General features: G+C 38.6%; 2 protein-coding genes and 1 long non-coding RNA gene across 14 annotated transcripts; 2 read left to right on the forward strand and 1 right to left on the reverse strand.

Moving 5' to 3' along the window:
• The first annotated feature begins 30,214 nt into the window (after positions 1–30,214).
• LOC307006875 lies at positions 30,215–32,535 on the forward strand. The gene is made up of 3 exons (XR_013799538.1): positions 30,215–30,337; positions 30,536–30,576; positions 32,431–32,535. It is a non-coding gene; the product is annotated as an uncharacterized lncRNA (long non-coding RNA).
• A 4,136-nt stretch (positions 32,536–36,671) lies between these two features.
• On the reverse strand, positions 36,672–41,334 carry tmem182b (transmembrane protein 182b). Of its 2 annotated transcripts, none has more exons than XM_079628515.1 (6): positions 41,055–41,334; positions 40,849–40,979; positions 40,368–40,494; positions 37,720–37,815; positions 37,479–37,616; positions 36,672–37,376 (listed from the first exon to the last, which is right to left on the reverse strand). In XM_079628515.1, the coding sequence occupies exons 1-6, from the start codon at positions 41,077–41,079 to the stop codon at positions 37,108–37,110; spliced, it is 786 nt and encodes a 261-aa protein (XP_079484641.1). In that variant the 5' UTR covers positions 41,080–41,334; the 3' UTR covers positions 36,672–37,107. The 2 variants fall into 2 exon arrangements, with proteins under 2 accessions (XP_079484641.1, XP_079484642.1); XM_079628516.1 differs by having other exon boundaries at positions 41,051–41,152.
• Positions 41,335–72,989: 31,655 nt separating this feature from the next.
• Positions 72,990–121,354, forward strand: inpp4ab (inositol polyphosphate-4-phosphatase type I Ab). Of its 11 annotated transcripts, none has more exons than XM_079629537.1 (24): positions 72,990–73,181; positions 92,609–92,799; positions 92,897–92,941; positions 93,390–93,508; positions 95,011–95,127; positions 95,501–95,580; positions 95,730–95,841; positions 95,942–96,032; positions 96,561–96,708; positions 96,813–96,943; positions 97,751–97,855; positions 99,729–99,837; positions 102,177–102,363; positions 102,513–102,728; positions 103,923–104,232; positions 105,188–105,223; positions 108,913–109,085; positions 109,947–110,070; positions 110,247–110,514; positions 110,667–110,764; positions 110,882–110,994; positions 112,025–112,179; positions 120,071–120,118; positions 120,708–121,354. In XM_079629537.1, exons 2-24 carry the CDS (start codon positions 92,715–92,717, stop codon positions 120,748–120,750), a joined length of 2,913 nt encoding a protein of 970 aa, XP_079485663.1. In that variant the 5' UTR covers positions 72,990–73,181; positions 92,609–92,714; the 3' UTR covers positions 120,751–121,354. The 11 variants fall into 11 exon arrangements, with proteins under 11 accessions (XP_079485663.1, XP_079485657.1, XP_079485656.1 ...); XM_079629531.1 differs by having other exon boundaries at positions 103,923–104,064; XM_079629530.1 differs by adding an exon at positions 101,004–101,021 and having other exon boundaries at positions 120,071–121,350.
• The last annotated feature ends 542 nt before the right edge of the window (positions 121,355–121,896 follow it).

A 121,896-nucleotide genomic window follows, 5' to 3' on the forward strand; every position in this document is an offset into this window, starting at 1 on the left:
TAATCATGTTCCATTAAAAGTCACTAAGCAAGGCGGAACACAATGTAGTGTCAAAATGAAAGAGATTTTTTTTTTTCTCCTCTCTTCTCCAATTTCTCAAGAAACGTGTAATATTCCAAATGATCACAAGTTAAAATAAACCTGACGGGCACAAACAGACACAGTGTCTGAGCCCTCACCTCGAGAAGATGTGAACCTGCTGACATTTTTTACATACATTTATGATTATTGAGAAGGAGAATCTGGTTAAATGTATAGATTGTATTATTTAATTAAACACACGCACACACACACACACACACACATGAAAAGGACCCCATGTGCTATGACATTTGCAGAAAATAAGTGCTGCCAGAATTCCCTAAATTTGTTCAGGCTTATTTCAATATTCATTAAATTTTCTGTGATGTTCAGTTCAGCAGTTTTGATTAAGCATTAATTAGCAGCCAGGGGGGAAACCAAACAAAATAAGTAGCTGAATTGCTAATGAATGCTATTTGGATATGGGTACGATCCTACGTCTAGAGTTCAGGAGTTCTCCAGTCACCCTCTCTCTCTAGCAGAAACTACTAGTATTGTTTTAGTAACTATATAACATATTCTCTGATCTCAAATTCAGAGTGAAATGTGCTTCCGTTACTAATCAAACGACTCAGGCAACTCTGCATATTTCACATTTTGTTTCTACCCTGTAATATCTGATATCTTTCATTATTTTTTGCACTGCACAATAAAAGAATACACACAACTGTAAAGCATTTTCATGTACATCAAAAACTTGTGTCCTTAACTGTCAACAACAACCCAAAAAAATTATGTAATACATAATTTACGTCAAAAATATCAAATAATGTCACTAAAGAATTAGTACGAGGCAATAATAATGACAATAATAAATCACCATTATTTGTATTATTATTAAAAAATGTTATTGTTATTATTAGTATTAGTATTACAGAGCAAGGATGTCTGTAAGTTTTCTGGAATACTGTATTTGCCTTTAAGCTTTTATTAAAATGTGACACCATTAATGTGGAATATTATTCAATAGTTTTGTTCAATGCATATTCAAAACCAAAAATCTTTTTTATATATATTTCAAAATGTGTTAGGATATTTGTAACATTCAAATACAATTGCCGCATATATATATTTACATAATTTATCTCATGTTATGAATACATTTATCAGAAATAAAAACTGTTTAAACCGTTGTTCTATATAAATGTATATTTAACTAACGAATAACTAATTTAACTAATTCAGTGTTTAGATAAAAATAAAAATAAACTATGGTGCTGGTGGGGTTAAAAATGCAGCTCAAAACTAAACATAATTTTTTTTATAATGTTTTTTTAAATAATGCATTTCTGTTGTCTCAGCTGTAAAACTAAGAAACAATGCAATGTGGTTATTTGATCTGTTTCTGTTTGGGGAAAGGGTTTAGAGGCTCAGAGCCCAGTAAGACATGGATAAAAACTACAGGCAGAAAATAAATGATACTGTTACCGTGGCATTAGCCTTAAGCCAGGGTACGATATTTGAATTGTATCGGTGAATTGTAATCAGGTATTTTAGCTTAGTCAAGCTCAACCTAGGCATCAGCCATCTGGTTTGGGTAGACGGGTTGACAGAGGCAGAGTGTGTGACGGTGTGTGCGTGTGTTTGTATAGAGAGAGGGTGAGGGGGATGTCTCTATTCTCCTGCTGCAAGCCTCGCAACTTCCTTTAAAATCTCTAAATCTGCGCATTGTGATGTGAGTCCACGAAGCCAAAATCCACAGTAAACACCAAACGCCGGACCGACCGCTGAGAAGAGAGCCCGACATCCTGCATCTGTGGTGTTTATTCTGTGTATTAAGGAAAAGAAAACATATGACATTTTAATTTTAATTTGATTCTTCTTTTTCTTTTTCTTTTTACATGTATCCTACAGAATAAGAAGAATCACAAAGAAGGTTTCCGAGCGGTTTCGTCCTTAATCCAGGCGACATCCAGGGAAAGAACGGTGTGTTTGTGTCTGGGTTCGTCTGTGTTTGTGTTGACCCAAGTGACCTACAGCATCTGCCGTTGCCCCGTGTCCATTAAAAGTGCTTCATTTCAGAACACCAACACCATTCCAGAAGAGAAGATCCTGTTTTCCACAAGGAAAAGACCTGGGACACTTTTTCCTATTTCAGAACCGCACGCGTTTCACCAACACACTAGGATTCTCGGAATAATCTCTGCTTTAAAACAATTTTAAACTTAAAAGGAACAATCTTTTGTCCTTCAACTGACCTTCGCCTATAATCTGCAAAACTTCCTTTAGGTCAGATATCATGCTACAAATGTCTTCAACTCAAAAGCTATTGTTTAAGCTCAAATAAACTACAAATATAATCCGGTCTTCACAATAAGCTTCATTAGTTAACACTAGTTAATGTATTAACATGAACTAACAATAAGCAATACATTTGTTACAGTATTTATGAACTAATGTTAACTAATGAACCTTATTGTAAAGTGTTACCGGCAATCCTTTCTCTCGCTCACGCACGCTTTCTCTCTCTCTCCCTTTATTTCTCTCTACCTATCCCCTTACACCCTATCACAATCCATTACCACAAATTAGGGTTCAATAAAATTGCTATTCAGAGATAATTAGTGGCTGGTTTTGTGTAGCAGGGTCGTGAAGGGGGTGTTAGGGCCTCTGCAGCTGGGGGGGAAGTGAAGCATGGCAGCCTGACCCCGGCCCCGCGGTCCAGCCGGGGCCCCGGAGCTCTCATACAGACCGCTCTCACCTGCTGAGACACTAAGCAGCTCCAAATTAAACAAATTATTTCAATCTCCCATCTCCTCTTTTTTCTTTCATTTGAAACCCCAAGCAACAGCAAACTGCCACACAATGAACTCAGTTTCACCGCTGATTAACGAGGAGAAGACGGGGGGAAATCTGCACTTAATTAGGGAAAGCTCGTCTTTCATTAATTATCACTTTTTAGCAAACACAAGTCTTTCTTCATGTTTGCTAAGGAATTACATTTTTTTTTTTCTCGGGGTGACAGGGTTTGGGCTCAGTGAAGTTGTATCTCGTTACAACAATTTAACATCCGTTCTGTGGCCATTTGTCCCGAGTTCCCAGTTTGTTTGTTTTTATTATTTTTATTGAAATGTATAATTGAAAATAATAGCGTTTAATGTTTTATGTAAAAAAAATTTTTTTACATTAGTCACACTTTGATTGTATATATTATGGAATTGAAAATATATTCAAATTTTGTTTTTCTTGTCATTATGTCATTAAATGTCTATGATCACCATATTATCACATTATTGTCACATTTATTAATGCAACTAATGCATCACATCGGAATATAGCTCTTTGTTCAGGCTTATGATAGATAGCAGTCATAATGTTGTGACTTTGTGATCTTTTTTTGGGAGAAATCTAAATTTCATGAATAATGATGAAAAGTTACTTTTGCATATGAATTATTCAATATTATACTACTTTTAAAAAATTTCAAAGTCACCATATCACGACAAAACCTTCAATATGCAAGACACATTCACCAAGTTTGACATTACGGTAACACTTTACAATAAGGATAATTTGTTAACATTACTTAATATGAACTAACAATGAGCAATAGATTTGTTACAGTATTTATTAATCTTTGTTAATAGTTAAAATACAGCTGTTCTTGTTCATGTTAGTTCACAGTGCAAATACAAACCTTGATTTTAAAGAAGTATTAGTAAAGGTTGAAACTATTACATTAATAAATGCTGAAGAAGTATTGTTCATTCTTAGTTCATGTTAATAATGTTAAATGATGAACCTTGTAAAGTGTTACCGACAATTACAAAGTCCAAATTGCCAACAGCTTTTTCCCTTCTTTTTTTCCCACAAAGAGCAAGAATTTTTTTTAGATCAAAATAGTGGTTGCACTTAATTTACAGTAGAAATATGCTCAGTGGTGTAAGGTTTGAAATGAGCGTGAGGCAAGTGTCATAAAAGTTAGACCTGATACCTCTAATGTCATTGTGTAAAAGCATCTATTAAAACACTTCACTGTATGGAGATTATCACTGATTTCTGTAACCAAAGTCATTTATAGTTCTGAGCCGGAGGCTGGATGCAGCGGTCACTATGCATCAGCAGTCATGAGGAATGTTTACCCCAGTCGCAGACGGTCAGATAGAAGGTGGAGGTGGTCTGTCTAATAAGGGCAGAGTGCCACCTTTACCCTGTGCCCAGCGTATACAAATGGCCTGCGGGTTGCCCATCCTAGAGGTCAGAAAATGACGTGATGCCATATGAAGAAGAGTTATCTGCCGTAGCCAACAAAAACACAGTTAGAATAACTGGGCATAGAAACAAACCAAACAGAGAGTACATCCTCACTCGAAGTACAGGATGAGTGTGTCTTTCGTTCTTTCTTTCTGACAGAGGTCTCGCATGGCAAACATAACATCCTAAGCACCCCGATCAGCAATTATGCACTTACGAGATCTCGCACACGGCAGAGAGGAACTAATTCTCCTGAGAGCTGTAACAGTGCAGGAACACACTTCCCTCTGTATGAACTGGAACAGAGTCAGGCCATTAATGCACATTAGTCATACATTAAATACAAGTCAAACAATTACATGCCACGTAGCAGCATTAAAGCTCGCCGTCTGACTGACTCTGTAGGTCATATACCTGTTTTTAAAAAATGTGTCTTTCACCCATGGCTATACTTTTTTGTATGTGAAAATGTGCAAGTTTCTCCTGTCTTCACCTGAGTAGAGGTCAACCAATTTCTGCTACTTATTTTGGCACACTGTGTTGATTATTCTGCCAAATTAAAGCACATTAGATTTCAGCTAATTATGAGACCACTCTACAGTTCAAAATATGCAAATTGCTATCATCTCTTTTAGTGATGTGCTAATTTACTGCTTTTTAAAAATGTATATTAATGTGGGCAAAAACTCTGTAAATGGCTATGTGGACAGAGAACAGGTCGAAAAAAGCCAGCAAAATCAAGAATCGCCAACCTTCAAAATAATTCACTTCGAAATAGCGTGCAATCAGAAGACCTGTCTAGAACACCTCGCCTGCACAAACCCAGACAAGAATTTGTTTGACGAGCAACAGTTTTCAGTTTATTTCACCGTTATTTTAGACAGTGCATTGACAATTTGAGGACAAATCTATAACATTAGCACCAGTCCAGCCATAATACAATTTAAAAATGTGATTTGTTTAGACAAAGTTAAATCAGATACTGAGAAAAAAAGCAGCAGTATTATTATTATTATTGTTATTAACTAGAATTATGCTCTTTATTATATGCTTTTATCTAAAATCAGGGATATACTAATGTTGCTTATTATTACTACTACTAATACTACTACTACTACTACTTCTAATACTATTATCATTATTATTATTATTACATTTTCTCTTTTAGAATCCTGATGGTCCCTTCAGCTAAACTCAATAATTGGCAAAGAAATATAAACTATGTTGGGTCATGTTTAATAAATAAGCAGAGACATTGAGTCTTCTGATAGGCCCTTTGTGTCTCATAACATGTAGTTTCTGTCTCAAACATCTTTTAGACAAGAATTTGGGATACATTTTATATAAATATATAAGAAAATATATATTTCAGTTGATGAGATCACCATTTCTTTTTCACCATTTTAAATAACTTTTTTAAGCTTTTTTAATTATCATGCGGCGTAAAAATACAAATATTCCATGTAAATAAAATAGGTTGTACATGAATAATTATAACATTTGGGTAAAATTGTGTCAAAATATCATGCAACACAACTTGCACTAATGACTACCAGTTGTTTACAATAAGTGTATGCCCAAATAAAAATGTAAAAACACCACAATCACGACAAGCCAAAGTACTTTGTAAAATGCACAGACTTTATATCATTCATAAATACTAAAATCTAACAATATGTATTTTCAAATGTGTATTGTACTTAATATGCAATCCAGTGAGCTTGAAAGTTATTTTATAACATGGAACCACACAATGTGTTCCTTGTTCTTGTGCTTTTAAACATGTAAAGCATTTTAAATTATATACATTAAATCAGCATGTCACCACTGACTGCGATTATATCTAAAAGTCCCAAATACCATACATTGAAAGACGGACACTTTGACCTCTCCAAACGATCTTTCCGGCACATTTAAGTCACCCAGGGCACCTTCATAGAGGAGACTCTCATTGACATGGAGATGAGTGACAGCAGACAGTCGCTGCACGCTGCAGCAAACTGTAGTGTCAAAAGCACCTGTCAAAAAATCACTCAACTGCCATTATCAAACAAACACCTCGCCCAGTCGTATCACTAGCAATGTGCCAAAGATGCCCAGAGTGCTGCGACACAGGGTTTGCCTCTGTCTCCAAGCTCTTCCTGATAGTCTCCATGCCAGGGCCTGCTCGTATTTACACAGCAAAAGGTCACAAATAGCCTCCAGGCCCTCCGTTAATTAGAGACTGCTTTAAAAAAAAGAGAGAGAGAGAATGAGAAAGACGAAAAAGAGAAAAGAAGCACTTATATAAGACATTTCATCTGCAGCTGATAAAGAAACATGGCTTTCTTTGGAGGGAGAACGTGTCATGTTCTTCTGAGGGGGTGGTAAGGCGCCGAACAGAATGGCAGGGCTTGGGCGAGCGTGTGACGTTAACACAAGGCCAAGTCAGGCTGTGAAACATCCCCAGATTTTACAGATTTTTTCGGTTGTTTTTTTTGGGGGGGTGGGGGGTTAATTTCACAGCGTCTGTTCAACAGCGCCTTCTGCAATGCTCGGGCATCTCTGAAGAGTCTTTTGATGCGCTCTCGGAAGACGTTGACCATGCAATGATATTCAGATGACCGGGCTCGTATGATTTCGCTTAGCCAGATAAGCGAATCAACCTTTATAATTCAATGTGACAAGCTGACAAGAAAAATGAGTGTAAAATTTTATACTTATATGAATTTTTGTGTCAGATTGCCGTCTGTGCACTTGTTTTTCTCTGAGTCCATAGCCGAGGGCTTCTTTGTGCCTGGTTCGAGCGCACTTTGTTTCCAGGCCTTCAAACAGATCGCCCTTCGCCCTAGTGAATTTGCTGATTAATTTTGGATGCTCCCCTTAATTAGCACCCCAAAGGAAGAGTGCGTTTCCTCGCCCATGTTCCGTGGAAAAAAAAGTAAGTCTGAGGAAGAATGACCCTGAGGAGACAGACGTGCTGATGTCCGAAATGACATTACAGGAGCCACCTCTCGCCTTCGCTCGCTCTCGTTCTCTCCGAGGACACGTAGACCTGGATCTAGGCAATGCCCGAGGAACTCCTAGGCCTTTTAATCAGTGGCTGGAAACAAGTCTCCTATTAGTCTAATTTCATTCTCATTCCCGCTGACAAAGACCAAGCCACACAAGATGCCACCCGACGCCTGAAACATGCTGCGCTTGTGCCAGAGCTAGTGCCGCTGGGCAGTAATTGGTGGCACTTTAACTTCCAGGGAAATTGGCAGATGACGGATGGGGGTGAAGTAAAAATGTGATTCGTTTTTGAAATCAGATAGAATTTTGCTAATTGGGTTTGCAAAGCCACCATCACTTCCTCTGACAGCCAACTCAACTGCACACTGGGCTCCAGGCGAGCTCTTCAGCCTCACACCAACTTTGAAGACAGCGATGTGAAAAATAAAACAAAACAAAAAGACAGAGACAGGACGAAATCAGACAACAGACCTGACCGATAATTCGCAGGACCTAGGGGACCATTGGGCTCATGCGTTCTTTTGTTCATTGAACTGAGACTGACCTAGTCTATGTTGCTCGGTTACCGCACTTCAAAAACACTAGTGCTCTTTAAGTAAAGGGAAGTTCATGATCATCAACGAGATACCATTTTATATTAATAGTTCTTTGTGTAGCTACTTCATTTGTGAAAGGCCTATGTTTGTAGCTTCTTAAACACATTAACTTCCTTATAAGACAATCAATAAAATACAGTCAGGTGAACATGCTAACTGGGCAGCCTGTTTGATCTCACAATGCAAAGAGATAATGAGCTTGCTGCATACAGTATTCTACCACCGTAACAGTGTTGTTCATATAGGTTTAAACGCGAGCCAAGAAAATGGTATAGGAGGCAGCTGTAAAAGAGAGTTTACATAACTTTGAGCCTTTTACAGGCCTCTACTTGGGGCCATTGTAAGCTTTGGGGCAATTATCCACACATTCGATCCGTCGGTTTCCTGTAAAACTGACATGCCTATTTGGGCCGCTGCTTGAAGTACAATCAGCCCCTTTGTGGTACAGAGAGGAAAGTAAGAGAAATCCTGTTACAAAAGGACATGAAGTGCCGGTGTAATTGGGATATTTGGGAGCGTCCTGTTTCAGGGCAATGGTAAACGCTTCTGAAATGAAGCCGGTAAGAGTAGAGAGCCAGCTCGCCTGGGTTACTCGCCCTGGTCGTGCACCCCCCCAAGCAACCCATCACCTTGTCGTCACAGTGACACGACGGGACCATCCGTGACGGGGCCACGGTGATAGCAGTCTGATCGGGAGGTATAAGTAACAAATGAGATCAATTAAAGACTGGGAGAGGGGCACCTGCCTAGAGCTCCGGTTGCACTAAAACGATCCCACCATCTTTGTTTCCTCCAGCAGGATTCCATTTGCAATCTCATCACTTCCACGGCTAACAATGCCGGTGATTGTTCCCTAATGGAGAGGGAGCTCCAGAAGGATAGCCTCTTCTCCAGACCTCAGGGTATCGCTAGCATCGGGGCCCCAGGCCAGGGATGAGGGGCAAGATCAGCTACACTCATCCAAACTACTTCAACCCTTTCTGTGGCCCCCGCTCAACTTTTCAGGATCTCAACAAGCTTAATTTGTAACAAATTTGTAACTTCAACTCTCCTTAATTGAGTCAAAGAGGCCCAAACAAGGGACTGACTGAGGTGTATAATGGTGCCACAGGGGATGAAAGAGAAGCGCAGGAAAAAGAAACTGGCCAACGGGCTGACATGTCCCTCTCTTACTGACAACACCCCAAACTCCTTTATGCCACAGACACATGGCACAATAGGAGGGCTCGAATCTGCCTTCGGCTTTAACTCCTAACCTTAAACCCTGTGGTTTTGCATTGTTTAGTAAGATTTTAGGAAATAAAAATTAGAAGCATTTTCAAAGATACAGGTATTTCTTGAACAACAAAAATCGCCATACAACCAAATGTTCAGAGGGTCGTGTCACACAACATTTTATCCGACGAAGGGTCAAGGTAGACAGCATTGTTGTGTTACTCTACAATTACACTGCTCGTAATGTCAGACAGAGAAACACAATGTGCAGGGGCCCTGCGAAATCACCGAAGTTGAATACACAATTATGAGGGATCACCGTAACCGAGACAGCCTCACCACACTGAGTGCATCTGTCTGAACCGCCGGGTGATTGTGATGGCCTGTCTGTTCTTCTCCTCAATTCATCCAGCACCGTCTGACTGCTCTGTTTACCATAACCTTGCAATCAGCCCACCTGACAGTGTATCATTACCCATGGTAACAAGCCTGGCGTAATTTCAGGCACAGAGCAGGCCACGCCGTAGACCGGGCTGATGGTGTATTGATGGTGCACGGCTCTGTTATCTTTCCCCTTAATTTGTTTTCAAGAACTGTGATTTACATTTCAGTTGGATTAAACCTTTTAATGTATCGCCAGCATGAAGAGGGCCCCTCTGAACATCGCCTCTCCCCCTCCATCTTCCGTCCAGATTTCAAACGGCACATTTTCAGCCCTCAAGTGGAGAGGATTACAATTACAATTAAAAATCAAAAGCCCGAGTGTCCACCTAACGACTGCCCATCACCCTTTGTGCAGCTCTAAACAGCGTGCGGCGGGAGAAGAGAGAGACGGGCAGATGTACCTCGGCAGTGGAGCATCAGTAGGTATTTCTGACACAGTTCATCTTGTTATTACGCAACGAGTGTTATTTTAGATGAAAGTAGGGGCGGCCAATGACATGCAAATGTAAGTCATTTGGCAGCAGGTAAAAGAACATTCAGACAGGCCTTTTAAAACAATGGAGCGCAGTTTAATACAGAGTTCAATTATCTGCCTTGATGTTCTTTTGCCTTCTGTAGATCCAGCTTGTCATCAACATTCAGAGATAAATTCAGCACGTGCAACTAAGGTCTTTAACTTTTGCTTTATATCACAATTTATAATAATAATAAAAAAATTACGGGTTTCAGCGTGTGTTTTTTTCTGCTCATTCATGAATCATGTCAAATAATGTTTTACTTCCTATCTGCAGCCCTGAAACAACTTATGTTTCTACAAAATCTGTGGATGCACAGAAGGATGTCTTTATTGTCTAAACAACCTGATGGCGAATAGAGATTTTAAAGGGAACGTGTATGCAAGCTACTCCACAATTACACTGCCCCCTTTGCTGAAAGCAAAGAAAGAAAGAAAGAAAGAAAGAAAGAAAGAAAGAAAGAAAGAAAGAAAGAAAGAAAGAAAGAAAGAAAGAAAGAAAGAAAGTTAAGAAAATTATTTAATTCATTACATTCTGTATTTTTTTCTTTTTTGGTTTTGTTTTGTTTTTTGTTTTATGAAAGTATAATATTCAAATACTGGATGGAAATAATTATATTAAAATCACTTTTAGTGTAACTAAATTGAATTAATCAAAATCCACCCTCCTCTAGGCTAATATTGCATGAACCTGCCATATGATAACCCATAATGTAAATTATGATATTTAGGCATATCTTATCTGTTGGTTGTGCATTGTCTTTTTGCACTTTTTCCTAATATTTTTGAAAAACAAAATGTCAATGGAAGAGAAACGGGCAACATAATTTGCACATAACATTATTCAAATAAATTAATTTTCTCTAAGGCAAATGATAGCAATGTATTTTGCTTGGGTGACACTTATTGTGAATTTCTGCAGTCATTTATGCTCCGATGTCGATACTTAATTCTGCATTATTAAACCTATCGCTGTTCTTTTCAGTGATGATTTTGGAATTTTACAATGCATCATCACACAGCGTGTGTATTTATTATTAATTGCTGCCTAAAATTAGCCTGCCGTATAATATGTATTTATAGCATTAGATAATGTGTACCATAAGTCATTCCATACCCTAGTGATGAATTCAAGAGTCCCAAAAATATATATATAAAAAAATTATTTTCACTGTACCTCTGTCTTTAGTAAATACATAAATATAATACATAACTACATTTTCTACAAAACTCAAATCTCTATTGAAAAGAATATTACATTTATTCATATTGTTTAAATATGTTGATATTTTTGAATGCAAGTAATGTCCTTTAGCCAAATAATAGGCTATATTAAATAATTTAAAGGCTAATTATTTAAGTGTGAGATTACAAACAAATACAATTGGTCTTTTGTTTCTCATTTAATGAATAAATAATGAAAAAAGAAAATAAACTTCAGGGTGTAAAATCTACAAACCCACTGCACTTGTTTCATAATTATGTTAGAAATTGGCTTATTTGTTAGCCTACTCATACAAGCTTTCGGGGCATATGAGAATACCATGTGAAAAAAAGAAGGAAAGAAATAGCAGCTTAATTAACATATGATCGTTCAATAAATGTCTATATTTTCTGGTTTGTTAGATGTCCGTCTGTTGCAGGTGATTATAGCCTCACGCAGAATGCTGAGGGAGGATTTGTGTGTTTTCAGTTCACCAGGGGGCGCCGTCTTGATTTTACAGAACCTGAATGTCGTGCCCATTTTTTTCCTTCTAAACGACAAGCTTTTTATTGGGCTGAAGGCGTTTAAGTGTCTCCTAACTTTTATCATTGGTCAGTTAAGTTGTTTAAATATTCGTATAGTTTAACAGGTATTGTTTTGTGTTTAGGCTAATAGCTTCTGCCTGAAGAGAGATTTTATAGGCCTAGAGGTCAAATAATTCAGTGTCTGCGTGCAGATTTGAAGCAGGTTAACACAGCAACCCTTTCAGTTTCGTTTTAAGTACTTTAGCGGCATCTAGTGGACAAGTATGTCACTGCATACATACTTGCATTACATTAGTTTGTTCACACTCAAACGGAAACTAAACAAGTAATCGGATGTATCCGATGTGTATGCATCCGTGAACTGCATTTATATTCATTTTAGCCTTATTTTTTTGGACTTAACAGTAGCCTGTGTGAAGAATTACTTAATATTGAGGGACACCATGACGTGTGTTGATCTTCACCTTCATTTAAAAAAATGTTTTTTTTCGGCCAAAACATTAACTGCAAACGATGTTGTGAAACAAAGCGTCGGTGGGTGAAGGCAGTAGGGTTCTGCATGGTTTGGTGTTTATTCATTGATTCTTTGTCGCACGCTACTATGAGGTTCAAAGACAAGTATTGTAACAACATTGTTTCATTAGGAGGTGCAGCGCTTTTGATGTCCTCCACTTGTGCAGCACCTGTAGCTTTGATAGTGAAGCTCTGGACGACACTGAAGAGACCACGCCGGTTTTGTGTGTTTTGTTATGGTTTTACAATAGCCTATAGCCGCCTACCTCATTTTAGCGCAAGATCAAATTCTTTCTTCATCCACGCATGGAAACCTTCTCGTAGACAGGACAGGAGTCAGGACACAAATATAAAGTGCTGTTTTGTTTGCGTCTGTTGCAGTTGACGAAGAATGATAGCCCCTGGTTTTTGAGTAGCTAGGCTAGTAGTTACTAGAGGAAACAGGCTACAAAACTAAAAGTAGCCTACCATTTCCTAAAAATCCCAAACAAATGATTTGCCGTTTGCCGAGTAGCCTAACATAAAATATAAGCACAATTACTTAAAATGATCAATAGATCAATAAAACTCACCATAATCAGCATGACCCTGTTGAACTCATAGTACTGTAGGTGAAAAAATATATACAGTATAACAGATTAATAAATAATAAATTAACAACAATAGAACAGATTACTAGAGTAGGCTAGGCTATGTTTTACAAGAAAATACTACTTTAGTCTTTCTTCAAAATTTCAGTTTAATTTAATGTGTTACTTGATGCTTCTTTTAACTATTTGTGAAATTTACTGGTGAAAATTATTTCAAAGCAGATCCTATCCTACACCATTTTTTTTTAGTGCAGAAGAGAGTATGGTGTTTCCATCTAAAATTTATGGTACACTTAATGTAAACAATCAAAACAGGCAGTTATTGATTATATCTTTCAACACTTAAGGTTCAGGCTTTGAACAAGGTCATTTAAAGATTCAGATCACACAATGAAAGACAAAAGATTTGCTGATGTCTTGTTTTAGGCTTCTTTAAAGTAATAAACAGCAACCATCTGACAGAAAAGATACAGTCAGACAGAGATGAACACAGGCTATGCATTCTTTGGTTCTGTGACCCAGTATTAGCGTATATTATCAGTGACGCAAAATCAAAGCAGAGTTCTGGCATTGTTCTTGATGTCAGTTCTCTCTAATTCACTTTGTCCTTTCTGTTTCTTTAGCTTTTGTGCTGGAAAATCAAACCGAGAAGAGAGAAGGGAGTGAATGATCTGCAAATCAATGATTCGTCAGGACATTCAGAATAAAGATGAAAACTCGTGTCAGAGGTGCACAAACTCAACTGTATACCTAACTGTGGTCAGATGTTGACTTGCCTGCACTTACTGTTGGATGGTTCATTAAGTCTCATGGAAAAAAAATGGAGAGCCCTCAAATGGATGATTCACCCAAAAGTAAATATTCTGTCATTATTTATTTTCTCTCACATGGCTTCAAACCTGTACGCATTTATTTCTTCTGCAGAATGTGAAAGAAGATATTTTGAAGAGGTCATGTTAACTGGGAACAAAACAGGGTAACACTTTATTTTGATGGTCCACTTTGGACATTTTAACTAGTAACTTATAGTTAGTTAGTAGGTGTTAGGGTTCGGGAGAATAAGATATGTAATTGCAAATTTACATTTTGCATTCTACAAATTTAAACAATTCGAATAATAAGGTATAATTATTCACGGAGCAGATGAAATACCTATAATCATTTATCATATTGAATTAAAGGTGGTTTAAATGCTAAAATGTGAGGTCTATCATTTTATCAAACTTTTTTTCAAAACTTTATTTGAACATGACAACATAGCCTACATGTTAGTAGATAAAATGTTATGATGTAAGACTCAGTTAACATTTATGTTCAATTAAATCTGGATGTTGGTGTTTATTTTTAAATTATTCTAATGTTTATGCAAACAAAAAGCATGCAAACCGATTGCTTTAAGAACTAAGTAAAGTGAAATAGGAATAGTATTTTGTATTGACAAAATCTTAGTATAGTTCACTTACATGAGAGTTCTAGTAACTAAAAAATTGAGAGTACTTGATAATTAATACAATTTTATTGTTACCATTGTGTTTTGCATGCTAAATATTAAAGTGCATGTGACTTAAGCATGGTCAATTGCAAGATATTGTCACAAATATGGAGGGATTATATCAACCCAATTAAAAGTTTTACACAGTGTTTTTAAGACATGAAAGTTAGCAATAAAATTGTAAAAGATAGACCAGTTGAAGGGATAGTTCACCCAAAAAGGAAAATTATCCCATTTACTCACTCACCCTCAAGCCATGCACTTTTTTGAACTTCAAAATCAGGACTGCCATTCACTATAAAGCTTGGAAGAGCCAGGAAATGTTTTAATATAACTTTGATTCGTCTGAAAGAAAAAAGTCATATACAGCTAAGATGGCTTGAGGGTGAGTAAATCATGGGGTAATTTTCATTTTTGGGTGAACTATCCCAGTAATGATTTAGTTGGAAGTTAGGTCACCATTCAAAAGCAACCTATTTATTACTTCCCTTCTTTTGAAACTGTGATTTATTGTTGCATCGCTGCATCCATAGGAAGATCATTACAATAACATACAAATGAAGTTCCAAGTGCCCAACCAATGGGAACACTAATCACCATAATGGTGAGTTCAAACAAAAACATTTAAGGAAAATCAACATCAATTTATGAAGTCAGCTTATGTGATGTTCTCTCACATTTTTCAGTTCTATTAACAATTCAACATTCAAGATGGTTTTGGGAAATTAGTGAATGCGACTAGAAAAAGATAACTGTAGAAGTGGAGGAAATGAGTGAAAAGTCTATTTAGAATTGCCCTTCCTCAAAAAACAAAATGGCACTCAAAACAATCAATGAATCTTAACTTGGGTTTTTTCCAATTAAGTTAAGACATTAAGTAAAGTGAACTAAAAAGTGTTAGTTCGAACAATTGTTGGATTTTACAGTGAGTGAAATAAATTTAGTGTGTGTATCAAAACTTTTTGAACATTTCCAGCTAATTTTGACAATACTGTGATAATATTGATAACCATGATCATTTTGGTCACTATAATAGTTATATGAAATTGTCATACCGTTTCATCTAATGAAAATAAAGCACTGAAAGCACTGATGTGTTCAAACAATGAAGACAAAAAGCACCCAATGATGTGAAATGCAGCTGTGTAAAGCATATAAAGTGAATAAACTAGTCCTATAGTCAACATAAACTTTTTAAAATAAACCATGAAAAACTTTTCACCCCCATCTGCTCGGTTTATGCCAGTATCAGCAGCTCATTGGTTCACCGCAGATATTTCAGAGTCTGAACAGTTTCCTCAGTTCAGTGTAATGGTGACTCGAGAACTGTTGTAACCATTAAAGATACAATGTGTATTTTTTTTCAACCTCTTACAATTACAAAGGCGTAGGTTGATGATGCAAAATTTCCTGCGGAATTATGGAACCTGTCGTCAAGCTGATGGATCTAATAATATCTAATTTATGGATGAGTGAATACATTGATGTTTTTATCACGACTGTGGTATAAAGCAGGGCGCGATTGCTAATAAGAGACATATCAGCGCCACACGCGAGTCCCTCGGATATAAAGGAATAAGGACATTTCATTCTACCGAACTATACCCGCAAGTGCTGAATAATACTCACACAGGTCAGTTTATTAGACTAATTAAACGTGAGGTAACACAGCTCTGTTTCACTTGCTCTACACTATCATACTAAACTGCATTTGAGTGTGTTGAAAGTTATAATGTTATTCTATGTGTTAGTTTGTTGGCTATATGAGACTAGCAGTAAGATCAACATTAGAATAACATACAGATCATATTCTAACATTTCATCATGTTGAACTATATAACATTGATTAGTTTTATGTACAATTTTGTTCACCTGTCTAATAAAGTACATGTAAGAGCTCTGTCAAGTCGAAGTTTGTCAAGGACGTGGAGCTCTCGGCATCTCGAAAACGCCACGCTGATATTGATCCTCGTTTTAGTTCTCCTTTTTCCCCCAAAGTCTGCTTAGCATGGTCCATAATGTTTGAACGAAACAACAACGGCGTGCAGCTAGATGTTACGCACTATGCAGTTGTCCACGTCTGCCGCTACGGTTACTATGGCAGTACTACGAGCGGAAACCAGGGATAACGCGGGTATTACGTCATTGACAAGTGAACAGGGATTCCGTGGCGGCCAATTATTTAAAATTGGAATTTCTCTGAAATTAAAAATCTTTGGGAACTTTTGGGATATTGTAAGTACACAACTGCAGGAAATATATCACACTGTGCAAGTGATTTTTGGATATTTTATTACAAAATTTGTACATATTGTACCTTTAACTGACTCTTGACTCAAGAGAGAACTGCTATCAGTGTACCAGTGTTGACTTGAGAACTACTGCCATCAGATCGCTGTTATATTTCTATTTCCAATATATTTGTTGTTATACTTCATATTGTTCAGCAAAACATCAGACATACTGTATACTGTACATTTCACCCACTATTTATGAAACCATCAGCAGGCAGTTTGCATGTTGGATATGTCCGAAAGACTGTTCTTAGTTCAGTTTGTGCTGTTGGACTAACTGGAGCACTGAATGAGTTGGCAAAAACCGGCATCATATGATCATTTAGGCTACTTCGGGATACAGGCTATTTTGTAGGTGGTGTGACTGTTAGCATGTCCGAAAGTGATTTTGGTTGAGTAACTTGCAGATCTGTGCTGACTCTTTTCAGATGGCTCAGTTCAATTAGGTGAACTGGTTCTAAAGAACGATTCGTTCACAAACCTGCTACAACCATCTGAATAATGAGCTAAAAGAAACCAGCATTTCAGTGACAAGACAACAAACTTGGGGAATCACATATCTAAACATGCACGTCTGCACCTTCTGCTATCAGAAATTTCCTACTCGTCGTGATTACGAGCTTGTCGCCTTCAAGTGCTTTGTTGTCAGAGAGTACAAGAATAATGGAGAACATCAGGATTATTCTTGCCTGTTTATTGGGAAAATCTTAAAGGGTTAGTTCCCCCATAAAATTAAATTATCCCATAATTTACTCACCCTCAAGCAATTCTTGGTGTATATGACTTTCTTCTTTCAGCCAAATACAATTAGAGTTATCAAAAAAGATATACTGTCTCTTCCAAGCTTTATAATGGGAGTAAATGGTCCCCTAGATTTTGAAGCCCAAAAAACCATCCATCCATCATAAAAGTAATCTATACGGCTCCAGGTGGCCTTCTGAAGCAAAGCGTTGCATTTTTATAAGAAATATATACATTTTTATAACTTTATAAACAATAATCACTGGCTTCCGGTAACGGCCGTACACGAGTCTAGTTCTGGCTGAAGAGTGAACTCTGTTTCACTCTGACTCTATTATACCTATTTGTTTGTTTGTTTTTGTCACAGGAGCTATGTTGCCCATTACAGTACAGTAGAGGTGCAAAACGAAAGGAACTTAGCTTAGTTTGTTCTTACCTTCGTTTTCATGGACTTTTAGTTTGTTTTCATCAGTCACATGTGTTCTTCTGTTTGAATTTCCCGCCAATCCTTCGTTACATGATGTAGTTTTCAGCTGTGTATCGTTAACTTAACTTGTTTGTGTTACAACTTAAGTTCATCCTTTTCCTGTTTGGGGACCGGTCTTGTTTGCATTAGCGTCTGTGAAAGTTGCTTTAATTCTGAGCCTGTTGTGGATTACCTTGTGGACTTTTATTAAACCAGGGTTCTCAAGTCTCACGCATTGGCCGTGAGACACACGCAATTCAACCAGTTCACACGCCACACCGTATATTTCTCACGCTGAAAAAGCAATGCCAACCAAGTTGTCCTGTAAACTTTATATATAACGTTGTATACAAGGCGCAGACACACAAAGTGAAGTTTCCTGCCGCCCGCACGTATTTCGGCCAGATTGCGTTCGTTACTAGGCAACATGGATGCGCGAAGTCGCGAACACACGGAAGTTGACGGAACATTCTCAGCTACCGTACGTTCGTTACTAGGTTACCAACAACATCGCACGAACACACGTGATGGAGAAGGTAAGTTGGAAGAAAGCTTGTGTAAAGCTCTGGACGGAACACTGTCATCCATTATGACAGTGAAAATGTCTGGCATCGAGCCACAGTGCTTCAAGTGGGAGCCCCCTACCCCTGTTATCAAGGCATCAAAATGTGCAACAAACACTTACAACACAAAACACATTTCATAAGCTGGAGTGTGTACTCTTGTACGTACACACACACACACACACAATGCAAAAATATTTGTTTTTTTCCAAACAGTTTGGAGCAATTTGTTATATTTTTGTCATTTTTGTATATTTGTAATTTTGAATATAACATTAAAGAGTATATTTGATGTGATAAATTGCTCTGTCATTTATCAGATTTACCAATTGTTAAAATTTCTATTTGTGCTGGTTAATTATGAACAATGGGTAAAATTGAGGGGTGGGGGCGGGGCTCCATTAGGGCTCCTCCCCTAACCACATGTGATCTCACTCCAAGCTTTTGATAAAACTTGAGAACCCTGATTAAACTGTCTGTCTGTGCAACACGTTGCTAACAGGTAAAACTGGCTAAATAGTCACCAATAAAATTAGTGCATGCCATTGTGGATCTTATTTTTTTGCCATACAGAAGTCACTGCTGAACCAAAAGGTTTGAAATTAGTCGGTACTGGTAATTTGTTTGTCAAAGTTCACCAAATAACCTGCTGGAAAATTTGCATTGGGAGATTCTTCACCATCGGAATCCATCAGGCAAAATTCTTCAATTCCCAATGTTGCTGACCAACAGTAAATGTGACCACACCTTAAGACAACTGTGACATTGCCTAATAGTTCAAAAAGTTTGATTCCTAATGCCTGACTTATACTTTTTGCATGTGCCTATAAACAATGTGTGTATTTTGGTGTTATGCTATGTGATATTGCAGGAGGGAAGGTGTTTGTTGTAATTAAGGCAATATCAGCGTTATCGCCTTACTCTCTCCTCTCTGCGATGATGAGCCATACTGCCGGGTCTGTTGTTGCCTAATTCTTGCTAACAGCAGCCGGTGTAATCACACACCCCAATTAGCCACCACTGCACCCCACTTCCCCCAGCTACTTCCTCTGCACGCCTCTCCTCACCACGCTGTGTAATGAGCTTTCATCTGTCGCTGCAGTCCTTATAGGAAAAGAGCCGAAAAGAGCACCTTAGTCACAGAACAATAAAGTTATTCGCGAGAACAATGACTTATTCACTTGACATGATTTTTTGCCACTTATTGCTACATTATTACGTGTTGAATAATTGTGTCTGTAAAACTGTATTCTTAAGCTTATTTTGAAAGAAGCCTTGCATTACCATGTAAAGTAACAATGTGCTTGAGTAAAGTGGGAGAGTTGAACCCTCAAGGAGGGAGAACCCCAAAGAGTGATCAATATCAGCATGCTCATCTGTATTCCAGCACCTCCTCCCTTTTCACTGTCTGTTTGTCCTCTTATCTCTGCGTGTCCTCGACAAATCAATGAGTGTCCTCGACAAATCAATGAGCCACTCGTTAGTACTGGCCAGTCTACAAAGCCTGCTCAGCACAGAGAAATGTCCCATATTAGAACAAGCCCTATGAATCTTCATGATTGTTCTGGCTGATGGATGGCAGGATGGACTAACAGACTGTGGCTGAATTCATTTAGAAACCACTCACTGCCCTTTATCTTTTGATGTATGCTATACAGTGTCAAACATTAAGAGTGTCCCTACTAATTTAAGTACAGAATTATATTCTAAAATTATTAATGTCAATACTGAAAACCACAACCCTGAGATCACAAGTAAAAATGTTTATATTTTGCATATGTTCCTCATTGGATAAAAAACGCTTCCTTACAAATTATAACATTTTATTATCAGCATAACACTATGGGCCCTATCTTGCACCCAGCGCAATTGAGTTTGTACACCGACGCATTTATCATTCCTATTTTGCACCCGCGCACAGCGGACTTTTCCCTCCACAGACGCACGTCGGTAAATTAGGGAATGAACTAATTCATTAAATTAGGGCGGTTCAGCGAAAAGAGGAGGCGTGTTCCGGCGCAAACGTTCCCTGGTGCTATTTTGCAGTTTCAGAAAACAATTCCGCCACAGACCAGGAAAAACCTAGTCTAAAGTCAGTGGCCCGTTATTCAGATGCTATTTTAAGGGTGCATGCTTGTCCATAATGTAGCGTGTACACAACGCGTATACACTTTGCTTCTCTCATCTACACAGATGCAGCATTTCCCATTTTTGCAAACCATACATAATTACAAGGAAAAATATTACCACACGAGGGAAATAATTGTGGTGTCCATGAGGATGTGAAAAAATAGACATAAATCTAGCTTACACATTATTCAGGCTAATTGTAGTAACGACGGATCAAACCTGTTTGACCAATAGTAGCAAGACACATAGGTATATAAGGACACCTGACAAAGTGGGTTGTCTCTTTTATGTCTTTTACGGCCCTGACGAGAACGTTGGTCTCTTCGGCTGTGAACCGCTCCTGTTGTGCGCCTGTCAAATCCGCCGTTATAATAGCAATCCGCCATGGAACAAGCGCGCCTGCTTTTAAAGGAAATGTGAGATGACGCTCTGGGGTGCGTTTCCCAAAAGCATCGTTAGCCAACTATGGTCGCAAGTCCCGTCGTTATCAGCATAGTTCAACGATTTGGTGTTTCCCGAAACCATCGTTCCAACGAACGTTCGCAAACAGCATCGCAAACTTGTGTGGTTGGAACGACAGCTCTCGAGCTGTGGTTAGAAGCATAGTTTCTAGTTTACATGAGATGTAGACTGAATAAATCCTTATCTTTAGCAAAATAAGCAAGCTGACATTCAGTACAACCCGTGTTATTTATTTAGAATCCATACAAATGTAATTTACGTCTTCTAGTTTGTCAAGAGATTTAAAGCACCGTTTTTGAAGACTGCGCATGTGCGAACGTACTCAACTATGTAAGAACGAGCCAAATATTGAGTCTGGTAATAAAGCAAAATAACAGAGAAAAAATTGAAATGGTCTTCAGATGCCATGTCTGTAACTTATATGACAAAATCTAGCATTAATTAGATCTCAAACAGCTTAATTAAAATAAGTTATTAGTGCACCACGTGCGAGACGTCATAGACCAACGTGGTTGAACGATACTTTGCGACATACGGTTTCGGGAAACAGTCGTGACTAGCTAGTTGATTTCTCCAACGATGCATCGTATTATGGTAGTTAAGCAGTGAGCTATATAGTTGTACGGGAAACGCACCCCTGATTGGTTTATTGCACGTTACGCCCAAACCACACCTATGAGTAAGGTTGCTACTTCAGACCAACCCATTTTAGATTTGCGTCGGGGTGTCTGCCCACAAAGTTATGTGCGTTTCGCATTTGATACTTGCGTTTCAGATCGTTAAAATAGGGCCCTTTGAGTGAAAAGTTTAAATAAATAAATAAATACTTACATCACTCAGTCACTTACATTTGATTCTACTTCATAATTCAAAATCCTTAGTATAATAATAATAACAACATTGTTAATAACATAACGTGTTATTCCTTTATAGATTGCAAAGTCCAGATTTTCAACATGGTCTCAGACCTTTGGAACTCACTTTATGCAGGGAGAGAGCTAAAATTCACTAGGCCCTGGACAATTTTGTTTACACTTCTCCCTAGGCCAAATGAGTCAATGCTATGTTTTTTTGCATGTTGCTAGAAGTGTTGCCACATATAGCATCTTTGTCACTTTTCATCTGGTGCAAACCCCTTCTGAAGTCTACTGTTGAAAAACTAAGATGGGAGTCTTCACACATATCATCTGAAAGTCTTAAGGCGCAACAAATGGTCATGTAAAATGATGTGCAAATATTAGATGCTGAGGGTTGGGTTTTGTCATTTGTGTGAAGATTGAGTGAAATGATGCAGGAATCATTTTTCTTTGATTTGTACCATGAATATGTATTTTCTGCAAACATTATTAATGACTCCTTGTTTACATATTCATGCTCATATAAATGCCATTTCACTAATAATGTGTGAAAAAAGTTTGTCTGTTAAGTTTGAGGCTATGTTGTCTATCAAGGGTAATGACGGTTAACGGATACGGATGAATAATAACAGCATTAATCTTAACGTTTGTGGCTATTTCCACAGACACTGCAGTGCTTCTAAAAAAATAGTTGTTTGAACTAGACATTTTGTTTTCCTTTAGAATAACAACTTGTTCATCAAAAGTGAGAGAATGACACAATTGACTTGCCTAAAAGAATTAGAACTAAGAGTAGGATTTATAGTGTGCTTTCATTTGCAAATCACTGGCTGCAGCTATGTTAGTGGTCATATGTTTAGGGCACTTCCTGTTTGTTTTCCTTCTTCATTTCATTTCCATCATAACTGTATGTGCTAATCTTTAAAGGGATAGCTAACCTAAAAATTAATATTGCTGTTAATTTACTCACCCTCAGGCAAAGCTCGCACTCCAGACTGCCATAAATGCGATCAGTTTGCCGAGGCTGTTACAGGTAATAATGTTGTAAATAATGTTCAGTTTCATGCACAGACAGATTTTTTCGCTTCATAATCCTCAATGTATCATCCGAAACCACAGGTATTATTTTAGTTTTGACTAAATAATACCACTTTTGAAGTGACGGTAGCCATTGACTTTTTGAGTCAATGTTATTTGTATTATGTCAATTGTATTATGAATCACCAAGGACCACGGTTTCAGCTAAAAAATAATCTTTACATTTCTACTGACGATAAAAAGTCACCTACATCTTGGATGGCCTGAGGGTGAGTAAATTAACAGCAACATGTTTTTATTTTTGGGGTAAACTATCTCTTTAAGCGATTACTCTGGATTAAACTCCACCCAGACCATTAGAAGTGTGAAGCCAGACTATCAGAGTGCATCGTTGATCTTTAAATGCAAAGAATTCTTAAATAAATAACCCTGGGATGAAGAATACTGTGATTTGTTTAAATAGTTTAGCCAGTTTGATCTCCTGGCACTCATGATACAGTGATAGGACAAACCTCTTAAAGGTGAAGTGTGCAATTTATGCACAGTTCGCATCACTGAACGGAATTATAAAAATTCTCCATAACTGCCATTGGTTTAAAAAAATAGATATTCCAGTCCCAAACTCACATCAATGGTTGAGCCTGCATTGCCATGCCATGGTTGGACCAGAGCAATGTCCAGATAGGCACTAGAGAGCAACAGTCTTTTCAGGGAAGCATATAAATGACTTAAATGACCTGTTTACACTAAAACAAATGTTCTGTGTGAAAATTAATACATATTTTAATTTGAATGAACAGCTGACTGTTAATGTGTCTGTTTAGTCCAACACGCTGGAAATAATATGGCCAACCAATAAAATGTGTGCTTTTGGTCACATGCCCAGAACTGCTGCTGTTACATTAAACTATGACTTAGTAGCACTCACAAACAGATTATTTTGCTAAAAGACACAGTGAATGGCAAAGAAAGAATCTGGAACCGGCTCTCTTGTCTCTAAACTTTTGTGTTTGCTTTTGTTTATAAACACCATAGCAAATAAAAAAATCTGATCAACTGCAAATTGACTCATTTGAAAGCATTAGTGTTCTGCAAACAAAATCACTATATGTATGTGAATACTTTAGTTACTGTCGACATTATAATGACCTGAAATAAAATAAAATAATAAATGACTCAGGAAACCATTTTTTTTTAACATATTTTAGATAAGTTAAGATCCATAGATCCATTAAGTTGCATTTAAAACATTAAAACACATGTACATATCCTCCATAAACACACATTAGAAAATAACTAAATTTGGTCTGAGAAAGTGTCAGACAGCTAAAGTTGCTGAGGCAGGACTACTCAATTATGTTTTTAAGGCAGGGGTTAATCATAACAAGATCAACATTCTAGAAAGTTCTAAAAACATTTGCTGTAATAGAGTCTGTGCTGACGTCTGTCTAACTCTGCATATAGCATAAAACGCGCTGATGACGTGTGATGTCTGCGCGAGCAGGGTGTACAGAGGTATGAAAATACATACATTGACAGACGACATCGTATAATTGCATTCGGACTGATTGGACGAACATTGTATGGTCCTACGCCTTCCACATACGTTATATATATATACAAATAAATGCATTTAGACCACTTAACTTAGTGATTGCTATCAGGATGTGAAAAGACATTCAACCAGCATAAATTTTTTTTTAAACAATTTAAATAAACTACCCTGCCTTTAAGTCTAAAGCTAACAAACTTTTTACAATACCAAATAATTTTTGTTTTGCACATTGTTGCAGGTTACACCAAAGCCAGCCATCCAACGACAGCACTCACCATGGCACCTAAACCATGCACACAGACTCACATACACGCACAACACGCCATCACCTCCCAGCCCCTCTGCTGAGCTGTTTGTTTAGGAATCTTGGCCTGAAAATTGTATTCCATCGACCATGCTCGCTATCAACACACAATTATCTGGGTTAATCATGTGGAACAGTGGCAAATTCACCTGGGGCTTAGGAACTAATGACATTCGCGTCTGGCCTGCTTTAGTGAAATAGCCCCACACCTGCAGCAGGAGAGACGAGATTGCCAAAGAAAATTTGGTCTCATTTTGTCCCCCTCCCATCTACCACTGCACCCTCACTCTCTTTTTTGCATCACTCTCTCTTTCTCTCTCCCTCTCTTTCATTTCCCTGCTCTCTTTCTCCTTTTCAAAATCTCCCTTTTTGCTCTTACAACTGTTCACTCTCCCATTTCTTCACCTGTTTCCATTCATACCTTCTCTTTCTTTCTGAACTCTTCTGTTTTTATCCTGTCACCTTTTCTTTAGTTTGTTTGTTTGTTTGTTGTGTCATTCTTTCCATCTCCTTCTTCCACATACCCATTGATTTCCTTCAGGTGTCATCTTCGTTGTTTCCAATTTTAAACAACGAGTCCGCCAGAATACATCAGCAAAAAAAGCGTCAGAGTTGTCATTGTCAATTGGGTGAAGAATGCCATTCTGATCAGCGTATCAAGACTCATCAGATGGGAAATGCATAAAACACCAGAGAATCAGACGAAAGCCGAGATGCTCACATGCGCGCTGGACGGCGAGATGTGCTCACACTGCATAATTATGGTGCGATTGTGAGCCAGCAGAAAGATGCTGTCACGACATCACCTCTCCCACAATCCCCCCGGCTTTATGAAGTCATTTCAGCCAACTTCCAATACAGGAAGAGAGTCTCATCGCTCATAATTATTTATCGATACTGTGACATACTTTTCTCATCACAGGCCGCATCCATGTGTGAAATAGCAGCGTGCAACTGGGAGATTATTACCTGTGTGATTGTGATAGGCTCCCTGTGTGCTTGGTATAATCAGCAGACAAGGCTGCCAATCAATGCAGCACTGAATCAACTCAACTCTCTCACTCAATCACATGGGTGTTGCATCTAGATCTAGGTAAGTTGGCATACTGTCTTACATGCAAACTGCATTGCCAGCGCCCATCACTTCCACAAAAGAAGACATGCATTAATGTTAATCGTCATGTCAGATGCCAAGCAAGTGTGAATGGAAAGCTATTGTATGGTGATTCAGTCCTAGAACGCAGAGTATAATATAGCAAACAGTTCACACAAGAGGCCAGACGCCATCAAGCACTCGTGTATATGCTGTCTATACACTTGTTATGCACACAAGCGACACCTCACATAAAGACCTTTGCGAGTCAACTCCTCCACACCGGGGCCAAGAAGCTTCAAATTAATTGAAAACTAAAATAAATAATCAAATTTAAGGCTTAAAGGTGCATTTTAGCACACGTGAAGGAAGCGTGCACATAGGACCGTGGTGGTGTTATCCTCCAAAGTCCATGACATGGTTTAACAGTCTCATAGAATTTATAAAACGCCCCTGAAGGCCCACATAATCTCTCCTTTTTTTCCGCTTAATGGGAGATAATACAGGAGCATACCCTGATGAATCAACACGCAACAGCAGCTTTAGTTTGATAATTAATACCGACGTTGGAAATAGATTTGTGATTTGGCAGCGCAAGTCTCTCAGTCTGATACGGCACAAGCCAAGCCCCCGTTCCAGCCGGATCTGCATCCATTCAGCTAATCTCATTTTTTCAATAGTGTTAATTCTTTGACTAAAGCCTGTTATCTCATTAAGAGCCCTGCCATGGGATCCGATGGCACCCTGACATCTGTATTCATTCGCCTCAAAATTAGTCCTGACACAAATTTAATGAAAAAAATGTCTCCAAACACAGGAGATTAGAAGACGGGCCAGGAATATCAGAAAAATTCCTTTCTATAGAAAGCGTTGTTGTTTTACTATTTTTTTTCCTTCAGAGGTGGTTTAATAACATTTCCATGCTGCCTCTGTATTCGGTTGTTTCATTAAAACCTCATGTGTATTGAGGTCAGACGTAAATCCCTCCTTCTAAGATCCTTAAATCTTGAAGCTGAACTGGTCTTTTCTACTGCGAGGTCGGGATTCTTCATGTCAGTCTCCGATTCTATGATCAATGACATATTTGATTAGACTGTCGCATCACTTTCAGTATTAATCTCATGACCAAAACAATTCCAAACAATAGAGGCGGGTGCTAAGTAAAATCCCTCTTCATCAGGAACCTTACTTCCTCATTGTTCACACCTCCTCCTCGCATCAGTCCCTGCTGCACGAGTACCAGCGCTGATAATTCTCTGCTTGAAAAAAGACATGAAAGCACTCATGGATGAAAGAAACTTGGATTTAATCTTTCTCTCGCTCACACTTCCAGTACACTGTGTCGATCATTTTTCTCGGGAAGAGTGTGGAGAGGCTGGGATGTGAAGCGGGGAGAACAGAAGAAAAGAGAGAATGGCTGCAAACTCATTAGTGAGAAGCAAAAAGTTTTTCATTCCTAATGTATATGGTGACAAATAAGAGTGTCTATGAAAGGAAAATATACAGTTTAAAACACAAATTGTTAAATTGTTAAAAAATTGGCTCTAGAATGTCCTGTGGTGTAAAACCATCAAGAAAAAAGTAATTACATATTTACTTACATCTTGAATACATAAGCCTACACATCTTATACGTAGCTATATATTTTTTTTCTATAAGTAAAAAAGTAAAGTAAAAAGTATTTTTACGCATACCTTGAATTATTAATAGCCTACATAAATATTACGTTTTTGGTAAGTTGCACCACAAAACAACCTGAACCTTGTCTTGTCATAAAAGGGTCAAATTATTAGATATTTTATGAGACTTATTGACACAGATCGACACATTGTGTCTTCTTGTTGGTTGCACCACATGATTTTGTTGGTCACACCAACTTGATTGTCATTAGGCAGACAAAGTCTTTCAAAAATTGATAGGAAGCAGTTTTCTTAAAATATTTTTTTCTAAGAAATAATAAAAAAATGGCAAAATAGTTAATAAGGCCTTTCTTTTCATTAAGATATCGGGCCAGTTTTTCATTGTATTCACCTCAAAAATAACAAAATTATTTTTTAATTAAAAAATTAAAAGCAGAAGAGGGCTATTCAAGTCTCTGAATTAATTGTATTTTTATTGTATTTTTAAATACAATAATAGTTCCAGAAAAAAAGGAGCAACTTTTAAAAACTGACAAAGAATCATCAGCATTGCAACAGCTGCTGCATCCTTGATTTCTAAGCACCTAAATTTGGGGGTGCCGGTGCTTAGAAACAAATAGTATTAAAATAATCGGGCCTAATGTTAATAACCAATTGAGATTATAAATATAAGAGGGGAGATCTAAGAAGACTTTTAAATTCAAATGATTAAAGGACTAATATATCAGCAAACAGGGAAAACCGAAACAAAGAAAACACAGTATAATGCACTCCATATGCAAATATTATCTCTCCTAAAAAGAGTAGTGGGCAGCCCTGGCAGGGTGAAAGAGAGGAGGGTCTGCCAGGCTCAGTGCCAGAGATGGACAGGGGTTTGTTCAACACCTCAGTGTGTGTGACATGTCTAACAGCGGCATGCTGATCTCTCCGATCCTCATTAACCTGCCGCAGAGCAGAGAGGGGAAGCACGGGGCACAGGGGCGCACAGCAATCACAGAACTCATTATGGACCCCTAAAAGAGTTGGCCAGAGCGAGTGAGCAACAGAGAGAGAGAAAGACAGACAGAATAGCCAAAGGAATGAGAGTGCTGGCAGGAATCTCTGGAAAATTAAAGAACAGCCTTTTGCTGAAGAGTTCTCTGTAAATGAGATATAAGTGGGATTCACACAATGCAGAAGACATTCACAGCACCGCAGATTGTGGCCCCTAAATTCGAATCAAATCAACTGTCTGTTTTTCTCCCTGATAATATAAAAGGAGCCATCCAATGCTCTCTCCAGGGACAACATGCCAGGCCCCAGGCCCTTTGAGCAAAAGCCCAGACAAAGCATCATCTCAGAATATGACCTCCAGAGGGCCCACTCATAAACAGACAGCGCTCAAAGGAAGAAGGGAGCATAATTGTGGAGGGGACAGTGGTCCAACACCAGGTCCCCTGGTTGAGAGGTCTTGAATCCAGAAACAGCCATTTTCTCTTCTTGGCTAGCATGTGTAGGAGGTAATTGTGCCCCCTGGGTGTGTGCTCTAGATGAATAGTTTGGCATACAAGCGGCCTATAGCCTGCATTGAATAAAATCATATGAAGTGCAATTTCAACAAAATATCATAGTGTAACCATCAAGGAAACAATTATGACATATTTCCTTGAGTGTGCACAATCTTAAATATTAAATGGTTACTATTTTTGAAAGTATTTTTGCAAATATCTTGAAAACAGCATGTTTTGGGGGAGTCGCACCACATAACGGTTTACAACCTGAACAATGTATAATATTCTTCATTTTATGACAATGCCTTGTCATAAAATGGTCAAATAATATGTTTTAAGAGACTTATTGACATTGACACATTCACAAGGGCCTTCAGGGGTCCTCTCTATATAATTTACTTTTTTGTTGTTGTTGTTTTCTTTTCTTTTTGCATGTTGATTGAATTGAATAAAATAATAATAAATTGTCACAATGAAATGTCACAATCTTTGGTTAAATTTTTTTATAGCTACTTTAAATGGCCAATAATTAAAACTGAAAAATATTTAATGATTATGGCCTATTTTAAATTAAATTTTAACGAAACATTAAACTTTTTCATTCATATTCAAGAGAAATGGGGGATGCCAACTTTAAGAGGCTTTTTGCTTGCTTTGCAGTAAACTTTGGCATTGTAGGCTAGTTTTTTTTTTTTTTTTTTTATCCATTTGATTTATTTATTTGTAGTCTATGTGTGTGTGAGTTTACAGCGTCTCGTCGCTTCTTTTATCCGTATCTCCAAGAGAAACTGCGAAGAGATTAAAATGCTTCACCGCTTGTCGTTAAAGCTCCTGAGGTAATTGTTCTGGACAGTTCTATCTCTCTGGGACAAAGACCCTCGGTGATGAGGGGGACGAACAACTGCGCGAGCTGTGCGGGTGACAGTCGAGCCGCGGGAAAATATCGTGCGGGGGGTTGTGGGCAAGCACCGGTAATGAATCTGCCAAGAGACGCAGTGGAAGAAAGAAAAAAATTGAATCTGAGGTGATATGACCGAATCCGACTCCCCCTTATTCATTAAAACCTACCTTAAAACATCAATTCATCGCGGTGGTTTGACGAGGGTCGGGGCTGACAGAGATGTTTAAGTTGGCGGAAGCGGATGTGACAGGTCCAGGTGTAATTATACGCGCCAAACTCGCGACTCAGATTAACGGTGCGGGGCTTTGCGTCAAACATTAAAGACAGATCTGCGCGGATGAGGCGCTTCACTTCATCTAAGTCAAACTCCACCATCTCTCGGAACATCTCAGGGGTCTGTTTGCCTTTTCCAATTATAAAGGTGTGACAATAGGCCGAACGAATGTATTGTAATTCTTTCATGCAAGAATCATTGTAGAGGAAAATGGAGAACATTGAGGTTTAGATCAAAATGTGCCAATTTGATTCATGTTTATTTCAAATGTACAGTTATTATCTGAGCTCCCGTGTCTTATTCATAAAACAGTGATTTATTTTTCAATCTCAACTGTTGTTTCAGCTATCTGGGATCAGCTTTTGGATAAGACTCAGTTCCCTGGGGTGAGCGCCGTTTCCATAATGTCAAAGTAAAGTTATCAAGATCTGAAGCAACACTGCTCTCTAGTGGCGACTTTCTATGAGACAGTCCATATGCATTAAATAAAATTAATGCAAACGTCTTGCAAACGTAGCCTACACTTAGTCAAAGATTGAAATCTTTGGTTTTTATGTTTTTGAAAGAAGTCTCTTATTCTCATCAAAGCTGTATTTAGGCCTATTTGATTTAAAAAATACAGTAAAAATAGTAGCTAATATTGTGAAAGATTATTAAAATTAATTAAAAATTAATATTTAAATTACGTTATTTTAAAATGTAATTTATACGTGATAACAAAGCTGAACTTTCAGCAGCCATTACTCAATGGTTCTTATTATCAGTGTCAAAAAGTTTTTTTGCTGCAATGTTTTTGTGGAAACCGTGATAAAAAAGTCAGGATTCTTTGATAAATAGAAAGTTCAAAATAACAGCATTTATTTTCAATATAAATATTTTGTAATGTTATAAATGTCTGTCACTTTTGATCAATTTAGTGCATCCTTGCTGAATAAATGTATTAACTTCTCTTTTTTAAATATTAACCTATAAACTTGTAAGTTGTAATGGATCAAGGTTTCCACGAACATATGTAAGATCAAAGATAGCCTATATATTCAGCCTGATCTCATGAAAATGCATCTCTATAGCACCCATTGTGTTTATCGTGCAATTTATACGTGAAAATTAGTTTTTACGTGCATATGATACGCATTTTTCACTTGCATTTGATACGCACTTCATTGCGTGTCTAATACACACGCACCCCACACCACTAATCTTAACCAAACGTATAATACATACCTACCCTAGCCTACCCATGCGTATCCTATGCACGTAAAAACTAATTTTTGCGTATAAATTGCATGATGAACATTGCGTGCTATAGAGACGCATTTAGTGTGACCGGGTTGATATATTAGTTTTCAATATTGATAATAAGAAGAAGAAATGTCTCTTGAGTACCAAATCAGCATATTTATTTGCACATAATTCAGCAGATTATTTCTGAACGATGTAGGACACTAAGGACTGGACCAATGGCTGCTGAAAATTCAGCTTTGCCATCACCGGAATAAATTATATTTTGCCATATATTAAAATAGAAAACAGTTATTTTAATTTGAAATAATATTTCACAACATAACTGTCATTGCTTGATTTTGATCAAAAATCAAGTAGTAATATTGTGAAATATTATTAAACTGCAGCCTTGGTGAGAGACTTTCAAATACATTACAGCAAAAAAGAAAAAATGCTTTTCTTGCTTAGTGTTTTTGTCTTGTTTCCCATCCAAAATCTAAAAGTTATTACATCAAGATGCATTTACTAGATATAATAGCATAAGATGTAAAAAAGCAAAATTATCTTCCAGTGGGGTAAGAAAAAGAATCTTAAAACAAGATTACTTTTCTTACCTCACTGGCAGATCATTTTGCTATGACGTCTATATATAAAGAAGCTGTGTGTTGCTACCGGAGACCCTTCCCCTGAGGGTTTTGAAGGAGCATGTCCGGTTTTTCCCAGCCGGTCAACCGCTTCAGGGCTCGGACATAGGGCTAGGAATGCACATGCTTCGGCTTTGTGCCCTTTGTAAACCGTTTTGCCGACCCCGCCACCTGTGGTCCTTCGAGGTGCAGCAGTTTCCAGTGAGCATAGGCCCTGTTTCCACTTAGGAATGTTGCGGAAATTAAAGCTTTAGCATAAGTTCTGCCGGGAAGACTTAATTGTTACGTCACTTATTACCTTCTCATCTATCCAATCATATTCTTATACTTGTGGTATAAAAGATTGGTACTTACACACGTCTGAGTTCGCAGATGCTGACGCTTCCATTCACCGCCATCCTTCCCACCACCACCAAGGTGGGTCTTTCCTTCCATCCTCCCCAACACCACCAGGATGGTCTCTTCCCTCCATCCACCCCACAACCACCAGGATGGTCCCTTCCCATACCTGGCAGGGGGTCGGCTGCGACCCTGCCTTCGTCTTCAGGCAAGATATGCAGAGTCCGGACACTCGGATTGCAAGCTATGGACGGGGCCTACGCAAAATAACTTGATTGCTTGCTGGGCTGTTAATAAATGTTTAATTGTCAAAGTATTTATTCTCCCGAGTCTTTCTGGTAGAACTAAGAGGAGATACACTCACTCCGAGGAGCGTGTTGGAGAAGTATGGTTGATTTGTTTCCTGCCGGTCATCCTCTTCAGGGCATCGGATATATTACTCAGTCTACCCTTGAGATCATCCTCCAGAGACTGATATATCTTTCATGCAGACAGAAAAAGGAGTGTGTTGCCTCTCGAGGGGTTCTCAGGGGCTCCCTGTAGTGTTAGCTTCCTTCAAGGAGGATTGAATAAAATTCAGCTTGGTTCCTGCTGGTCAGCCACTTCAGGACACTGTGCTTTATATCTCCAAGTATACCCGAGGTCAGCCTCGAGAGGCTGGTTCCAAAGAAGGATGAGGGTTGCATCCTATTATAGGTCTGCATCTCTTAAACAGTACTCTGAGGAGATACAGATTAAACATTTTGATGATTCCTTTTATCGTAAGGCAAATCCGGTCCAAGGACTGTTTTGTCATGATCTATCTAAGGATGCATACTTCCAAATTTCCATTCTTCTTCAACACAGGAAGTTTTTGAGGTTCACTTTCAGAGACGAATCGTACCAGTATCAGGATCTTCCATTTGTCCTACCATTATCCCCTCGCACATTAGTGAAGGGCATGGATGCAGCACAGTCTCAGGAGATGGCGGTTTGGCATTGTCATCCTCGCCCACATAAAGCAGTCAGGGTTTAGACCAAATGCCGATAAGATTATGCTTCTTCCTGTGCAAATGACAACTTTCTGGGAGTTATAGGGACTCGTTTATTCTTACAGCAGTGTATAGAATCAGGCTAGGCCAAGATGTCACCTTAAAGCAGTTTCAGAGACTGCTGGGACTCATGGGACAGCTGCGTCCAACGTGATACCTTTTGGCCTGCTGTACATGAGATCATTACAGTGGTGGCTCAGAACCAAGGGATCAAGATTACACGTAGATGCCCTCGTACCTTGGTGATGTGGAAAAAACCTTGGTTTCTGTCCCAGGGACCTGTGTTAGGGGCGTCCTGTTAATGATGTTAACGACATGTTAATGACAGACGCTTCCTCACAGGCTAGGTAGCGATCTTGGAGGGTCGCTCGATTCATCGCCTGTGGGGAGAGCCTCATCTCTCATGGCACGTATACTGCCTGGAGATGTTGGCTGTCTTTCTAGCTTTGAAGTACTTCCTCCCAGACTTCAGGAGCTAGCATATTCTAGTTCGAACAGACAACACTTTGGTAGTCTCCTACATAGAGTGTTGTGGCTCGAGGCCCCCTAAGTGAGCTTGGGAGTTCTATGAAGGCTTCGAGAAAGAGGTCTTAACATTAGGTTCAGGCATCTGAGGACGCAATAACGAGGGGGAGCGAAATCCATCTGCTCCTCTGCGGACCCCTCAGGAAATCAATATGTCAACCCCGCCACCTACAGCACATCGGTTTCCAGTGAACGCAACCTCAGTGTCCACCCTACCACGCTGCGGCCATGAGGGGTTCATCCTCCCCAAGGAGGCCTGTAGAATAATTAGTTTGGTCGCTCTCTTCCATTCACTCGCTTCAGGGCACCAAACCCAGTATTCAGAATGCACTAAAGTTCAGCTTCGAGAAGCTGATTCCTTTGGTAGAAAGCTACACTGAACCGACCCGGACCCGTTGATTATTTGATTAGTTGGACCCGGACCCGTGCAGAACCGAGAAATGCCATAAATCTACTACCCAGAACCGACACAGACCCATCTATTGTTTGAAAGTTGGACCCGACATGATTGGCCTATATTCCAAAGCATATTGTCAATAAAAAGTCAATAAACAAGTTACTATAATAAAAAATAATTATTACTTAATGTTAGTAGCTTTCTCCCTGACTGCGAAGCATAATGCTCCTTGCCAAGAAAGTTCCATCCATGTTATTCCTCTCTTGACGATTGAAAGAGCGTGCTTAATCCACTCATTATTCCAGCTTCAAAAGTCCACTTGCTGTCATGGTGACAGATGACAAATGCTACTTTGCAGTTTTGCCCTTTTGAACTATCATAACGATTGCTCCTTCAGTGTCATGGCCGCTGACGTTAGCATTATTTATTTGCAATCATCTCTGTGCTTTCTGAGCAGAGTCTGACCAAAAATGTTTGATAAAATAAAACGGTTTATTCATAATATTATTATAAAAATGGGAGAAAGAAAGTGTGACCAAGGCTATGTCTGTGCGCTTTCCCCCCCAATCGCACTTCTCCCAGTTTGGTTTTTGGACCTTCTATTGCATGCCGGGGGCACATTATAAAATTATAAATTGTGGGTCTTACCCCTGAGGGGGATCAGCTCTGGTCTCCTAGCTGATGTTGTAGAGACCATCTTAAACTCTAGAGCTCCCTCCACTAGGAAACTTTATACCATAAAGTGAAGAGTTTTCACTTTTTGGTGCAGATAGCATAAGTTGGACCCAGTTGCCGGAGTTCCTTCAAGATAATTTTTCTGCCGGTCTTTCCCCATCCATGCTTAAAGGTCTATGTGGCTTCCAGCTGCCTTCCATGCACAATTAAGCGGTAGACCACTGGGGAAGTACCTTGTTTCCTTTTTGGCGAAAGAGGACTGCCTGGCTTCCAAACAGATCAGCAAGTGGATTGTGGAAGCAATTTTTATGGCTTACGAGGTGCGAGGTCTGCCCTCGTCTCTACCCAAAGTATTGCATCTAGTATGGCAACGAGCATTGTTGTGGGGGCATCCCTTTGTAGCTTCCGCAGTACACTATCACACGTCACAAGGTGATGCATGCAGCACCAATCAACCAATTGCCGCTATCGCCGCACATCACGACACAGTCGAAGGTAAGTCCGTGGGAAAGAACGACCTGGTCATCAGGTTCCTGAGAGGAGCGAGGAGACTAAATCCTCCTCGCTCTCCTCTCGTTCCCTCTTGGGACCTCTCAGTGGTTCTAACTGCCCTGTAGAGTGTTCCCTTTGAGCCTCTGCAATCAGTGGAGCTTAAGTTCCTGTCAATCAAGACAGCGCTCCTGGTTGCTTTGGCCTCCATCAAGAGGGTAGGGGACCTGCACGCATTTTCTTTGGACGAAGCGTGCCTGGAATTCGGGCCGGCCTATTCTCACGTGATCCTGAGACCCCGGCCTGGATATGTGCCCAAGGTTCCCACCACTCCTTTCCGGGACCAGGTGGGGAACCTGCAAACGCTGCCCCTGGAGGAGGCAGACCCAGCCTTGGCATTGCTCTGTCCAGTACGCGCCCTCCGTGCTTACGTATACAGAATGCAGTGTTTCAGGACCTCAGACCAGCTCTTTGTCTGTTATGGTGGGAAACTGAAGGGAAAGGCTCTCTTCAAGCAAATGTTGTCTCACTAGATAGTGGACGCCATTGCTTTGGCTTACCAGCAGCAAGGTCAACCGTGCCCCCTTGGTGTGACGGCCCACTCCACCCGGAGTGTGGCCTCCTCTTGGGCTCTAGCACATGGCGCCTCGCTAACAGACATCTGCAGAGCTGCAGGCTGGGCGACACCCAACACATTCGCCAGATTCTATAATCTCCGAGTGGAGCCAGTGTCCTCCCGTGTACTCGCTTCAACCAGCCGGTACTAGGACCCGCTCAGGTGTCTTCGCTTGCTCGCCATTCCACTCCACGGACTGGATACGTGCGATATTCTCCTCAGGTGAGCCTGATAAGCCCTGAGTTCCTCCAGCGCTGTTGACGCCAGTTATGCCTCTGGCAGCTTTCGCATTGGCTAGGTGCCGCCATGTGTATTTCCACTGTAAGCCTCTCTCGAGCATGTGTCTTTCCCTTGGCAAGCCAGTCTGCCACCCCTGGGGTTGAAATATTCCACCCTGCGGGCTGAACACCCCAGTGTTCTCCGTATGCACCTCCCTCCGGGTCATATGTGTATTCTTAAGTGTTCTAAAACATGCACTCAGATTTGCTGTGCAGGCGGCACATAAATACATTAAACTGTAGGCAGAAAAATGCATATATAAACTTGTTCAGGTTTTATGACATTTCTGTAATTAATAACAGTGTATACTATTTTCACTCTTAAATGCAGAGCACTGAAGAGACATGGATGTTCTGAGAGAGCAGACGCGCCTGGTCCATTACCAATGACGTCACTCAAAATTTTAATTATGAATAAAAATCTATATTTTCCCTGTCTTGCAGAACAAAATAAAGATGATATTGATTATGTAAATAATTGTTATTGTTTATTGTCTATTTAACCAATTTAATAATTAAAATAAAAAAGTTACCAGGAAAACTCCAAACACATGAATATCCTGCTAAACATCTTTTGTCATAGAAGGCAGAAAACCATAAATATTCAGAACAATATAAGGGCTCCCCCTAAATTATGACAGAATTATCATTTTTATGGGTGCATTGGGAAAGAGTCATTGTCATGTTTACACAACAACACTACACACATTCCTCTCTCAGTGAGCATGGCTGATTCTCTGTGTCCCTGGCTGATGATCTGCTGACTGATGGAATGAGCAGGAGAAGTAGGCCAGTGAGAAAGCAGAAGAAGGCAGCAGTGGGGGCCAGCATAAAAGACGGACCATAGTGCACACTGAGCTGCAGATGAGGGCACACTATGTGTCTGCGCTGGAGGCCGTACCGCTCCAAAGAGTCCGAGACCTGCACCCACACAGCAAACAACAGCACTACCGACAGGATTAGGACACCTGCATATGAAAAGAGAGAACATTTGAGTAAAATCACTGTAGAATCACTACAAAGTAAGTTTTTTTTTTTTTTTACTTTCAACTACACCTTTTTTTTCTCACCCCCAGTTATAAAGAGAGCCCCTCCAGCCTCATAAAGGCGATGGCTGGTCCCTGCGGTTGCACAGATTGTGACAAACCCACCAATCATCACAGAGAGGACTCCCAGAACAAATATAACGCACCAAAAGGCCCTTTGCACTGACAATGGAAAAACGAGTTTTATTATTTTGTCCACACAGTAAATGAGAAGGAATTCCATCATTGGCAACATATTGTAGAGCAAACTGCTGCGAAATCTCACCTGTAACAGAGTCAGAGATTCGAATCTTTGGAAGTCCTGAAATGGGAGCATGAGACAAGTAGGCTGGCATGCAAACCTTCTGGGATGGCTGATTGGCTGGTGAAAAAATGAAGAAGTTTGTTTACAAGAAAGAGCAAACAGCCAGGTGTTGTGTTGTGCTTCCTCTAGAAGAAAAGTTACATTAGACATGCTCGTTTAAAAATAAGCGTCAGCAGAAATGTTGTAGAAATTCTCGCTATCTATAGAAAGGAGGAAGTGAAGTGCAGATGTGCTCAGATTAGAAAGTATACAGTGCATTCAGAAAGTATTCAGACACCTTCCTCTTTTTTTCACTTTTGTCACATTTTTTAAGCCTTATGCTAAAATTCTACACTAAAAATCGAGTTTCTACACTGCATACTGCCCATATACTGGCAAAGCAAAAACCCCATTTGTTATAACTTTGCAAGTTTATCAAAAAGAAGGTGGGTGCAGGTATAGGCTACAATCACATTGGCGTAGCCTACTGTATCCCTATTTAGACCATATGGCAATTTGAATAGCAGTGAAATTCAGACGGGTGTGGGGAAAAACTGCATTTAAACCCTTTTAGCACAAGGCTAGGCCTACTACATAATAAACTATAACAAATGTGTCATGTTATGTCAGTGTATTGGTTTCCTTTTCATGGACTTTTAGTTTGTATTGTTTTATTTCCTGTTTTCCTTGTCTTGCGGTGCATCTGAAATCGCATACTGTGTAGGTACTACAGTACATTAGATTTTGAACTTACTTTGCGACCGAAGTCATCCAGGTTTTTTCTTACTGTTTATCGAACAGACGAACACTAGGTATTCGGACATACTACTCTATTGGCATACTATTTTTCACATACTATATACTGTAGTAGAGAAGTATTCGAATTTCGACGCAGTGTTTGTTTAGTTTGTGTTAGTTTACCTTTGGTGTCATGTATTTCACAGGTTGTATTTAGTTAGTTCATTATATTGCATATATGGGCCCTTCTACAGAATTGGTTCAAAGTCAGAGTTGGAAACATCTTGAAAAATACGTATGTATGCAAATTGTAATATCCAAGTTACACATTTCTAGTAATTGCGCAGCTATCTCATATTGTATTTTCAAAAAGTTTTGAAATATTTTTCCTCTCCCCAAATTTGCCACTACCGAAACACAATCTAATATGAAGGGTCATATCGATCTATTAATATTTTGTTTACATCTACCTTAAATAAATATTTAAATATATTTTTTGCTATTTTATTACAAAGTTTTCATAAGTACATTTATTAAATTACAATGATTATTTAAAAAATATTTCAAGTATGGGATGTTTTGTATTTTGAATCCAATCTTTCTTTGTATAAGGCATTAAGTTAATCATACTGATTTCAAAGTAAAGGATTCATTAGTTTGAATATACATTGAAACAAACACTATCATAACATCTTAGTTGGTAATTCAATATACTTTATTTTTGACAAAACATCCCATGTTTCGGTCGTGAGTGACTTCACATTTTTGCGACCACATTACATTAAAGAATTTTAACTGTCATATTAAAACACTACTAAAACATACTAATGTGTGTGTTCACTTGCATCCACTCATTCATAGTAATATTGTAAGATTATGTGTTCTCTTTTGTCACCACCAAAACAATGATGTCACAACCGAAATTTCACCACATGCTTCGGTCATGACTGTTTCGTTATGACAATTTTAGATACTTTTAAGCCTTGCTCAAAGATGCACATGGTCAGCACATGTTAGCTAGCACAGTTCTGAACAGTTATACTCAGATAAAAACTCAATCTTATGGAATAACACCCCAAAAGGTCTGTTTTATTGTAGAAAAAAGGTGTTTAGTAGTGACGTTCCGTAATACACACAGATTTTCTGATTTTTTAACACATCTATCTCAAAATGATGGTACCTAGCAACTGTAGCTATGAGAGAGAGGGACACGGGAATATTTCCTAATCAAAAATATAGGGGTGTAGTTAAAATCAGTCTCAGCCAATATAAAACATACACTGTTTTGGTAGTTACATGAAAATGCAGGACACTTTTTTTTTAACATATTTCATGATAATTATTATTTATTTATTTTTTCACTTTTTGTTAAAAATCAAAAAGATATTTTTAAAAACAACAATGGAATAAAATGCAAAAAAAAAAAAATTTAAATATCATCTTAGTTTGAAATGTAGGGGTTAGGGTTCAGGATAGCCACCTCCCAATTGAAAGTACCCAATAAATTATGATTTTATATATTATGCTCACTGATATTTTAAATGTTATTTTGGGTTTCAACAGATAATAGATTTTTTTTTTTTTTTTTTTTTTTTTTTTTTTTTGTGGTACAGCAGTTTGCACCAATTCTTTAGAATGGCCCATATATAAACTTCTGTTGTCTTAGTTCATGGTCTTGTGTTGGTTGTGTATGGAGCACACCGTTACGTTTTATATCCATGTTAGATGTCACACTTTTGTTTTGAGAGCTATTTATATGATCCATATCATCATCTTCATCATAATGTAACAAAATTAGCTCTCTCTTTTTTTTCCAAATGCAAGCAATTTAACAAGCAATAGTGCAATTGTTTCAAGTTGCATGCCAAGTACAAAATAAGGAGTTGACCTACTGATCCAAAAAGCCAGCATGCTATCCTGCTCTCTATCTGTACCGCTATAGGAACATCTCCAGAAGAGGCCCTCGTGGTAGAAAAGGGTGTTTTCAGCCTGAATGTCTGGTTTTGTTTGAGAGATATCCTAATAAAAAAAAAGACATATAAAAATCCATTTAAAATCTATATTATTAAAAAATAATTATCTTGCTGAAAGGTCACCACTGCATTTGGGGCCACTTACAAACTGTTCTTTGAAAGGTTCTTTGGGGAACCCAAAATATTTGTTCTGTGGCAAAAGTTTCTTTCTTGTTTCAATGAAACATATACAATGTAGGCTTATGATTCTAATGGTCTGAAGGTTTCATTTTTTCATTGTATGTCTGATGTATCAGATAAAGCTCTGTATTGGTGAATTCTCAGTCACTTGATTGTATAAAGTCTAATAAAACACATGAACAAATCATTTTAACACATGACAAATATGTCCGATCCTTACCTCTGTGACCGCATGATCACAAGATTCAAATGCCATAAGCCAGTAATCGGACCCAAGAGATCCCAGGACGAACACTGAGCTTAGAGCTCCAAAAAATCCAGCCAGGAACCATAAAACTACAAGACGCATAGCTGCTGAAAAAAGATTTTCTTGTCAGTCTCTTAATCACATTTAAATGCTCACATTAGTTTGTTTGTGTTACCAACACTGTCCAGCTGCTTTGTTAATCATCGGTCCACATTATTTCTTGTCCTTCAAGCTAAATGTTTGGTTATATCTCCCTCCGTTGTGGCCACTCTGCAATGACCAATGATAAAAAAAGACCGGACGCCACTATTCTTAGAGTCTAGGGACTCATAAGTCTGACCCAGCAAAATAAATCCAAACAGCTAATAAAAATCATCTTTGTATGTAACTGAAGAGACCTATGTGCGACAGATATTTTTCATCAATGACTGTAGCATTTCTGATATCAAGTTAAACTGTAATCAGTGAACTGGATTTTCATGAACTTAATCTGGTCTGGTGAGGTAATGGAATAGAAAATAGCATCTGTCGTCATGCATTACTGGAGTCAGTATTTGGTTTCCTTCTTTAATAAAAATAGCTGTACGACTGTGAAACGTTTATGAAATAGATCAACACACTTTTTTTTTAGACACTAATGTCCTAATTAAATGCATTCAACTTGTGAAATAACTGTACTGAAATATTTTGAAACATAATTGTTGTGTGTTTTATATAATGTGAAAATAAAACGCATAAGTGCACTTACACCTGCATGCAGATTCTTCTTCTGTCATCACAGCAGTGGTCTTAATCTTTGCCAAAACAATCAATCATTTCAGGACAGACGTTAAGTTTAGAGCACCATAATTCTGAATGTAAAAAGAATGTAGTTAGCATGCATGAGGTCAGTGTATATGCAAGTATAATAATTTACCACTATTAAAGTCATGAAGGTACATTTTAAATATGCAAAATATGTCTGGTTTAAGCAATTACCCTTGTTTTGCAGGTATATATGAAATAAATACACATTAGGCATCCATTTGTCTGCACATTCACAAAGACAAACAGCACAAACTTAAAAATCTGTCTGGCTTTTAGAAATATGATTATTTAAAAAAACCTATTTAAATTGAATAATTTAAGTGGCTTGCATAACTGGATTTGTTAGCAAGAATAGATAAAAAATATAGCTGCAAGCAGCAATCACCGGGGCCAAGCGCAAGCAAGACGACAAGACATGCCAAAGTGGCTGGAAGTGAGAGACCAACTGCAGCAAGGAGCAATTGAAGACATTTAAAGATGAATTTTGGCAAAATGGTTGAAAAATCACATACATTAACTAAAAATATGATTATCACTTTCGACCAATAGGTGGCGCAGTTACGAAACTGATGTGATGTGGTCAGAGTGAAGTGACAATGACACTTACAAAGTTTGGTGTCAATATGTCAAGGCATTGTAGATATAAAGCCTGAATAGTCATTTTGGCATCATGCCTCAACTTTGCCACTGCGGTATACGAAAACGGTTTCGTCTATCGACACGAAATCCATAACTTTTACTCGGCACGGTCTGGAGATGACACGATCCGATTTTGGTGAAAAACGGACCTTCGGTCTAGGAGGAGTTCGAAAAAGTAGGTTTTAAAAGAAAATAAAGATGGCGGACAGGAAGTTTGGCTGACTATGGCAAAATTGGTATCTATGTTTTCAGCATAACCCAAGGAATCTATTGAGATCAGTGTCATTACTATAGGCAAATTTATTCAAAAGTTATTAGCATTTTTGGAAATTTCATTATAACTTTTGACCAAAAGGTGGCGGTGTCTCATAAATTTTTGAGTACCTTTAGGGCGTTGTACTGATGACCCATACTGAGTTTCGTAACGATACGTTCATGCGTTCATAAAATACAGCATTTTAGCACATAATTCAAAATGGCCGACAGCCAAAATGGCCGATATGGGAAAATTGGATATCAGTCAACTCAGCACGACGCCCTGAATCTAACGAGACCACTTTTGTGATTTTTGGACAAACCGTTCAGAAGTTATAAGCAAAAACATAAATTCTTCATATCTCTGGACCAGTAGGTGGCGCTGTGCCGAAACGCAGCATGTAGCCTCAAGTCATGCTTGTGATGACATGTACCAAATTTGGTCTGAATCCGATAAAGCGTTGTGGAGATACGGCCTTACGTCTGTTTTTGCAAGCGCTACGTAAAATTTATTTGCGCGGTATTCGAGAACGGTAATTCGAATCAACTTGAATTCCATAACTTTTGGTCGTCAAGGTCTGGATAAGATCTGGTTCATTTTTCGTGAAATTCGGAGCAACGGCCTAGGAGGAGTTCGAAAAAGTAGGTTTTTCGGAAAATTCAAAATGGCGGGAAAACTATTATGACGGAAAATGACGTCATAGTGTGCAATCGAATCGTCGTGAGCTCAGGAATCAAAAGGAAAAAAGAATTTTGTTTCTAGCCCGTGTGGTTCAAAAGTTATTAGCATAAACATGAGTGAAACTTTGGACAGCTGGTGGCGCTAGAGGGAATGAGTTGGAGACTCCAAATTTGCTATGGTGATAGTTCAGGCTGTCCTCTATCACTGTGCCAATTTGTATAAGTTTCCCGCAAACGGTTCTATAGGCTGCCATAGACGCCCAGTCGGAAGAAAAAGAAAAAGAAATATAGCTGCAAGCAGCAATCACCGGGGCCAAGCGCAAGCAAGACGACAAGACATGCCAAAGTGGCTGGGAGTGTGAGACCCACTGCAGCAAGGAGCAATTAAAGACATTTGAAGATGAATTTTGGCAAAATGGTTGAAAAATCACATACAATAACTAAAAATATGATTATCACTTTCGACCAATAGGTGGCGCAGTTACGAAACTGATGTGATGTGGTCAGAGTGAAGTGACAATGACACATACAAAGTTTGGTGTCAATATGTCAAGGCATTGCAGATATAAAGCCTGAATAGTCATTTTGGCATCATGCCTCAACTTTGCCACTGCGGTATACGAAAACGGTTTTGTCTATCGACACGAAATCCATAACTTTTACTCGGCACAGTCTGGAGATGACACGATCCGATTTTGGTGAAAATCGGACGTTCGGTCTAGGAGGAGTTCGAAAAAGTAGGTTTTAAAAGAAAATAAAGATGGCGGACAGGAACTTTGATTGACTATGGCAAAATTGGTATCTATGTTTTCAGCATAACCCAAGGAATCTATTGAGATCAGTGTCATTACTATAGGCAAATTTATTCAAAAGTTATTAGCATTTTTGGGAATTTCATTATAACTTTTGACCAAAAGGTGGCGCTGTCTCATAAATTTTTGAGTACTTTTAGGGCGTTGTACTGATGACCCATACTGAGTTTCGTAACGATACGTTCATGCGTTCATAAAATACAGCATTTTAGCACATAATTCAAAATGGCCGACAGCCAAAATGGCCGATATGGGAAAATTGGATATCAGTCGACTCAGCACGATGCCCTGAATCTAACGAGACCACTTTTGTGATTTTTGGACAAACCGTTCAGAAGTTATAAGCAAAAATATAAAATCTTCATATCTCCGGACCAGTAGGTGGCGCTGCGCCGAAACGCAGCATGTAGCCTCAGGTCATGCTTGTGATGACATGTACCAAATTTGGTCTGAATCCGATAAAGCGTTGTGGAGATACGGCCTTACGTCTGTTTTTGCAAGCGCTACGTAAAATTTATTTGCGCGGTATTGGAGAACGGTAATTCGAATCAACTTGAATTCCATAACTTTTTGTCGTCATGGTCTGGAGTTGATCTGGTTCAATTTTCGTGAAATTCGGAGCAACGGCCTAGGAGGAGTTCGAAAAAGTAGGTTTTTTGGAAAATTCAAAATGGCGGGAAAACTATTATGACGGAAAATGACGTCATAGGGTGCAATCGAATCGTCGTGAGCTCAGGAATCAGAGGAAAAAAGAATTTTGATTCTAGCCCTTACGGTTCAAAAGTTATCAGCATAGACATGAGTGAAACTTTGGACTGTTGGTGGCGCTAGAGGGAATGAGTTGGAGACACCAAAATTGGTGTATTTAATGTTGGGACTGTCCTCTATCAGAATGTCAAATAAAATCAACTTTCCCGCAAGCGGTTCATAGGGCTGCCATAGACTTCAATGGCGGAAGAAGAAGAAGAAACGGAAGAATAATAATAATAAGAACGCCAACAAAAACAATAGGTGCCTCCGCACTTTCAGTGCTTGGCCCCTAAATATAGCTGCAAGCAGCAATCACCGGGGCCAAGCGCAAGCAAGACGACAAGACATGCCAAAGTGGCTGGGAGTGTGAGATTAACTGCAGCTAGGAGCACTTGAAGACATTTAAAGAAGAATTTTGGCAAAATGGTTGAAAAATCACATACATTAACTAAAAATATGATTATCACTTTCGACAGATAGGTGGCGCAGTTACGAAACTGATGTGATGTGGTCAGAGTGAAGTGACAATGACATATACAAAGTTTGGTGTCAATATGTCAAGGCATTGCAGATATAAAGCCTGAATAGTCATTTTGGCATCATGCCTCAAATTTGCCACTGCGGTATACAAAAACGGTTTCGTCTATCGACACGAAATCCATAACTTTTACTCGGCACGGTCTGGAGATGACACGATCCGATTTTGGTGAAAATCGGACGTTCGGTCTAGGAGGAGTTCGAAAAAGTAGGTTTTAAAAGAAAATAAAGATGGCGGACAGGAAGTTTGGCTGACTATGGCAAAATTGGTATCTATGTTTTCAGCATAACCCAAGGAATCTATTGAGATCAGTGTCATTACTATAGGCAAATTTATTCAAAAGTTATTAGCATTTTTTGAAATTTCATTATAACTTTTGACCAAAAGGTGGCGCTGTCTCATAAATTTTTGAGTATCTTTAGGGCGTTGTACTGATGACCCATACTGAGTTTCGTAACGATACGTTCATGCGTTCATAAAATACAGCATTTTAGCACATAATTCAAAATGGCCGACAGCCAAAATGGCCGATATGGGAAAATTGGATATCAGTCAACTCAGCACGACGCCCTGAATCTAACGAGACCACTTTTGTGATTTTTGGACAAACCGTTCAGAAGTTATAAGCAAAAATAGCCATTTTTCATATCTCCGGACCAGTAGGTGGCGCTGCGCCGAAACGCAGCATGTAGCCTCAAGTCATGCTTGTGATGACATGTGGCAAATTTGGTCTGAATCCAACAAAGCGTTGCGGAGATACAGCCTTACGTCTGTTTTCGCAAGCGCTACGTAAAATTTGTTTGCGCGGTATTCGAGAACGGTAATTCGAATCAACTTGAATTCCATAACTTTTGGTCGTCAAGGTCTGGAGATGATCTGGTTCATTTTTCGTGAAATTCGGAGCAACGGCCTAGGAGGAGTTCGAAAAAGTAGGTTTTTCGGAAAATTCAAAATGGCGGGAAAACTATTATGACGGAAAATGACGTCATAGGGTGCAGTCGAATCGTCATGAGCTCAGGAATCAGAGGAAAAAAGAATTTTGTTTCTAGCCCTGGTGGTTCAAAAGTTATTAGCATAAACATGAGTGAAACTTTGGACAGCTGGTGGCGCTAGAGGGAATGAGTTGGAGACTCCAAATTTGCTATGGTGATAGTTCAGGCTGTCCTCTATCACTGTGCCAATTTGTATAAGTTTCCCGCAAACGGTTCTATAGGCTGCCATAGACGCCCAGTCGGAAGAAAAAGAAAAAGAAGAATAAGAACGGGAACAGATACAATAGGTGCCCGCACCTTCAGTGCTTGGCCCCTAAAAAGAACAAGCAGCCATTACGGGGCCAAGCGCAAAAGCAGACGACGAGATATGCCTACATGGCTGAAAGTGTGAGACAAACTGCAGCAAGGAGCAATTAAAGACATTTGAAGATGAATTTTGGCAAAATGGTTGAAAAATCACATACAATAAATAAAAATATGATTATCACTTTCGACCAATAGGTGGCGCAGTTACGAAACTGATGTGATGTGGTCAGAGTGAAGTGACAATGACACATACAAAGTTTGGTGTCAATATGTCAAGGCATTGCAGATATAAAGCCTGAATAGTCATTTTGGCATCATGCCTCAACTTTGCCACTGCGGTATACGAAAACGGTTTCGTCTATCAACACGAAATCCATAACTTTTACTCGCCACTGTCTGGAGATGACACGATCCGATTTTGGTGAAAATCGGACGTTCGGTCTAGTCGGAGTTTGAAAAAGTAGGTTTTAAAAGAAAATAAAGATGGCGGACAGGAAGTTTGGCTGACTATGGCAAAATTGGTATCTATGTTTTCAGCATAACCCAAGGAATCTATTGAGATCAGTGCCATTACTATAGGCAAATTTATTCAAAAGTTATTAGCATTTTTGGAAATTTCATTATAACTTTTGACCAAAAGGTGGCACTGTCTCATAAATTTGTGAGTACCTTTAGGGCGTTGTAGTGATGACCCATACTGAGTTTCGTAACGATACGTTCATGTGTTCATAAAATACAGCATTTTAGCACATAATTCAAAATGGCCGACAGCCAAAATGGCCGATATGGGAAAATTGGATATCAGTCAACTCAGCACGACGCCCTGAATCTAACGAGACCACTTTTGTGATTTTTGGACAAACTGTTCAGAAGTTATAAGCAAAAACATAAATTCTTCATATCTCCGGACCAGTAGGTGGCGCTGCGCCGAAACGCAGCATGTAGCCTCAGGTCATGCTTGTGATGACATGTACCAAATTTGGTCTGAATCCGATAAAGCGTTGTGGAGATACGGCCTTACGTCTGTTTTTGCAAGCGCTACGTAAAATTTATTTGCGTGGTATTCGAGAACGGTAATTCGAATCAACTTGAATTCCATAACTTTTGGTCGTCAAGGTCTTGAGATGATCTGGTTAATTTTTCGTGAAATTCGGAGCAACGGCCTAGGAGGAGTTCGAAAAAGTAGGTTTTTCGGAAAATTCAAAATGGCGGGAAAACTATTATGACGGAAAATGACGTCATATGGTGCAGTCGAATCGTCATGAGCTCAGGAATCAGAGGAAAAAAGAATTTTGTTTCTAGCCCTTGTGGTTCAAAAGTTATTAGCATAAACATGAGTGAAACTTTGGACAGCTGGTGGCGCTAGAGGGAATGAGTTGGAGACTCCAAATTTGCTATGGTGATAGTTCAGGCTGTCCTCTATCACTGTGCCAATTTGTATAAGTTTCCCGCAAACGGTTCTATAGGCTGCCATAGACGCCCAGTCGGAAGAAAAAAAAGAAGAAGAATAAGAACGGGAACAGATACAATAGGTGCCCGCACCTTCAGTGCTTGGCCCCTAAATAGCTGCAAGCAGCAATCACCGGGGCCAAGCGCAAGCAAGACGACAACACATGCCAAAGTGGCTAGGAGCGTGAGACCAACTGCAGCAAGAAGCAATTGAAGACATTTAAAGATGAATTTTGGCAAAATTGTTGAAAAATCACATACAGTAACTAAAAATATGATTTAATGGATTATCACTTTCGACCAATAGGTGGTGCAATTACGAAACTAATGTGATGTGGTCAGAGTGAAGTGACAATGACACTTACAAAGTTTGGTGTCAATATGTCAAGGCATTGCAGATATAAAGCCTGAATAGTCATTTTGGCATCATGCCTCAACTTTGCCACTGCGGTATACAAAAACGGTTTCGTCTATCAACACGAAATCCATAACTTTTACTCGGCACGGTCTGGAGATGACACGATCCGATTTTGGTGAAAATTGGACGTTCGGTCTAGGAGGAGTTCGAAAAAGTAGGTTTTAAAAGAAAATAAAGATGGCGGACAGGAAGTTTGGCTGACTATGGCAAAATTGGTATCTATGTTTTCAGCATAACCCAAGGAATCTATTGAGATCAGTGTCATTACTATAGGCAAATTTATTCAAAAGTTATTAGCATTTTTGGAAATTTCATTATAACTTTTGACCAAAAGGTGGCGCTGTCTCATAATCTTTTGAGTACCTTTAGGGCGTTGTACTGATGACCCATACTGAGTTTCGTAACAATACGTTCATGCGTTCATAAAATACAGCATTTTAGCACATAATTCAAAATGGCCGACAGCCAAAATGACCGATATGGGAAAATTGGATATCAGTCAACTCAGCACGACGCCCTGAATCTAACGAGACCACTTTTGTGATTTTTGGATAAACCGTTCAGAAGTTATAAGCAAAAACATAAATTCTTAATATCTCCGGACCAGTAGGTGGCGCTTCGCCGAAACGCAGCATGTAGCATCAGGTCATGCTTGTGATGACATGTACCAAATTTGGTCTGAATCCGATAAAGCGTTGTGGAGATACAGCCTTACGTCTGTTTTTGCAAGCGCTACGTAAAATTTATTTGCGTGGTATTCGAGAACGGTAATTCGAATCAACTTGAATTCCATAACTTTTGGTCGTCAAGGTCTGGAGATGATCTGGTTCATTTTTCGTGAAATTCGGAGCAACGGCCTAGGAGGAGTTCGAAAAAGTAGGTTTTTCGGAAAATTCAAAATGGCGGGAAAACTATTATGACGGAAACTGACGTCATAGGGTGCAGTCGAATCGTCATGAGCTCAGGAATCAGAGGAAAAAAGAATTTTGTTTCTAGCCCTTGTGGTTCAAAAGTTATTGGCATAAACATGAGTGAAACTTTGGACAGCTGGTGGCGCTAGAGGGAATGAGTTGGAGACTCCAAATTTGCTATGGTGATAGTTCAGGCTGTCCTCTATCACTGTGCCAATTTTCATAAGTTTCCCGCAAACGGTTCTGCAAGCAGCCATTACGGGGCCAAGCGCAAAAGCAGACGACGAGATATGCCTACATGGCTGAAAGTGTGAGACAAACTGCAGCAAGGAGCAATTAAAGACATTTGAAGATGAATTTTGGCAAAATGGTTGAAAAATCACATACAATAACTAAAAATATGATTATTACTTACGACCAATAGGTGGCGCAGTTACGAAACTGATGTGATGTGGTCAGAGTGAAGTGACAATGACACATACAAAGTTTGGTGTCAATATGTCAAGGCATTGCAGATATAAAGCCTGAATAGTCATTTTGGCATCATGCCTCAACTTTGCCACTGCGGTATACAAAAACGGTTTCGTCTATCGACACGAAATCCATAACTTTTACTCGGCACGGTCTGGAGATGACACGATCCGATTTTGGTGAAAATCGGACGTTCGGTCTAGGAGGAGTTCGAAAAAGTAGGTTTTAAAAGAAAATAAAGATGGCGGACAGGAAGTTTGGCTGACTATGGCAAAATTGGTATCTATGTTTTCAGCATAACCCAAGGAATCTATTGAGACCAGTGTCATTACTATAGGCAAATTTATTCAAAAGTTATTATCATTTTTGGAAATTTCATTATAACTTTTGACCAAAAGGTGGCGCTGTCTCATAAATTTTTGAGTACCTTAAGGGCGTTGTACTGATGACTCATACTGAGTTTCGTAACGATACGTTCATGTGTTCATAAAATACAGCATTTTAGCACATAATTCAAAATGGCCGACAGCCAAAATGGCCGATATGGGAAAATTGGATATCAGTCAACTCAGCACGACGCCCTGAATCTAACGAAACCACTTTTGTGATTTTTGGACAAACCGTTCAGAAGTTATAAGCAAAAACATAAATTCTTCATATCTCCGGACCAGTAGGTGGCGCTGCGCCGAAACGCAGCATGTAGCCTCAGGTCATGCTTGTGATGACATGTACCAAATTTGGTCTGAATCCGATAAAGTGTTGTGGAGATACGGCCTTACGTCTGTTTTCGCAAGCGCTACGTAAAATTTATTTGCGCGGTATTCGAGAACGGTAATTTGAATCAACTTGAATTCCATAACTTTTGGTCGTCAAGATCTGGAGATGATCTGGTTCATTTTTCGTGAAATTCGGAGCAACGGCCTAGGAGGAGTTCGAAAAAGTAGGTTTTTCGGAAAATTCAAAATGGCGGGAAAACTATTATGACGGAAACTGACGTCATAGGGTGCAGTCGAATCGTCATGAGCTCAGGAATCAGAGGGAAAAAAAATTTTGTTTCTAGCCCTTGTGGTTCAAAAGTTATTGGCATAAACATGAGTGAAACTTTGGACAGCTGGTGGCGCTAGAGGGAATGAGTTGGAGACTCCAAATTTGCTATGGTGATAGTTCAGGCTGTCCTCTATCACTGTGCCAATTTTCATAAGTTTCCCGCAAACGGTTCTGCAAGCAGCCATTACGGGGCCAAGCGCAAAAGCAGACGACGAGATATGCCTACATGGCTGAAAGTGTGAGACAAACTGCAGCAAGGAGCAATTAAAGACATTTGAAGATGAATTTTGGCAAAATGGTTGAAAAATCACATACAATAACTAAAAATATGATTATTACTTACGACCAATAGGTGGCGCAGTTACGAAACTGATGTGATGTGGTCAGAGTGAAGTGACAATGACACATACAAAGTTTGGTGTCAATATGTCAAGGCATTGCAGATATAAAGCCTGAATAGTCATTTTGGCATCATGCCTCAACTTTGCCACTGCGGTATACAAAAACGGTTTCGTCTATCGACACGAAATCCATAACTTTTACTCGGCACGGTCTGGAGATGACACGATCCGATTTTGGTGAAAATCGGACGTTCGGTCTAGGAGGAGTTCGAAAAAGTAGGTTTTAAAAGAAAATAAAGATGGCGGACAGGAAGTTTGGCTGACTATGGCAAAATTGGTATCTATGTTTTCAGCATAACCCAAGGAATCTATTGAGACCAGTGTCATTACTATAGGCAAATTTATTCAAAAGTTATTAGCATTTTTGGAAATTTCATTATAACTTTTGACCAAAAGGTGGCGCTGTCTCATAAATTTTTGAGTACCTTAAGGGCGTTGTACTGATGACTCATACTGAGTTTCGTAACGATACGTTCATGTGTTCATAAAATACAGCATTTTAGCACATAATTCAAAATGGCCGACAGCCAAAATGGCCGATATGGGAAAATTGGATATCAGTCAACTCAGCACGACGCCCTGAATCTAACGAAACCACTTTTGTGATTTTTGGACAAACCGTTCAGAAGTTATAAGCAAAAACATAAATTCTTCATATCTCCGGACCAGTAGGTGGCGCTGCGCCGAAACGCAGCATGTAGCCTCAGGTCATGCTTGTGATGACATGTACCAAATTTGGTCTGAATCCGATAAAGTGTTGTGGAGATACGGCCTTACGTCTGTTTTCGCAAGCGCTACGTAAAATTTATTTGCGCGGTATTCGAGAACGGTAATTTGAATCAACTTGAATTCCATAACTTTTGGTCGTCAAGGTCTGGAGATGATCTGGTTCATTTTTCGTGAAATTCGGAGCAACGGCCTAGGAGGAGTTCGAAAAAGTAGGTTTTTCGGAAAATTAAAAATGGCGGGAAAACTATTATGACGGAAAATGACGTCATATGGAGCAATCGAATCGTCATGAGCTCAGGAATCAGAGGAAAAAAGAATTTTGTTTCTAGCCCTTGTGGTTCAAAAGTTATTAGCATAAACATGAGTGAAACTTTGAACAGCTGGTGGCGCTAGAGGGAATGAGTTGGAGACTCCAAATTTGCTATGGTGATAGTGCAGGCTGTCCTCTATCACTGTGCCAATTTTCATAAGTTTCCCGCAAACGGTTCTATAGGCTGCCATAGACGCCCAGTCGGAAGAAAAAAAAGAAGAAGAAATATAGCTGCAAGCAGCAATCACCGGGGCCAAGCGCAAGCAAGACGACAAGACATGCCAAAGTGGCTGGGAGTGTGAGACCAACTGCAGCAAGGAGCAATTGAAGACATTTAAAGATGAATTTTGGCAAAATGGTTGAAAAATCACATACAATAACTAAAAATATGATTATCACTTTCGACCAATAGGTGGCGCAGTTACGAAAATGATGTGATGTGGTCAGAGTGAAGTGACAATGACACTTACAAAGTTTGGTGTCAATACGTCAAGGCATTGCAGATATAAAGCCTGAATAGTCATTTTGGCATCATGCCTCAACTTTGCCACTGCGGTATACGAAAACGGTTTCGTCTATCGACACGAAATCCATAACTTTTACTCGGCACGGTCTGGAGATGACACGATCCGATTTTGGTGAAAATCGGACATTCGGTCTAGGAGGAGTTCGAAAAAGTAGGTTTTAAAAGAAAATAAAGATGGCGGACAGGAAGTTTGGCTGACTATGGCAAAATTGGTATCTATGTTTTCAGCATAACCCAAGGAATCTATTGAGATCAGTGTCATTACTATAGGCAAATTATTTCAAAAGTTATTAGCATTTTTGGAAATTTCATTATAACTTTTGACCAAAAGGTGGCGCTGTCTCATTAATTTTTGAGTACCTTTAGGGCGTTGTACTGATGACCCATACTGAGTTTCGTAACGATACGTTCATGCGTTCATAAAATACAGCATTTTAGCACATAATTCAAAATGGCCGACAGCCAAAATGGCCGATATGGGAAAATTGGATATCAGTCGACTCAGCACGATGCCCTGAATCTAACGAGACCACTTTTGTGATTTTTGGACAAACCGTTCAGAAGTTATAAGCAAAAATATAAATTCTTCATATCTCCGGACCAGTAGGTGGCGCTGCGCCGAAACGCAGCATGTAGCCTCAGGTCATGCTTGTGATGACATGTACCAAATTTGGTCTGAATCCGATAAAGCGTTGTGGAGATACGGCCTTACGTCTGTTTTTGCAAGCGCTACGTAAAATTTATTTGCGCGGTATTCGAGAACGGTAATTCGAATCAACTTGAATTCCATAACTTTTTGTCGTCATGGTCTGGAGTTGATCTGGTTCAATTTTCGTGAAATTCGGAGCAACAGCCTAGGAGGAGTTCGAAAAAGTAGTTTTTTTGGAAAATTCAAAATGGCGGGAAAACTATTATGACGGAAAATGACGTCATAGGGTGCAATCGAATCGTCGTGAGCTCAGGAATCAGAGGAAAAAAGAATTTTGATTCTAGCCCTTACGGTTCAAAAGTTATCAGCATAGACATGAGTGAAACTTTGGACTGTTGGTGGCGCTAGAGGGAATGAGTTGGAGACACCAAAATTGGTGTATTTAATGTTGGGACTGTCCTCTATCAGAATGTCAAATAAAATCAACTTTCCCGCAAGCGGTTCATAGGGCTGCCATAGACTTCAATGGCGGAAGAAGAAGAAGAAGAAGAAACGGAAGAATAAATATAGCTGCAAGCAGCAATCACCGGGGCCAAGCGCAAGCAAGACGACAAGACATGCCAAAGTGGCTGGGAGTGTGAGACCCACTGCAGCAAGGAGCAATTAAAGACATTTGAAGATGAATTTTGGCAAAATGGTTGAAAAATCACATACAATAACTAAAAATATGATTATCACTTTCGACCAATAGGTGGCGCAGTTACGAAACTGATGTGATGTGGTCAGAGTGAAGTGACAATGACACATACAAAGTTTGGTGTCAATATGTCAAGGCATTGCAGATATAAAGCCTGAATAGTCATTTTGGCATCATGCCTCAACTTTGCCACTGCGGTATACGAAAACGGTTTTGTCTATCGACACGAAATCCATAACTTTTACTCGGCACAGTCTGGAGATGACACGATCCGATTTTGGTGAAAATCGGACGTTCGGTCTAGGAGGAGTTCGAAAAAGTAGGTTTTAAAAGAAAATAAAGATGGCGGACAGGAACTTTGATTGACTATGGCAAAATTGGTATCTATGTTTTCAGCATAACCCAAGGAATCTATTGAGATCAGTGTCATTACTATAGGCAAATTTATTCAAAAGTTATTAGCATTTTTGGAAATTTCATTATAACTTTTGACCAAAAGGTGGCGCTGTCTCATAAATTTTTGAGTACTTTTAGGGCGTTATACTAATGACCCATACTGAGTTTCGTAACGATACGTTCATGCGTTCATAAAATACAGCATTTTAGCACATAATTCAAAATGGCCGACAGCCAAAATGGCCGATATGGGAAAATTGGATATCAGTCGACTCAGCACGATGCCCTGAATCTAACGAGACCACTTTTTTGATTTTTGGACAAACCGTTCAGAAGTTATAAGCAAAAATATAAATTCTTCATATCTCCGGACCAGTAGGTGGCGCTGCGCCGAAACGCAGCATGTAGCCTCAGGTCATGCTTGTGATGACATGTACCAAATTTGGTCTGAATCCGATAAAGCGTTGTGGAGATACGGCCTTACGTCTGTTTTTGCAAGCGCTACGTAAAATTTATTTGCGCGGTATTGGAGAACGGTAATTCGAATCAACTTGAATTCCATAACTTTTTGTCGTCATGGTCTGGAGTTGATCTGGTTCAATTTTCGTGAAATTCGGAGCAACGGCCTAGGAGGAGTTCGAAAAAGTAGGTTTTTTGGAAAATTCAAAATGGCGGGAAAACTATTATGACGGAAAATGACGTCATAGGGTGCAATCGAATCGTCGTGAGCTCAGGAATCAGAGGAAAAAAGAATTTTGATTCTAGCCCTTACGGTTCAAAAGTTATCAGCATAGACATGAGTGAAACTTTGGACTGTTGGTGGCGCTAGAGGGAATGAGTTGGAGACACCAAAATTGGTGTATTTAATGTTGGGACTGTCCTCTATCAGAATGTCAAATAAAATCAACTTTCCCGCAAGCGGTTCATAGGGCTGCCATAGACTTCAATGGCGGAAGAAGAAGAAGAAGAAGAAACGGAAGAATAAATATAGCTGCAAGCAGCAATCACCGGGGCCAAGCGCAAGCAAGACGACAAGACATGCCAAAGTGGCTGGGAGTGTGAGACCCACTGCAGCAAGGAGCAATTAAAGACATTTGAAGATGAATTTTGGCAAAATGGTTGAAAAATCACATACAATAACTAAAAATATGATTATCACTTTCGACCAATAGGTGGCGCAGTTACGAAACTGATGTGATGTGGTCAGAGTGAAGTGACAATGACACATACAAAGTTTGGTGTCAATATGTCAAGGCATTGCAGATATAAAGCCTGAATAGTCATTTTGGCATCATGCCTCAACTTTGCCACTGCGGTATACGAAAACGGTTTTGTCTATCGACACGAAATCCATAACTTTTACTCGGCACAGTCTGGAGATGACACGATCCGATTTTGGTGAAAATCGGACGTTCGGTCTAGGAGGAGTTCGAAAAAGTAGGTTTTAAAAGAAAATAAAGATGCCGGACAGGAACTTTGATTGACTATGGCAAAATTGGTATCTATGTTTTCAGCATAACCCAAGGAATCTATTGAGATCAGTGTCATTACTATAGGCAAATTTATTCAAAAGTTATTAGCATTTTTGGAAATTTCATTATAACTTTTGACCAAAAGGTGGCGCTGTCTCATAAATTTTTGAGTACTTTTAGGGCGTTGTACTGATGACCCATACTGAGTTTCGTAACGATACGTTCATGCGTTCATAAAATACAGCATTTTAGCACATAATTCAAAATGGCCGACAGCCAAAATGGCCGATATGGGAAAATTGGATATCAGTCGACTCAACACGATGCCCTGAATCTAACGAGACCACTTTTGTGATTTTTGGACAAACCGTTCAGAAGTTATAAGCAAAAATATAAATTCTTCATATCTCCGGACCAGTAGGTGGCGCTGCGCCGAAACGCAGCATGTAGCCTCAGGTCTTGCTTGTGATGACATGTACCAAATTTGGTCTGAATCCGATAAAGCGTTGTGGAGATACGGCCTTACGTCTGTTTTCGCAAGCGCTACGTAAAATTTATTTGCGCGGTATTCGAGAACGGTTATTCGAATCAACTTGATTTCCATAACTTTTTGTCGTCATGGTCTGGAGTTGATCTGGTTCAATTTTCGTGAAATTCGGAGCAACGGCCTAGGAGGAGTTCGAAAAAGTAGGTTTTTTGGAAAATTCTAAATGGCGGGAAAACTATTATGACGGAAAATGACGTCATAGGGTGCAATCGAATCGTCGTGAGCTCAGGAATCAGAGGAAAAAAGAATTTTGATTCTAGCCCTTACGGTTCAAAAGTTATCAGCATAGACATGAGTGAAACTTTGGACTGTTGGTGGCGCTAGAGGGAATGAGTTGGAGACACCAAAATTGGTGTATTTAATGTTGGGACTGTCCTCTATCAGAATGTCAAATAAAATCAACTTTCCCGCAAGCGGTTCATAGGGCTGCCATAGACTTCAATGGCGGAAGAAGAAGAATAATAAATATAGCTGCAAGCAGCAATCACCGGGGCCAAGCGCAAGCAAGACGACAAGACATGCCAAAGTGGCTGGGAGTGTGAGACCCACTGCAGCAAGGAGCAATTAAAGACATTTGAAGATGAATTTTGGCAAAATGGTTGAAAAATCACATACAATAACTAAAAATATGATTATCACTTTCGACCAATAGGTGGCGCAGTTACGAAACTGATGTGATGTGGTCAGAGTGAAGTGACAATGACACATACAAAGTTTGGTGTCAATATGTCAAGGCATTGCAGATATAAAGCCTGAATAGTCATTTTGGCATCATGCCTCAAATTTGCCACTGCGGTATACGAAAACGGTTTTGTCTATCGACACGAAATCCATAACTTTTACTCGGCACAGTCTGGAGATGACACGATCCGATTTTGGTGAAAATCGGACGTTTGGTCTAGGAGGAGTTCGAAAAAGTAGGTTTTAAAAGAAAATAAAGATGGCGGACAGGAACTTTGATTGACTATGGCAAAATTGGTATCTATGTTTTCAGCATAACCCAAGGAATCTATTGAGATCAGTGTCATTACTATAGGCAAATTTATTCAAAAGTTATTAGCATTTTTGGAAATTTCATTATAACTTTTGACCAAAAGGTGGCGCTGTCTCATAAATTTTTGAGTACTTTTAGGGCGTTGTACTGATGACCCATACTGAGTTTCGTAACGATACGTTCATGCGTTCATAAAATACAGCATTTTAGCACATAATTCAAAATGGCCGACAGCCAAAATGGCCGATATGGGAAAATTGAATATCAGTCAACTCAGCACAACGCCCTGAATCTAACGAGACCACTTTTGTGATTTTTGGACAAACCGTTCAGAAGTTATAAGCAAAAACATAAATTATTCATATCTCCGGACCAGTAGGTGGCGCTGCGCCGAAACGCAGCAAGTAACCTCAGGTCATGCTTGTGACGACATGTACCAAATTTGGTCTGAATCCGATAAAGCGTTGTGGAGATACGGCCTTACGTCTGTTTTTGCAAGCGCTACGTAAAATTTATTTGCGCGGTATTCGAGAACGGTAATTCGAATCAACTTGAATTCCATAACTTTTGGTCGTCATAGTCTGGAGATGATCTGGTTCATTTTTCGTGAAATTCGGAGCAACGGCCTAGGAGGAGTTCGAAAAAGTAGGTTTTTCGGAAAATTCAAAATGGCGGGAAAACTATTATGACGGAAAATGACGTCATAGGGTGCAGTCGAATCGTCATGAGCTCAGGAATCAGAGGAAAAAAAGAATTTTGTTTCTAGCCCTTGTGGTTCAAAAGTTATTAGCATAAACATGAGTGAAACTTTGGACAGCTGGTGGCGCTAGAGGGAATGAGTTGGAGACTCCAAATTTGCTATGGTGATAGTTCAGGCTGTCCTCTATCACTGTGCCAATTTTCATAAGTTTCCCGCAAACGGTTCTATAGGCTGCCATAGACGCCCAGTCGGAAGAAAAAAAAGAAAAAAAAGAAAAAGAAAAAGAAGAAGAAATATAGCTGCAAGCAGCAATCACCGGGGCCAAGCGCAAGCAAGACGACAAGACATGCCAAAGTGGCTGGAAGTGAGAGACCAACTGCAGCAAGGAGCAATTGAAGACATTTAAAGATGAATTTTGGCAAAATGGTTGAAAAATCACATACATTAACTAAAAATATGATTATCACTTTCGACCAATAGGTGGCGCAGTTACGAAACTGATGTGATGTGGTCAGAGTGAAGTGACAATGACACTTACAAAGTTTGGTGTCAATATGTCAAGGCATTGCAGATATAAAGCCTGAATAGTCATTTTGGCATCATGCCTCAACTTTGCCACTGCAGTATACGAAAACGGTTTCGTCTATCGACACGAAATCCATAACTTTTACTCGGCACGGTCTGGAGATGACACGATCCGATTTTGGTGAAAATCGGACCTTCGGTCTAGGAGGAGTTCGAAAAAGTAGGTTTTAAAAGAAAATAAAGATGGCGGACAGGAAGTTTGGCTGACTATGGCAAAATTGGTATCTATGTTTTCAGCATAACCCAAGGAATCTATTGAGATCAATGTCATTACTATAGGCAAATTTATTCAAAAGTTATTAGCATTTTTGGAAATTTCATTATAACTTTTGACCAAAAGGTGGCGGTGTCTCATAAATTTTTGAGTACCTTTAGGGCGTTGTACTGATGACCCATACTGAGTTTCGTAACGATACGTTCATGCGTTCATAAAATACAGCATTTTAGCACATAATTCAAAATGGCCGACAGCCAAAATGGCCGATATGGGAAAATTGGATATCAGTCAACTCAGCACGACGCCCTGAATCTAACGAGACCACTTTTGTGATTTTTGGACAAACCGTTCAGAAGTTATAAGCAAAAACATAAATTCTTCATATCTCCGGACCAGTAGGTGGCGCTGTGCCGAAACGCAGCATGTAGCCTCAAGTCATGCTTGTGATGACATGTACCAAATTTGGTCTGAATCCGATAAAGCGTTGTGGAGATACGGCCTTACGTCTGTTTTCGCAAGCGCTACGTAAAATTTATTTGCGCGGTATTCGAGAACGGTAATTCGAATCAACTTGAATTCCATAACTTTTGTTCGTCAAGGTCTGGAGATGATCTGGTTAATTTTTCGTGAAATTCGGAGCAACGGCCGAGGAGGAGTTCGAAAAAGTAGGTTTTTCGGAAAATTCAAAATGGCGGGAAAACTATTATGACGGAAAATGACGTCATAGGGTGCAGTCGAATCGTCATGAGCTCAGGAATCAGAGGAAAAAAGAATTTTGTTTCTAGCCCTTGTGGTTCAAAAGTTATTAGCATAAACATGAGTGAAACTTTGGACAGCTGGTGGCGCTAGAGGGAATGAGTTGGAGACTCCAAATTTGCTATGGTGATAGTTCAGGCTGTCTTCTATCACTGTGCCAATTTGTATAAGTTTCCCGCAAACGGTTCTATAGGCTGCCATAGACGCCCAGTCGGAAGAAAAAAAAGAAAAAGAAGAAGAATAAGAACGGGAACAGATACAATAGGTGCCCGCACCTTCAGTGCTTGGCCCCTAAATATAGCTGCAAGCAGCAATCACCGGGGCCAAGCGCAAGCAAGACGACAAGACATGCCAAAGTGGCTGGAAGTGAGAGACCAACTGCAGCAAGGAGCAATTGAAGACATTTAAAGATGAATTTTGGCAAAATGGTTGAAAAATCACATACATTAACTAAAAATATGATTATCACTTTCGACCAATAGGTGGCGCAGTTACGAAACTGATGTGATGTGGTCAGAGTGAAGTGACAATGACACTTACAAAGTTTGGTGTCAATATGTCAAGGCATTGCAGATATAAAGCCTGAATAGTCATTTTGGCATCATGCCTCAACTTTGCCACTGCGGTATACGAAAACGGTTTCGTCTATCGTCACGAAATCCATAACTTTTACTCGGCACGGTCTGGAGATGACACGATCCGATTTTGGTGAAAATCGGACCTTCGGTCTAGGAGGAGTTCGAAAAAGTAGGTTTTAAAAGAAAATAAAGATGGCGGACAGGAAGTTTGGCTGACTATGGCAAAATTGGTATCTATGTTTTCAGCATAACCCAAGGAATCTATTGAGATCAGTGTCATTACTATAGGCAAATTTATTCAAAAGTTATTAGCATTTTTGGAAATTTCATTATAACTTTTGACCAAAAGGTGGCGGTGTCTCATAAATTTTTGAGTACCTTTAGGGCGTTGTACTGATGACCCATACTGAGTTTCGTAACGATACGTTCATGCGTTCATAAAATACAGCATTTTAGCACATAATTCAAAATGGCCGACAGCCAAAATGGCCGATATGGGAAAATTGGATATCAGTCAACTCAGCACGACGCCCTGAATCTAACGAGACCACTTTTGTGATTTTTGGACAAACCGTTCAGAAGTTATAAGCAAAAACATAAATTCTTCATATCTCCGGACCAGTAGGTGGCGCTGTGCCGAAACGCAGCATGTAGCCTCAAGTCATGCTTGTGATGACATGTACCAAATTTGGTCTGAATCCGATAAAGCGTTGTGGAGATACGGCCTTACGTCTGTTTTTGCAAGCGCTACGTAAAATTTATTTGCGCGGTATTCGAGAACGGTAATTCGAATCAACTTGAATTCCATAACTTTTGGTCGTCAAGGTCTGGAGATGATCTGGTTCATTTTTCGTGAAATTCGGAGCAACGGCCTAGGAGGAGTTCGAAAAAGTAGGTTTTTCGGAAAATTCAAAATGGCGGGAAAACTATTATGACGGAAAATGACGTCATAGGGTGCAGTCGAATCGTCATGTGCTCAGGAATCAGAGGAAAAAATAATTTTGTTTCTAGCCCTTGTGGTTCAAAAGTTATTAGCATAAACATGAGTGAAACTTTGGACAGCTGGTGGCGCTAGAGGGAATGAGTTGGAGACTCCAAATTTGCTATGGTGATAGTTCAGGCTGTCCTCTATCACTGTGCCAATTTGTATAAGTTTCCCGCAAACGGTTCTATAGGCTGCCATAGACGCCCAGTCGGAAGAAAAAAAAGAAAAAATATAGCTGCAAGCAGCAATCACCGGGGCCAAGCGCAAGCAAGACGACAAGACATGCCAAAGTGGCTGGGAGTGTGAGACCCACTGCAGCAAGGAGCAATTAAAGACATTTGAAGATGAATTTGGGCAAAATGGTTGAAAAATCACATACAATAACTAAAAATATGATTATCACTTTCGACCAATAGGTGGCGCAGTTACGAAACTGATGTGATGTGGTCAGAGTGAAGTGACAATGACACATACAAAGTTTGGTGTCAATATGTCAAGGCATTGCAGATATAAAGCCTGAATAGTCATTTTGGCATCATGCCTCAACTTTGCCACTGCGGTATACGAAAACGGTTTCGTCTATCGACACGAAATCCATAACTTTTACTCGGCACGGTCTGGAGATGACACGATCCGATTTTGGTGAAAATCGGACGTTCGGTCTAGGAGGAGTTCGAAAAAGTAGGTTTTAAAAGAAAATAAAGATGGCGGACAGGAAGTTTGGCTGACTATGGCAAAATTGGTATCTATGTTTTCAGCATAACCCAAGGAATCTATTGAGATCAGTGTCATTACTATAGGCAAATTTATTCAAAAGTTATTAGCATTTTTGGAAATTTCATTATAACTTTTGACCAAAAGGTGGCGCTGTCTCATAATCTTTTGAGTACCTTTAGGGCTTTGTACTGATGACCCATACTGAGTTTCGTAACGATACGTTCATGCGTTCATAAAATACAGCATTTTAGCACATAATTCAAAATGGCCGACAGCCAAAATGGCCGATATGGAAAAATTGGATATCAGTCAACTCAACATGACGCCCTGAATCTATCGAGACCACTTTTGTGATTTTTGGACAAACCGTTCAGAAGTTATAAGCAAAAATAGCCTTTTTTCATATCTCCAGACCAGTAGGTGGCGCTGCGCCGAAACGCAGCATGTAGCCTCAGGTCATGCTTGTGATGACATGTAGGAAGTTTGGTTTGAATACGATTAAGCGATGCGGAGATACAGCCTTATGTCTGTTTTCGCAAGCGCTACGTAAAATTTGTTTGCGCGTTTATCGAAAACGGTTTGACGAATCAACTTGAATTCCATAACTTTTTGTCCCCAGAGCCTGAAGATGATCTGGTGCAATTTTGGTGCAAATCGGACAAACCGTCTAGGACGAGTTCGCAAAAGAAGGTTTTAAGGACAATTCAAAATGGCGGCCATATTTTTATGACGGAAAATGACGTCATAGGGTCCAGTCGAATCGTCGTGAGCTCAGGAATCAGAGGAAAAAAGAATTTTGTTGATAGGCCTTACGGTTTAAAAGTTATTAGCATAATATAAGTGAAACTTTGGACAGGTGGTGGCGCTAGAGGGAATGAGTTAGAGACACCAAAATTGGTGCAATTACTGTTGGGAATGTCCTCTATCAGAATGTCAAACCGGAACAACTTTCCCGCATACGCTTCTATGGGCTGCCATAGACGCCCAGTCGGAAGAAGCAGAATAATAATAAATATAGCTGCAAGCAGCAATCACCGGGGCCAAGCGCAAGCAAGACGACAAGACATGCCAAAGTGGCTGGAAGTGAGAGACCAACTGCAGCAAGGAGCAATTGAAGACATTTAAAGATGAATTTTGGCAAAATGGTTGAAAAATCACATACATTAACTAAAAATATGATTATCACTTTCGACCAATAGGTGGCGCAGTTACGAAACTGATGTGATGTGGTCAGAGTGAAGTGACAATGACACTTACAAAGTTTGGTGTCAATATGTCAAGGCATTGCAGATATAAAGCCTGAATAGTCATTTTGGCATCATGCCTCAACTTTGCCACTGCGGTATACGAAAACGGTTTCGTCTATCGACACGAAATCCATAACTTTTACTCGGCACGGTCTGGAGATGACACGATCCGATTTTGGTGAAAATCGGACCTTCGGTCTAGGAGGAGTTCGAAAAAGTAGGTTTTAAAAGAAAATAAAGATGGCGGACAGGAAGTTTGGCTGACTATGGCAAAATTGGTATCTATGTTTTCAGCATAACCCAAGGAATCTATTGAGATCAGTGTCATTACTATAGGCAAATTTATTCAAAAGTTATTAGCATTTTTGGAAATTTCATTATAACTTTTGACCAAAAGGTGGCGGTGTCTCATAAATTTTTGAGTACCTTTAGGGCCTTGTACTGATGACCCATACTGAGTTTCGTAACGATACGTTCATGCGTTCATAAAATACAGCATTTTAGCACATAATTCAAAATGGCCGACAGCCAAAATGGCCGATATGGGAAAATTGGATATCAGTCAACTCAGCACGACGCCCTGAATCTAACGAGACCACTTTTGTGATTTTTGGACAAACCGTTCAGAAGTTATAAGCAAAAAAATAATATCTTCATATCTCCGGACCAGTAAATGGCGCTGTGCCGAAACGCAGCATGTAGCCTCAAGTCATGCTTGTGATGACATGTACCAAATTTGGTCTGAATCCGATAAAGCGTTGTGGAGATACGGCCTTACGTCTGTTTTCGCAAGCGCTACGTAAAATTTATTTGCGCGGTATTCGAGAACGGTAATTCGAATCAACTTGAATTCCATAACTTTTGGTCGTCAAGGTCTGGAGATGATCTGGTTCATTTTTCGTGAAATTCGGAGCAACGGCCTAGGAGGAGTTCGAAAAAGTAGGTTTTTCGGAAAATTCAAAATGGCGGGAAAACTATTATGACGGAAAATGACGTCATAGGGTGCAGTCGAATCGTCATGAGCTCAGGAATCAGAGGAAAAAAGAATTTTGTTTCTAGCCCTTGTGGTTCAAAAGTTATTAGCATAAACATGAGTGAAACTTTGGACAGCTGGTGGCGCTAGAGGGAATGAGTTGGAGACTCCAAATTTGCTATGGTGATAGTTCAGGCTGTCCTCTATCACTGTGCCAATTTGAATAAGTTTCCCGCAAACGGTTCTATAGGCTGCCATAGACGCCCAGTCGGAAGAAAAAAAAGAAAAAAAAGAAAAAGAAGAAGAATAAGAACGGGAACAGATACAATAGGTGCCCGCACCTTCAGTGCTTGGCCCCTAATAAATATAGCTGCAAGCAGCCATTACGGGGCCAAGCGCAAAAGCAGACGACGAGATATGCCTACATGGCTGAAAGTGTGAGACAAACTGCAGCAAGGAGCAATTGAAGACATTTGAAGATGAATTTTGGCAAAATGGTTGAAAAATCACATACATTAACTAAAAAAGTGATTATCACTTTCGACCAATAGGTGGCGCAATTACGAAACTGATGTGATGTGGTCAGAGTGAAGTGACAATGACACTTACAAAGTTTGGTGTCAATATGTCAAGGCATTGCAGATATAAAGCCTGAATAGTCATTTTGGCATCATGCCTCAACTTTGCCACTGCGGTATACGAAAACGGTTTCATCTATCGACACGAAATCCATAACTTTTACTCGGCACGGTCTGGAGATGACACGATCCGATTTTGGTGAAAATCGGACGTTCGGTCTAGGAGGAGTTCGAAAAAGTAGGTTTTAAAAGAAAATAAAGATGGCGGACAGGAAGTTTGGCTGACTATGGCAAAATTGGTATCTATGTTTTCAGCATAACCCAAGGAATCTATTGAGATCAGTGTCGTTACTATAGGCAAATTTATTCAAAAGTTATTAGCATTTTTGGAAATTTCATTATAACTTTTGACCAAAAGGTGGCGCTGTCTCATAAATTTTTGAGTACCTTTAGGGCGTTGTACTGATGACCCATAGTGAGTTTCGTAACGATAAGTTCATGCGTTCATAAAATACAGCATTTTAGCACATAATTCAAAATGGCCGACAGCCAAAATGGCCGATATGGGAAAATTGGATATCAGTCAACTCAGCACGACGCTCTGAATCTAACGAGACCACTTTTGTGATTTTTGGACAAACCGTTCAGAAGTTATAAGCAAAAACATAAATTCTTCATATCTCCGGACCAGTAGGTGGCGCTGCGCCGAAACGCAGCATGTAGCCTTAAGTCATGCTTGTGATGACATGTACCAAATTTGGTCTGAATCCGATAAAGCGTTGTGGAGATACGGCCTTACGTCTGTTTTCGCAAGCGCTACGTAAAATTTATTTGCGCGGTATTCGAGAACGGTAATTCGAATCAACTTGAATTCCATAACTTTTGGTCGTCAAGGTCTGGAGATGATCTGGTTCATTTTTCGTGAAATTCGGAGCAACGGCCTAGGAGGAGTTCGAAAAAGTAGGTTTTTCGGAAAATTCAAAATGGCGGGAAAACTATTATGACGGAAAATGACGTCATATGGTGGAGTCGAATCGTCATGAGCTCAGGAATCAGAGGAAAAAAGAATTTTGTTTCTAGCCCTTGTGGTTCAAAAGTTATTAGCATAAACATGAGTGCAACTTTGGACAGCTGGTGGCGCTAGAGGGAATGAGTTGGAGACTCCAAATTTGCTTTGGTGATAGTTCAGGCTGTCCTCTATCACTGTGCCAATTTTTATAAGTTTCCCGCAAACGGTTCTATAGGCTGCCATAGACGCCCAGTCGGAAGAAAAAAAAGAAAAAAAAGAAAAAGAAGAAGAATAAGAACGGGAACAGATACAATAGGTGCCCGCACCTTCAGTGCTTGGCCCCTAATAATAATAATAAGAACCGGAACGAAAACAATAGGTGCCTCCGCACTTTCAGTGCTTGGCCCCTAAAAAGAAAAAGAAGAAGAATAAGAACGGGAACAGATACAATAGGTGCCCGCACCTTCAGTGCTTGGCCCCTAATAAGAACGGGAACAGATACAATAGGTGCCCGCACCTTCAGTGCTTGGCCCCTAATAATAGGAACGCCAACAAAAACAATAGGTGCCTCCGCACTTTCAGTGCTTGGCCCCTAAATATAGCTGCAAGCAGCAATCACCGGGGCCAAGCGCAAGCAAGACGACAAGACATGCCAAAGTGGCTGGGAGTGTGAGACCCACTGCAGCAAGGAGCAATTAAAGACATTTGAAGATGAATTTTGGCAAAATGGTTGAAAAATCACATACAATAACTAAAAATATGATTATCACTTTCGACCAATAGGTGGCGCAGTTACGAAACTGATGTGATGTGGTCAGAGTGAAGTGACAATGACACATACAAAGTTTGGTGTCAATATGTCAAGGCATTGCAGATATAAAGCCTGAATAGTCATTTTGGCATCATGCCTCAACTTTGCCACTGCGGTATACGAAAACGGTTTCGTCTATCGACACGAAATCCATAACTTTTACTCGGCACAGTCTGGAGATGACACGATCCGATTTTGGTGAAAATCGGACGTTCGGTCTAGGAGGAGTTCGAAAAAGTAGGTTTTAAAAGAAAATAAAGATGGCGGACAGGAACTTTGGTTGACTATGGCAAAATTGGTATCTATGTTTTCAGCATAACCCAAGGAATCTATTGAGATCAGTGTCATTACTATAGGCAAATTTATTCAAAAGTTATTAGCATTTTTGGAAATTTCATTATAACTTTTGACCAAAAGGTGGCGCTGTCTCATAAATTTTTGAGTACTTTTAGGGCGTTGTACTGATGACCCATACTGAGTTTCGTAACGATACGTTCATGCGTTCATAAAATACAGCATTTTAGCACATAATTCAAAATGGCCGACAGCCAAAATGGCCGATATGGGAAAATTGGATATCAGTCGACTCAGCACGATGCCCTGAATCTAACGAGACCACTTTTGTGATTTTTGGACAAACCGTTCAGAAGTTATAAGCAAAAATATAAATTCTTCATATCTCCGGACCAGTAGGTGGCGCTGCGCCGAAACGCAGCATGTAGCCTCAGGTCATGCTTGTGATGACATGTACCAAATTTGGTCTGAATCCGATAAAGCGTTGTGGAGATACGGCCTTACGTCTGTTTTTGCAAGCGCTACGTAAAATTTATTTGCGCGGTATTCGAGAACGGTAATTCAAATCAACTTGAATTCCATAACTTTTTGTCGTCATGGTCTGGAGTTGATCTGGTTCAATTTTCGTGAAATTCGGAGCAACGGCCTAGGAGGAGTTCGAAAAAGTAGGTTTTTTGGAAAATTCAAAATGGCGGGAAAACTATTATGACGGAAAATGACGTCATAGGGTGCAATCGAATCGTCGTGAGCTCAGGAATCAGAGGAAAAAAGAATTTTGATTCTAGCCCTTACGGTTCAAAAGTTATCAGCATAGACATGAGTGAAACTTTGGACTGTTGGTGGCGCTAGAGGGAATGAGTTGGAGACACCAAAATTGGTGTATTTAATGTTGGGACTGTCCTCTATCAGAATGTCAAATAAAATCAACTTTCCCGCAAGCGGTTCATAGGGCTGCCATAGACTTCAATGGCGGAAGAAGAAGAAGAAGAAGAAGAAACGGAAGAATAATAATAATAAGAACGCCAACAAAAACAATAGGTGCCTCCGCACTTTCAGTGCTTGGCCCCTAATAAGAACGGGAACAGATACAATAGGTGCCCGCACCTTCAGTGCTTGGCCCCTAATAAGAACGCCAACAAAAACAATAGGTGCCTCCGCACTTTCAGTGCTTGGCCCCTAATAATAATAAGAACGCCAACAAAAACAATAGGTGCCTCCGCACTTTCAGTGCTTGGCCCCTAAATATAGCTGCAAGCAGCAATCACCGGGGCCAAGCGCAAGCAAGACGACAAGACATGCCAAAGTGGCTGGGAGTGTGAGACCAACTGCAGCAAGGATCAATTGAAGACATTTAAAGATGAATTTTGGCAAAATGGTTGAAAAATCACATACAATAACTAAAAATATGATTATCACTTTCGACCAATAGGTGACGCAGCTACGAAACTGATGTGATGTGGTCAGAGTGAAGTGACAATGACACATACAAAGTTTGGTGTCAATCTGTCAAGGCATTGCATATATAAAGCCTGAATAGTCATTTTGGCATCATGCCTCAACTTTGCCACTGCGGTATACGAAAACGGTTTCGTCTATCGACACGAAATCCATAACTTTTACTCGGCACGGTCTGGAGATGACACGATCCAATTTTGGTGAAAATCGGACGTTCGGTCTAGGAGGAGTTCGAAAAAGTAGGTTTTAAAAGAAAATAAAGATGGCGGACAGGAAGTTTGGCTGACTATGGCAAAATTTGTATCTATGTTTTCAGCATAACCCAATGAATCTTTTGAGATCAGTGTCATTACTATAGGCAAATTTATTCAAAAGTTATTAGCATTTTTGGTAATTTCATTATAACTTTTGACCAAAAGGTGGCGCTGTCTCATAAATTTTTGAGTACCTTTAGGGCCTTGTACTGATGACCCATACTGAGTTTCGTAACGATACGTTCATGCGTTCATAAAATACAGCATTTTAGCACATAATTCAAAATGGCCGACAGCCAAAATGGCCGATATGGGAAAATTGGATATCAGTCGACTCAGTATGACGCCCTGAACCTAACGAGACCACTTTAGTGATTTTTGGACAAACCGTTCAGAAGTTATAAGCAAAAACATAAATTCTTCATATCTCCGGACCAGTAGGTGGCGCTGTGCCGAAACGCAGCATGTAGCCTCAGGTCATGCTTGTGATGACATGTACCAAATTTGGTCTGAATCCGATAAAGCGTTGTGGAGATACGGCCTTACGTCTGTTTTCGCAAGCGCTACGTAAAATTTATTTGCGCGGCATTCGAGAACGGTAATTCGAATCAACTTGAATTCCATAACTTTTGGTCGTCAAGGTCTGGAGATGATCTGGTTCATTTTTCGTGAAATTCGGAGCAACGGCCTAGGAGGAGTTCGAAAAAGTAGGTTTTTCGGAAAATTCAAAATGGCGGGAAAACTATTATGACGGAAAATGACGTCATAGGGTGCAGTCGAATCGTCGTGAGCTCAGGAATCAGAGGGAAAAAGAATTTTGTTTCTAGCCCTTGTGGTTCAAAAGTTATTAGCATAAACATGAGTGAAACTTTGGACAGCTGGTGGCGCTAGAGGGAATGAGTTGGAGACTCCAAATTTGCTATGGTGATAGTTCAGGCTGTCCTCTATCACTGTGCCAATTTGTATAAGTTTCCCGCAAACGGTTCTATAGGCTGCCATAGACGCCCAGTCGGAAAAAGAAAAAGAAGAATAAGAACGGGAACAGATACAATAGGTGCCCGCACCTTCAGTGCTTGGCCCCTAATAAGAACGGGAACAGATACAATAGGTGCCCGCACCTTCAGTGCTTGGCCCCTAAAAAGAAGAATAAGAACGGGAACAGATACAATAGGTGCCCGCACATTCTGTGCTTGGCCCCTAAATATAGCTGCAAGCAGCAATCACCGGGGCCAAGCGCAAGCAAGACGACAAGACATGCCAAAGTGGCTGGGAGTGTGAGACCAACTGCAGCAAGGATCAATTGAAGACATTTAAAGATGAATTTTGGCAAAATGGTTGAAAAATCACATACAATAACTAAAAATATGATTATCACTTTCTACCAATAGGTGACGCAGCTACGAAACTGATGTGATGTGGTCAGAGTGAAGTGACAATGACACATACAAAGTTTGGTGTCAATCTGTCAAGGCATTGCATATATAAAGCCTGAATAGTCATTTTGGCATCATGCCTCAACTTTGCCACTGCGGTATACGAAAACGGTTTCGTCTATCGACACGAAATCCATAACTTTTACTCGGCACGGTCTGGAGATGACACGATCCAATTTTGGTGAAAATCGGACGTTCGGTCTAGGAGGAGTTCGAAAAAGTAGGTTTTAAAAGAAAATAAAGATGGCGGACAGGAAGTTTGGCTGACTATGGCAAAATTTGTATCTATGTTTTCAGCATAACCCAATGAATCTTTTGAGATCAGTGTCATTACTATAGGCAAATTTATTCAAAAGTTATTAGCATTTTTGGAAATTTCATTATAACTTTTGACCAAAAGGTGGCGCTGTCTCATAAATTTTTGAGTACCTTTAGGGCCTTGTACTGATGACCCATACTGAGTTTCGTAACGATACGTTCATGCGTTCATAAAATACAGCATTTTAGCACATAATTCAAAATGGCCGACAGCCAAAATGGCCGATATGGGAAAATTGGATATCAGTCGACTCAGTATGACGCCCTGAACCTAACGAGACCACTTTAGTGATTTTTGGACAAACCGTTCAGAAGTTATAAGCAAAAACATAAATTCTTCATATCTCCGGACCAGTAGGTGGCGCTGTGCCGAAACGCAGCATGTAGCCTCAGGTCATGCTTGTGATGACATGTACCAAATTTGGTCTGAATCCGATAAAGCGTTGTGGAGATACGGCCTTACGTCTGTTTTCGCAAGCGCTACGTAAAATTTATTTGCGCGGCATTCGAGAACGGTAATTCGAATCAACTTGAATTCCATAACTTTTGGTCGTCAAGGTCTGGAGATGATCTGGTTCATTTTTCGTGAAATTCGGAGCAACGGCCTAGGAGGAGTTCGAAAAAGTAGGTTTTTCGGAAAATTCAAAATGGCGGGAAAACTATTATGACGTAAATGACGTCATAGGGTGCAGTCGAATCGTCGTGAGCTCAGGAATCAGAGGGAAAAAGAATTTTGTTTCTAGCCCTTGTGGTTCAAAAGTTATTAGCATAAACATGAGTAAAACTTTGGACAGCTGGTGGCGCTAGAGGGAATGAGTTGGAGACTCCAAATTTGCTATGGTGATAGTTCAGGCTGTCCTCTATCACTGTGCCAATTTGTATAAGTTTCCCGCAAACGGTTCTATAGGCTGCCATAGACGCCCAGTCGGAAAAAGAAAAAGAAGAATAAGAACGGGAACAGATACAATAGGTGCCCGCACCTTCAGTGCTTGGCCCCTAATAAGAACGGGAACAGATACAATAGGTGCCCGCACCTTCAGTGCTTGGCCCCTAATAATGTATAAAAAGTAACGTATAAGTTCTTTAGCTCTGCGAGTCAATTATAAAACGAGCCGGAATCTACTAGAATAGCATAAATATAATTTCCATATAATTTATAATATAATTTCCATAATATAATTTCCAGTTTCAGCACGTTTAAGTTATACCCTGCTGCCTGTTTAGACTCATTCCTGTTTGGATTATCCTTTTAAAGCATGTGTTGGAACTTTATTCATCCTTGTCTTCATCTGCCTGTCTACACACATGAGTTACAACTAGTCACTTATTACTAACAACTTTGAAATCAAACTAGTTTTAGATCAATTAATAATTGCTGACCGATCCTTACGTTTAAGTCTTTTATTTGAATGTATGAAACCATGCATCCATCCATCTAAAAATAATAATAATAATGACCCAGTTTGCGATATTTATAGATAAAATGGGGTTACAGTATTAATTTGATCCTGAAGCTAAGAAAGAAGTCTACCTCTATTATAGTCTGTTATCGAGCTCATTGTAGATTCACCTATTTAACGTAATCATCTTTTTTGGGTATCTCTTACTACAAATGCATCAGCTGTTAATAGATCTCTGTATAGATTTATCAACACAAATACTCTTCTTCCAGAGCAAATTAATTGAATCTTATTTCATTCTTATATTGTTGTACATTGTTAGTTCCTGAAAATATGTTCATATGTGTGTGCATTGATATTTATTATTTTTAAAACATCTTTAAAATGTGTAATTTGGCACCAAGTTCAAAGCCCTTTTTTGTGAATAAAATTTTTGAGAGATTCAAACATTGTAGTCCTATATGTAGCTTGACTTCACATAACACCAAACAGAAAGGGAAATAAAAAATTAAAACGGTGACTGTATTTTTACAACCATCCACATGATGGCAATATAGATCTTAGAACCCATGATTTCACACATTTTGCGTGGTACGAAATAGACTGATGTTTGCAGAAACCTATACTGTCTATGGCAGAAACATTATAGCAGCTCTGAGAATCAGACCCTCCGATGTAAGATGTAGCCTCCATTATTAATAATAATTAGAGATGTATGAAAACTGCCTTTTTTCAAATGCACCATGAACCAAATTACTGTCCAATTTGAATAAATGCCTCGCTTATTGGTCCTGCAGATTTTCGTTAGAGATGTTGTTGTTCAGCTTCAGTATATGTAATTGACTATGCACATAAACAATACAATAATAACAATATTAAAGATTATGTTTGGAATTCTACAGATTCATAATTAAAGGAACTGCAACCAAGCCAGTATCATGTTAAACTATTATACTGTTTGCGGTCTGCGTTGTCTTGTTAAAACATTAATTTGCTGTTTTGCTTGCACGTGCAGTTGCGGACAGAGCGCGTGGGATAGGCGGGGCACGGTGGCCTGACGTCACGCATCAGGGCGGGGCCACACTATGCAGCAGCGCAAGGAAGAGCAAGAGGCAGCGCGCTGGAATTTGGCAACAGAGATTCGCATGCATCAAAACTCTTCTGATGGCAATATGGATTGACAAAGCGCCGACTGAGATGTAAGTACGTTTGATTTGTGAAACATTCTGAAGAGTCAGCTTCGAGGCTTTTTTTTTATTACAACGCCATAGAAATGGCCATAAAGTATCTGTGTAGTTTGTATCCTCTGTAGTGCGCAAGGATGCGAACTTGATATAAGTTACATTTGTAAGGTGTTTATATGACTTGGCCACGATGCCATTTTATAATCGCTTCCATATTTATGAGATTGGGGTTCGGAATTGTATGTAAACATAACCACCAGACTCTGCCAGCCAAATCGAAAGCTACAGTAGCTACTGTATGTAAACACTGGAATGTATTTCATTGGCAGAGGAAGGTGAAAGTATGCATTCGGTTCGGTGTGACCTGAAGAGCCAGTGTTCGCGTATCTTTCGTTTGTATTGAACTATGCAAGTGAAACAGGGCCAGTCAGCTGTTCATGATTTCCCCAAACCCCAGTGAATCTATAATTGCCTTGTAAACTTGTAAACATCCCCAATAGGCTACATGTCATTATTAATTAGACGTTTAATGTTTTGACCTTTTAAGACACGAATTATTTTCCAAGAAAATATAAAATATGACCATATACTTTATCTCTTAATTTAATTGTAAATGATAATATTAAAAAAGTTAGTTTTTTAAAAATAATTATATTTAATAGTTATTTTATAATATGCATGAGTAATGTTTTTAAGTAAACTTTAAATAAATACAAAACCATCATAGATTCATATTGCTTACAACAAATCAGGTCATTTTTAAAAGAGAGTTACATTAAACAATATTATTAAGTTAATAGGTTTCAATATTTTTTTATGCATTTCATTGTTACAGTGTAAGATGATAATTAAAAACTTTATAGTAAACAAATAAATTATTACGTGTCCCTTGCTCAAGTGTACAGTGATATTGACTATTAAATCAAACTCTGAAGGGATTCAAACCTGCAACCTTATGACCAACTAAGTTCCAAAACTTGGCATTTTAATTCCAATGAGAAATGTAGATGCAATGCATGTAATGTAAAAAAATAACTGGTATTTTTAATCATTCAAAACACTAAATATAAATTTGAGATATTAAACAGTTTGTCTGATACCCACATAAACATCATACCCTTCCATAAACAAAGTCAGACCTAATAGGGTTTCACTGGTTTATTCCTGATTGGAGTTGATATTTCATGAAGCTGGCAGGCTGTTGCATAAGCACGGTTCAAATCCAGTGTGCTTGGTTTCACTCAGCTGAGAGGAATACATGGGCCATGTGCTGCTGGCACCGTTAAGTGTGGTTACATTAAGACTTCATCAGGACTGTACAGGCCAGGCCTTTAAGAGCAAACTGTTAAATGATGGATTTCTTTGTTGTATGGTCTTAATTTTCAGTTACTAGGGGTGTAACCGTACGAAAGGGCCCACGGTTTGTAACGCATATGATTCGCAGATTAATTTGTAAAGTGTAACCATCGTAGAGTGAAAGTTTATTGTTTGCACGTGTTTTGTCTTGCCAATGTACACATCCAAGGAATTTTAAACCATTCAAGCGCAAGAAGAGGCGATAGAGAGAACTCACTACGGTATTCGCACACTGTTATCTGTGCACATTATAAATAACTACTGTGTCTATGTCAATGATGTTAATCAAACAACAAAACACAGCTTTAAAACTAGGGTAGGTAATCCTGTTCAGAAACATTTTTTTTTATACAGGGTGAAATGGTCCTTCCATTCTGATAGTAGTCAATACATTATGTGTTCAGAAAAAGGAATGAAAAAAATTTGACCTCTGTAGCAGCTGTAGGACAGTAAAAACTCTGACCAATCACTGCCATTCGGTGCGAATGTAAAGAACCAATCAGATGCCTTCATGTCTCGTGCCCGAGCACCACTGCGTGCACAGCAGTGATGCGTGGGTCAATGTATAAACAACCCGCACCCGACCAACGTTTTCAACTAACCCGCCCGCAACTCGGACCGCAAAAAAAAAGAAAGAAAATATTGTACCTGACCCGCGTTTTTTAAAGTAGCTATAGTAAATGCTCATCGCGTCATGGGCCATAGACGAAGGAACTAGGGGTGCGCATTTTTCTGAATGCTGTATGATATAGCCTAGTGTTTTGTAATAAAGGCTTGATTTATTCATTTATTTCGTTTCATTTTCTTAACAATTAAGATGCTGCATGTGTTTATCCAGTCTTATCGATGTGTGCGTCTCTCCCCGGACTTTCCCTACAAAAATCCCTCCCCCTCTCAGCAAATAGGCTACATAAAACTGACATTACTGAGCTATATGCGTTTAAAAGTAGCCTATTTAAATGGCACAATGGCATTGCTCAGTTCAACGCGTTGGGAAATCGGGCATTTTGTCCCGCGTCAGCTTTTATTCAAAAGTTAATAACGCTCAACATTCAAAAGGTAAATAAGGATTTCCCACTTTCATCTGCAGACTGCTCGTGCGTCATCCTCGCGCATTCAGCCAATAAAGTGTAGACCTATGTATTTCATAGAACATTGTGTCTAGTACTATATAAATTACAAAGGTAAACGACCCGACCGACCGCGACCCAAATATCATTAAAAATATTTTTGGATGACTCGTAACCGCGGATAACCGCAGGCACCCGCTCATTTTGGATCAACCCGCGCATCACTGGTCTGGTAGGTACATGCAGCTGACTCCAAATGTGGATGCGCGTTCATGTTTGTGGGGGGGCGTAGCTTTGGACGGAGCACTGACAGGAGGGGGCGGAGCTTAGAAGAGGTGCCACTTTCAAATCTGGCTAGCTCTCCAACATTACCGACCCTAGCTTTAACAAAGATTAATCTTTATTTAATTCATACAGTGAACACTATAATGTTGTTTATTTTACATTTAATTATGAATTCTTTATACCCGAGTACTACTCTTAGAACTTACTTTTATTTGTAACTTTGTTCTATTGTATCCGATAATTATCTTTTTTTTTGATGATCCGAACAATGGTCCGATCCGTGACTCAAAAAAAAAAAACGTAATTTGGTCCAAACCGTGAGTTTTGTGATCCATTGTACCACTCAACGCAAAACTTCCACATAAATAAATGAGACAAAGAAAGATGTGTTTGTATATAGGCTTGTTCTGTTGTGTTTTAGATGGTCGACTCGATAAAAATGATCTCTTCACCCTCATTATCATGTAGCTCTGCTGAGATCAGTATTTCAGCCTCATGTCACAGTCTGTTATGTTAGTCAGTTATGTCTGTGAGTCAGATAACACATTCCTCTGGCAGTGTGTGAGCTGAGCTTCACGACCTGAAAAGGCACCTTCACAAGATTTAGAGCCTGAGATTTTAAATCACAGAGACATGTTTTTCTCTTATAGATTGGCAGTGTTCTCAAGAGATTCTGTAGCCCTATGCCAGGTTTTCAGAGCATTTATTTTTCTTCCTATATGGCTTCCAGAGACCATTAGGCCCAGACTGGGAAGCGCTTTGCAACTGAGGTTATTTAAACTGTGGAAGAAATTCATAAATCATAAGTTTCTGTTCTAGTAAAGAGACTGATCACCTTCATTTCGAGGAAAGAGTTGTTGTTGTTTTTTGTTTAACTTATGAAACTGGTAACATTTTATTCTATGTTTCTGTTGCATTTTGAACAGCAAGGAACTCCTGCTGAGCTGAGATGCATGCTGGGATACATGCTGTGGTTCACATAAAATCAAATTAGGATCTGTCTCAGTCTTTTATCTATAATGACTCAGCTTCTTCAACTCTGCCTGGAGGCTGGGAGCAGATCAGAACCGATCTGTGGAGCATTTGTTGTTGAACTTGTACCGTGGTGCTTCCCAAGACTTGCCCACTAGTTATGCAATGCAGGCCTGCATTATTGATATTTCCTTGGATATAAGATATTGTGGAGCTAAAAGGTCTGTCTGTCTGCTTCTATTTCTGCCCTGGAAAGGCACTCAAATGGTTGTAAACGTGATAGTGTGGAAAGGTTATATGTTGAGGCAAGGATGTTATGTAATTTTGGTCCTGATGCAGGCCATTTCCATGAAACATTCCTTCTCCACCCATGTGGATAACGGTGTCTTGAATGCATTCTGGGATGAATAATAAATGTATAACTGCAACCAGAAGCAGCTGCTCTGTTTTTAATGACCACTAGTATACAGTGCTTGGTAGATTACTTACAAACTGTAGGCCGTTACTGATTCCAAATTACTTGACAAAAAATGTAGCCTAGTTAGTATCGTAATCCATACATACATTTAGATTACTTTGACTTAACTCATTTATCACATTTAATTGAATAGGGTAATATTTTACCATATTGATATAAAAATACAAAGAGAATGAAAATATATTCCATTCTTTATCAACATGAAGTGCATTAAACTTAAGATTCCTTCAGGGTTTCCCAAACGTGGGTCCGTGAAGAAACTGAAGGGGTTTTTGTGAGTTTAATGAAAAGCTAATAATGAAATAAATCCTACAAATTTTAAAATAATAAAAATCATAGGCCTAATAAAAAGTGTAAAAGACAAAAGCCTTTCAAACACATAGCAATGCATGGTTAAATTACGTGAGTGATTATTCAAAATAATAATTAACGTGTTCATCAGAAGTTACACAATGTTGAGAAAATGCTAAAAGTGAAAGGATTTCTTTAAGACCGGTGATCAAATGCTTTGGCCTCTCAATTTAGAAGACTTTCTGAATCTGAATCTGAATTCCTTATTACAGATTTCTTTTGGACAAGGAAAATTAAGGGCTTGATTGAATTCCTAGTGTATTCCTCCTAGACAGTTTAGGGACAGTTGCCCTTAATGTTTCTACAGATTGTTTTGTTTTAATACATTATAAACAGCACAGATTTTGTTCATCAATGCTGAAGAACCAAAAATATATAAAGGGACTAATATGTGTGCTTGCATTTGATGCCAGAATTTAAAAAAAAATGGCACCCAGCAATCTCTACATACTGTAGCTCTCTTCCCCCATTTAGATACACTTCTGTGAAATAGGAGCTCAAGTCCCTGTGTATTGGTGCACAGCTACATCATTTCCTGCTGACCTTCAGAGTTGTCCTCTTTGTTAGTCACAGAGAAGCATGCTTAACGAGTGTTTTAGATTCAGGGATTGGTAACCAGATTTGAGTGCATCTTTTCTGTTTTATCATTAGAGAGTAGGCCATTTGTTCAGGTCTAGTTAAATATTTGTAGTCCCATGTGCTTTTTTGACATTCAGTAGTAAGTCATTTCATCATAGCCCAGAATAGAGAATGTGATCATCCTAGTTCAGTACCCTGATTCATCTTAATCTACAGTACTTCCTCAAAGTCATGCTTTTGCAAGTGGCAAACCACTTCCCTTAAGACCTGCAAAACAACCTGCTCCAGCTGCACTTACACAAATGCGTTTCTTGTTTGCTCATTTCTTGGTGAACACTTCATGACTTAATTGAGCTTTTATTATTGGCTTTAAACATCTCGTGCTTTGTGACACTTAAAACCTTTTCACTGGCATTTTGTTTTCATAGTTAGACAGATATCGTGATGTATCATTATAAGAATGTCTAGCAATATATTGATTATCACAGAATTGCTGTATCGTGATATTATCGTTATCGTGACTGAGCCACTCTGTGATTCCCACCCCTATCACAAATTAAGTAAAAACTATAATGAATAATATCGTGCATATATTTAGCAAAATGTTCCTCTCTAGAGTTATTTTTTAAGTACCATGCTATGGCTCCTGAGGTAAAATGCAATGTTTGCATTTTGTTGTTTACAAAATGTTTGACGTCTTTCCATGGTTGTTGAAACACTGATTGAGCAATATGTTTTTTATTTTTATTTAAAATTGATTTTTATTCCATTTTATATTGTTACATTTCATATATCATTATTATTTTTTAATTTAAGCTATATTTGAAAAAATAACTAAAATGTTTTTTATTAGTTTTAGATTAACAAATTATTTAATTATTATTAATATTTACTATAAATATGCAAATTAATTAATTGCACATTATTTACTGTACACTACATTTTTGAATCTGCTGACTGTCAGTCGCCTGGGGTTATTTATTTGTTGGCTAAGGTTGTTATTAGGGCTGTAATCAACCAAAGGAAATCTTGGTCGACTAAAGTCCTGAAATTTTCGACTAAAAATCGACTAAAAATGACGTTAGGAAAAAAAAAAACGTTAAATTAATTAGCTGCGCACTGTGCGCAGTACTTGGTAGCCTTGTTGTCCGCCTAAATGAATTATAAATAAACATAAAAAATAGTAGGCTATTTGCAGTATATTAAATCGTTTTTGACCTAATTATTTTGCACTGAAATGAGTCTGACACTCGATCTGTCGGCTCTGACAGCGTTGCATCACATGCACCTGCGCAATATCATAGTCATAGCCTATGATTTCCGAAAATAGTACTGTTGTCAACTAGTGATATCATCACAAGAACTTTTGAGGAATATGCAACATAATTTAGACAATTGTTTTTATCATATGTATTATAATAACTGACAGCTCGAAGCAGCTCACAGAGTGAGGCTGAACACAGGAGCGCGGCTTCGCGGCTGAGACACGAATAGACTATTAACTTAAAGCTTTACTCTTAAACACAAAAGGCACGTCCATTTTAATAAAAACATAATATTTATTAAACAAACCAGATCAAGAGCAAAAACGAAATAAAGTGCATAACTGAAAATAAAGCATAGGCTCAAAACTAATACAAACAGTGGCGCACAGCGCATTAGGCTACAATCATAAATTTCCCGTTTTCTATAAAAAAAAAAAATGCTGCTACACTGCCGATGTCTTTGTTGACATGGTAGAAGAGGACTGACTATGAATTAAACGCTCTCACAATTAAATAAATAATATTCAGCAAACCTTCTAGTAGCCTACTTTCTTCTATCTGTCTCTCTTCTCCGGTGGGTTGGGCTAATCCAAAAGAAGTGAAAACAAGGGGGGTGTTCTGAAGACAGACTGTTACCTGTGAAACAGGGGTGCTCTGAAAACACCCCCATTAGCAATTAGTGCTTTCCACCTGATGAAACGAACGCGGCAAAACCGGACAAAACTGATGAAACGAACGCGGGAAAACGGATGAAATGAACGCGTCAAAACTAATGAAATGAACGCGCCAAAAAATCGACCAATCAGAATTTTGGTCGAGCCAGAACGTATCGACCAACAATCGACTAATCGACTAGGAGATTACAGCCCTAGTTGTTATCGTAATAAAAACCAAAACCGTTATAGAGGCCTGGGTTCCATAAAACCGTAAAAAAGCCTGTTATACATGAAAAAAGAATAATGAATATGCTTTGTATCTGTGTTTATGAGCTCATGCTGGGGGAAAGATGGCTGTTGCTCATTTTCATCTCAAAGAGTAACATCTGTGGTTGTCCTCTAAAGAAATTATGCAAGCTCCAATTGGATGAACAGACCACCTAAAAGGATGGGCAGCTTTTTTTGTTCTTGAGCACAAAAACACATACACACTCACACAAGGGCTCTCTCTCTCCCTCTCTCTTTCTCCCTATTTATCTCTCTATCACACACAATTCTTAGTGCAGTGTTTGCTGCTCCAGCTTATAGATCAGTGTCTTCCTGATGCTAGTGAGGCCATCTGGAGATTTTACATACTGGAAGTTTCTCAGGACATCCCCCTGACAGAAAGCATTAGGAGAGGACTATTATTACCCCTATAAACTTACTGTCCTTCTGTTTTTATTTGTTTCCCTCCCAGTACCACAGTTTAATACACTGGTTTACTTTGATACTGCATTTAAAAGCTTGAGGCAGATGTAATGCCTTGACAGCTTTAAGCTTTGAATATATTTGAATATATATTAAGCTTTAAACTATTTTTTTTTTCCTTTTCCCCATGTAAAAGTTATGACAGCAGTCAAGAACACGATTCCAGAGGAGTGGTAGCGTTCACACTGTCATTTTTTACACCGAACCTAAAGATGCAAAAAAAAAAAGTATTTTATGACGTATATTTTGTGACATTATAAAATGTCAAAACAGGCAACATCGCGACTCTGACAGGAAAAAACATTTTGAGCATCCTGTCCTTTATAGGGTCGCATCCTGTGACATCATGTCCTGTTCGTTTAAAAGTCTTTGGTCCGTGTTGCGTTCATATTTCAGTCGAACCACACCAGAGTTTATTTGGAAGTGGACCGAGACCCATCTATTCAGGGGTCTTGGTCCACTTGTTTGGTGCGCACCAGGGTTCGTATTAGCCTGGTTCTACCAGACTCTCGTACATTTCATTTGTACAGAGAGTCTGGCCTCTCTCCATTGACAAGCATTAGCTTCCTTGAAGGCGGGTCCTCTGTTGAAGTTTAAAACTATTGTATCTGCCCAGAGCCATAACCAATCGCTAACGTTTTGGCCGTGACGTATGACGACTCAAACTAGCGCACAACCTCAACGTCATCGTTCTCAGCCACTCCCTCTGTTCGCTGATTGGACCGGTAAAAAATTGACTGGAAAAAAACCAAGAATATACCACAGTGCCAGACGTAGTTCTGAAGGAAAATTAAAATTGAGCGGAAGTACGTAGGAGGGCGGAGCCAGGCTAGGTTCCTGTGGCAACATTCACACTTATTTAAATAAACAGCACTAACAGAGCAATCACACCCGTGTTTGATTTAATCTAACCAACCCTGCCAAGTGTGAACACACCCTAAAAGACCAAGACCAAAAAGACCAAAGTAAATTGATGGAAAAGAGGAAGTCTGCTGGACTTTGGGCTAGTAAACCATGCAAGATAGTGAGTGTGCTTGTTTAGCATTGTATCCTGTTGCATAATCATTTGCACACCAAAAACAATTAAATGACTAAGCCTTTGTGCCCTGGTTCTAAATATACTACCCACATTTATTGTACAGTGTCCAGTGATTGAGTAATCCACAGCTCCCATGTCACAGCAAGTGAAAGATGAATACAAGCAGCTATCCATGACTGTTTTGAGGATTTAATGTGCTGTGCCATGTGTATGACACTGCCTATTGGCTGTCCTGGGTTTATTTATTTAATTAATTGAATAACGCTTTAATGATGCTTGTATGTTATGTAAACATGAACTGCTAATATGTAGAATAATATACATTAGGATAAAAGCTTTGATACACTGAAGGCCACAATACTCACAGCAATGGTCTTTTTCGTTCTTCGCTTAGGGGTAAAAAGAAGTTCGTTGTACGTGACCAGCGATATTAGGGGTGGGGGAAAAATCGATTCACAAATGAATCACAATTCTATCCTCTGCCGATTCTAATCGATTGATAAATTTAAAAAGTCAATATTCTAAAGTGTTACATTTCTTAAACTTCGCTGTACTAAAAGTTATTGACCTGTTAGAGTGTTATTAATCACAATGACTCAATGCGGTGCTCGCGCTGAAGGACACACAGCCAAAGCTCGAGCACAGATGCCGTCCTCTCAGATGCATGTGATCCCGAATTCAGTTCTCTTTCACAGCTTATTGTGCTTGAATGGTCAAATACACACAATTTTGTCAAAATACCCATCGTTTGGAGTATTCACATGAACACAGTTTGTTATGTCCTACGTGAACGTAAACAGTTGGGAGCAAATCGGATGTATATTTAGATCTGTGCATTTGTTCTTAAAGGGACAGCAGCCTAATAAACTGTTGCCATAGGCCTATAAATATAATTACTGAGTTATAGATGCCCCTTTTTACATTTGAGCCCCTGAGACCATGTCTGCACGGCCCTGCATACATTGGATTGTTTTTTAACACCTTTATTAATTGCCATTTATAAAAAATACAGAAAATTCCTTATGCAAAAAAAGAAAGAAAAAAAGGAACATTCTTAACCCAATCCCACAATATACATTGGGTTGACTTTAATAACTTTAATGTACTTGAACTGTGCGCCAAGCTCTAGGAAAATACAAGTATTTAATCGGGATTCGGTATCGGCAGATACTCAATATTAAATGGTTCTGAGGCACAAAAAACTTGATCGGAACATCCTTAATATTGTGTATCCCTAAAGTAAAAGACTTGTATTTGGTGAACTGGTCCATTGTTGAACATTTTAAATCAAAAGGATGGTTAAGAGTTGACAGCGCTTGAGATAGGGTAAAAGTGGCAGTTTAAAACTGAGAAAGTTTTACCTGAGTGTGTGTGTGGGAGGAAGTGATGCAGCTGTAAATGAGAGGTGTGTGGGAAGAGGAAAGGAGACACTGATGTGCTATAGAGATGATCAGTTCTGGAGCTTAGTTTGTTAACTCTCTCTCTCTCTCTCTCTCTCTCTCTCTCTCTGTGTGTGGGAAGTTTAACTAGAGATGCAGAACATCTGAGAAGGTTCAGGCCACTCACCTGCTTAATTCCTTAATGCCGTGTGTGTGTGTGTGTGTGTGTGTGTGTGTGTGTGTGTGTGTGTGTGTGTGTGTGTGTGTGTGTGTGTGTGTGTGTGTGTGTGTGTGTGTGTGTGTGTGTGTGTGTGTGTGTGTGTGTGTGTGTGTGTGTGTGTGTGTGTGTGTGTGTGTGTGTGTGTGTGTGAGCGCGCTTGTGGGTTTGAGGTTTGGCAGTCAGACAGAAAGTGAAAACTGGGAAACTAGGTTTGCCCATTTACGGTCTTCTGTCTCTGCTGTCCTCCTGACTCAATGCCTGTGGAAAAAGAGTCATCTTCTAAAACAAACACACTCATTTTTTTTCTTCACTCTTTGTTTCTCTCTCTCATGGATATTTAAAAAGAGTGGCTTTAAAACAGCCAGACAGAAGGCAGCGCAGGGACCCGTTTTGTATGTCGTATAAAATTGTAACATTATAAACTTGGGATAACAATTTGCCAATTGTACCATATCACTATTTTTTAATGAATCATGCTTGCAGTGCAAGGCCATTACACTTATAATTACTGATGTACAAAGTCATATTTAAATGTACATTTAAATTGTACTTAAAGGAATAGATCACCCCAAAATTAAAATTGGATCACAGATTTTTATGACATAACCGCGGACTTCCGCTTCTCATCACATCTTCTGTCCAATCAAATGCTCTCTAGAATCTAAAACATCCCGCCCCTATGCTATAAATACCACCTGGCTGTACCTGTATGTTCGGTAGTACACGCATGCTCTGTATCAGCTGCTCGTGCATATCAGTTCTCTCAGCACAACATGTCTCAGTTCAGTGAACTGTCGGAGTTACTGGAGCAACATGTATTCCAGGATATTGGTTTATTTCAAGTCAGAGTGACTGTCAGGCACGTCCGAAAGCGAGTAACTTTAGAAAACTGTGGATCAGCGCTGACTCAAGACACGAACTGTTTTGAACGATTCAGTTAACTTGGGTTCATAAGAACAATTCGGTCACGAATTGGACATCACTACCGTTGACGCGTCACGGAGCAATATGGGTTTGAGATGTGTGTTCGCTTGCTCAAACGCTCAAGTTGTATTCCGGTTTCCAACTGTATGTTGGTTAAGAATGAAATGGCTAGAATTTATTCACACCTCTACTATTGAATCCAAGGTATCATCACTGCTCGGATTCGCTTCCATGGTGCTGTCAAGTACGACCATAGAGTACGACGTGCAATCTGTGAGGTATACTAAACGTTATTGGCTATTTGAAAACAGGGAGGAGCCATTCAATATGTCCCGCCTTAGCTTCCTGTGTCAGTGGAAATTACGTCAACGCATCATACAAAGCTTGCCAAGGCACTTCAGTGGGCCTTTAAATAATATCCTGGCTCTTTCCAGATTTGTAATGGCATTGAATAGAGCCAGAGTTTTTGAAGCTCCAAAAAGCACATCCATCCATTATAAAAGTATTCCATACAACTCCAGTGGGTTAATAAATACCCTGAAGCGAAGCGATTGGTTTTTGTAAAAATAAATAAATCCATATTTAAAACTTTATGAACTATAATCACTGGCTTCCGGTAACGGCTGTATGCACCTTCACAAGAGTCAAGTTCTGGCGGAAGGGTGACCTCTAACCTGACATAGGATGTATGACGTAGATGTAGCGTAAGCTTAATTGACGAACGTGGAAGCGCAGAGGATAGAGCAAAACTAAACGTTGGTCACGAATTATAAGTAAAAAAAAATTTAGTTTTAAAGAAATGTTGGAGGACTTTGATATACAGTAAGAGAAAAGGATTTACGTCATATGTCGAGTCAAAAGTCATCCTTCCACTGGAACTTTTTTTTGCCACAAGCTTAAGAAGCCATTTTTGTAACCCATTGGAGTCCCACTGGAGGTGCCCTTGTATACCCTGGCACAGTGCCTGTGGCGTCACCTGACCTGACAAAAAAATCCAATTACACAAAAAAAGGTAGTTCTGATGTTGAAGTGTTCGTTTTCCGAAGAAATTTGGTTTAATTGGTTATTAGGTGCTATAAAATGTAACGTTATGATGAACCGTTGTGCTTGCGATTAAGTCTGCAGGAGTGGGAGTGTGGGTGGGACCTTTATACCGCTGCTCCACATCAGGATCCCTACTGCATAGACTAAGGCTCCAAATGACGTGATCGGCAACGACTGTTTCTGGGATACTTTGGCTTAATTTTTCTACAGTGGAATTTTTAGAGTCTATGGTTCCCATGCATCAAGCAAGGGTTTTTTTTAGCTTTAGTTAGTTAACCATATTTGATGTGCTTGATATATGTGTGGTGATTAATGTTTATATAAAAGCTAAAATGAAAAATATTCATCATATCAAGCGATCGTGTCTCTTCAGAAGATTTTGAATAAAACCACTCGATTCATATGGATTACTTTTACAATCTCTTTATGACCTTTTGAAGCGTCATAGTTTTGGTGAAATGGACTTTCAGTAGAGGGACAGAAATCTCAGCTTTCATTAAAAATATCTTCATTTGTGTTTTGAAAATGAGTGTCTTAAGTTTTAGAACAACATGAGGGTAAGTAAATGATGACAGAATTTTTGGGTGAACTAACCCTTTAATTAAAGCCTGCAGCTGTCACCTCAGGCGGATTGAACAAAAAAAAAGGAAATATCTGGCCATTTAAGGCCGTTTAGGGAAACCAGTTGCATCTTATACCAGGTTCCTGTCTGTTACACATGAGAAATGCTGTTACCAGCAAGAGAGAAGTGAAAAGTGCTTTCAATTTAAATCTCATTGCCCTCTGCAACACACTCAAAGTAGGTATCTAGTCAAACCAGAGCCTGTTGAAGCATTTCTTGCTGTTTGAAATGACAATGGACTCCTTCAGTATTGCACACTTGCATGGAGGAATCTGTTAGAATTTGTGTCCGTTTTCTCTGCACATGAAGAAAAAGTGTGTCAGGTAGTCCGTAGGGATTATCTGAAAAAGTTCTCCCTGTCTCCCTGTTCCAGTTCATGTGACTCATAAATCTGGTGAGGTCTCCAGGACCTATAAATGGCACTCAATGTTGGTGTTAATGTCTCTTTCTGATCCACAGAGATTAAAGGGATAGTTCACCCAAAAATGAAAATTACTCCATGATTTACTCACCCTCAAGACATCCTAGGTGTAGATTACATTCTTTTCAGACAAATACCATCGGAGTTATATAAAAAAATGTCCTGGCTCTTCCAAGCTTTATAATGGCAGTGAATAGCCGTTTATGTTTTGAAGTCCATCCAAGTACATCCATTCTTGATAAAAGTTCTCCACACTCCAAAAATATCCATATTTAAAACTTTAGCGTCTAAAATAACTAGCAGACGGCAGACGGCTTACGCTGGTCGACTTACTGCGAAAGAGTAACACTTGATTGCGATGTATGATGTAGAAGTAGCGTAAGATTTGACGCCTCTCGCGGTTCAAACAAACAGGGCTGGGCAAGCTCCTCCGACATTTCTCTTTAAAAATTCTCGTTTTAAACTTCAAAACACCAGTCATAAATTTGTATGGCTCTATCCTCTGCGCTTCCGCGTTCGTCATTACGTTGTGCGTCAGGTCAAGGGTTACTCTTTCGCCGTAAATCGGTGCGTACGGCCATCTGCCTATCGACTAGTCTGACTATCCCTTTAAGAACAAGAATTTTCAGCTCAGATACAGCCAAGTTTGTGTTTGTTTGTAATAGGTGTGATATTTTAAATAACTGCAAATGTAAACCTTCATCTTTATAAACTGATCATCAAGCAGTCTTTCTTTTCCTGTAGCACTTGAGGATGTTTGAGAGTAGATTTAAGATTGGTCAGACTGAGAGGTACATTACCGTTACCGTACTGTAGGAAGTACTATATCTGTACCTTATATTGGTAGTGTATTTTTTTTTGTAGTAAAATGTTTAATTTTTTATATAAAACTGAAAAAAGGCCTAAAATTTGACCAGAAACTAATATTTTAGGATCTAGTAACAGATTTCTTGACATGGAAAAAGCAGTTTCTACACGATACATAAGTGCCACCTCTTTTTTTTGTGTGGTGAGACTTTGGTAAAGAAATCCAAATGGGCAAACACTTAGCCTACAGCATAAGAAAACTTTTCTAATTCTAGGGAAGCATTACATTGTTTGCATTTTCCAGCTGTGAATAAAAGTCCTCATGCCCAGAAGCAATCAATATCTTGACTATTAGCGCATTAAATAAAGTTTACCCATGTTTGCGTAAGGCTATTGAGCACAAAATCTTTTGTAATAGATGAGAAGAGGAATCATCTCTAATGTGGCAGAGAAACTTCTGTTTCTAAACAACCTTTCACCTTTCTTGTGAAATGAACCATTGTCTATAGTTGGCTATTCTTAAGAGGGTACAAATGTGATTATGTTAGTCTAAAGTCAGACTGTCCATTTCTAGAGTTTAAAAATATTATTTTTAGGGATGCACCGAAGTGAAAATTTTGGGCCAAAACCGAAAATTCAGGATGCACTTGTCCCGAAAACTGATATTGCATATTAGGCAGTTTTATAAACAACAAAATTGTTGGTGAAATATGAAAATGTAATGAAAATAAACTGTAATAACTTGTTTTCATGACAGATTTATTCAAACATACATTAAATAATGAAGACATCACTCTCTAGCACCTCACTTTTTCAAATGCGTTTTGCAACTACGGTAGCCATTATGTAGCAAGAAACTGACAACATGTTTTCCAATAGTACTTCATAGAGTTTGACTATACATGTTTTACTGTTATGCTTCCTATATAATAAATTACACAACCAAGCAATGAAAAAAGCTTGTAATTTAGAGCGTAACATTGACTTACCTGTCGAGAAGAAAGCAGGCAACTTCAGCGTCCCTTTCAAAGTCTTTCTCCTTCATTAGCTCTTTCGACCTGGGAAAAGCTATCCTGAAATGTACCCTCGTTTTTTGAATTCGCAGGTCACGTTTTTTTTTTTTAATAAAATGTTTTGCTTTTTTGTTGACGAGGATTCCTTCTCCTGTGGTTCGGTGTATACCATCCTGCATTATGAAGTATCTTGCAGTTAGGGCTGCAAAAACGAATCGATAAAATCGATAAAAATCGATTATCATAATAGTTGGCAACGAATTTCATTATCGATTCGTTGTGGCATTCGAAGGTGACATTCTAGCCTACAAGCTGTTATATTGATGTATTTTTCCGGTTGAAACACTGATTGAGCGATCACATGAGACAGGATTCATTCCAGTACATTGTAATGGATCTTTTAACATACCTTTTGGTGTTCACCCATGTTTCATTTGTAACTACCGGTAACTATGATTGAATTTTGAGCCGAGCTAATAAATGGTCTGTGTGGCGCGTTTACAAAAAACTAAAATTATTGTAAAGTAAACAAACAGTATCATACTGTATTTCTACAGTGCATGTACTATGAAGGTACCCAGCATCCAATGTAGCATGAATAGATCATTTTTTGATACTTGTTGGTCACCATTGTCGTGTTTTATATGCGGAGTATTCATGTCTGTGCAATGTGCATCATTAGGTGATCCTTACAGTATAAGAAAATAAATCTTGAGTTGCAAGAGGATGTCACACCTTTCAAAGATGAATCTTAGCTGTTGCTTCACTATTGTGAAAGATCCATCTACAAAAAGATATGAATTTGAAATAAGATATTGGTAAGTCTTCATGCTGCAATAATGCTCAAATATAATTTTTATATTCATGGTAAGAATAGTTTGACTTATGGCGCTTTTCCACTGAATGGTACGGTTCGGCTCACTTTGGCGCTTTTCCACAGCATGGTACGGATTGGTACACTTTGGCATTTTCCACTTCATGGAACGGTACGGCTCACTTTGACGCTTTTCCACTGCATGGTACGGTACGGTACGGCTCACTTTGACGCTTTTCCACTGCATGGTACGGTTCAGTACGGTTCACTTTGGCGGTTTTCCACTGCATGGTCTTGTTCACTTTGGCGCTTTTCCACTGCATGGTACGGTTCACTTTGGCGCTTTTCCACTGCATGGTACGGTTCACTTTGGCGCTTTTCCACTGCATGGTACGGTTCGGTACGGTTCACTTTGGCGCTTTTCCACTGCATGGTACGGTTCACTTTGGCGCTTTTCCACTGCATGGTACGGTACGGTACGGCTCACTTTAAATGGTACCACCTCTGTTGAGGTTCTAAGCGTACCGTACTGATACCAAAATGTGATGTGAAAACACTACAGATCACTGATTGGTCAGAGAGAATCGTCACTAACAGCGTCATTGGATTTGCAACACGAGACCCCACACCAGCTAGATTTAAATAATCAGCAACAGCCACCGTCCGCAGTAGGCTATATTTTTTCGCACAATTTTTATTAAACCACTTGCTTGAAAAAAATAAAAGAAACTTGGAAAAAGAAATGGCTGAATCGTGGTGACTGGTCAGTAGACAAGGTGCAGACGTTCATCTCATTGGTAGCCGAGGAGCAGATCCAGCGAGAGCTGGATATTGCAACCAGGAATAAAAAAAAAAATTGCAACTTTAACGAGCAGTCTATAAACCCAACTGCTTTGAAGCAGTACAAAACTGCAGTTGAAAAAGCAAACCGAATCGAGCCGGTCTGAGCCGAATCGTACCACGCAGTGGAAAAGCAAAGCGAGCCGAACCGCGCCGAGCTGTACTATGCAGTGGAAAAGCGCCATAACTTAAAATCGGCCAATTAGCTTATTTTGTGTTCTAGCTTGTCATCGTTTCAACAAATGTTTTCATTTGTCATACTTCTGGATAGATCATAAATTTGAATGTGAATACACGGGTTTCTGTGCAACGTCATCACATAGATGCGCGTGCAAGATCCCAAGCAAATGAAACACTACATTATGGTGACTTCAAAACTATTACAGTGGTAAATAATATAATTTCTTTCAGGTTAAAGACAACTTTATAATGCGAATTCACAGTAAAATGAGAGCAGTGAATTACTGTGCTGTGATGTTAGCATCATTTTGCTGTTGTTTTACAGTAATTTGTAAGAAAATTACCCAGCATGCATTGATTTCACAGTACATTTCTGACTATAGTAATTTATTGTAAAATAATACTCTTTAATCCTGTAAATTCCTGCCAATGTTTAGTGTACTAAATAGAGAAGACAAGTTATTTTAATTTTATATATATATACATATATAATAGAGTACTTAGATTATATAAATCAAAAGTTTAAGAGCGGCACAAATATTTGAATTTGCTAACATTAGAAATAAATAGCCTACCAAAATATCAAAGCACTGAGACTGGATCAGTTTTGCAAACAATGTTTGACTTTCTATTATGAACCGAGGTATATCTGTATGGATGTTATGGAAGGTCACCCAGAACACCCTAGCAACTATATACAGTACCTGTCAAAAGTTTAGAAACTTGAAATAAAATGTTTTAGAAAGTCTCTTATGCTCACCAAGGCTGCATTTATTTAATAAAAAATACAGTAAAACAGTAATATTGAGAAATAGTATTACACATTAAAATAACAGTTTTCTATTTTAATATTTTTTCAAATGTAATTAATTGTAGTATTATTATTATTATTATTAATACTGTTGTTAATATTAATAATAGTGATTTTGTTCCAAACAAAGTCTACTCTTAAATATTCATTTTAAATTAAATCCAAGATTTTTGGTAGCTTTTTCATAACTTGTTTTTCTTGTGGCTTTTGCAGAAGCTGCAGAGATGTGTCATTGAGGTTATGTCAATAGCAAGTGAAAGTTTGCAGCCCACTTGCTTTAATAATCTCCCACAGCCTTGTTTATTTTTTTTCAGCAGCAATGAAAGAACAATCCCACATAGTGTGACAATATCATAAAACGCTATCTCCATGGAGACAGCCAGTTGGGCATCCATTTCTGTCATATTTCTACAAAAAGTAAAAAATTTGATGTTTTACAAAATACCATTAAAAACGATTTGTAAAGACAAATACTTTTTTTACTTTTTTCAAATACTTCTTTTGTCATGGTAACTTATATACAGGTTTCTCATATTTAAAGAAAGGATAGTAAATAAAGGTAGAATGTAGTCTCTATTCACATACTACTGTACCATTATTATGTTTGTTGAATCTGTAGTTGAACTTGAGACATTTGTGTGAGAGTAAATACTGTGGGGTCCTTGAGTCTGATTCCACTTGTGAAAAAGCTTCTTTTCAATTTTCTTAATTGAATACAACATTTTTCAATATAAATGATGTGTCAAGTAATCCCAGTATTAGGGAAACATTGAGAAATGTGCATGAATTTCAAGAAATTCTTAATATCTTAAATTTGGTATATTCCGCTTTTGCTTTAATAACGACATCACTTGAGCTGGCATGACATGACATTGCATGGCACTACCTAAAATGCAGTGAAATCTTAATTTACTTTATTGCCTTGTCTACAGGAATTTATGTCCATGTCTACAGGAAATAAATCCCAGATCTAAAATGTAGTCTCAGACCTTTGGACCACACTATGTGGGTTTATATTCGGGGCATTTGTTGAGATTTGATGCATCTGTGTGTTCACTTTAACATCAGCTCCTCTTGTTCTTGTTTGACTCATCGAGGAGGATGTGGGCAGGCGAGGTACTGTTCATCAACCAAGTCTGTTAACATTATCAGGTTGTATGCCTACTAGAGCCGCAAATGATTCATAAAAGGCCTCTCAAATCCTTCAAAAATCTAAATGGATAAGCAGATATACAGTATAGAATAGTATAGGCATATTTTCCTATATAGTCTAATAGCTAATGGTCACTTTTAGAACTGCTCTCAGTAAACATAGGTATCTGGTCCTCTACTACACAATTTTAAGAGTCTCCAGTCCTCTTTTAGATATAGTTTGTTTAAAAGTGCATATTCAGGAAAAGAAAAAAAGCAGTGCAGTGGCGATTTCTTCATTTCGAAATAATGAGAAACAATGTGTTTTTTTGGAAAGCATTATATGAATAAGAAAAAAATTATATGCAAGTTACTCCAAAGTTTCTGTGTTTCCAGCAAATCTGGAAAAATCTGATTTGTCTTTCTCTCTCTCAGATAACAGAGGAGGAAACGGCCACACAGGAGTGTGCCTGGCTGCGTGTGTGTGGGTTTCCACCACTCGTGTTACTCTAGCGTCAACACACACAAACATCCTGCCACAATGTCACGGAGGGAACGGCCATGGTCAGTTTACAGGGCGAATACATTAGAGCTTTCTTCAGAGATGCTTGGACTAGCATTGGAAGGTATACAGTAGTACCCATGAACTTGTGTTTTGATGTTCTCTTGTATTTTACTTTACATATGAATTATATCAAGTCTCTCTCTTTCTCCTCTTTTTAGGAAACAGTCAAGATCCAGATGAGCCAGTACTGGAGTTTAGTCTTGGTCAGTCTTGTTTTTTAAATGGTCACACTCTCAAAATTTTCTAAAGCAGCGGAAATGGCACCAGAAATTACCTGTTCTCCATTAGTACCCAAGATTGATGGGGATATAAGGGTTCAGCTGACAATCAGGTCTGAACTTTAGACTGTAAATGACACTGAACAGAAGTGTAAATATTTCTGTGAGAGCTCTGTGTCCTACTGTATGCTTACGTGAAGATAACCACTTAAGCAGCTGCGTTTGGATTAAGTGACTGCCTCTATCTCTCTTCAGTTATAAATAATGTGGTTTAACTGGGGAGGTCTGATTATATCTCAGAGAATCAGCTAGTCTTAGCAAATAACACTTGAGGTGCACTGTAGCTCGTTCTTATATACAATGCTTCTTGTGGAAAATCTTTACACTGTTGTGATGACCCTCAGCATAAATGCATTTGTATGTGGTTTTGTAGTCTGCAGTGAGCTGACCACACCGTCTCTGGACCGAAAACCCAACTGTTTTGTTGCTGTGAGCTGTACCACACCTCCTCAGGCTTTCTGGACCAAGCATGCACAGACAGAGATCATTGAGGTGAGATGGACACAAATGTTCCTGTTTTAATGTCAGCCCAGGCCAACACTTTTACCCAAAACCCCAACTATTCCCACCTGGTATTAAAGGGATAGTTCACCCAAAAATTAACATTTATTTCTTCTACTGAACACAAAAGAAGATGTTTTGAAGAATATTGGTAACCAAACAGTTGTATGGACCCCATTGACTTTCATATGGAGGGGAAAAAAATCTAAAATATATATATGAAGTCAATAGAGTACATCAACTGTTTGGTTACCCATATTCTTCAAAATATCTTCTTTTGTGTTCAGCAGAAGAAATAAAGCATACAGGTTTGGAACAACTTGAGTGTGAGTAAATGATGACAGGATTTTCCTTTTTGGGTGAACTATCCCTTTAATATCTGTCTCGCATGATCTAATCACAAGTGGTCAGCCGAGACAGATGGTTTACCTGATGGTAACACCTGGTTTATAATTTTGTTTCAGTGATCACAAACCCCCCTTGTTTTTGGGGTGTACTAGAATATGTTTTCATGCTTGATTGTCCAAAAAACACATTCTTTTTCACATATTTTAAATTATTACAGTTCCTCTCTCCCCAGTCTGTTTGAACGTGCCTTTTTCGATGAAGCCCCTCCTTCCAAAATAAGAAATGTGCTGTGATTGGTTAGCTGGCCCAGTGTGTTATGATTGGCAGCGCTTAGCGTGTGTTTGGGAAATGTCACGCCCCTTCATAACCGCAACCTCTACTCAGATGTAAATATTAATGATGCCGTCAATTTCAAACCATTTTGAGCACGATTCAGACCCTGAGAATGTTAACGAACAAGAGGATTGTGCTGAACAGATTTTAAACATGGACTTTGCAAGTACGAATTTTACAGGACGTTTTGGACAAACTTTTTCCAGGGTGTAAAAAACAGCGACAACAACTCTTGCTTTTCTCTAAAGCAGCCCAACATGGCCTCACCCCCTTAGTTGCGTGTTCCCGGGGGCAGTTTTATGTAAATTTTAGGGTTTGGGATGTCACCAACCCAGGAAGAAGCTTGTTGTAGTCCCTACCAGACGTTTGTTGTAGTCCTTAAAAAGCCATTTCTGTAAAAGAAAATATATCCTTTTGCATTGAACTTTGAGCGTCGTAACTTTGCAGATGTTGTTTATGCTCAAACAGCAACATTACACACTAACTAAAGTTAAAAAAGTGAAATCATAATCAAGGACCCATTTAAGTAATGCAAGATATTTTCCTGATTCGATTGGACAAGATACTCTGGTTGCACATATTGATGGGCGATGCCGAAAGGCTGTAGAGGAAACTAGGCTTAGAATAAAAGATTGGTTGTGGAATTTTAAGAATTGATCAAGTTCAAATGAAACCAAAAATGTATATTTTTATCTAGCCTTAGAAACACTTGTGATTACCAAAGATGGTTGTTAATTTTCTGCCATTTATGGAACAATGTGGACTGATTTGGATGACTAACCAAAACAAATGGTTTGACCTCTGTTTTGCAGGGCACAAATAGTCCCATGTTCCTCAGCAGTGTGGCTTTCTTCCAAGACTCCTACATTAACCAGCACACACAGGTCAAGCTCTCCGTGTACGATGTAAAAGATCGCTCACAAGGAACGGTGAGATATATATACCACGCACATCAAATGAGAAGGTCTCTGATATAAAAATAATAATAATCGTGATTAATCGAATCCAAAATAAAGGTTTACACACACATATATTATGTGTTTACATAATATATGTGTGTGTATTGTGTATAATTTTTTGTATATAAATACACACACATGCATGTATATATTTGAGAAATATTTGCATTTATATACTGCATATATATTTTTATATGATACAATACGCACACATATATTATGTAAACACAAACTTTTATCTTGGATTCAATTAATCACGATTAATCGTTTACAGCCCTAGCTCAGACTATGCTTCTTTGTCTTTTTCTTTTTGTCTTTTTAAAGCTTATTTATCTCTTTCCAGATGTACCTTCTTGGCTCAGCGATGTTCCCAGTGAAGGATATTCTGCAGGAAAAGAACCACAGACTTAACTTACCTCTCAGGTGATCCAACCCATCTTTTTTAGAAGTCTAGATCGTTTGTTTGAGCAATCTCCTAAATGGTGTATCTAGAATGGTCTACTTCATTGCTGAAAACGACCGTAAGCATATGCAGTTTGAACGCATCGGCATTTGTTATCCATTTTCCTCAGGTCAGCAGAAAACAAGCATGTGGGTAGTATTACAGTCATTGCCTGGCAGCTAGAGGAGAAGAGAGATCAGCATACACCAATCAAACATCTGCAAGACACCATCAATGGCAGGGTGAGCGTGACTATGCCCTTAATGGCCCAGCTATCAGCATGTTTATGTACTAGTTTACTTATTCTGAGTGTTTTCGTTCATTCATGTGCCATTGCTGCAGACAGTCCTCCCCGTGGATGAGAGTCTGACAGAATCTGTGGGAGTCCGAGTGAAATACGCCTCTCTGTGGAAAGACACCTTTCTACGATCCGGTAAGAATATAATTCACTAGAAGAATGGCTCATCTTTCACACTCTATAAATTATTCATTGGAAATTAGGGACGTCACAGTGAGTCAATTTTCACACCTTTAAATAAACTTGGGATAACACCGGGGGATGGGTGGACGCTCAGGATCTGTTGCGCGCCAAATCCCCCGCCATTGTCTTGTCCTGAGTTGAGATCTTAACCTCAATGCATATTTTGCCTTAACAAATGATGAGTGACATCTTCCCCACTCTTGAAAAGCAGAGACAATAACTGGATACATATTGCTTAATGGCTCTATGGGAAATATTGACTGAAACATTGCTGGTACTAAGAATAAGTAATGATCATTATGTTTTATTGTTGTAATAGTGCTTTTCCCAAGATCAAGGGCACTTAGTTGCATTTGTATTGACAGAAGTGAAATCCAGGGCCTGGTCATAATATCACAACTGCTCACAAATTCAGTTTTAATGCTACAGCCTTGCACAATTGATTTCTCTTTATGGTTTAATCCTGTTTCTGCGTCTCAGTGTTTGGTGGCACCATGTCGCGCATGTACCGTTTTCCAACCACTGATGGGAATCATTTACGAATCCTGGAACAGATGGCCGAGAGCGTCCTGTCACTTAACATCCCACGACAGTTTGTCAAACTCTTACTGGAAGAGGATTCCTCTAGGTGTGCATCATAACCTCAGACAGCATGCACACTTTGACTTTTTTAACGGTGTGTATATATAAAAGAGCAGTTCTTTACATGATTGTGTGTTTTGATGCTCGTAGAGTATGCGAGCTGGAGGAGTTGGGGGAGTTATCTCCGTGTTGGGAGAATCTCCGGCGGCAAATCGTAACGCAGTACCAGAGCATCCTTCTGACCTATCAGGATACAATCACAGACTTGCAGGACTACAAAGGTTAGTCTGCACTTTGAGGTTGTAGGAGGTGTTCCTGTTGAATTATTTTATTTCAGGACTTTCAGACGTTCAGTACTTTAGCACATGTAAGATGTTCAAAAGAAACATATGATGATACAGTGGGGTCCAAAGATGTGAGACCACATTGATAGTCTGGGATTCAAAATATAATTTAAAATCTGGAAATAAAGTAGCATTTGAACATAAAAAAAAAAAAATCGGACCCTAAACTAAAGTGTTATGGGAAATTACGAGAGACCTTACAATGCAATGCAATACATGATTAAGAGATGTACAAATAAACATTCCTCAAAAGCCTGTTGTATCATAGTTGATACTAACATTTTAACATGATTTTTCTAAATGATGTTATGACAATTAAGTAAACCTAAGTTGATTCAGTCCAGTTCATCTTCAAATATAACTTACAATATAACATTTATTCATGCATTTATTTTATACGAATTGGTAAAGATTTCACGTGGACCTTTTTAGAATGGTACTAAAAGCCCTCTTACTGCCATAAAAGGTATCAACTATCAACCAGACGACAGAAGGCATGTAGTAGATTGTGTACTGTACTGTTGTGTAACTGTTTTTTTAGCAGTTTTAATCATGTTGATAATTTAGAGGCCTTAGAAATTCAAGTATTAAACTTAAGGCTTTATAGGGTTAAACTTAATGACCCAGAATTCTATGAAAGATTCTCCAGTGACCTGGAAGACTAATAATAGTAGACATGTCTATCCTATTTGAATGATTGAGGGGTATCACAATATTTATTTTCTATCTGTCTGTCTCTTACAGGTCCATCATTTAAAGCCAGTAATCTGAAAGCAGAAAGGAAGTTGGAATTTATGCCCACCAACCTCCATGTGCAAAGAATGAGGGTTCAGGATGAGTCCGGCTGTGGTTAGATCTCTTTCTTTCATTCTATGTACTTATTTCATTAGTCATCCCATTCCTCTTTTCTTTGTTTCCCTTCGTTTGAAAGGTTTTTGTCACTGCTCTATATATTCCTGTCCACTCTGGTGTATGTGCTCTTTACTGTTTAAATCCCAACAGGCAGTAGGTTTATATATTTAGAACACTTAGCACATGTAAATAGTCTCTCGTACATACGTTTTCATGCATTCAACACAAACACACACTCTTTCAGTTTTGACCCCCAGTCTTGAAATTATACATCCCTGGCTATAGTGTGAAGGTTTTTTTTTTTAATTTAGAAAGAGAATTGTAGCATTTTATCTGCTAAAAAATAATAATCAGTATTAATTGATAAAAGCAGAGAAAATTGATCACTGGAATGAGCAGCATTGTATGTAAGCCTACAACTTAATTTTTTTGTAATTGCGACTTAATATCTCACATCTCATAACTTTCACAGTGCAACTTCAATTCACATATTTAGGATTTATATCTTACAGTGTGACTCTCATTCTTGTAACTACACCATACGAATATCTCATATAATACATATTTTAGACGTAATTGCAATTTTACTGTTTTTAGTAATGTTACTGTTTCACAACTTTATTTTTCATAAAAGCACATTTATATCTCGCAGTGTGTTTTTGTATTTTCCAATTGAGATATGTTTATATCTCGCAATGTGACTTTATATGACACACTCCAACTTCTCGTGACTTTTTTTCACATTATTTCAACTAATGGAATGCAACTTTTTATATCGCAGAGCAATATTATTTCTCATATATATTATTGCGACTTCTTATGTTACATGCAACTTTATATTTCACAATGCCATTTTATTTCTTGTAATTTCAAATTTATATCTCAGAGTGCAACATTATATCTTTATAATTCTAATTATATATTAAGAACTTGTTGTTCATCGGTATTTCTAGTTCTTATGTAATGTAACCAGAGGTGGACAAAGTACACAACTTCCTTACTTCAGTAAAAGTACAGATACTACTGGTCAAATATTACTCAGTTACAAGTAAAAGTTAATAAAAAGTTACAAAGACCGATTTTGACTTAAGTAAAAGTACTGAAGTACTCGTTTTAAAAGTACTTAAGTATAAAAGTAAATGTCAGTGCATTGTTTTATTATTGTTGCATGTAATACTTACAGTACCATATGCACCTGAATCTATGCCTGCCTACCCTCATATCAATATCAAATTTATTTCTAGAACACAGTTCCAGTAGTGGGATTGAATAAGTGCACTCAATAACGTCCACAATGGTTTCGGACACCCAAATGGCTGTTTCCAGTTTTTTGGCTTTTAGTATGAATATGTTAGCCTTACTTTTATCTATAAGCTAGTGTGCTCCAAAACAATGACAAAATTTGCATTTAGAAAACCAAACCCAACGTTGAAAATTAAAATCAGGTTGATGTCAGAATCCAATGTCAGATTGACATTAATCTCCAACGTTGGACAGATGTTGTATTGTGGTAAATCGGGTTGACGTCAGAAACCAACATCAATCGGGTTCTGACGTCAACCAGACTTTCATTTCCAACCAAAATGCAACCCCTGCAACCAAAATCATCCCTGACGTTACTACTTTCTACTGAAGGACCTTGACAGAAATGTAGTGGAGTAAAAAGTTTGATATTTGTCTTTCAAATGTAGTGAAGTCAAAGTAAAAAGTTTCCAATACTCAAGTAAAGTACAGATACTCAAAAAGTGTACTTAAGTACAGTGCTCAAGTAAATGTACTTTGTTACTGTCCACCTCTGAATGTAACACAGTAACATGACTGCTATATATTAAGTGTAACATGAAATGGATGTGTGTGTTTGTGTTTCTAGATCACACGTATGATTTGGTGACGATTGGGGCCCCTGCAGCTCACTGCCAGGGCTTCAAAAACGGTGGCTTGCGGAAACTCCTACAGAAATTTGAGGAGGCAAAGAAAGTGTAAGTTAGGTTTTACACGGCCTGGTTTTGAAAAGATGCAAATTGAGTGTAGTGTACGTGTGTGTTCGTATGTACGTGCATGTGTTGCATGTAAAGGAAGAGCTATCATGTGGATTTTTGGCTGTAATGGCCTAAGGCACAGACAGAATTTTAGATTGCATATACCTTTTTGCGTATTAGCCGTCTGGTAGTTTCACCTAACTAGATTTTATCTATTTCCTTTATGCTGTAATATGTGTACAAGAAAAAAAAAGTGTGATGCTTCACTCATTAAGGATAAAACATTTAAAAAACATCTTACTGAGAAAGCATAGGAACATTTAAAGGGGACCTATTATGTTATTTTATTTATTTTACCTTTCCTTTAGTGTGAAATATAGCTGTTTGTACAAGTAAACAATCTGGTCCATGAAGGCCAAAGACAAGACATTATTACATGGACATCCAAAGGCAGGGGAATTGAAGAAAATGAAAATGAATTTGTAACACTATTCGCCAGCAGTATATCCACAACCTTTTGTTGTGTTCTCACCACAAAAAAAAATATAAAATTAAAAATGACTACTGTGTCCTGCACAAGTCACACTTGCAAAGGTGGTTTGAGTCGATTAGCTTGTTCTTCTTAACTGTCATTATCAGAATTGGCCTGATACAGCAAAACTGACGCCATATTTAGTGAACTGTAGTTGTTACAGTAATATTTACAGTGTCTGTAAATACTTTTCGGAAGGATGATTTTAAAGAAACCAAACTAAAACAGAGAAGTCAGACTGAGGGTGAAAGAAGGTGATGGAATCATGTAAATTATAAAACAAAATCGTTTTTGAACATTAAATCATGTAAACCTGTTATAGTAGAGCCCCTGAACAAAATGATGAAACTGTAAATGAGCATAATAGAGACCCTTTAAAATCACACTAGAGTTTTGCTAGCTTTATCATTTCATGTCACACAAACTATTGTATTTATAACTGTATTTTACCTCAGTATTAATGTAGAATGGATATTCTATTTTCAAAATCATTGCTCTCATTAGTGTATATCACCATCTCGGCTTCTTTTGGTTATGTGTTGGTTTGCTAATGTTACGTCAGTAGCAGTTTTGCTTTAAGATACGTTCTTAGTTAATTTTTCATGTTTTAATTGCATTTTTGCTTTCTAATCAGCATTTATGAAGAGGAATGGTGAGTTTGTTTGAACTTATTTTTATTTACATTTTTTTTGTGGTTTGTTAGCATTTTATGCATGACATCTCTGATCCAAAACCTAGTGAGCTGCATCACTACCTAGTGCCTGCAGCAATATAAACATCGCTCAGCTAATGTATTGTGGGATTGCCCTCAAATGTGGACGCAAAATAATTAGATTGCCTATGTTTTGGAACAGAATGATATTCATTATTCTGTGATTTCATCATCCTTTCTCTGTGGTCGCAACTAAAGAGTAATAGCAGTGTGTGTGTGTATGTGTGTGTTGGAATAAAGTTGTTTAGATAATTGTCTTTTGTTAAGCACACACATATATATGTGCTTCCTGTTTGATCTTTCCTTGTAAGTCAGAATCTCAGGTCAGTTGTTATTTTTCTAGGCTGATTTACTGCAATAACTAGGGGAATTTCACACAGAAACGTGCAGGTCCACGTTTTTCATCCCCAAAACAAAGTGCATAAAGACATTTAATCCTATTTTTAGGGTCTTTGAGAATTATTCTTTTTTTCATTATGACACAATTTTCATGAAAATGCATTTTCCCTCAAAGTTACAATTAACAAATCTCATTCTCAGCTTAAATTAAGTCCAGTACCACAGTGTCATGCGTCAATAATTAAAACGACAATAATCGATACGATTATTGTTGCTAGTTTTTGCAGTGACAATACCACAGTGCAAAAAAAGGACTTAAATTAATGGTCCCTCAAAACTGATTTTAATCTAAATGTACCTGTAATGTACAATTACATTTAAATAGAGGTGAAATATGTCCCATTTCTTTACATATTTGGTAGATTCACCCAACCATATATGTTTCTCAGAATCATGCTGTCCGCTCAATGATGATGTACAAACACACTCTACTGTTGCTGTACGTTGTAATGCACAGAAGCACTTAGTGAAACCGTTCTGTCATTCAAAGGACCGATGGCACTATTGTCCTCTCTGCTCTGAAAAATCATGATTGAGGACCTGAAGTGTTTGGTGGTTGTCAAAGTCTCTAGAGCATCACTGTTTTAATGAATTGGCACAATCATTATCTGTCTGTTGTTGTGCACTAATGTGCATGTGTGTGTTTGTTTTTGCTTGCATGGCGTGTAAGTAATCAAGCTCTCTCTGGTCCAGCAGCAGTGCTCTGTCCAGCTCCCAGTCCATCGTCTACATCCCTCAGGATATTGTCCATGCCAAAGAGATCATTTCCCATATCAACACACTCAAGACTCAGGTCAGCTACTACGCTGAGCGCCTGTCTCGCGCCGCTAAAGAACGATCCGCTAACGGCATGGAGAGAACCCTCGCCATCTTAGCAGATAAGGTGGGTGTCGGAGTAAATATAGCTCCTGCCCATTTAGCGCTACTTTTAGATCCATTTGAAGTTATAATTACCATATTTATTTTTCTATCTTGTCCCCAGTATATGGTCTGTGTGTGATACTATAACCCCTTTTTCTCTCTCACTTTCAGACACGACAGCTGGTGATGGTGTGTGACTGTAAACTGCTGGCGTCTGCAGTGCAGGCTCTGAACGCGGCTAGACCCGAGTACATAGCCTCTAAAAACTCACCCTCTGCTGACTCAGAGCAGGTGGTGCTGAGGAATGATCAGGACACACTGCTGGCCAAATGGAGCGGCAGGAACAGTCGCTCATCCCTCCACGTCGACTGGCACGAGGAAGAGTGGGTAAGAAAGCTTTAGAGGCCTGTTCACAGCTAATCCATTGAATCTAAACTACCGGTATATAACATCTAAAATACTTGTTTTTCACCATTCTCTTATTCTCAGGGTTTTGGTTAGCTGATTTAAAATATGACAAATATTAAAACATCTAAACTAACATTCAAATGTTTTAAATGTTTTTTGAAGAAGTCCCGTATACCAACCAAGGTTACATTTATTTGCTCAAAATTAAGTAAAGTCTCAAAAAAAAGTAATATTGTGAAATATTTGTACAATTTTACATGTTTTCTATTTTAATATATTTTAAAATGTAATTTATTCCTCTGATGGCAAAGCTGAATTTTCTGCATTATTACTCTTATTACTCAGTCTTCAATGTCACATGATCCTTCAGAAATCATTCTAATATGCTGATTTGGTGCTCAAGAAACATTTCTTATTATTATTTTTGAAAACGGTTGTTCTGCTGAATTTTTTTTTTTTCTTTTTTTGTGGAAATGATTACATGATTGATTTTTTTTATTATTTTTTATTATTACATGATAAAAATTTTCAGTGTTTAAAATAAATTTTATTGCAACAAAGTAATGTTTTTACTGTTACTTTTGATGTATTTAATTTGTCCTTGCTGAATAAAGGTATAAAAAAACGAATACTGAGCCCAAACTTTTAAACAGTAAAGTATGTTACAGCCGCATGAGGTTCACTCAATATTGATTTCAAACCCAGAAGAAAATACTGCTTAAAAGCCCTAAATTAACTGTTTTCCTTAAAACAATGTTTTTTCTAATAAAATTTGATTATAATAAGAAATAAACTGTCACCGTCTTGCATCACATACAGCACAACACATACACAACTTTAAACATCTTGTTTAATTTACAAATTCAGCCTCACTTCAGAATAAAAAAATTATATTAATAACAATGGATTATCATAGTTAAGTTAGTATTATAATAATAGTTACTATTAATAATGAATAATAATAATAACTATAAATCATGCAATAATTACACGCAACTAACCCTAATCCTAACCATAACCCTACAGTAAGTACATGTAGTTAATTAATATTACTCTGTACTTAAATGTATTTACACTATAACAAGGACATCTCAAAATAGTGTAACCAAAAGTTTTTGTGCATGTTTTTGAGCTCAAAATTCGCACTTTGTACAAATAGTTTGTTTGTTACAGGAAAAGGTGTGGGGGAATGTTGACAAAAGTCTGGAGTGTATAATCCAGCGAGTGGACAAACTGCTGCAGAGGGAGCGTCTGAACAGCAGCAGCAGTGAGGACATGTTCCAGGCTGACCAGCAGAGCGGCGCCACTAAGAAAGGTAATAGGAAAACAAAAGCCTTCTGGATCAACCCTGTCTGCATGGAAGAGTCTTCCTCAGCCCCTGAACCACAACAACAGTCACCTTCACCATCATCATCATCACCACCTTCATCCTCCGCACCCGATCTGAACCCTGCATGCCCCGTTAATGCAGAAATGCATGCCTGTAGGTGCCATTTACTATCTCGTTCACAACCTCTCTCTCTCTCTCTCTCTCTCTCTGCTTGTTTATTGGATCTACATAGTAGTACAAACACTACCACATGTGCATACTTATCTCTTTTATCTACTTATCACCCTTCCTGTGTCTATTTCTCAAACACCCTGTCACCTGTTCATCTTCAGACAGGTTTGCATACTGCCATAGCAACAATCTTTTAAATTGTTTTCTCTTGTCTGGTTGTGGCTTAAATTTCTTCTCCCACGGTTTCTTATCGACCTCATCATCTGTATTTTTTCTTTTATTTTTGACCTATGCATCTATGGTTCACCATTGTGTATCTTGTCTGATTTTTAAAGAGTCTTGTAATATGTGTATATTTGTCTATCTGTTTTCAATTATCAGTGCCAAAACAAGCAATGTTATTGAATGGAAAAACTGACATCCAAGTGGATTCAATGCCACACTTTATGTTAATGAGTGTGTGTTGACTCCGTGTGACTCTCTGTTGATGTGCCATGTATCTGGAATATGTTTCTAGAACATTCTGTTGTTTGACCCAGCATATTTGCCTACTGTGAACATGTGACCGGGTGCTCTCGTTTGATTGGCTGGCTGACTAACTCGCTCACAGGCTGTCTGTCTGGTGCTGGCTGTCTGTGCCAGTTAGTCACTTGGCAGTGCCAGCATGCTGTGATTTACAGTAGTCTTTTGCATTATATAATGACTATGAAATTATTAGTTTGCCAGGCAGCTGTGACCATTACTTTATCACATATTTGTTTCTAGACAAACCTTTGCAACATTCCAATTTGCACTTGAGTGGGAAAGTAGTAGTTGTTAAATCTGCTTGACTTGTTTTAACATTGTTACTGCTGTCTCAGTGTCTGTGTGAGTTGCGTTTGCTGTGCTTGTTGCACTCGCTAAATAACTGTTGCAAGTTGCACCTCCATCCCTCTAGATGGCAGCAGCAGCAGCGGAGAGGAGAGTTACCCAGGTAAGAGCCCACCCCCCTCCCTTAAGCTTATGCGCTTATGCTAAATAGGTGTTCACGTTTATGTCACATCTGTTGTCTTTCATCCTTGTTAAATGTAAACCGTCATTGCTGTTGCATCCATGTTTATTTTAAAGGCCCTGTGAATTGGCCTGTTGAACAGTTATCCTCTTGTGAAGTCCTGTCGGGACATATTGAAGAGCTTTTTTTAAATAGCCAATGGTGTTTAGTTTATACCAAAAAATTACCTATCAACATGTCAATGCTTCATTCACTCTGATGTGAAGCATATTAGACTAGTAGTGTTTTTCTTATCATTTAGTAGGGGTGGGTTGGGGGGGGCGTCCCAGTTCTAGAAAGCATTAGACAATATCCTGCTTTTTGGGTCTTTTCAGTTACTCGCACTCATGTTGCTCCATAAGACTTTAATTCGTCTTTGCAGCACGAATTATGATATTTTGTAATAAAACTTAGGAGATTTCTGTCCCTCCATTGAAAGTCTATTCCCCTAAAATTTTGATGCTTCAAAAAGTTCATAAAACATTGTCAAATAAATCCATATGAATCAAGCAGTTCAATCCAAGTCTTTTGAAAAGACACGATTGCTTTATATGATGAGCAGATTTAATTTAGGCTTTTATTCACATATAAACATTGCTCAATGCTCATATGTAGAGCATATCAAATGTGGTAAATGTAAACTCAAACGTGCTTGACTCAAGCAAGCATGTTTTAGCTTCGATTTACCATTTATTTGATGAGCCCTATGTATGTGTTATTATCAATGTTTATATGTGAGTTATAAAAAAAACGATGCTCATCATAATAAGATAGTGTCTTAAACCACTCGATTCATGTGGATTACGTTTATAATGTCTCTTAAAGGATAATTCCGGTATTTAACACCTTGAGTCTATATTGTAGTTTGTTTTGGATGAACAAGAGTGGTGGACAACATTTTTTTGACAATGGTTCCTCTCTCGAGTTTTTGACTATAATAGAATTGGCCATGGACCCATTTAACATTGGAGTCAATGTGCATGTCCGAAAATGTCATTAAAACAGTCAATAATGTTCGTTTACAAAACTGTTAAACTCACCGAGTGGTTAGTGGTGTTCGTTGATGATTATAAACAATATATCGTCGCAATATATGATTCCAATCCGTTTATTTTGCTATAGTGGAACTATTTTTTCAGACACTTCACAACCGTGTAACTTCCGCTCAATATTAGAATCTGAAGCGTTAGCACACTCCCGACCACTTGATGGCAATAACCGATGTTTATGTCTCGCGGGACACTCACGGTCACAGTCGAGTTCAACTTCATATTACAAGTAACAATTAATGAAGGTTTTGTTTGTTTATTTCGCTTACTCTCCCGGAGCACAGTTGCTCTGCTCGCTAGCCTTATGAGAAACAGAAGCGAGCAAAAATACTACATCGACCAAATGTAAACAGCCCCCTTTCCGTTTCCGGTAGCGCATTTATATTAATGAGCACTCAGTCCTTCAACAGAATTCAATGGGATTTTACAAAATGACGAATAAAACACGACAGAAACTGTATTTCGCAACACTTTTTGTTTCTGGAACATCAACTAACATCACTAATCACTCGGTGAGTTGCACAGTTTTGAAAACTAATGTTAAAGGTTGTTTTAATGACATTTTCGGACATGACCATTGACTCCAATGTTAAATGGGTCCATGGCCAATTCTTTTATAGTCAAAAACTCGAGAGAGGAACCATTGTCAAAAAAATGTTGTCCACCACTCTTGTTCATCCAAAACAAACTACAATATAGACTCAAGGTGTTAAATACCGGAATTATCCTTTAACTTTCTGAAGCTTAACAATTTGGTTTCAACAAAAATTCAACAATCATCTTTTGTGTTTTTAAAGATGAATGTAAGTCTTATGAGTTTGGAACAAAATGAGGGTGAGGGAATGATGACAGAATTTTTTTTGGGGGGGGCTAGTAAACCGATTAAAAGTTACATCTTACATTTTTATGTCAGGGGATCTTTAAGGTGAAACATGAGCATTCGAAAATAGGGCTGGGCGATATGACCAAAATCTCATATCACGATATAAGTCATCTCATATCCCGATAACGATATGTATCACGATATAGTACCTTTTCTGTAAATTCAATCAATTAATAATTTATATATATAATTACTACATGGAAAATACTTTTAGCATATATCAAATAAAAGAAAAGTTGATATATATATATATTGAGTATATATTAAGTATATCCTCAAAAATGTTTTTTATATATATTTTATATTCTCAAAAAAAAAAATGGGCAAATGTTTGATTAAGAATGTAGAAATATAAAATATGAACGAAATATAAAACACTTTTCAAAAACAAATGATTACAGGCCCAACATAAAATATTGCTATATAAAATACCAAATGTAAAAATTCAATGGAAGATGTTTAAAATGTAGCAGAAATCAGGGCTCCGAACCTGTTCAATGAACGAAAACAAACGAAATTTTGACAGGAGCATATAACCAGAAACGGAAACCAAATTAAATTTAATCGTTCTGAACAGATTTGAAATGGCCATTAACCGGTTAACAACGTTATTTTATCGTTCTGTTAACTATTTTAATTTGCCAGTCAACCAATCATGAATTCAAATAGTACAGACTGAGCAAATGTGATATTGACGCGCATAGCCTATCCAACGTGAGTGAAATGCCCATGATCAGCTGTCAGTCATCATTGATAAGTCGCAATGGGAATGCGCTGGCGTTAGTTTTCCATACTGTAGCCTATGTCACCAACTGTCAAAAAATTAGGCCTACATTTCAGTGAAAATGAATAGCAGGTAATATGCAACTTTTTGTTTTTTGAAACCAGCGAAAATTGCAGGATAGTGTAGAACATGGATCCACACAACGTCACATCACGCACTTAAAGCGCTTCTGTGAACGGAGAAAACAGAATAAAGCTAAATATATAAAACTAATATATAGGCCTATATGCGAAATATAGGCTATTTGCCTTAAATAATTACAGATTAACAAAACGAAAGGAAGCATTTTGCTGAGCTTCGGATCATGCGACAGGGTCCAAAGTTCACAAAAGGGAAACCGAGATGGTAGAAAAGGGAATCGAGCTTGTTTTCTGTATTTTACGGCTTTACAGTTTTGAATCATTTCTTGCTTCTATCCGTATGACCATAAATTACGGAGTAACGGATTCCTGTTCCTGTGATCGCGCCGACGCTTCACGGCACGCGCACACGTTCTTGCATTGCTAACTTGACATAGCAGCATGTTCATTATCAAAATATAATAGTCAACCAAACAAAGAAATTTTACCAAATCATGTTCAGGCTACAGAGGTAGCCCCTCATTTAGGAACGAGCTCCTCGGTTTGTCCTGGCTGGTCCTGCTCGGAAACACCCGGTTCTATCACCCTTCACTCGCCATGTTATTCACGTTTCTGCCTGCATTCTCATGGCGGCGTGTAAGATTGCAGTCCTCCAAATGATGAAAAAGTTTTGCCGTAAACAATGTTTTTTTTGCGACACCACGATATGAACGATAGAGCATAATATGAATCGATAGACTTTTTATATCGTCCATCCGATATATATCGTCATATCGCACAGCCCTATTCGAAAATGTGATATTTGATATTAGCAGTAGATTTTCTGTGTGTGTCAGGTGAGTGGAGCGAGGCCCTGTATCCCCTCTTGACGACCCTAACGGAGTGTGTGGCCATGATGAGTGACAAAGCCAAGAAGTCGATGGTTTTCTTGCTCATGCAAGACAGCGCACCCACCATTGCGATGGACCTCAACCTGCAGTATCGCCGAGATGTGGTCTTCTGCCAGACAGTAAGTTCTCACGCACACACATTAGTGAACAACTCCATGAGCTTACATGGTTGGTTCACCCAAAAATTTAAATTGTCATCTATTAATCACCCTCATGTGTCTTTCCAAACCCATAAAACTTTAGTTCATCTTCAAAAGACAAATGAAGATATTTTTAATAGTCAATTTACCCAAAACATTGACGAATCAAAAAGTTCGTAAAGAGTTCCAATATAAAAGAGATCCATATGAATCGAGCAAGTCTTCTGAAAAGAAATGTCAAGCAAGAACGTTAGCTGCTGTTTATCATATTTCATGTGCTCAATGTACATGTGTTGATCAGGTTTTACATGTGAATAAAAGACTAAATTTAATCCGTTCATCATATAAAGTGATCGTGTCTCTTCAGAAGACTGGATTTTTTTATGATCTCTTAATGAATGTTTTGAAGCGTCCACATTTTGGGTGAATGGACTGTCAATAGAGGGACAGAAATCTCTCAGGTTTGATAAAAAATATTACTTGTGTTTCAAAAATAAACGTCTTATGGATTTGGGTATTGAGTAAATTATGGATTTTGAATGATGACAGAATATTAATTTTTAGGGTGAACTAACCCTTAACCGTTTTTAAGATAGCCTTGCTTTAATAAAGGATCATCATAATAAAACATCATCCCTAACCTGAATGTTGTTACCTTTTTCATTGAATTTTCCATTGAGTTTTCACGTTCACAGACTTTCTATAAAATTACAGGTCATACAGGTTTAAAATGACATAATGAAGATTCAATCATTTTGGGAGAGCTAATCCTTTTAAACCCATTTTTCTGTCATTTTCTGACATGTCTTCTTGCTCTCTTTTTTGTTTGTTTCTCTTAAGCTCACAGCACTAATTTGTGGCTTCATCATCAAACTGAGGAACTGTCTCCGTGACGACGGTTTCCTGAGACAGCTTTACACCATCGGTCTGCTCGCTCAGTTCGAGTGTCTATTAAGTACTTACGGTAAACACACACTTACGCACATGCAGCATGTCAATACTTTGCTCCTGAATACACAGTGACCACTAAATCAAAGCCTTTATGTTAAGTAAACTCATTATTTCTATGTGAGTGAAGCGTTCTGTTTTGAATCACTTTGCATTGGGTACAGTAATTTTGCCCTGGTGTGTGTATCACAGGAGAGGAGTTGGCCATGTTAGAGGACATGAGCATAGGAATAATGGACCTTCGGAACGTTACGTTCAAGGTGACGCAGGCCATCTCTACCTCTTCCCCCGACATGCTTCCTGTGATCACGGGAAATCGAGATGGGTTCAACGTTCGCATCCCGCTCCCAGGTAGCATGTTTGATGCATTGCCAAGGGAGATCCAGAACGGCATGCTGCTGCGGGTACAGCCGGTGCTGTTCAACGTGGGCATCAACGAGCAGCAAACGCTCGCCGAGAAGTGAGTCTTGATTATGTAACAGCCATGAGTGCTTGCATAACATCAACAAATAACATTATACCGTAATTGTTTTTATCTATTTTTCAGTTTGGCTTACATTTGTGTCCGTATTGAAAATATCTAAAGGGAAATGAAATTGTTTTGTGTTGTAGATTTGGAGACACATCACTTCAGGAGTTCATCAACGGGGAGAGCCTGGCGCGTCTTGACTCTTACTACCAGCAGTTCAAGGAGGTTTTACCAGAGGACTGTAAGTTAGCACGCTCTCTCATGTTCTGTTTTTCTCTCTATCTACATATCAAAAAGAAATTATAGCAAGATTTGAATTGCACAAGTCACTCTGGTTTTAATTTTCTGTCCCTCTCAGGTCTTCCTCACTCTCGTAGTCAGACGTGTGTCCCAGAGCTGTTGCGGTTCCTTGGTCAAAATGTTCATGCTAGGAAAAATAAAAATGTAGACATCTTGTGGCAGGCTGCAGAGGTAACAATTCTCCTACTTAAAGGGTGAAATAACTCAAATGGGTCTAATAAAAGTGTTTCAGCAATTCTTTGAATATATACATTTCAGTGTTTCTCATAAAAAAAACATTTACCACCCATAGTTTTCTTGTCTGAAATACAGTACAGTCCATATTTAAGTACAAAAACATAATTAGTGTTTCTAACAACAAAGCATTCCTGGTGAAAAACTTCATTACCCATGATGCATGATGAAGTCAATCTCTACGCTCTCAAAATACTTAAATGTTTATATTTTATATATAATATATTTATGCATATTTTGCGCTAAACTTAAAATATATTGTTTTATACAGTATATTTAATCATCATTTGTAAATGAGAAGTTTTATATTTCTCCATCGGTTTTAATTTGATTACGCTGTTTGCAATGCCTTCATGGGATTGTAATTTTTTCCTCACTAAAGCCGTTACGTACACAACCTGGTCTTTTTTTCTGATTTTCCTAAACTTTTTTGCTTCAAATCAAAGTTTGTAGTGTTGTGATTTTCCTCTTTGCTGATTGGCTTGGTTCATGGCTTATAACTCTTTAATGAAGACTTATTTTTAAATCCTTATGGGAAAAATGTATGGAAAAAATAATTCCAGGACCAGCACTGTTGAAAATGAGGGGTGGGAACTTTTGCATTCTATAAATGATCGTGAAGTTGAGCTACAGTCTCTGTTTGAGGTTACACATCGTCTGTTTTTCGGCACAAGCACACATTATCAAGGTCAATTGTAGTGTGATTTTACTAAAATCAGATAGTTATGATTTCATGTTTACATGACAATTTAAAAAATATATATTGTTTAAGTCCAGGCAAAATGTAGGTCGGGACATGTTTTTTGTCCATCAGGAATTGATTGGATCGTTGCGGTTCAGGTTTATTGAGTTCAGCACAGTACCAACAGAGTTTGCATCTAAATGTTCCATTTCAACTGACACTTTAATCCTGATCTGGAGTAAGTGTAAACGTGTGGTTGACTGTAACAATATTTCCCCCCCTCAGATTTGTCGGCGACTGAATGGAGTGCGCTTTACCAGCTGTAAAAGTGCGAAGGATCGCACTGCCATGTCAGTGACTCTGGAGCAGTGTCTGATCCTGCAGCACGAGCACGGCATGGCCCCGCAGGTCTTCACCCAGGCCCTCGACTGCATGCGCAGGTAACACACCTGAACAACTGCCCGTTCATAAGCACTGCACGCTTTGGGGATGTGCCTCTCTTTTTTCCTCTCTTTCTCTTTTCTTCCTTTCTTTCTCCTTCTGCCTCAAGGATCCCCCAATGCTTCATCACTCATTGCTTGTGGCTTCTTATTGCTTTGTGGCTTATGTGGCCTAATATGTTCATTACTTTTATATTTGCTCACTTGTTTAGGGACATAGTGTGTTTATTCCTTTCCACTCCACCTTTCCATCTTTTTTCCACGCTCTACGAGAGGCGTAAACACAAATAAATCGCTCCTGTAGAGTGAGGAAACTCAAACTTGGATGGGCTGATTTGTTTGGCTGTCTGCTTGCCAGATGTTCTGTGCTTTTAAATAAGAGTGTAAAATTGTCAGGTTTGTCCCATAGTTTTCTCCTCTTGTCTCCTGTACAATCTGAGGACAGATCTAAACAAACTTATGTCGTTGAATTTGAACTGAAAACTGTTTATCTGTCCTATGAAAGAGGCACGATGAGCACAGGAAGGTTTTGTTAGTTTTAGAGAGTCTCGGTAAACACTCAATTGTAACACTTTACAAGAAGGTTTAATTCATTAACATTAGTTAATGCCTTAGGAATTATGAACTAGCCATGGCCATTACTTTTAAAGCATTTGCTAAACTAGATAATGTTAATTTCTATATACACTGCTGTTCAAAAATTTGGGGACATTCTGTTAGATTTGCTTATTTGAAAAATAATAATAATTTAGCAAGAACTAATGCATTGATCAAAAGTGACAGTGAAGACATTTATAATTTTACAAGAGATTTCTATTTCAAATAAATGTTTTTTTTAACTTTCTATTAATCAAACAATCCTGTTAAAAACATCATGATTTACTCAAATATATTAATCAGCACCAAATTGAGCAGCATATAAGCTATTTAAAATAATAATAGTATTTTAATAGTTCACAGTATTACTGTTTTACTGTTTGTTTGTTCAAATAAATGAAACCTTGGTGAGCATAAAATCAACCCCTTAACATTTGAATGTTAATGTATACTACTACCGGTACATTTCAATTTGTGTAAATGATCATTTCTATTCATAGTATATTATAATAAAGTGAACATTAACCTAGAGTAGATCAAAAATAAGTGCGGTAAAACCTTTTTTTTTTATGAATTAACTAATGTTAATGAATTGAATGTTAAGGTAAAGTATTACCCACAATGCACTGTGCATGATCTGCCACTGCGCTGTGCTGCTGTCCCTTGTGTGCGTGTGAGATTGAGTGATCGTAAATGCATCTCACAGAAAGCCAGCAGTCTCTCTATACCTATATTTTTATATATTCTTCACAGTTGGATCTCCTTATAGATGCAGAGACGCTGTACACAAGATTGCTTTTCTGTTTACAGTTGTTTGTTATGATGGCTCTGTTGGCCTGTTGCATGCTGATTTGCATGGCCCAGTACTGGCAGCAGCAGCAGCCCCCATACGCCCACTTCTGTCCAACATGGAGCCCGTTTCTTTACTTCAAATGGCAAAGATGCAGAACATCACTCTTAATTTTCTCTTTCTTTATTCTCTCTCCTTCCCTTCTATGTGTCTGTATTTCCTTTCCTACTTCACGTTGTCTGTATTATGTCTTTTGGAATTACTTTTCGTTTTGCATCCATATCCGACGGATGGATTCAACTCCTTTTCAACATGTCTCCACTTAATCTTCTCTTCAATGTTTCATTTCATGATTACTTTTACATTAATGTTGGAACCACCTCCATGGTCACGTCACCCCATCCTGTGCATGTCGCCACATTGTGTTTTGTCCTCTCTGGCCTTTGCCGCCGCTCCCTCCGTCCCTGCCCCTCTCTGCAGCATTGGGACCAGGGAGGGGGTAATTCAGAAGAACCTGAGCGGCTTATTGCCCGTACGTGACTTCAGGCTGGACCCCAGTCTGCTCTACTCTCTGCCCCTTCTGGCCCTGAGCCCAAACCTGCTCATCGTCTGGGTGTTCCTCAGCATAGCCTACCTGCTGGCCAAACTCCGCTGCAGCTGAGCCTGAGACCCCCCTTTTTCATTTTACTTTCTCTCTCTCTCTCTCTCTCTCTCTCTCTCTCTCTCTCTCTCTCTCTCTCTCTCTCTCTCTCTGTCTCTCTCTCTCTCTCTCTCTGCTCTCTCTCTCTCTCTGCTCTCTCTCTCTCTGCTCTCTCTCTCTCTGCTCTCTCTCTCTCTCTCTCTCTCTCTCTCTCTCTCTCTCTCTCTCTCTCTCTCTCTCTCTCTTTCTCCAGCTATCTCAGCACGCTCCAGCTATCTCAGCACCTCCTTTCTCTGTGTTTCACTTTTCCCTCCTGTGGGTGAGGAGCTGTTTGCAGACAACGCTGAATTCTCTCTGGTTTATTTCAGCTCTTCTCTCTAAAGGCCCCGATATACTCATGGAAAAGTTTTTTTTTTTTTTTTTTTTTTTCGCTTGGGGGTAAAAAGAGATATATGGTATACAGTTAGCGGACATCCCAACGCTGCTGAGAGCAAGCTTTCCTCTCACTAACAAAATTAATACACAGAAATGATAGCAGTGAGAAAACAGCAGTTAAGAAAGCTTCTGATTATTGTGGTTTTGGATATGTTTGCATCAGCTCTGCAATTCGGCACTCCTGACAAGTCACGTTTATTTATACAGCACTTTAGATTGCTTCAAAGCAAGCAGCTTTACAGAGTCAGTCAGTGTCAGTGTCACTTTCAATGAGAACAACAGCTTCAATACGATAAAGCAGCTCTCCAGTGTGGTCATGTTTTTACTCGCGTCTGACCTCGACAAACTGAACAGAGGAAATGAACCAGAGAAGAATTCCTCATCAAAGAAGGCGGAGCCTCAGAGCAAACATACCAATTATGTATCACGATCAAATATTAATTTGAAGGTGTTTACCAGCCAGAGTAAACTTCTTTTTTTTTTTGCGAAGCTGATTCGAACTTTTGAAACTAACTTAGTTTTGTCCTGACTTAGTTCTATAAGATTATGTTGACGCCAGTTCATTCTTTGATAGTATATCGGGGCCATAACAGTCAGTCTAGAGGTCTTAGTGTTTCTTTCTGCCTTACCTCTCTCTATCTCTCTCTCTCTCTTTTTAAGTAATCTTGGATGACATAAGAGAAAAGTTTGTATATTAATTTGTGACATATTACAAATATTCAGAATTATTTTAGAGGGTACATTGAACATATATATATTTAAGACTGATTTATTTATTCAATGCTAAATATTCTTATAATATAAAACTGTTTTATTTATGTTATTATAGCAAATTATTATTCAGCACATGGATATAGTGTGCTGGTGGTCCGTACAATATTTATAATAATGAGATATTGTTTCTGTAACAGTATCATGGAATTTTCCAGTGATTTTTGTGGTCGATTTTGTCTTCCATGTATTTCTATCTAAATGCAAAGCTAAGGCCAGGCCAAAGCTAATTTCAACTATCATCGCACTTGCTTTAAAAATGTATTGCACTTTAGGGTGTTGAGTGTGTCAATGTCTTCCCATGTTTTGCAGGAAGATAAGATTTGGTTCTTTTACCATGTTTGTCCTGCACTAACCTTTTTGCAGCCTTTCCAATGAAACTGTTAAATTTGGCCATATAAGATTGTATTTTCAGTCAGGGAAATATAAATATGCACTTGAGAATTACTTTTTCACTGTCAGCTGACAGGAAGCTAACAGGTTTAAAAGGAATTTTGTGTAAAGGAATGTTTTGGGTTCACACAAGTTCGCATGCGAACGATTACCACAGGCAATTTTCACTCAATTTGTAAAAACAAACAAAACCTTCTTAACATTAATGCACTAACAATAAAAGTCGCTTGGATTGAACCTGAAACAGTCCTTTTAAGATGTATGTGTTTAGATGACTAGAGCATCCATGTGTTGCTTTAAGTAAAGTGTCCTTATCCAGGACTAATGGAGAAAATGTGTTCTTTTGCCAAAACTAATCATGACGTACAGGCTGCAAATCATCAAAATTCTTCCCTTATTTATATGTAGATAAATATTTTATATGTAAATATTTGACATAATGATTAGAAATGACATAATTTTCAAGGATTCCCAGTTTAATCGTGCTTCCCTCTGTGCCAAATTCGAAATGGCCTCTCTGTGCTTTGTAAAATTTGTCTGGCCACACGCCACGGCCAGTACATCTGCTGTTTACAAGTTAGCACTGCTTGAGTTTACATGCTCTAAAGAGCTTCCCGTTACAAGAACGTTATATCTAAAAGAAAAAGTCAAATGTACCTTTAAAGTTTACCGGGCTTTCAACTGATCCACTAAAGAAATTGACTGTCCCAAAATATCTCCATTTGAGATGCTGAAGGGGTTCATTGGTAATGATGTTGCGGCTCTGTGAGTCTATTTTTTGCTCAGTTTGCTCAAAGTCAGAGACGACTTCCAGACTTTTTCCTGTTTGTTTTAAATCATGTTGGATAATGTTACTAGCTGTATTCTGAGAAGGATTACATCTTAAGTTGGAGGAAGGTTTTGGTGACTGATTTTTGAAGTCTGTTTAGACAGTCTAAGATACTGCTGGTTTGGCTGAATGTCATTGGTAGGTTTTAACGAATAGAATTTAAGGATAGGTCTCAGGTTAAGTTTGATAGCTTTAAAGTTTGATCATTGGTTTTAAGTAGGGCTGCATGATTATGACAAAATATATATATATATATAGATTATTTCCCTTGATATTGTAATATTAATTGTATTATTAGTTGTATTGATTCTTTTTTAATTTAATCAAATTTATATGTATATTAAAACAGCTGAATGTTATTGCAATGCATACAGGTTGCAGAGAAAATTTGATGTTACTCTGTCTACATTACAAACAAGCTGCGCAACATCTATCCAAATAATTACAAATTATCAACTGTGTTTTTTGCCTGGGTTCACGTGCTTCTGCAAATAACACACAAATAACTTGTTCATTAGGATCTGTTGTCATCATTGACTTAAATGCCTCCAAATCACACAACATAGTAAAAATTGGATTGATTGTGCAGCCCTAAGAATCAGTTCTAGGTTTGAAGCTGTATTGGTGAATGTTTTGGGAATTAAATTTTTTTTTATGAGTATTTTAGATTAGGGAGTAGTTTTGTGGACTGATTTAATAAATTAGCTTGATTAATAAATAGGCTCAGAGCACAGCTCTTTTGATTTATTGGGCTTTCATGCTCAGAGAATCATATTTTATAAAGATAATATGCAGTGTTGTTTTTATGCTTCCTCTTACAACATTTGTACATTTTTAAATATTATTTCAATATTTTGAATCTATATTTGACAAATATAACCTTTTACTCAAAGATCAAAATAGATTTCTTAGTTTTACCTCGTTTTACACTTAAAGCGTGTGAATTGAGCACACAAAAACTAAAAGGTCTCTGCATAGCGAGGAACAGGTTTGATTTGGAAGTTATTAGAATGGATATTCATGAACACATGGATTTTTTTTTAGCTGTTAAGTGGTGAATTCTCCCACAATCTTCTTCTATGATTATTTACTCTCTTTTGTATGTTTCTTTCTTCAGTGAAACTTAAAAGGAGATATTTAGCAGATAGTCCAAACTGCTCTTTTCCAGACATTTTTCTCATACGATTTTTCATTCGACATTCAACCTAAATTTAATTCTGTTTATCACACAAAGCTGCTGTATAGAGGTTTAGAAGACTTAAAGGGAGAGTTCACCCAAAAATTCAAATTCTATCATCAATCATGTACTCACCTGTTTTCTTTTTTCTGTTGAACACAGGAACACTTTTTTTCTTGAATGTTGATAACCAGACAGTTGACTGTAGCCATTGATTTCGGTAGCCATTGACTTCCATAGTATCTTTTTTATCCTTTTTTTAAGTCAATGGCTACCGTCAACTGTCTGATTACCAACATTCTTCAAAATATCTTCTTTATAGTTCAACAGAAGAAAGAAACGCATACAGGTTTGGAATGAGGGTGAGTAAATGATGACAGAATTAAACATTTTGGGTGAACTATCCCTTTAAGCCCAAAGTACACTTCAGCCGTCCGCTTTCCGCTATGGTTGGGTCACTGTCCGTGTGACGTATTTTTCATCATCGATAGGCCACTGTGTAGACGTTGTGTGTACAACAGCGCGTGCGCAAGGTAAAAGTTGAGACAGAAGAGTCCACTAGCTGGCAATACGTTTGTTTTGGTTCTTGTTCTATACTTTGCATGCAATGGCGGATGCTACTTCTATCCTTCCGAGTGAATGTCCTGTAAATGACACGACTCATTGCTGCCCTCTGACGTCTGTTAGAGTAAAAAAAAAATATATATATATACATATATATGTACTGCGCATGTATACTTTGAAAGTTGTGTGGACACGTCTGTGTCTGAACAGACCGTGGAAAATTAAGTATACCCAGGCCTTAAGATTGGACAAGTTCCAAGGTGGACACCTACTCTTATGGTGCTTTTTTTCAGAGCTTGATAGCCTCTGCTGCCAATCTATTTTTATTGAACATTTATCATATGTTCCATGGAAGAAAGTGGCCCTATCATACACCCGGTGCAATGCAAGTGTTTATTGCTAGTTTCAGCCCGACGCAGTTATCATTTTCACGTCCTGCGCCACATTGTTTAAATAGCAAATGCATTTGCGCCCATTTGTGCGCCCATGGATGTGCTGGTCTGAAAACAAGGTGTGTTCAGGCGTATTGTTGGTGCGTTGCTATTTTGAGGCAACTGAAATAGACTGCGCCATTGACCAACAAAAACCTGGTCTAAAGTCAATGGCGCAATATATATATATTTTTTGTTATTTAAAGAGCGCGTTAGTAATGTGCGCCTATCGGAGGGTCCACAACACGCGTACATTCTGCTTATTACACACACAGGGGTGCGCAGAAGCACACAAACATGCCAAATATTCAAAATAAAAGGATTACAATGTAAAAGATTATTATAGAGTACATAATATGGTGGAATCCGGCTTGTCCCGTAGATGGTCTGCTCTTTCCGCTTGCAAATTCCGCCATCTAAATAACGAATCCGCCATGGCGCGAGCGCAACTGGCTTTTAAAGGGAATGGGAGATGAGACTCTGATTGGTTTATTGCACACACACCCATTACTCATTAAGAGTTAAACTAGCAAAAGTTAAAATCGTTAAAATAGGGCCCAGTAAGTCAAATGGTTTGGAATGACATGAGAATTGCACTGATATTTCATTTCTAATTGAACAGTTTTGACAAAGGCCTGCACTTGAAGTAAATTGTACCATATCATGCTTTCTGATATCATTTACATTGCAACTGTTGACTCATTGAAGAAGTTTAAAGGAATTCATTTGAATATCATTAAGATATTTATGTGGAAGCACATTTTTGAAAGTAGCAACAATTTCTATGTATATATAAAAGACGGTTATGGAACAGAATTTTTGGAATCACAATAAGAGGGACGTGTGTTATAGTCGTCCTGATCAAATGTAATTATTTTCCATAAATAATTGTTTACCATACCCTTAATACACAGCCAATGTAGCATGCTGATCCTAAAGATCTCTTTACATTTCCGTCAAGTTAGCATTGACTTCCTATGTGCTACCTAAAAGAAAGTTGACCCTTTAAGTGACCCGCTTTTAGCATCTTCAGCTTGTATGAACTGTATTGTGACGTGGTTTTGTTTATGCTGCTTTTTTGATGGTGGCCACCCTCATTCTCTGTTCGCCCATAACACTCATGCTCATAACACTGCTGAAATGTCTGCTGCCATCTTTTGTGGCTGTGATAATTTTTGCTTGTGATCTTTCTAAACATGGCTTCATGTTCTGTTTGTTTTCTACTTGTTTTTACACACTCAATCCCGCCCCATTCCCCTGCCAGTGAGGGCTGCCGCCGCGAGAACACCACGAAGAACATTGGATGTCGCAAGTATGCCTTTAACTGTCTACAGCTGAAGGCCTTTCCTAAATATTACAGACCTCCCGATGGCACTTTCGGAAAAGTGGAGACTTAACCAAATGGCTCTTTTTTTGGGTGTAATACAGAAAGATTATTAATTATGATGTTACAAAAGTCCTGCACATTAGAAATTCAAGCTAAGCTACAGTAAATCTGCTCCACGCAAATGCTATTTCAATTTGTTCCGCTATTTCAATCGCTCATTTACATATCAAGCATGCACTTGAAGTGGAAATGTTGACTGGGTAGATGCAGTAGATACAGGTTAAATATCTGATCAGTTCTCTTTCATAAGCTCAATATCATCAAACACATATGTATTACATGTAATGTTGTATTTTATCATATTGGCCATCTGTAGTGCACAATGAAAGATTTAGTCATTTTCGCTATGTATTTCATTTAGTCCTTTATGCTGTGTTTCATACTGTAGCCTTGACTGTCTATCGCAAACTGTGTGTTTAGTACGTTAAGCTACACCTGCTGCTGCAGCATAATAGTTATCAGTCTCATGGCTTAGAGTCACATGACTCTTCTTGCCTTGTGTTCATATGTTTAGGCTCCACCATTTTCAAGTGTCATTTTCCCGTTCCTCCCATTGACCAGCGGAGGAACTTTCGGGAAAAACTTTTCAAGAAAACAATGTCCTATTCAATAAAAGAAATGAACTACTGGCAAGTTTCTTCAATGGGCCAACGTAGAAAATGATAAAGGCAAAAAAGTGAGATCAGTGTATCACTGTGTTCAGCTGGCAGCAATGACTCTGACAACTTTATGCCATCTTTCTAATAGATGATGCTGTCGTTTTGTGCTGTACTTGTTTTTAACAAGAGGTACGTTTATAAATGGAATTTCGATGCATTAAGAGAGTACAGTGCTAAGCACTCATGAAATTGACTGAAATGTGAAGTTGCAGACATGCAAATTATTTGTTGAAGGTTATTCTTTTGTCATGTGCATATCACTGTTGTTTTCGATTCTGTTTTTGACACCGATGTTGATTCAATTATTGTACGCTTATACAACGTTATTTAAGAGCTCAGATTTTTGGATTGATGTTGATTTGTATTTATTTCTTTTTATGGTAATGACCTTGTGTCTTTTATGATGCCCTCTTAGATATATTATGTCCGTCTAGAACAGAGTTCTGCTGTATTAAAATGCTGTCATCAATATCTGATGCCATTAAAGAGAGAATATAAGACCATGCACGTCGATTGTGTTCTTTTTATCATGATAAAGCTTTTCTGTCTCTGTTCATTTTGGGATGTTTGGTAATCTGCACTTGGTTTAAACCTATTTTTTTTTCAACAAAAAATTACACATTGGTTGGAAAACGTATTTAGTCAGAATGCATGGTTATTTTTCAATGGTCATCAATAGGGAAAGATGCTTTATGCTCATAATGGTGTTATACTACTAATATACTACTTATTTAGTATACGAGGTTCTATGAATATGGAAATTCGCCCTGCCTCCACTCACTCACACTCAGCTCAGAGATCCACAGGTTGATGTGATTGGATACAAGGTAGTTTGTGACGTCAGATACACCACCGAATACAAACCGTGTTTTGAGACTGTCTTTGATTCACTGCAGTTTTATATATACTCAGCAATGGTGTTGACTTATGAATTTGCACATGGTTTGTCTTAAAGCACATTAAAAACACCACATAGACATAAACAACATTTAAAAGCTAGATTTTCACCACAGGGGGACTTTAACATTACTGAATTAACCTAAA

Source organism: Phoxinus phoxinus (assembly GCF_949152265.1).
Source record: "Phoxinus phoxinus genome assembly, chromosome: 11".
In the NCBI taxonomy this organism is placed as follows: Eukaryota; Metazoa; Chordata; class Actinopteri; order Cypriniformes; family Leuciscidae; genus Phoxinus; species Phoxinus phoxinus.

Bases quoted from the DNA above. Each gene is read 5' to 3' on its own strand.
- tmem182b (XM_079628515.1), bottom strand. From the start codon at position 41,079: ATGATTAACAAAGCAGCTGGACAGT. The intron at 40,980-41,054 runs GTTGGTAACACA...TTTTTTCAGCAG, and splicing joins TAACAAAGCAGCTGGACAGT to CTATGCGTCTTGTAGTTTTA. The intron at 37,816-40,367 runs GTAGGTCAACTC...TTTTTTCACCAG, and splicing joins CATGCTGGCTTTTTGGATCA to CCAATCAGCCATCCCAGAAG.
- inpp4ab (XM_079629532.1), top strand. From the start codon at position 92,715: ATGTCACGGAGGGAACGGCCATGGTCAGTTTACAGGGCGAATACATTA. The intron at 95,128-95,500 runs GTGAGATATATA...ATCTCTTTCCAG, and splicing joins AAGATCGCTCACAAGGAACG to ATGTACCTTCTTGGCTCAGC. The intron at 97,856-99,728 runs GTTAGATCTCTT...TTGTGTTTCTAG, and splicing joins TCAGGATGAGTCCGGCTGTG to ATCACACGTATGATTTGGTG.